The sequence below is a fragment of the Aquarana catesbeiana genome, linkage group LG07 (assembly GCF_042186555.1).
Source record: "Aquarana catesbeiana isolate 2022-GZ linkage group LG07, ASM4218655v1, whole genome shotgun sequence".
In the NCBI taxonomy this organism is placed as follows: Eukaryota; Metazoa; Chordata; class Amphibia; order Anura; family Ranidae; genus Aquarana; species Aquarana catesbeiana.
The window spans coordinates 20,000,646-20,121,531 of NC_133330.1; the positions used below are offsets into that span (position 1 = coordinate 20,000,646).

At 47.3% G+C, this 120,886-nt stretch overlaps 2 protein-coding genes across 3 annotated transcripts in view; one reads left to right on the top strand and one right to left on the bottom strand.

Moving 5' to 3' along the window:
- IARS1 (isoleucyl-tRNA synthetase 1) overlaps positions 1 to 1,973 on the bottom strand; it is a gene marked incomplete in the record, with an annotated part of 86,536 nt that extends 84,563 nt beyond the window's left edge. The window contains 1 exon segment of the mRNA XM_073591725.1: positions 1,894 to 1,973. Within this exon segment, the coding sequence (XP_073447826.1) occupies positions 1,894 to 1,903 (10 nt within the window).
- Positions 1,974 to 27,290: 25,317 nt separating this feature from the next.
- Positions 27,291 to 93,019, top strand: GGA1 (golgi associated, gamma adaptin ear containing, ARF binding protein 1). 2 transcript variants are annotated; one of them, XM_073591726.1, is made up of 17 exons: positions 27,291 to 27,448; positions 37,193 to 37,277; positions 42,925 to 43,000; positions 45,347 to 45,445; positions 52,934 to 53,057; positions 53,454 to 53,554; positions 57,169 to 57,249; positions 57,788 to 57,925; positions 58,008 to 58,089; positions 60,397 to 60,504; positions 60,583 to 60,744; positions 63,487 to 63,548; positions 66,201 to 66,355; positions 74,575 to 74,762; positions 75,027 to 75,196; positions 75,288 to 75,398; positions 89,568 to 93,019. In XM_073591726.1, the coding sequence occupies exons 1-17, from the start codon at positions 27,418 to 27,420 to the stop codon at positions 89,676 to 89,678; spliced, it is 1,884 nt and encodes a 627-aa protein (XP_073447827.1). In that variant the 5' UTR covers positions 27,291 to 27,417; the 3' UTR covers positions 89,679 to 93,019. The 2 variants fall into 2 exon arrangements, with proteins under 2 accessions (XP_073447827.1, XP_073447828.1); XM_073591727.1 differs by lacking the exon at positions 42,925 to 43,000 and having other exon boundaries at positions 27,398 to 27,448.
- The last annotated feature ends 27,867 nt before the right edge of the window (positions 93,020 to 120,886 follow it).

Consider the following 120,886-nt stretch of genomic DNA (forward strand, 5'->3'; position numbering starts at 1 on the left):
AATAAGGGGGAAAGGGGAGATTGCATAATATAAATAAAAAAAAAAAATAAGGGAATAAGAGCTACAATGATGTGATTGTGAGCGGGGAATAGAATGAACCGACAAGGTGAATTAAGTACCCCAAAAGAACTGAAGTAGCAAAAAAAACAAGTTGCTAAAGCAGAAGGAGACTTACCTGACGTTTCTTATCTTGACTCTGCTAGAGCTATTAGCTCCTTAGCACAAAAACTTCCTTATGAGTTACACAAAAGATGGATTACTCATGGCTGTAACTACAAACAAAAACACAATGTGCCTTTTCCACCCTTTAGTGAGTTTGTGGACTTTGTAGACAGACCAGCAGGAATGAAATATGACCCCAGCTTCATTTTTTTCCAGTGTCGTATACCACTTCTTCTGGCCCTAAACAGCTCAGAGCTCCAGTAGCAGTGCACAAAACTAACATTTCTTCCCACAGATTTGCAGAGGATCAAGACAACGACCCTGGTAAGTTCTGCCTTCTACATAAGATGCCACATCCTCTTCTGAAATGCAGAGCCTTCAGGACAAAGACCATCCAGGATTGCAAAGCTTTCCTCAAAGAGAACAACATCTGTTACAAGTGCTGCTCTTCGTCCACACATTTCGCCAAGGGCTGTAAGGTCAGAATGTACAGAATGTGACAGCACAGAGCACAACACAGCTCTACACCCAAGGCCTACTCCAAGAACTTTCCCACCTGTTCATAGGGACAAGGAGGAGAGACCAAAGACTCTAGCACAGACGCCATAGTAATCACTTCACAATGTACTGAAGTTTGCAAAAGAAGTACAGGTGGCAGATCTTGCTCTAAAATCTGCCTCGTGAGAGTTTATCCAAAAGGACGCAGAGACAAAGCAGTCAAGCTCTACGTCATCTTGGATGATCAAAGTAACAAGTCACTAGCTAGATCTATGTTTTTTGACATTCTAAACCTTAAAGGCCCCAGCAGCCCTTACTCCCTTAGGACTAGAAGAGCTGATGGCCTACAAATTGAATCTATGGATGGTAAGACATGCCTACCCCTACCGAACATAATAGAGTGCAACCAGATGCCAGACAACAGATCAGAGATTCCCACACCAGACGCAGCAGCTCACCAGACTCACTTGAGTCACATAGCACATCTCATACCAGAACTAGATGATCAGGCTCAGATAATCTTACTCCTAGGGAGGGATATCTTGCAAGTCCACAAAGTAAGAAAACTGATCAACGGTCCTAAAAATGCCCAAAAACTGGATCTCGGGTGGGTCATTTTAGGTGATGTTTGCCTGGGAGGTGCACACAAACCGGCATCTGTTAATAACCTGCTCACTAGTACCCTCGAGAATGTTCGTTCTACTTTTTTCCAACCCTGTCAAAATCACATCCTCATAAAGGAGCTACCACACAACAAGCCTGCACCTCTTCCCTTCCTACGTCCCCTCTGTGACAGCAATAACTATGACAACGACCAAAGCGACTTAGGAGGCACAGTGTTCCAGAGAACAAAGGAAGATAACCAGGTAGCAATGTCCATTGGGGATAGGCTCTTCTTAGAAGTTATGGAAAGGAGTATGGAGAAAGACGGGACTAATAGCTGGGTTGCACCTCTTCCCTTTAGACCACAAAGACGACGTTTGCCTAACAATAGAGAACTAGCATATAAACGTCTCACTTCTCTAAGACACAGTCTTCAAAGGAAACCAGAGAGGAAAGAACATTTACTTTCCTTCATGGAGAAAATATTCCAGAATGGTCATGCTGAGATAGCCCCAAACCTCAAAGACTCAGAGGAATGCTGGTACTTACCCATATTTGGGGTCTATCACCCTAAGAAGCCAGGGCAGATTAGTGTCATGGTTATGCAATAGAGTTTCTTTGTCAGCTCACCTGTCTCCATGTATTCCTCTCTAGAGACCAGCTACCTCTCACCTGACTGCTTTTGTAACCTCTCCTCTAAACATGGCCCCACCCCAGGCCCTATCAGGAAACCCTATATTAACCTGTGCACTGCAAACCAGCAGTGCTGATCAACCATTGTGTGTTAGCCTCCGTGTGTACTTGCTGTGTTTCCTACGTCTGATTCCTGTTACCGACTTTGGCCTGTTCTTAACTATTCCTGTCTGCTCATGACCCTGACCTTTGGCGTGTCCCCGACTATCCCTGTTTGCCTGTGACCCTGAACCTTGGCGTGTACTCTGTTGTCCTTGTCTGCTAGTCGCCCGACATTTGGCTACCTCCTTACTATTCCTTGCTGTCCTGGGCTGCTGTTTCCTCTCCATCCTCCTGTAGCCTACCGTAAGCGTGAGCTGGGAGACCCTGGGGGCCGCGACCTGGAGCCAGTTGCAGCCCAGTCCATCCTCACCACTAGAGGCTCTGGTGAACACCAACTGCCTCTTAGACTCCGCGCCCTGAGGAATCTATGCTCTAACTCACTGTGGGATCCGTGTTGGTGCTCCAGGGGACCTGCCTTCCTGAACCACCCTGAGTTCCATCTGCAGCAGTCAGCCTTAGGGTCCACTATCATAGCGGTGCACTTCTGACCTCAACGGGGTGCATCTGTCACCTGGATACAGGTGACCTGACAATTAGAGTGGTGTTTGATTCTAGCGCCAAGCATGAGGGTGTCTCTTTCTTTCTTTCTTTTTCTTTCTGAGGTTCCTCTGGTTCAGGGACAACAACCCCTCTGAAGAAATCACAGAATACCACATGAGGGTGCACATATTTGGCAACAGTCCTTCCCCTGCAGTTGCTATATATGGCCTCAGACATTATGCTAGAGTGGGAGAGTCAGAGTATGGGTCAGATGTCAGACAGTTTGTGGACAAGGATTTCTATGTAGACGATTGCTTGAAATCACTACCCACAAATTAAGCCGCAATCAGTCTCCTCAAAAGAACTCAGGCAATGCTTGCGTGTTCCAACTTAAGACTCCACAAGATTTCTTCCAACAGTAGAAAAGTTTTAGAAGCCTTTCCTGTCCAAGATCATTCTAACGAGTTAAAGGACTTAGATCTAGGCACAGACTCACTTCCCATGCAACGCAGTCTTGGTTTGCTTTGGGACTTAAGATCTGACACGTTTACTTTCCAAGTAAACACAGAAGAAGAACCCTTTGCCCGTAGAGGTGTCCTGTCTACCATAAATAGACTGTATGATCCCTTAGGCTTTGCAGCACCTGTCACCATCCAGGGTAAAGCACTACTGAGAGACTTAATCTGTGAGTCACTAGATTGGGATCACCCTCTCCCCACCGACAAGAAGAACCTATGGCTAGAGTGGAAGGACTCTCTAACAGCTCTATCCAACCTTAAAATTCCACGACCATATGCTCCTCTGTCATCTGCTGACGTTCAGATGCAAAGACTTTGTGTGTTTTCGGATGCTTCTGTTACAGCAGTTGCTGCTGTAGCTTACCTGAAAACCATAGACACTAAAGGACAATGCCACATAGGGTTCGTAATGAGGAAAGCAGAACTTGCACCACTTCTCGAACACACCATACCCAGGCTGGAAAAGCAAAACTGCACATGGATCATTAACCCACCTCACTCTTCTCACATGGGAGGTGTCTGGGATAAGATGATAGGCATAGCCTGCAGAATTCTTGATTCTATTTTCCTACAAGTAGGAACTGCAAGGCTTACTCACTAATGTTTAGTGACATTTATGGCAGAGGTTACAGCTATCATTAACACCAGACCTTTTACATCCATTTCAAGTGACTCTGAACATCCAGTGGTCCTCACACCTGCCATGTTACTCACGCAAAAGACTAGTCTTGCCGGTGCTCCCGCTGGAGAGTTTTGTGAGAAGGACCTTTACAAACGTCAATGGAGACAAGTACAAACCCTTGCCAATACCTTCTGGAACCGGTGGAGGGAACAATATATATCTACAAGTAAGGAGAAAGTGGCACACTGAAAAGCCTAATCTTAAACCTGGTGATGTTGTGCTCATGAAAGATTGCCAGACACTATGGAATATGTGGCCTTTAGGTTTGATCACCAAAGTACTGCCAAGCAAGGATAATCGTGTCCGTAAGGTCGAGGTCAAGATCTTTCAACAGAATGAGGTTAAAGTATTCTTGAGACCAGTGACCGAACTTGTGGTGTGGTGTGCAGGCTCCATCTAGCGTTAATTTTTGGTATTGCTGCAGCTCTGTTTATTTGTTTAATGTAGGTGTAACTAAGGAAGTTGTCAGCAAGCAGAGAATTCTGGGTAGAATCTTAACAGGAAGTGAACCAGTCACCATTCTTTTCAACACATTGCAGGAAGCAAGTGATGTCTTTCTCAATCTATCGCCATCACCCCTTAACCGGTTCAATACCGGGCCTTTTCACCCCCTTCCTTCCCAGACCAATTTTTATTTTTTAGCGCTGTCGCACTTTAAACGACAATTGCACGGTCGTGCGACGTTGTACCCAAACAAAATTGACGTCCTTTTTTCCCCACAAATAGAGCTTTCTTTTGGTGGTATTTGATCACCTCGGCAGTTTTTATTTTTTGCGCTATAAACAAAAGAAGAGCGACAATTTTGAAAAAAACACAATATTTTTGGCTATAATAAATATCCCAATTTAAAAAAAAAAAAAACAAATTTTTTCCTCAGTTTCGGCCGATACGTATTCTTCTACATATTTTTGGTAAAAAAAAATCTCAATAAGCGTATATTGATTGGTTTGCGCAAAAGTTATAGCGTCTATAAAATACGGGATAGATTTATGGCATTTTAAAAAAAAAAAAATGTATTTATTTTTTTTTACTAATAATAGCGGCGATTGCGATTTTTTTTCGTGACTGCGACATTATGGCGGACACATCGGACACTTTTGACACATTTTTGGGACCATTCACATTTATACAGCGATCAATGCTATAAAATTGCATTGATTACTGTGTAAATGTGACAGACAGTGAAGGGGTTAACCACTAGGGGACGGGGAGGGGTTAAATGTGTTTCCTAGGGAATGCTTCTAACTGTAGGGGGAGGGGACGTACAAGGGGAGGAGACCGATCAGTGTTCCGCTGTCCTGGGAACACAGATCGCTCTCCTCTGGGCTGACAGGATGTGGATCTGTGTGTTTACACACACAGATCCACGGTCCGGCCCGGTTAACGGGCAATCGCGGGTGCCCGGCGGACATTGCGGCTGCCGGGCACACGCACCGCGTCCCGAGCAACGCGGCAGGCGCGCGCGCGCCCCCTAGGCGGCCGGGAACCCGAGGCCGTCATATGACGTCCACCCAGGATGGGAGATCCCATCTGTGGACGTCATTTGACTATAGGCGGGTAGGGAAGTGGTTAAGGAACTTAAAAAGTAAGTTTTTACTATCACATCTTGTATTGTACATCGTTGTTTCTGCAATGTATTGTATGCAATATAATACTTATTGAAGTCAATTTCTGTTATTTGTAGTTTCACCTGCCTTGTTCTAATAAAACTGAGATCAAAGAAATATGGTATCTACAGTTATTGGGATAAGAAGGTTTAGCTAGCTGTCCCAGAGACAGAACAGCAGCTGCGCTGTATCAAGGTCCTGCCCCCCCTAGACCGACTTGTGTAATAGTAGATTGAATCAGTGCTCCGCCTTTCACACGAGCCGGTCTAGGGGGACGGGAACTTGTTACAGCGCGGCCGCCGAACACAGACCCAGCCAGCTCCGTGATACACAGGAGGAGATGCCCACTCTGTGTGTGTGTGTTACCAGGCGATGGTGAGTCTGTATTAATTGGCACAGTGATGCTGCATTCATGGGCACAGTGAGGGTGCAATGGTGGGCACAGTGAGGGTGCAATGGTGGCACAGTGAGACTGCATTCATGGGCACAGTGAGGGTGCAATGGTGAGCACAGTGAGGGTGCAATGGTGGGCACAGTGAGACTGCATTCATGGGCACAGTGAGGCTGTAATGGTGGGCACGGTGAGGCTGCATTCATGGGCACAGTGAGGCTGTAATAGTGGGTACAATGAGGCTGCAATGGTGGGCACAGTGAGGCTGCATTCATGGGCACAGTGAGGCTGCATTTGATGGGCACAGTGAGGCTGCATTTGATGGGCACAGTGAGGCTGCATTCACGGGTACAGTAAAGCTGCATTTGATGGGCAATCGTGCGTGAGTGTGTAGACAGGGCCCCAGGGCCTATAATGTTCCTAAGATGGCACTGGGTGGAGCCCAGGGGCTTTTGCCCTGGGGAGTTCTCTGAGGGAGGATATTCTCTCTTCTGCAACTGGATGTAGACCAACAGTTGGCCCTTATAAGGGCCAGGTCTCTTCATTTCCTATCCTGTTCCAGAGACTGCTGGCATCTCACTCTCTGATTGAGATCTTTGTCTAGGGTGTTGCCCATGTGGCTTCCCTTTTCAAATCCCCTCTGCCCCCATAGGATTTGAACTAGATCCTTTTGGTCCTTCATAGGCCTCCCTTTGAACCAGTCAGGTTCCTTCCAAATGTGGCCTCAGCCTTTCATCCCAACCAGGACATTGTTTTGCCATCCCAGTGTCCAGCTCTAGTTCATCCGAAGGAGATTTCCCTTCATTGTGTGGATGTGGTCCGAGTTGTCTACCCCTCAGCCATGGCTTCTTTCTGGAAATCCGAGTCACTGTCCAACATCCAAGATGGGCTCATTTCCTGGTGATCCCTCAGCCCATTGTCCAAGGATCGGGTTCCCCAAGACTGTGAGCACTTCTTGGGCATTTCAGCATCAGGCCTGTAATGCGCCCACCTGGTCCTCTAAGTTTTACCAGGTGGTGGTCTCTGCCGATACCCACTTCAGACATGGAGAGTTGCATGCACTGCTTGGATTTGCCTACAGTTCTTACCAGTTGGGCCTGTGTTGCCCATCCCTCTAGTTGGACTGCTTTTGGACATCCCAGTTGTCTAAGAATCCTGTGTCCTTCAATGAATGATAGAGAAAATAGGATTTTTGCACTGCTCGTGAAAATCCTTTGACAGACCCAGCTTCCACACATTTTGTGCTTATGGCCACTGCTCTTGGCATAGCTCCCGACTATCCCCGATTTTGAGGGACTGTCCCTGATTTGGAACAAAGTCCCTCTGTCCCCCTTTCCTCCTTATTTGTCTCTCATTTTGGTCTGATCTATATACAGTAGTTGAATCAAAAAGTTAGCCAAGCTCCAACACAGGATGAAACTGTGGGAGCTTAAGATAGCGCAGTGCCACATCCTAAACGATAAAGGGTAAATGGAAAAATGGACTTTCCAGGCACCAATTGTAGAAAATATAAAGTAAATTTTATTAAACAATTAATACATAAAAGACATTTAAAATACTGCCAAATGCAGTAGACAACTGAACCTCTCCAATATGGAGTGTCAAGAACGTGCCATGATAGACATGTGTGACTATACTACATTATATTGCAGGGGGCGTGTCCTACACCTACATACGTTTGCTAGTCGGTGTCCCTCATTGCCATTTCAAAACGTTGGGAGGTGTGCACGCATGCATGTGTAAATACCCACGCAGAAGCCATTGGCCATCTTTTGACACCTTTGGCTGGGCTGAGCATGGCCACCTTCAGCCATTCACCTGTATTGGCAGCTGTATATGGCATAGGTGCCAGAAAGCGCCAGATATTGAAGGCCTCAGCACACAGTGTGTAGGAAGCCTTACTTTGTTAAAGCGATGTGCATTATACCCAAATGGCATGTTTTTTTTTTTTTTTTTTTAATAAAATACCATTATCACCTATTTTCAGACACTTCCTGTCTACATGCGCCCTCTCCAGCATTGGCTGCACATCATCATCGCTCTAAACCGGCTTTCTATGCAATGTGTGCTGGCAAGACTGCCTATAGTTTCAATTAGGAAGTGCAGGTGACCTGGGGACAAATCAGAAGAACAAATAAGGGACAGTCGTCACTCCGTAACAGGAAGTGCCTGAACAAGGATCTCCATGGCGGGATCACCAGGTATATTTCATGAAATCTGCAGTAAAAAAAAATGAAAATGAGCTTTTGAAATTTAATGAACATTGTAGGGGAAATGTGTTGGCGGTTACTTTTTGTTTTGTATCTACATACAAGTCTATAGGAATGTAAAACCTACTCGAAGAAGCTCAACTGCAGGTAAAAGATACAAGTCAATGGACCTCAGGAGCATCTCTAATGCTCCTGACAAGCGGACTTTTCGACGGACTAGGTCCGGCAGACCGGACTCCGTCGGACAATTAGATCGTGTGTGGGCTCCAGCTGACTTTTTTTCCCCAAAAATCCGACGGACCTAGAAATAAAACATGTTTCAAATCTTTCCGACGGACTCGAGTCCGGTCGAAAAGTCCGCTCGTCTGTATGCTAGTCCGACGGACAAAAAAACGACGCTAGGGCAGCTATTGGCTACTGGCTATGAACTTCCTTATTCTAGTCCGGTTGTACGTCATCACGTACGAATCCATCGGACTTTGGTTTATCGTGTGTAGGCAAGTCCGTTCATTCGAAAAGTCCGTCGGAAAGTCAGTCGAAAAGTCCGCCAGACCTAGTCCGTCGAAAAGTCCTCCCGTGTGTACGCGGCATTACTGACACCATCATCACAAGCGCATATCCTGTGGACACAGACCTAAAGCCTATAAGATGAGATAAGCTTTAGCTACCAGGGGAGGCTGTTCCTGGGTTTGGTGGGGCTCTGTAGGGGTGGATACATCTCCTTTTGTATTGGTGTTACTATCAGGATCTGGCTATATATATGTAGTTCGGGACTGTAACCTCTTGCCACCCAAATAATGCTTACTTGAAAAAGTATTCATACCCCTTGAAATTTTCCACATGTTACAACCAAAAACGTGAATGTATTTTATTGGGATTTTATGTGATAGACTAACACAAAGTGGCACCTAGTTGTGAAGTGGAAGGAAAATGATAAATGGTTTTTCAATTTTTTTTTTACAAATAAATATGTGAAAAGTGTGGGGGGCATTTGCATTCAGCCCCCTTTACTCTGATAGCCCTAACTAAAATCTAGTGGAACCAATTGCCTTCCGAAGTCACCTAATTAGTAAATAGAGTCCACTTGTATGTAATTTAATCTCAGTATGAATACAGCTGTTCTGTGAAGCCCTCAGAGGTTTGTTAGAGAACCTTAGTGAACAAACAGCATCATGAAGGCCAAGGAACACACCAGACATGGAACACAGGTCATGGATAAAGTTGTAGAGAAGTAAAAAGCAGGGTTAGGTTATAAAAAAATCTCCCAAGCTTTGAACATCTCACAGAGCTCTGTTCAATCCATCATCGGAAAATGGAAAGAGTATGGGACAACTGCAAACCTACCAAGACATGGCCGTCCATCTAAACTGACAGGCTGGGCAAGGAGAACATTCATCAGAGAAGAGCCAAGAGGTCCATGGTAACTCTGGAGGAGCTGCAGAGATCCACAGCTCAGGTGGGAGAATCTGTCCACAGGACAACTATTAGTCGTGTTCTCCACAAATCTGACCTTTATGGAAGAGTGACAAGAAGAAAGACATTGTTGAAAGAAAGCCATAAGAAGTCCCAATTGCAGTTTGCAAGAAGCCATGTGGAGGACACAGCAAACACGTGGAAGAAGGTGCTCTGGTCAGATGAGACCAGAATTGAACTTTTTGGCCTGAAAGCAAAAGGCTATGTGTGGCGAAAACTAACACTGCACATCACCCTGAACACACTGTGAAACATGGTGGTGGCAGCATCATGTGGTGGGGATGCTTTTCTTCAGCAGGGACAGGGAAGCTGGTCAGATTTTATGGGAAGATGGATGGAGCCAAATACAGGGCAATCTTAGAAGAAAACCTGTAATGCCGTGTACACGCGATCGGAATTCTCGTCAGAAAAAGCTATGATGGTTTTTCCGACGGAATTACGCTCAAGCTTGTCTTGCCTACACACGGTCACACCAAAGTCCGACCATCCAGAACGCGGTGACTTACAACACGTATGACGGGACTAGAAAAGGGAAGTTCAATAGCCAGCGCGCCACCCTTTGGGCTCCTTCTGCTAATCTCGTGTGTATCTTGTGTTAGTAGAAGTTTGGTGAGAGACGATTCACAATTTTCAGACTCTTGCTTTTTCAAATCGTTTTACTGCTGTTCAGTTTGTGCTTGTGGGTTTGTATCTGGTTTTCAGTGTGTGAAGTCAGTTCGTATCTGTTTTTCAGTGCGTTCTTGTCTGCTCGTTATTGATTTTCAGCTTGCTCTTCACAGGCCTTGCTGTTCTTCAGTGCATTCTGTTTAGTTAGTTCTGACCAGCCGACCGCTTTGAAGCCATGTTGGGGGTACGTGCTCATCGTAGAGTTCGTGCTGTGCGGGGGGTTGGTGTAATAATCCTAATTATGTTGCCTCAGTTTGGGCCTGAGGCCGGACTTTCAGAAACTCCAATGACGGCCCTGGAAGCTGCCCATCCTGGCTTGCCCCCCCAAAGCACTCGTGAAGTGCGAGAAAAATATGTATAATATTTTACGGGTAGGGGGGCCATTGCTATGCCAGTACATTTTTAATTCATTTTCTCTATTATCAGATCAAATCTGGATTTTCATTTACTGCTTGGGTTTCTTTTAGCTGTCTCCTAGGTTCTCCTAGTGCACTTGTAGAGCCAAGTGGTTTTTCCATTATTAAATAACACCCATTGTCACTGTAAACACCAACTTAACACAAAAAATGGTATTGATCATTGAAAGAAGAAGCCACACGTTGTTGAGTATAAAACCTTTTACTCTGCGCACATTCACATGTGCGTTTTACAAAACATTTGGCGGTTAAAAAAAAAAAAACACTTATTTTTTTCAAAGTTTTACCTTGAAATTTCTGAAAAAATACAGAAACAGGCATATTTACAAACATAACATACACAACTCTGGAACTTACAAAGTTCAACATTGCAAAAAAAGAAGGCAATATCAGACATTTTATAGTGTGAAAAAAGGTCTTCATCTTGCCTTCATCAGATGGGGTGAAGTCACCCCTGTAAATGCCAAATTTAGAAGATGCACACAAATTGGGAGTCAAAATGGGGATTTCCTTTCTGATCCCATGCCCAATGTCAACATGTGCTATCTCCCATCATGGGGGATCAATGGACGTGTTTTGGGGGTGCAACCACTTCCTCTCACCTACTAGACTGGGGAGGAAGGGGTTGCACCCACAAAACACGTACATTGAAATCCCCTGATGGCAGAAAGCACATGTTAACACACCGTGTCCGTGTGCATCTTCCAAATTTGTCTTTTAAACCGTATTAAAACTTTAGATAAAATTATTGTAAAAAAAAAAATTCCAGGAATCTTTTTAGGATTTAAATTCTCCCTAGTACATCAATCATGTTCTTCAGTCTTTGTTCAATCTCCTTGGTTTTTTCTTTGATAATGTCCAAATCACGACTACAAAACACGATTTCCTGGATCATCCGTTGGGCACTGTCACTGGTGAAATGACTGGATTTTGGTACCACAGCCTGAACATCACCTTAAATAAAAATACACAACATGTATTATAAATATGCAGGCATACATCTATTACCTGAATCTGTGGTGTCCGACACTCACCTGTTGTGGTGACAATCTTCACCACCTCTCCTTCCTCCACATCCTCAGGTTGTGACCTTTGTTCCCCTTCTTCAGGAGGTGGGGGTTTCCTGGTGTCCTCAGACGTCCGGAGTCTTTTATCCCCTATGAGAATGAAAGAAAAGGTATACTTAGCATATTTGAGGCCAGAAATGGGAATATGAAACATTGCTTCGAAGTGGGGTACAATTGTCTGTTTCGGCAGAGTTCAAAGCTGAAGACATGATTTTTTTCCCTTACCGAAGCTGGAATACTTCCCTTTTTTGGACAAGATTCACACATGGAGACACCCCAAGTATCCACTGGAGCACCTGTGTAGGACACCCTAAAAAGTTTGTTCTGGTGTCCCACACTAGTGCTCCTATGTTCAGATGTGTAAACAGCTGCTGAGTGTCCTCTCCTTACATTACACTGAATCCAGTTTGAAATTCATTCTAGTTTGAAACACATCTAGACAACAATGTCCTAAACTTCTTTGAATACAAATTATCATGACCAAATGTAGTTAACCCTGTATCTGGCAAAAAAACAGCGTATTTACTTGAAAACAAACGATGTTTACTACGACCGATTACTGTGCCCACGAACATGAAAGTAGCCATTTTAAACTGTCCAACAGTAAAGAAAAGCACATGGCGCAGCATGCAAGTAATAATAAGAATAGGAACACACGACAACTTACTTTTTAGAAGCACTTTCTTGATCCTTCTTTACTGATCCTGCTTACCTAATTTAAGGTCCGACCAGCATTTCCTCAATTGCTTCTTGGATCGTCGTACCCCAAAATTCCGACACAGACTCTTCACAACTTTAGTCATGATCTTGGCCTTTCTCACATTTGAGTTTAGGTACGGTCCATACTTCCCATCATAGTCGGCCCTCTTCAATATGTCCACCGTCTCCACCATCTCTTCAAAGGACATATTTGAAGCCTTAAATCTTCTCCTCCTGGATCGGGACGTTTCTTGCTCCGGGCTTTCCCCCTCGTTACTGCTATTAAGCACCTGCTGTGTCTCCGCCATGTTCCTCTCCCACTGCGACGAAAGAGACGGGGTGGGGAATATTCTAGAAAGAACGTCAGGGACGGGCAACGCGGGCGTGGTTTCACACATGCGCAGTGTATATAAAGCATAACACGCGTGCGTCGTACGTACGATCTGTGAGCGGAGGAAGGTGTAGCGGAAGCGCTGACCGTTATAATGAAGGTACAATTTTAAGTTGGTGCATCAGTGGCCTATACTGCTTATAGATTGAGGCCTATATTATAAACATTATTATGGAGATCTGGCATTAAAAACCAAAAAGATTATTCAGGAGATCACGATAAATAATAAAGAAAGAAGTTTATGAGAAGTCTGTGTGAATATGAGCAGCAAAACAACTTCATTCTTCTAGCATTATAAAGAAGAGGAGAATGCGATGCATTAAAAGATTTAAAAATTTGCAGTGTGACGAATGTGCCATCTCCATTACGAACGGTCGTTTTACCAGACTGAGCGGCTCCGCCTCGTACTTGATTCTGAGCATGCGTGTTTTTTTGCGCGTCGGAATTTCATACACACGAACGGAATTTCCGATAGAAACTTTTTAAGTCGGGAAAATTGAGAACATGCTCTCAGTCTTTTGCTGGCGGAAATTCGGCCAGCAAAAGTCCGATGGAGCATACACACGGTCGCATTTTGCAACCAAAAGCTCGCATCGGTCTTTTGCTGGCCGAGTTTCCGATCATGTGTACGCGGCATAACTTTTGTGCAAACCAATCAATATATGCTTACTGCAATTTTTTTTTTCCAAAAATATGTAGAAGAATTTATATTGGCCTAAACTGATAAATATATATATATTTTTTTAATTTTGGGGATATTTATTATGGCAATTTTTTTTTTTTCAAAATTGTCACCCTTTTTTTGTTTATAGCGCACAAAATAAAAACCGCAGAGGTGATCAAATACCACCAAAAGAAAGCTCTATTTGTGGGGGAAAAAAAAGGGGACGCAAATTTCGCTTGGGTACAGCATCGCACGACTGCACAATTGTCAGTTAAAACGATGCAATGCCGAATTGTAAAAAAGCGCTCTGGTCAGGAAGGGGGGGGTCAAATCTTCCGGGGCTGAAGCGGTTAAAGTGGATCTAAATGCAAAACATGGTTGAATTACTTAAAGCATATCCACTCACTGTGCACTGCAAGTGTACTTGGAAGTGCAGTCGCTGTAGATCTAAAGGGGAAAATCTGAAAAATGAGGGGAAGCGCTGCTGATTTCCATCATCCAATCATGTGCAAGCAAAAAAAATGCTGTCTTTTATTTTCCTTGCATGTCCCCCTAAGACAGCGGTTCTCAACTCCTGTTCTCAGGACCCACTAACAGGTCAGGTTTTAAGTATTACCTTGGGGGAGATGCAGACTAGAATACTGCAATCACTGAGCGGCAAATGATATCACCTGTGAAGTATTTCAGTTATCTTGCAAACCTGGCCTGTTATTGGGCCCTGAGGACTGGATTTGAGAACCACTGCCCTAAGATCTACAGCGACTGCACTTCCAAGTACACTTGCAGTGCGCAGTGGGTTTTTCTTCAGTAAATCAATCCTTTTGAGCCCTTTCACACTGGGGCGGTTATGGGGCCGTAGCGGTAACGCGGCGCTAGTCTTAGCGGCACTTTACCGCTGTTATAGCGGCACTTTAGCGCTGTTGTAGCAGCGATTCGACGCCGCTATTTGGGCGGGAGCAGGGCGCTTTTAACCCCCTAGAAGGCAAAGCGCTTTGCAGGCCCTTCGGCAGGGCTGCCCATGCATTCCAATGGGCCGGGGTGGTGGAGGAGCGCTGTATACACCCCTCCTCCACCGCCCCAAAAAGATGCTGCTTGCAGGACTTTTTCAAACCTCCTGCAAGCGCACCGCCCCGGTGTGAAAGCTCTCACACTGGGACTGCAGATGAGGTATTTTTCAGGTGCTTTACAGGCGTTTTTTTTTAGTGCTAAAGCACCTGAAAAACGCCTACAGTGTGAAAGGGGTCTTTATCTCTCGGCTGGCCGTTGGGTTTCCTATCAGGTATGGAGGGGGCATGCCAACTCCTAACAGGAACCCAACGGATACCTGAAGCAGCATTATTAGTTTTGAATAGAGTTGGGGAGGCTGAAACCCCATCAAGTTTTTTTTTTTGTTTTTTTTCCAGTCTATTTCCTGCTAGGCTAGGGAGATTTCCTTTTACTTCCTGAATTGGAGATGCAACAGGAAGTGAAAAGAAATCTCCCTTCAGTGAGGGGAATTCCCATCTTAGACTGTAGTGCCCAGAACATTGGATGATCCACCTTCAGCTCTTCTTCTCATGACAGCTCTAAAAATGTAGGATTGTCACCAGAACAAATAAAGGGGGAATCTCCCCAGCGGGGACACAGACTGCAATAAAAACCTGGCAGAGGATCTAATTTCACCTTCCCGTTAGAGGGTACTTACTTTTGTTGTTTCGCTACGCTCAAGTGCTTTATAAAAGCTTGTGATTCGGTCTTCTGTCTTCTCTTTTTAGCTCGAATGCTCTGCAAGAAATCCTGTAAGAGAAAGTTAAAATTTAGTATATTTTGTTTTGATACAATTTTAGAATTAAAGTGAAATAAAACAGAGAATGTATGAGCTTTATATTTTACTATAATGATGTCCATTAGTTCATAGCTCCCTCATGTTTCTTGATACCTTCCCTTCATTAACTGCGTGTCTAGCCAAAACTTTTCTTTGCTTTGAATAGAGTAGGTAAGGGTTAGATCCCCCGATTAAGTTATTATTTGCTATCCGCATACTATAAGGCTGATTTCCTATTATTTCCCATCTTGGGGATGCTACAGGAAATTAGAGCAAATCTCCCCAAAGTGAGGAGAATTCTCATCTTGGACAGAAGCATAGGTGTGCATTAGGGTGTGCACCAGGGGCGGCCCGTCCATTAGGGGCGCACGGGCGCCGCCCCCCCCCCCCCCCCCATCCATGCATCCACCCCCCCAATCTACATAGAGGGCGCCGGATACCTGGATTCCAATGGGGGGAGGGGGGTTTTGAAGGACGTGATTAGAGCCAGAGGCTCTAATAGGCTTCAAAAAAGGGTGGGCTCGGGGCGCCACCCAGTTGTGTGACGATAGCGAATTAATATTCTCTGTTGTCACACTGATCCTCCTCCCGGCCAATCAGGAAGCGGGATAGGATCGCCTGTCCTTTTAGCCAATCTGAGACCCGTCACCAGATTGGCTGAAAGGACAGGTGATCCAATTGGACGCCTAGGAGGAGGAGGGAGGAGACGCACGGCGGAAGCAGCCATGATGCAGAGACGGAGGAAGCCAATATCCGCCGCCTGTAGGTAAGCTGCCCACCCGTAACCTAAATGGGTTAAGTGCAGGGCTGGATGACCGACCGTGAGACCCCCCGGGTGACCTGACCAACCGACAGAGAGGGGGGTGCCACTGGTTCACCGGGGGGGGGCTGTGTGGTTGTTTGCCGCCCCCCCCCCCCCAAAAAAAAAACCAACAGCTGCCACTGGTGTGCACCTCAAAGCTCAAACACACACGCCTTCCTCTATAGCTGCACTGGACAAGGAATTAACGAGATTGCTCTGTGCTGAGAGGCTTCCTGTTCATTCACAAGATGAAGCATAGTAAATTTACTATGCTTCAGTTATGAAGTGAGTGAGTGTGTTTTCTGTGCTCATTTAGAAAAAGAAAGGGGCTGGTAAATTACATATTCACCAGTCCCCCCCGCCCCCCCCCACAGCGCAACGTGGAGGGAAGCCCAGGCGATGGGGGGAATTGGCACCTCATGCAGTGATTAGGGTATGCCCAGGCACACCTGGCACACCCACTGTGCACACCTATGGACAGATGTCACCACATTGTCCCTATTGGAAGATTTTCCCTCGCCTCTTGCTGTCGTGACAATGCTAAAATTTAGGATTTGCCCTTACTTTGTGTCTCGGTGACAATGGTCACCGGGACATATGGAGGGATGTATCACCCCAGCACTGACACAGAGCTATAAATACTTGGCAGAGGGTTGTTGTGAATTCATGAAGAAATATATTTTATATTTACTGGCAGAAACATGAGAGATGCTTAGGCCTCACCAAGTAGATGAACTGTGATGTTAAATAGTTGAACTGTTGCCCTCTTGGGGACTTTTAGGATAAAATGGACATTCTCATGTTTGACCAAGCCTTTCTCTACTACTTCAAATATTGAAGACTTTTACGAACATGTATTGTAAAGGAAGCTGTTGGAACAAGACTATTCCTGTCACAAAACAAGGAGATATTTACATGGTATTGTGAATAAACAAAAGCTGCCACAGGACACAAGGTGACATAGACTTTTCTAGCATAGAGATAGCCTCACTCATTGTGTTCCAGTGGAGAACTGTTTAAATAGCTAACACCTTGGCTAACAAAACTGATTGTATGAACTTTTAGGATGGTTTAGACAAACAAGTCATCTCTAGACACCCAGTGAGAATGTTCAAGGTCCATCTCAACACATTAGAGAAAGTTGAATATTGTGCCAGTCAAAAATAATTTAAGGTATCAATAAGGTTATCATAAGTCATTTTAAACTATCTCTGACATTGTAGGTCACAGAGACATTATAATGTTGGCGTCTGCAGACCCAACAACTTTGCTATGAAGAAAATGTATATGAAAGTGTGATTTTATAAGTAGAAGTGTTTTCAGTAACGAATTAGTATTAGGAAAAACATATAATCATGATTATAATCATATAAGATTGTAGCCTACACTTAAGATAAACAAATGTTCAGTGGAGATACCAGAAGTTATACAGGTATCCATATAGATAGTCATTTTTATGTACTATTGATGAAATATATAACAATGTGTGTATTTCCTAGATAGACCAGTTTACAGATATACACTTATAGAGATACAGTTATATAACCAAGTTATGTAATGATGATTAATCAAACTCATACTGAGTGTATTTTACATTAGACCGAGTACCAGAATATTTAAAGGTATATACTTATCCTTACCATTATACACCTTATGAAAATAGAACGTATTAATTTAAAAGGGTAGACTCAAAACACGTGTGAGACACCTGGTGGTTGAAGGTGGTATTATTTGAACTCACTAAATTTCCAGAGGAAGTTAATAATTAAGTCTCCTAACCCAATGGGAAGTGAGCCACCTCCTTTTGGGCAGAGCCATTATAATTTTATGGTCTTATTGTCTGAAAGGGTATTTAGAGGCAAGTAAGATGAGAGAAAAGGAGGACGGAAGGAGGAGAGAGCTCAGGGGGAGAGCTCAGGGATCCACCCTGAGGGGGGGCACTGGGACACACACACACTCCCAGACTGACACTCATGCACCATGCATGAATACATATCTTTACATTCATGAAAATTCCTCAACACCTAATACTTAGAACTCGGAGGTCAAAAGAAGTAAATCCTCTTTAGGAGTATCCATTTTGAAACTACGGCAGCCATTTTAACTCTGGTAACCAGCCCATAGGAACTGCAGCCATCCTGGAATGGGTAATTATATCATGTTGATTTTATCTTGCATGTTCTCTCAAATATTGATATGTTCTCACAGATATTGATGTATTGAATATTATACAGTTGATAATCATTCTCCCGAATCAATAACCGCCTTGTAGATTTTTCTCTAAAGATTCAGATTTTTTCATTATATTTTTCTTTTTGCATAGTTGTCACATTTATTGACAAAGCAAACGTCTAATTTATTTCACAATTTTAACCACTTACTTACCTGCAGCAAAGTAACGGTTGTACGTGTGAAATACAGATGTTCTGTTTAATTGTCAAGTTCACAAGGTTATTGATTCTACCGAGAAGTTATCATGGTGGTATTATGTCTAAGGGACGGTTCGCCCATTTTACAAGTGTTTTTATTGATTTTCAAGACGTTCATGTAACGCAATCGGTATCTTAATTTTAAGTGATTATTTGTGTTTGTTTACCAATAAATAACTTTTTCGTATGACCACACGTCTCCGTGAATAAGTTTCACAAGCATAGACTGTGTCATATTGATTGATTTTGTATCTTAAAAATATCTTCGTTAAAAATTTCTCAAGGATAATTATTGTGCGGGAAACCTGTCCTTAAAAAGGCACAACTTATTCTGACTGAATATTCACGACAGGGTCCAACACTTTACCAAACTATCCCAAACTCAGAAAAGAAAAGACCAACTAAAGGAGTATTGTAGAAAGCATTGCATACAAACTCTGCGAGAAGCCATGCTTGCAATGCAATACATATTTAAAGGGGAATATAATATCACACAAAGTCAGTGGGCAAAACTACAACTAATGCCAATGGGGAGTCTGTAGACAAATCTTGAATAACAAGGACAAGCAATGACGTCTTATGATTTGGACAGATTTCTGAACCTGTCACTAAAAATGAAGGCGCCCCCCCCCCCAGATCTGATATTGTAATTGTAGGTGGGTGCTCAGGGGTTACACCCCCAGCCTCTTCTAACTCTCTGGGACCCGTATAGGTGAGATCCCGGTACCAAGTCCCCCACAGGGCCACCTTTTTGCATGGGCACGCTGGGCAGTTGCCCAGGGCCCCCCTTGCCTGGGGGGCCCCATAAGCCAAGCATCATCCAGATGTCCAAAATTTTGCTGCCATATTGTGCCAGTGCTGTGCAATGGCATCACCAGCGTGTGGCCTGATGGGGCCACGACCCTGCCCCCAATTTTACTCTGTGCCCCCCCAAATTAAGTGCTGTACTGTTTTTGTATAACCAAAACAATGGCCGCTGTCCGGCGCCGCGCCGCGGCTGTCCGAGTGTCCGCCCGCTGATCGCTGAATGACTCATTATTAAGTGGCAGTCTGTCAGGTGACGTTGCGTGATGGCTGCCGGCCGCCGCTGTTGTTTATGGGGGTTGTAGTCCGCGGCGGCGGCTGCGTGCTCAAGCTCCCTGCTCCCGGGGGGTGGAGTCAGTCTGAGGAGAGCAGCGCAGCCAGCCTACCGCGTGCTACAACTCCCATCGCCGCGATCAGAATCCAGGATATTTTGCCTTCCCCAGTGCCTCTGCTTGGCTGGACACTGTCTAAAAACACCACGTGACGTGGCTGGCCTGGGCGCACCACTGCTGGCTGGTGATACAGTAACAGTACTGTGGAGTAGATGTGACCCCCGGCCAGGAGCAACATCATCACCCACCCCTCAGGACTGGAGGAAGCCGTGGAGAAGGAGGAAGAGAGGACCTGTCCTGCTGTTGTTGAGCACTGAGTCTACCGAGCAAGCTGAGGTGAGAGACGCTGACACCCCCACAGGATTAATCATCCCATCGATCTGCCCCCCATACACCTCATTTACCTTGCCCATAGCCTGTGAATCCTGTTGGGAGCTGCCTATGGCCTACAGGCCAGCAGGACCCACTTGCCATGGTCGGCTCCCAGCAGGACCCACAGACCATGGCCAGCAGGACCCATAGGCTATTGTCCGCTCCCAGCAGGACCCACATGTCAGTGGCCAGCTCCCAGCAGGACCTACAGGTCAGTGACTAGCAGGACCCACAGATCCGCAGCTTGTGGGTCCTGCTGGGATCTGGCCACTGACCTGTGGGTCCTGCTGGCCACTGACCTGTGGGTCCTGCTGGCCACTAGCCTAGGGTGACCAGAAGTCCCCAGCACCGCCAGATTACAAATATCTCCCGCTTACACATAATTAGTGCTTTTGCGCTGTCCCATTTCAATCTGTAATTTCTTGTTTTTCAACTTCTTGCTTTTCAAGCTCGTGTTACATTGTCCAAACGTTGTGTTAATGTTTAAACACTGATTTTGTTGGAAGTACCAATAAATATAGCCTTATTGATAATTTGCATTTTTATTTTCGTGCGTGATTGTGTAGACGGGGCCCCAGTGCGCTGTAATGCCCGGGGGCCTATAATGCTCTTAAGATGGCACTGATCCCCCATGTCATCTCTTCTATCATGTCTGCTATATAAATGTATAATAAAAATAGTGTGTGACTGCGGTGGTGAAATTAGAGCGTAAGCTCTTCTGGTGCAGAGACTGATGTGACTGGCTCAGTGTTCCCTGTACAGCACCATGGTATATGTGAGAGCTATATAAGTATAAGTATAGGTATTTTATAATAATAATAATTATAATAATAATAATAATGGTGTGTGACTGTGGTGGGGGCATTAGAGTGTAAGCTCCTCTGGTGCAGAGACTAATGTTACTGGCTCAGTGTTCTCTGTACAGCACCATGGTATATGTGAGAGCTATATAAGTATTTAATAATAATAATAATAATAATAATATTTATATATGTGAGAGCTATATAAGTATTTAATAAGAATAATAATTATTATAATAATAATACTAATTATTATATATGTAAGAGCTTTATAAGTATTTAATAAGAATAATAATAATTATAATAACAATAATAATAATTATATATGTGAGCGCTTGTCAGTGCTGGGCTCAGCCCTTCCTTCTCTGAGCTGGCCGCTCAGCTGTCGGCTAATTGCTAGCTCTCATCTCTCTTCACAGTTAACCAGCTGTTGTGGATCTGCTCGTCAGTCCCGCCTACTTAAAGATCTTCAGCTCACTTCATTACTGCCTTCGCCTTGGTCACATCACAAGAAACCATCTCCTGTGTTCCTGTTTAAAGACTGGCTTTTCTGACATCCCTTCTGGCTCCTTATCCTGCTTGCTGTTCCTCTACTTGGATCCCTGACTTCTGGACTGGCTGATTACCCGATCTGGTTACTGAACTCTGGCTTGGCTGATTACCCGATCTGGTTACTGAACTCTGGCTTGGCTGACTACCAGATCCGGTTACTGGACTCTGGCTATGCTTTGACTACGCTTACTCCATTTACCTTTTTTATTTATATTTAATTAACAAGTGTGATTTTACTGTACTTCTGTCTTGGTCTGGTTCATGGTTTCTGGCAGCCCTATATAAGTATTTAATAATAATAAACCCGGTGTGTGGCTGTGGTGGGGACATTAGAGTATAAGCTCCTTATGCCAACAGGGAGTCATTAGACAAATACTGAACAACATGGACAAGCAAACAGACATTTCCTATAATGCCTCCACAATATGTTGGGAAGATTTAAACTGAAATGTCAGTTGGGATCTAAAAACAGACACCTCAAGTCTCCCGCGACTCGCGGGAGCCTCCAACATTTGACAGCGGGCTCACGGACACCCACGAGTGCGGCACAATCTCCCGGCTGAGCCTGCCTGCAATGTCACTCACTGCCACAGAAGGCGTTTGAACAGCAGCTGCGAACGAAGCTCCCGAGCTCGGCTCTCATCGGTCCATAGGTGGTGCCTGTGTCAGCGAGAGGAGGGATGAGGGAGGCGGGCCCGTGCGGTGAAATCATTCCCATGCGTGCGCCGTGATTGGTTGCTAGGCTTGGCTATTTTGCCTAGCAACTGAGCGTATTGAGGCTGGTGTACAGAAGAGTATGATGGTGATTAGATGGCCGGAGAAGATGGGGCATGCGTTCTTTTGTCCTCTCTGACTTTACCACGTTCAGTAATGGCCCGGAGCGGAGGGCGGCTGGTCACTTTTTGAAGTCTTGTCCTACCCGTCCAGGGAACGCTCGAACCTTGATGTTCTGTCATAGACAGACCTTAGGTGGTGTTGTGTCGTCCCCAGTTATCCAGAAGGATAAGCCCCTGGTTTCGGTCACCCTTTCTTGGGCTGAGTCGTCTATCGAGATACAGGCTCTAATCAACTCTGGGGCTGCAGGCCTGTTCATTGATGCTGCCCTTGTATCGCAGCACTCGATTCCGCTGCAGCTGCGTGACACTCCACTTGCCATTGAGGCTCCTGACGGGAGACCTCTACAGCCTGCCCATGTGACTCATGAGACGGTTCTGTTGTCCATGGCCATAGGGGCTCTTCCCCATGAGATAATCCAATTCCAAGTGATTTCCTCTCCTAAGTTACTGCTGGTTATTGGTTATCCTTGGTTACAGAGGCACAACACCTCTTTTGATTGGATCCGCGCTGAGGTTCTCTCCTGGTCACCACAGTGCAGTGAGACATGCTTCCAGAAGGTAGCCAAGGTCCTGTGCATCTCTTCAATCTCCTCCCTGCCGGAGGAGTACCGCGATTTAAACAATGTCTTTGACAAAGATCAAGCCGGTAGTTTGCCTTCACACCGGCCTTATGATTGTGCAATTGACCTTCAACCTGGTGCCATACCCCCTCGTGGCCTGGTTTACCCTTTGTCGGTCTTCGAGGATAAAGCCATGGAGGAGTATGTTGCAGACGCACTTTCTCGGGGTTTCATCCGCAAATCCTCATCTCTTGCTGGTGCTGGTTTCTTCTTTGTGAAGAAGAAGAGCGGTGAACTGAGACCTTGTATTGATTATAGGGGTCTCAATTGTTTCACGATTAAGAATGCCCACCCGATTCAGTGGATTACAGAGTTACTATGTGGCTGGGCGGTCCTCAATGTAATACAGCACCTCATCCCAAAATCTAATGATAAAGCCAGAGAAAGGGAATGTAGGGATTATGACGGTGCCAGGAAAAACACAGTATGTTCCAATTTTAAAATGAATAATTTTTATTAAGACATATCATTTATAGAAAATAAACAGAAGAATTACAAAAAACAAGGTGTGCATAAATGCTAAAAACATATCTGTAGTGAACTTCACAAAGCTTGGCCTCATAGATGTAACGGCCAATGCGGTAGGTAGGTATTTTAAGTATCCGACATGTTTCGCCAGTGTTGGCTTCTTCAGGGATAGGTTATTAATACCTAAAACGCTACAGTAGTTCTGCAAGTCACCAGGGGGGGCCCCACACCTCCAGCACTAAACCTCCAGCCAAGATCACAATAGGTAGCTGCAGGGGGCAGTAAAAAGGACCTGGCCAAGTACGTATAGAATAGTACTCTTTAAAGTGGGTAACAGGACACCAATAGATCCTTAGGCTTTAGAGAGAAACTCTAAACAGCGGATGTTACAGGACACCGACGTACTAACTACCACTTGACTGGTGTTGTCACTGGCTGCAGGCTCTATTTAGCCCAGCATTTCGCTATATATCTACTCAATGATAATCCTACAAGTGGCACATAAACTCCTCTCCTGTTTATGCAATTTATAGAGATACGTCTCCTGTTGCTGTTTAGAGTTTCTCTCTAAAGCCTAAGGATCTATTGGTGTCCTGTTACCCACTTTAAAGAGTACTATTCTATACGTACTTGGCCAGGTCCTTTTTACTGCCCCCTGCAGCTACCTATTGTGATCTTGGCTGGAGGTTTAGTGCTGGAGGTGTGTGGCCCCCCTTGGTGACTTGCAGAACTACTGTAGCGTTTTAGGTATTAATAACCTATCCCTGAAGAAGCCAACACTGGCGAAACATGTCGGATACTTAAAATACCTACCTACCGCATTGGCCGTTACATCTATGAGGCCAAGCTTTGTGAAGTTCACTACAGATATGTTTTTAGCATTTATGCACACCTTGTTTTTTGTAATTCTTCTGTTTATTTTCTATAAATGATATGTCTTAATAAAAATTATTCATTTTAAAATTGGAACATACTGTGTTTTTCCTGGCACCGTCATAATCCCTACATTCCCTTTCTCTGGCTTTATCATTGGATTACAGAGTTATTTGACCGCCTCAAGGGAGCAACAGTTTTCACAAAGCTTGATTTGAGAGGGGCATACAATCTCGTGTGGATTAAGGAGGGCGATGAGTGCAAAACTGCGTTTAATACCAGAACAGGCCATTATGAGTACCTTGTAATGCCTTTTGGCCTTTGTAACGCTTTTTCGATGGACCCAGAGAAACTTTTGGCAGTCCTACAGTGCCCCCCGACCCGTGGGTTCACGTCCTCTGCAGCGTTTCCTGGGCTTTGCCAATTATTATCGGAAGTTTATTCGTAACTTCTCGTCTCTGATATGACCAGAAAGGACGGTAACCCGCAGAGTTGGTCTCCGGAGTCCATTAAGGCCTTTGTGAGTCTCAAGGCTGCCTTTGTTTCTGCTCCTGTGTTGGCACATCCTGATCCTACGTCACCTTTTATCCTGGAGGTTGATGCTTCTGAAACTGGAGTTGGCGCCCTTCTGTCTCAATGTCCTAACTCTGAGAGCGCTATGCATCCGTGTGGCTACTTTTCCAAGAAATTGTCACCTACAGAGTGCAATTACGAGATTGGTGACAGAGAGCTGTTGGCGATCATTTTAGCCCTGAAAGAATGGAGACATCTCCTTGAAGGTACCACTGTGCCGGTTCTCGTTCTTATTGACCATAAGAGTCTCACATTCTTGTCTGAGGCTAAGTGCCTCTCTCCCAGAAGGGTGCGATGGGCTCTTTTCTTGTCGAGTTTTAATTACATTGTCTCATTCCTACCCGGTACTAAGAATGTAAGGGCTGACGCCAATTTTCCTCCACTTCCAAGTTGGAGTCAGTTCCGGTTCCTGTGATTCCTCCTGATCATATTCTGGCTACGGTTCGCACCAATCTTACTTCTCCTTTGGGTGACAATATTCTTGCTGCTCAGGTCCATGCTCCTCTTAAGAAACCTTGTGACCGCTGCTTTGTCCCAGAGAGTCTCCGTACTGCCATGCTCCAGACTTACCATTCTCCCAAGGCAGCTGGCCACCCTGGGAAGAATCAACTCGTTTGGGCCATTTTCCAACAATTCTGGTGGCCTAGTCTACGGGCTGATGTAACTGCCTTTGTAGCTGCTTGTTCCATGTGTGCTCAGAGTAAGACTCCATGACAACTTTCAGTGGGCCTCCTACAACCCATACCCAATGGAGAGAGGCCCTGGACCCACCTGTCTATGGATTTCATTGTGGAGTTACCCAACTCCCAAGGCAACACTGTTATCCTTATGGTGGTTGACCAGTTCTCAAAGATGTGTCATTGTATTCCACTTAAGAAGTTGCCCACTTCTAAGGAACTGGCTTTCATTTTTGCTTGGGAGATCTTCCACTTACATGGGCTACCCAAGGTGATTGTCTCGGACAGGGGTAGTCAGTTTGTGTCCCGGTTCTGGCGAGCCTTTTGGGCACAGTTGGGAATTCAGCTTGCTTTCTCCTCTGCATATCACCCGCAGTCTAATGGGGCCGCAGAACGAGCCAACCAGTCCTTGGAGCAATTTCTACGTTGCTATATTTTTGACCATCATAACAACTGGTCAGACCTATTACCGTGGGCAGAGTTTGCTCACAACGGTGCCTTGAATTCTGCTTCCCGATTGTCCCCGTTTATGGGGAATTATGGTTTCCAACCTTCCATATTGCCTGACTCCATGTTTGTTCCGCAGAGTATTCCTGCGTTAGAGGAGCATCTCCGCGGTCTTCATTCCACTTGGGCACAAGTTCAGGAGGCTTTGCAACATGCTAACGATACATACAGACTCCATGCTGACCGCAGACGCCTGCCTGTGCCTTCCTACCAGGTTGGGGACAGAGTCTGGCTGTCATCTCGCAACCTCCGACTTCGTGTTCCTTCTTTAAAGTTCGCACCTTAGTTTATTGGGCCTTTCCGTATCCTTCGCAGGATTAACCCAGTGACTTACCTATACAGGTTGAGAACCATGAGGAGTATGAAGTTCAATTCATTGTTGGCTCCAATAGGATCTGTGGGCGCATACAGTACCTGGTGCATTGGAAGGGGTACGGTCCGAAGGAACGCTCTTGGGGCTCATCCTCGGACGTACATGCCCCTGTCCTCCTCCGTGATTTCCATAGGCGTTTTCCCCTCAACCCCGGTGGTCCTCCGAGGGGGAGGGGTCATTGAGGAGGTGGTACTGTCAGGGCTGGGCTCAGCCCTTCCTTCTCTGAGCTGGCCGCTCAGCTGTCGGCTAATTGCCAGCTCCCATCTCTCTCCACAGTTACCCAGCTGTTGTTGATTCTGCTCGTCAGTCCTGCCTACTTAAAGCTGTCCAGCTTCACTTGATCTCTGCCTTCGCCTTTGTCAACATCACAGAGACTTTCTCCTGCGTTCCTGTTGAAGACTTGCTCGGCTGACGTCCCTTCTGGCTCCTGATCCTGCTTGCTGTACTACTACGTTGATCTCTGGCTCTCTGACATTGGCTTGGCTGACTACCCGATCCGGTTACTGAACTCTGGCTTGTTTTGACTACGTTTATTCTGCTTACCTTATTATTTTTATTATTATTAAACAAGTGTGATTTAACTATACTTCTGTCTCGGTCTGATTCATGGTTCCTGACACCATGGAGATGTGAAATCTGTAACCCTTTCACTGCCAGAGCAAATGTTGCTTTTTTTTTTGTCTACATTATTTTAGCGCCTGAAAACGACATAACACCACCCACACATGATATATTTTCTGAAAGTGGAGAACCTGGACAATGAAATGGCGGTAGTTCTGATTTTTTTTTTTTAATGTCACGTGATATTTGCTCAGCGGTTTATGAATTGCAACAATTAAGGAAAAAAATAAAAATTGCTGTGAAAATAAATTCACATTAATATCAAGGCATAGAAACATAATAAATCAATGTTTTTCTTTGATAAAATATAAAAGAAGTTGCGCTAAGCAATTTTTTTTTTATATACTTTTTATATAATCACATCCAGATAATATAATATAAAATTACATTGTTTTTGTTTTCCTTCTTCTTTCTCTTGTTGTTTTGTTTCTGATTTAATAACTTAAAAAATTGGAGGTAGGCAAGCGGCGGGACGGCGGATTCGCCTCAGCGGCAATTTCCGGTGTACAAGACGTTTCCGGTTATGCGCAGAATGAAAATGCTGGCTTCGTGAGTGCGGGCGGAAGTGTGGGCGGAAGTGACGGCGACAGGGGGATGGTGTGCTGGCGGAAGTGGCTGTGAGACCAGGAAGTAGCCGGTGAGGCGGCGGAGGATGGAGGAGGAGAGTCTGGAGGCGCGGATCAGTGAGTGCGGGGGACCGGGGCCGGGGGAGGGGCAGGCGGGGGGAGTCCTCTGCGCCGGTTACCTGCAGTCTGCACCTTCTGTACAACTTCCTGTCCGTGTGACGTCACTTCTAGGTTGATGTCACGAGTTGGTGTCGGGGTGGGACACGGGACTGGGTGTAATATGTGCACAGCTTCCATCAGAGGCTTCTCACACAGTGTTCACCCCTCCCCCCATCAAAGCAAGAGAATCCGCATATGTGTCATGAGAGGTCCAATGTCCCAGGGATCCTATCATTTTAATGCCCATATTGGGGGGTTCCCGAGGTCCTCGTGTATGTATCGGGGGGGGGGGGGTTCCCGAGGTCCTCGTGTCTGTATCGGGGGGGGGTTCCCGAGGTCCTCGTGTCTGTATCGGGGGGGGTTCCCGAGGTCCTCATGCCTGTATCGGGGGGGGGTTCCCGAGGTCCTCGTGTATGTATCGGGGGGGGTTCCCGAGGTCCTCATGTCTGTATCGGGGGGGGGGTTCCCGAGGTCCTCGTGTCTGTATCGGGGGGGGGTTCCCGAGGTCCTCGTGTCTGTATCGGGGGGGGGTTCCCGAGGTCCTCGTGTCTGTATCGGGGGGGGGTTCCCGAGGTCCTCGTGTCTGTATCGGGGGGGGGGTTCCCGAGGTCCTCGTGTCTGTATCGGGGGGGGGGTTCCCGAGGTCCTCGTGTCTGTATCGGGGGGGGGTTCCCGAGGTCCTCGTGTCTGTATCGGGGGGGGGTTCCCGAGGTCCTCGTGTCTGTATCGGGGGGGGTTCCCGAGGTCCTCGTGTATGTATCGGGGGGGGGGGGTTCCCGAGGTCCTCGTGTCTGTATCGGGGGGGGGTTCCCGAGGTCCTCGTGTATGTATCGGGGGGGGGTTCCCGAGGTCCTCGTGTCTGTATCGGGGGGGGGGTTCCCGAGGTCCTCGTGTCTGTATCGGGGGGGGGGTTCCCGAGGTCCTCGTGTATGTATCGGGGGGGGGGTTCCCGAGGTCCTCGTGTCTGTATCGGGGGGGGGTTCCCGAGGTCCTCGTGTATGTATCGGGGGGGGGGTTCCCGAGGTCCTCGTGTATGTATCGGGGGGGGGGTTCCCGAGGTCCTCGTGTCTGTATCGGGGGGGGGGGGTTCCCGAGGTCCTCGTGTCTGTATCGGGGGGGGGTTCCCGAGGTCCTCGTGTCTGTATTGGGGGGGGGGGTTCCCGAGGTCCTCGTGTCTGTATCTGGGGGGAGGGGGTACTGTAGGTCCTCATGCCTGTATCGGGGGGGTTCCCGAGGTCCTCATGCCTGTATCGGGGGGGTTCCCGAGGTCCTCATGTCTGTATCTGGGGGGGAGGGGGTTCCCGAGGTCCTCATGCCTGTATCGGGGGGGTTCCCGAGGTCCTCATGTCTGTATCTGGGGGGGAGGGGGTTCCCGAGGTCCTCATGCCTGTATCGGGGGGGGGTTCCCGAGGTCCTCGTGTCTGTATCGGGGGGGGTTCCCGAGGTCCTCATGCCTGTATCGGGGGGGGGGTTCCCGAGGTCCTCATGTCTGTATCTGGGGGGGAGGGGGTTCCCGAGGTCCTCATGTCTGTACCGGGGGGGTTCCCGAGGTCCTCATGTCTGTACCGGGGGGGGTTCCCGAGGTCCTCATGTCTGTATCTGGGGGGGAGGGGGTTCCCGAGGTCCTCATGCCTGTATCGGGGGGGTTCCCGAGGTCCTCATGTCTGTATCTGGGGGGGAGGGGGTTCCCGAGGTCCTCATGCCTGTATCGGGGGGGGGTTCCCGAGGTCCTCGTGTCTGTATCGGGGGGGGTTCCCGAGGTCCTCATGCCTGTATCGGGGGGGGGGGTTCCCGAGGTCCTCATGTCTGTATCTGGGGGGGAGGGGGTTCCCGAGGTCCTCATGTCTGTACCGGGGGGGTTCCCGAGGTCCTCATGTCTGTACCGGGGGGGTTCCCGAGGTCCTCATGTCTGTATCTTGGGGGGAGGGGGTTCCCAAGGTCCTCATGTCTGTATCTTGGGGGGAGGGGGTTCCCGAGGTCCTCATGCCTGTATCGGGGGGTTCCCGAGTTCCTCATGTCTGTATCTGGGGGGAGGGGGTTTCCGAGGTCCTCATGCCTGTTTCGGGGGGGTTCTGGAGGTCCTCATGTCTGTATCTGGGGGAGGGGGTACTGTAGGTCCTCATGCCTGTATTTGGGGGGGGGTTCCCGAGGTCCTCATGCCTGTATTGGGGGGGGGGTTCCCGAGGTCCTCATGCCTGTATTGGGGGGGGTTCCCGAGGTCCTCATGCCTGTATTGGGGGGGGGTTTCCCGAGGTCCTCATGCCTGTATTGGGGGGGGGGGTTTCCCGAGGTCCTCATGCCTGTTTCGGGGGGTTCCCCGAGGTCCTTATGTCTGTATCTGGGGGGGGAGGGGGTTCCCGAGGTCCTCATGCCTGTATCGGTGGGGAGGGGGGGTTCCGGAGGTCCTCATGTCTGTATCTGGGGGGGAGGGGGTACTGTAGGTCCTCATGTCTGTATCGGGGGGGTTCTGGAGGTCCTCATGTCTGTATTGGGGGGGTGTTCTGGAGGTCCTCATGTCTGTATCGGGGGTTCCGGAGGTCCTCATGTCTGTATCGGGGGGGGGGTCCTGGAGGTCCTCATGTCTGTATCGGGGGGGTGGGGGGTTCTGGAGGTCCTCATGTCTGTATCGGAGGGGGGGGGCCCTGGAGGTCCTCATGTCTGTATCGGGGGGGGTGGGGGGTTCTGGAGGTCCTCATGTCTGTATCGGGGGTTCCGGAGGTCCTCATGTCTGTTCTGGAAGTCCTCAAGTCTCTATCGGGGGGTTCTGGAAGTCCTCAAGTCTGTATCGGGAGGGTTCTGGAGGTCCTCATGTCTGTATCGGGGGAGGTTCTGGAGGTCCTCATCACTGTTTTGGGGGGGTAGGGTTTCTGGAGGTCCTTGTGTCCTGTATCGGGGGTTCTCGTGGCCCTTGTGTCTGCATCGGGGAGGGGGGGGTGTTCCGGTGGTCCTCATGTCTGTATCGAGGGGGCTTTTCCGGTGGTCCTCATGTCTGTATCGGGGGTTCTGGAGGTTCTCGTGACTGTATAGGGGGGGTTCCGGTGATCCTCATGTCTGTATCGGGGGGTTCTGGAGGTCCTTTTGTCTGTATGGGGGGGTTCTGGTGGTCCTCATGTCTGTATTGGGGGGGGTTCTGGTGGTCCTCATGTCTGTATGGGGGGGGGGGGGTTCTGGTGGTCCTCATGTCTGTTTCGGGGGGGTGTTTCCGGAGGTCCTCGTGTCTGTATGGTGGGGTTCCGGAGGTCCTCGTGTCTGTATGGTGGGGTTCCGGAGGTCCTCGTGTCTGTATGGTGGGGTTCCGGAGGTCCTCGTGTCTGTATGGTGGGGTTCCGGAGGTCCTCGTGTCTGTATGGTGGGGTTCCGGAGGTCCTCGTGTCTGTATGGTGGGGTTCCGGTGGTCCTCGTGTCTGTATCGGTGGTTCCGGTGGTCCTCATGTCTGTATCGGGGGGTTCCGGTGGTCCTCATGTCTGTATCGGGGGGTTCCGGTGGTCCTAATGTCTGTATCAGGGGGGTTCTGGAGGTTCTCGTGTCTGTATGGTGCCGTTCTGGAGGTCCTCATGTCTGTATCGGTGGTTCCGGAGGTCCTCATGTCTGTATCGGGGGGAGGGGGTCCTGGAGGTCCTCATGTCTGTATCGGGGGGGTTCTGGAGGTCCTCATGTCTGTATCGGGGGTTCCGGAGGTCCTCATGTCTGTTCCTGGGGGGGGGGGGGTTCTGGAAGTCCTCAAGTCTGTATCGGGGGGGTTCTGGAAGTCCTCAAGTCTGTATCGGGGGGGTTCTGGAAGTCCTCATGTCTGTATCGGGGGGGTTCTGGAAGTCCTCATGTCTGTATCGGGGGGGTTCTGGAAGTCCTCATGTCTGTATCGGGGGGGTTCTGGAAGTCCTCATGTCTGTATCGGGGGAGTTCTGGAGGTCCTCATGTCTGTATCGGGGGGGTTCTGGAGGTCCTCATGTCTGTATCGGGGGAGGTTCTGGAGGTCCTCATGTCTATTTCTTCTTGGGGGGGGGGTTTCTGGAGGTCCTTGTGTCCTGTATCGGGGGTTCTCGTGGCCCTTGTGTCTGCATCGGGGAGGGGGGGGTGTTCCGGTGGTCCTCATGTCTGTATCGGGGGTTCTGGGTTCTGGAGGTTCTCGTGTCTGTATAGGGGGGTTCAGGTGATCCTCATGTCTGTATCGGGGGGGGTTCTGGAGGTCCTCATGTCTGTATGGGGGGGTTCCAGTGGTCCTCATGTCTGTTTCGGGGGGGGGTGTTTCTGGAGGTCCTTGTGTCTGTATGGTGGGGTTCCGGTGGTCCTCATGTCTGTATCAGGGGTTCCGGTGGTCCTAATGTCTGTATCGGGGGGGTTCTGGAGGTCCTCGTGTCTGTATCGGGGGGGTTCCGGAGGTCCTCGTGTCTGTATGGGGGGGTTCCGGTGGTCCTCGTGTCTGTATGGGGGGGTTCCGGTGGTCCTCGTGTCTGTATGGGGGGGTTCCGGTGGTCCTCGTGTCTGTATGGGGGGGTTCCGGTGGTCCTCGTGTCTGTATGGGGGGGGTTCCGGTGGTCCTCGTGTCTGTATGGGGGGGTTCCGGTGGTCCTCGTGTCTGTATGGGGGGGTTCCGGTGGTCCTCGTGTCTGTATGGGGGGGTTCCGGTGGTCCTCGTGTCTGTATGGGGGGGTTCCGGTGGTCCTCGTGTCTGTATGGGGGGGTTCCGGTGGTCCTCGTGTCTGTATGGGGGGGTTCCGGTGGTCCTCGTGTCTGTATGGGGGGGTTCCGGTGGTCCTCGTGTCTGTATGGGGGGGTTCCGGTGGTCCTCGTGTCTGTATGGGGGGGTTCCGGTGGTCCTCGTGTCTGTATGGGGGGGTTCCGGTGGTCCTCGTGTCTGTATGGGGGGGTTCCGGTGGTCCTCGTGTCTGTATGGGGGGGTTCCGGTGGTCCTCGTGTCTGTATGGGGGGGTTCCGGTGGTCCTCGTGTCTGTATGGGGGGGTTCCGGTGGTCCTCGTGTCTGTATGGGGGGGTTCCGGTGGTCCTCGTGTCTGTATGGGGGGGTTCCGGTGGTCCTCGTGTCTGTATGGGGGGGTTCCGGTGGTCCTCGTGTCTGTATGGGGGGGTTCCGGTGGTCCTCGTGTCTGTATGGGGGGGTTCCGGTGGTCCTCGTGTCTGTATGGGGGGGTTCCGGTGGTCCTCGTGTCTGTATGGGGGGGTTCCGGTGGTCCTCGTGTCTGTATGGGGGGGTTCCGGTGGTCCTCGTGTCTGTATGGGGGGGTTCCGGTGGTCCTCGTGTCTGTATGGGGGGGTTCCGGTGGTCCTCGTGTCTGTATGGGGGGGTTCCGGTGGTCCTCGTGTCTGTATGGGGGGGTTCCGGTGGTCCTCGTGTCTGTATGGGGGGGTTCCGGTGGTCCTCGTGTCTGTATGGGGGGGTTCCGGTGGTCCTCGTGTCTGTATGGGGGGGTTCCGGTGGTCCTCGTGTCTGTATGGGGGGGTTCCGGTGGTCCTCGTGTCTGTATGGGGGGGTTCCGGTGGTCCTCGTGTCTGTATGGGGGGGTTCCGGTGGTCCTCGTGTCTGTATGGGGGGGTTCCGGTGGTCCTCGTGTCTGTATGAGGGGGGTTCTGGAGGTTCTCGTGTCTGTATGGTGCCGTTCTGGAGGTCCTCATGTCTGTATCGGTGGTTCCGGAGGTCCTCATGTCTGTTCCTGGGGGGGGGGGGGGTTCTGGAAGTCCTCAAGTCTGTATCGGGGGGGTTCTGGAAGTCCTCATGTCTGTATCGGGGGGGTTCTGGAAGTCCTCATGTCTGTATCGGGGGGGTTCTGGAAGTCCTCATGTCTGTATCGGGGGGGTTCTGGAAGTCCTCATGTCTGTATCGGGGGAGTTCTGGAGGTCCTCATGTCTGTATCGGGGGGGTTCTGGAGGTCCTCATGTCTGTATCGGGGGAGGTTCTGGAGGTCCTCATGTCTATTTCTTCTTGGGGGGGGGGGTTTCTGGAGGTCCTTGTGTCCTGTATCGGGGGTTCTCGTGGCCCTTGTGTCTGCATCGGGGAGGGGGGGTGTTCCGGTGGTCCTCATGTCTGTATCGGGGGTTCTGGGTTCTGGAGGTTCTCGTGTCTGTATAGGGGGGTTCAGGTGATCCTCATGTCTGTATCGGGGGGGGTTCTGGAGGTCCTCATGTCTGTATGGGGGGGTTCCAGTGGTCCTCATGTCTGTTTCGGGGGGGGGTGTTTCTGGAGGTCCTTGTGTCTGTATGGTGGGGTTCCGGTGGTCCTCATGTCTGTATCAGGGGTTCCGGTGGTCCTAATGTCTGTATCGGGGGGGTTCTGGAGGTCCTCGTGTCTGTATGGGGGGGTTCCGGTGGTCCTCGTGTCTGTATGGGGGGGTTCCGGTGGTCCTCGTGTCTGTATGGGGGGGTTCCGGTGGTCCTCGTGTCTGTATGGGGGGGTTCCGGTGGTCCTCGTGTCTGTATGGGGGGGTTCCGGTGGTCCTCGTGTCTGTATGGGGGGGTTCCGGTGGTCCTCGTGTCTGTATGGGGGGGTTCCGGTGGTCCTCGTGTCTGTATGGGGGGGTTCCGGTGGTCCTCGTGTCTGTATGGGGGGGTTCCGGTGGTCCTCGTGTCTGTATGGGGGGGTTCCGGTGGTCCTCGTGTCTGTATGGGGGGGTTCCGGTGGTCCTCGTGTCTGTATGGGGGGGTTCCGGTGGTCCTCGTGTCTGTATGGGGGGGTTCCGGTGGTCCTCGTGTCTGTATGGGGGGGTTCCGGTGGTCCTCGTGTCTGTATGGGGGGGTTCCGGTGGTCCTCGTGTCTGTATGGGGGGGTTCCGGTGGTCCTCGTGTCTGTATGGGGGGTTCCGGTGGTCCTCGTGTCTGTATGGGGGGGTTCCGGTGGTCCTCGTGTCTGTATGGGGGGGTTCCGGTGGTCCTCGTGTCTGTATGGGGGGGTTCCGGTGGTCCTCGTGTCTGTATGGGGGGGGTTCCGGTGGTCCTCGTGTCTGTATGGGGGGGTTCCGGTGGTCCTCGTGTCTGTATGGGGGGGGGTTCCGGTGGTCCTCGTGTCTGTATGGGGGGGGGTTCCGGTGGTCCTCGTGTCTGTATGGGGGGGTTCCGGTGGTCCTCGTGTCTGTATGGGGGGGGTTCCGGTGGTCCTCGTGTCTGTATGGGGGGGGTTCCGGTGGTCCTCGTGTCTGTATGGGGGGGGGTTCCGGTGGTCCTCGTGTCTGTATGGGGGGGTTCCGGTGGTCCTCGTGTCTGTATGGGGGGGTTCCGGTGGTCCTCGTGTCTGTATGGGGGGGTTCCGGTGGTCCTCGTGTCTGTATGGGGGGAGTTCCGGTGGTCCTCGTGTCTGTATGGGGGGAGTTCCGGTGGTCCTCGTGTCTGTATGGGGGGAGTTCCGGTGGTCCTCGTGTCTGTATGGGGGGAGTTCCGGTGGTCCTCGTGTCTGTATGGGGGGAGTTCCGGTGGTCCTCGTGTCTGTATGGGGGGAGTTCCGGTGGTCCTCGTGTCTGTATGGGGGGAGTTCCGGTGGTCCTCGTGTCTGTATGGGGGGAGTTCCGGTGGTCCTCGTGTCTGTATGGGGGGAGTTCCGGTGGTCCTCGTGTCTGTATGGGGGGAGTTCCGGTGGTCCTCGTGTCTGTATGGGGGGAGTTCCGGTGGTCCTCGTGTCTGTATGGGGGGAGTTCCGGTGGTCCTCGTGTCTGTATGGGGGGAGTTCCGGTGGTCCTCGTGTCTGTATGGGGGGAGTTCCGGTGGTCCTCGTGTCTGTATGGGGGGAGTTCCGGTGGTCCTCGTGTCTGTATGGGGGGAGTTCCGGTGGTCCTCGTGTCTGTATGGGGGGAGTTCCGGTGGTCCTCGTGTCTGTATGGGGGGAGTTCCGGTGGTCCTCGTGTCTGTATGGGGGGAGTTCCGGTGGTCCTCGTGTCTGTATGGGGGGAGTTCCGGTGGTCCTCGTGTCTGTATGGGGGGAGTTCCGGTGGTCCTCGTGTCTGTATGGGGGGAGTTCCGGTGGTCCTCGTGTCTGTATGGGGGGAGTTCCGGTGGTCCTCGTGTCTGTATGGGGGGAGTTCCGGTGGTCCTCGTGTCTGTATGGGGGGAGTTCCGGTGGTCCTCGTGTCTGTATGGGGGGAGTTCCGGTGGTCCTCGTGTCTGTATGGGGGGAGTTCCGGTGGTCCTCGTGTCTGTATGGGGGGAGTTCCGGTGGTCCTCGTGTCTTTATGGGGGGGTTCCGGTGGTCCTCGTGTCTGTATGGGGGGGGTTCCGGTGGTCCTCGTGTCTGTATGGGGGGGGTTTCCGGTGGTCTTCGTGTCTGTATGAGGGGGGGGGTTTCCGGTGGTCCTCGTGTCTGTATGGGGGGGGGGGGTTTCCGGTGGTCCTCGTGTCTGTATGGGGGGGTTCCGGTGGACCTCGTGTCTGTATGGGGGGGGGTTCCGGTGGTCCTCGTGTCTGTATGGGGGGGTTCCGGTGGTCCTCGTGTCTGTATGGGGGGGTTCCGGTGGTCCTCGTGTCTGTATGGGGGGGTTCCGGTGGTCCTCGTGTCTGTATGGGGGGAGTTCCGGTGGTCCTCGTGTCTGTATGGGGGGAGTTCCGGTGGTCCTCGTGTCTGTATGGGGGGAGTTCCGGTGGTCCTCGTGTCTGTATGGGGGGAGTTCCGGTGGTCCTCGTGTCTGTATGGGGGGAGTTCCGGTGGTCCTCGTGTCTGTATGGGGGGAGTTCCGGTGGTCCTCGTGTCTGTATGGGGGGAGTTCCGGTGGTCCTCGTGTCTGTATGGGGGGAGTTCCGGTGGTCCTCGTGTCTGTATGGGGGGAGTTCCGGTGGTCCTCGTGTCTGTATGGGGGGAGTTCCGGTGGTCCTCGTGTCTGTATGGGGGGGAGTTCCGGTGGTCCTCGTGTCTGTATGGGGGGAGTTCCGGTGGTCCTCGTGTCTGTATGGGGGGAGTTCCGGTGGTCCTCGTGTCTGTATGGGGGGAGTTCCGGTGGTCCTCGTGTCTGTATGGGGGGAGTTCCGGTGGTCCTCGTGTCTGTATGGGGGGAGTTCCGGTGGTCCTCGTGTCTGTATGGGGGGAGTTCCGGTGGTCCTCGTGTCTGTATGGGGGGAGTTCCGGTGGTCCTCGTGTCTGTATGGGGGGAGTTCCGGTGGTCCTCGTGTCTGTATGGGGGGAGTTCCGGTGGTCCTCGTGTCTGTATGGGGGGAGTTCCGGTGGTCCTCGTGTCTTTATGGGGGGGTTCCGGTGGTCCTCGTGTCTGTATGGGGGGGGTTCCGGTGGTCCTCGTGTCTGTATGGGGGGGGTTCCGGTGGTCCTCGTGTCTGTATGGGGGGGGTTTCCGGTGGTCTTCGTGTCTGTATGAGGGGGGGGGTTTCCGGTGGTCCTCGTGTCTGTATGGGGGGGGGGGGTTTCCGGTGGTCCTCGTGTCTGTATGGGGGGGGGGGTTTCCGGTGGTCCTCGTGTCTGTATGGGGGGGTTCCGGTGGACCTCGTGTCTGTATGGGGGGGGGGGGGTTTCCGGTGGTCCTCGTGTCTGTATGGGGGGGGGTTCCGGTGGTCCTCGTGTCTGTATGGGGGGGGGGTTTCCGGTGGTCCTCGTGTCTGTATGGGGGGGGGTTCCGGTGGACCTCGTGTCTGTATGGGGGGGGGGGGGTTCCGGTGGTCCTCGTGTCTGTATGGGGGGGGGGGGGTTCCGGTGGTCCTCATGACACCCTGGGGAGGAGATGGCAGCCGGTAAATTTGATTTTCTTTCTTTATTTCACAGATCGGGCTACAAACCCCCTGAACAAGGAGCAGAGCTGGGAAGATGTGGAGGCATTCTGTCATCAGCTCAACCGTGACCTGGAGGGGTACGACTACTACCACCATCATCTCTTCATAAGTAGTGCAAGCCTGTAACAATGTATCTAGATGGAGGTTCTCTATAAAATGTCTCCCCCCAAAAATTGAAAGTCGGCACCTACAAATCCTGTACAAATACTGTAGCTGCTGACTTTTAATTTTAGCACTCTTACCTGACCAGGGATCCAGCACTGTCCTCACCCGACCCGATTCTTCACTTGGCTTCGGGTTTAGGCGCTGACTTCTTAACTAAGGGAAACCGGTCCCCCAGACTTCTGGGACCTGTGATATGCTCCCCCCCCATAAAAAAATAAAGTGCCAGTTGTTAAAGAAGAGGGGAGGAGGTTGCAAACAAGCAGAACTTCCCCTTTTGGGTGAAGCTCTGCATATCCATATATGGTAATCGTGTGATAATATAATTAGGCGGAGCTCCTCTTTATGAGTACAGATGATCTGTAATAATATATCTGGGTACGGCTCCTTCTTTATATCATATCAATTGGAGCGCCTCTTTATGATATCATTATAAGGCGGCACTTTACGAATATATTTAGGCAGAGTTCCTCTTTATGATAGATCAGTATATGTAATATATCTAGGTGGAGTTTCTCTTTTATTAAAATCAATATATGTTGACCCTGTAAAAATATATCTAGGCGGAGCTTCTCTTTATTATTACAGGTCACTATATGTAATAATATATCTAGGCGGGGTTCTTCTTTATGATATCAGGTCAGTATATGTAATACTATATCCAGGCGGAGCTCCTCTTTATGGTATCAGGTGGAGCCCCTCCTATGATATCAGTATATGGCGGCCCCCTTTAAAGCCTAACTCCACATTTAATGTCCCTTTAAATAGGTGTTTACAAGTTAAAATCCGTATTTTTTGCTAGAAAATTACTTAGAACCCCCAAACATTATATATATATATTTAGCAGAGAATCTAGAGAATAAAATGGCAATTTTTACAATATTTTATATCACACGGTATTTGTGCAGCGGTGTTTTAAACGTAAATTTTTGGGAAAAGGGACACTTTCATGAATTTTAAAAAATCCAAACAGTAAAGTTACCCCAATTTTTTTTGTATAATGTGAAAGATGATGTTACACCGAGCAAATAGATACCAAACATGTCACGCTTTATAATTACGCGCACTCGTGGAATGGCGACAAACTACGGTACCTAAGAATTTCCATAGGCGACGCTTTAAATTTTTTTTATGATTACCAGGTTAGAGTTACAGAGGAGGTCTAGGGCTAGAATTATTGCTCTCGCTCTGACGATCACGGCGATACCTCACATGTGTGATTTGAACACCGTTTACATATGCGGGCGCTACTTCCGTATGCGTTTTATTTGCTGCGCAAGCTCGCGGGGACGGGGGCGCTTTAAAAACATTTTTTTTTTTTCCTTATATATTTTATTTATAAATTGTGTTTAAAAAAAAAAAATGTTTTTGATGACTTTTATTGCTGTCACAAGGAATGTAAACATCCCTTTGTGGTGACAGGTACTCTTTATGGAGGGATCTAAAAGACCCCCTGATCCCTCCTTTGCACTTCAAAGTATTCAGATCGCCGAAAACGTCGATTCTGAATACTGTGTATCTTTTTAAAACCGGCACCATTGGCAGCCGAGTAAACGGGAAGTCATGACGTCGCTTCCGCGTTTACAAATAGAAGGCTGGAACGAAGCCGCCCACAGCTTCGTTTCAGCCTGCCCCCAGCCGCCGGAGGCAGACGATTGGTCACCGGGCCTCCCGATGGCACGCAAGACCTGGTAAGAGCGGCGGGAGGGGGGGACGTCCCCTCTCGCTCCACCGGTATAACAGCTGAGCAGCTTTTAGCCTCATCGGTTGTTATACACGGATAGCCGATCGCCTGCTGTAAACAACGGTACCAGGATGATGCCTGCAGCTGCGGGGCATTATCCCAGTATAACCCCGGAAAGCCGAGTACACACATCTGCGTACACTGGGAAGGAAGGGGTTAAAGGCGGGGTCCAACATTGAAGCGGAACCAAAGACCTCTAATCCTCACCTTTCCTCCAACGCGCCCCTTCCCACATCTTCTGGATGCCGGATTTCGGGTGTCTTCATTGGCCAGTGCGGGATGATATCACTCCTGTGCATGCGCAGGATGCCATCATTCCAGCACACAGAGATCGGGCCGGCCGCTGTAAGCTGAGTTGCACATATGCTGGGGGGCGCTGCAGGCAGGCAGGTCAGTGTATTTTATTGCAGAGAAGACATTCCGCCTGATCACAGAGATCAACAGAGGAACTTTATTTCCCCTTCGATGGTTTATCTGGGAGGATGTCCTCTGATTACAGATCTGTGATGACCGGCTCTGTCCTTATATCAGTCCCCGGCTGCTGTAGTAGAGATGACCCTGAGAGCTCCAATATCCGTCTGCCGTCTTCTTCTATATTGTGTTTTCCCCATTCTAATCACACTCACCAGAAGCTGGGACCCCCTCAAATTAAGGAGGAGCTCCGGTCTCCTGTGTAAAAAAAAAAAAAAAAAAAAAAAAAAAAAAAAAAAATTAAAATTCAGCAGCTACAAATACTGTATAAAATCCTGTAGCTGCTGACTTTTAATAAACAGCCACTTGCCTGTCCAAGGATCCAGCGATGGGCGCACCCCAGCCATTCTCATCTTCTGTCTTCGGCACCGGCATCTTAAAGGATAAGTCCACCCGAACACTAAAGTCTCTACATCTACAGACATCCACGATCTAACACTAACCTATCTAGCCCTGTAAAGACAAAAAATCGCTATACATATCTTTTTTTTTTTTAAGCCGCTCTGGTCCGATCTCCAGCGGCGGAAGCTCTGCAGAGGACACGGCCGAAATGAATGGAATGTGGCGTCACCCATAGAGTTACTGTGGGGCTTCCGTTGTCGGCTGCGTCCTCTGCACCCGCCTCCACAGCAGAGCCACGGCTGGCAGCTCAGTGTGGGATCCCGTATGATCGGCTTCAAGAAAGGTATAAATGCTGAATTATTCTTTACAGGGCTAGATAGGTTAGTGTTAGACTGTGGATGTCTGTAGAGATTTTAGTGTTATAGTGGAGGTCCACCCTGAAAAAAAAAATTGCCCAAAAAAATACCTAAAAAAAATGGAGGCAAAAAATTAATAAAATTTTTTCACTTACGTGAAATGGCTGATGCTAGGCAGTCTTCCTAATCCGCCTCTTCCTACACCGCGGTGATCTTCAGTCTTCTGCTCCCCGCGTTGTCTTCTGGGGAATGGGGCGCGGTGTGTTATGGGAACTGTGTGTGTCCCACAACACATCGCGTCCCATTCACAAAGCGCCGCGCCGCTCACGTGCAGTTTCCCTTACTTAGGATGGCGGTGCCGGGACCCGAGAGCCGAGGGACGAGTCGGCCTCGGGCGGCCGTCATCGCGAGCACCCAGGACAGGTAAGTACTTATTTAAAGTCAGTAGCTACAGTGTTTGTAGCTGCTGACTTTTAATTTTTTTTTTTCACGGCTGGAATCCCGCTTTAACCACTTCCCACCCGGCCACTGCACATAAACGGCCGGGTGGGCTATCTCTCCTTCTGAGTGGACGTTCAGGAACGTCCCTCAGAAGGATAGGGATCGCGCGCGTGCGTGCCTGCGCAGCCCAGATGCGCTCGTGTCACCCGGACATGGCGCATCTCTGATCGGTAGGAGGGCTCCGCGATTGGCCCTCCTGATCACATGACGACCGTGTCGAATCACAGCCGTCATGTGATGTAAACACAGAGCCGGTTGCTAGGCAATCTGCTCTCCTCTCCTCACACGGAAGTTGTCAGTGAGGAGAGGAGAGCGGATCGCTGCAGCCGGCTGGTGATCAGTAAGTATGAGCTGTTTTTTACAGCTTTTTACTCACTGATCACCAGTCTAGTGTCCCCACACATGTAAAAAAACACAAAGTAAAAACACATGTCCTCACATAGTAAAAACACCTGTCCCCCACATATGTCCCAGTAAAATCACATGTCCCAATGATTATCTGCACACATATGTCCGTGATCACCTGCGCACATCTGTACATGATCATTTGCGCACATGTGTCTGTGATCACACGAACCAATTATTATACACTTAACAGGATTTTTTTTAAACAAAAACATGTAGCAGAATACGTTTTGGCTTAAATTTATGACAAAATTCGATTTTATTGGATTTTTATTAAAATAGAAAGAAGAAAATATTGTTTTTTTTTTCTCAAAATTTCCGCTCTTTTTTTCGCTTATATTGCAAAAAATAAAAAACGGAGTCATGAATAAATACCACCAAAAGAAAGCTCTATTTGTGGGAACAAAATGATAAAAATTTCATTTGGGTACAGCGTTGCAATTGTCATTGAAATTGTGAGAGCGCTGAAAGCTGAAAATTGGTCTGGGAAGGAAGGGGGCGAAAGTGCCCAGTATTGAAGTGGTTAAGGTGGACTTATCCTTTAAAGTGGAAGTAAACTGCCATCTTTTGCTCTTACCTATAATAAGGCTTTACCTATAGGTACTTTAAATATCTCCTAAATGTGCGCCGTTTAGGAGATATTTATTGTACATGCAGCCAGTGACATCGCCCGTGCCGTTCCTTCAGAGCCCTGTGCCGTAAACTGCGGCGCATGTGCGGGAGTGGCGTCATCGCGGCTCCGGCCAGTCGTAGAGCCGGAGTCTGCGTACTCGGAAGCAAGACGGGTGAAGATGGGAGCGCCTGCAGCTGGATTGCTTTATTTTAAGGTGAGCTTAACATAAAGAAAACGACCGGTGGAGACGATTTGCAGCGCTGACACTATCCATGTAGGAGGATGACGGTCATTTAAAAACATTTCAAGGCCTGATGTTTTTAACTTTCTGGTGTGAACCCCTAAGGGGAGTGTGACGCACGTTTTGAGGATCTCTGGTGTGAGGTGCACTTCAACAAACTCCACATTTATATCACCGCCTGTGTCTTTTGGACTGAATATCACTCTCTGTTTTACATTTTCTCTCATCTGGGATCACCTTATGAAAGCTGTTCGTAATAATTAAAGAGGAAGTAAACCCCTGGTGGGTTTTACTTCCTCTTTATTTCCCTGCAAAGGTAAAGCATAATGTATAGTAGCCCATTATGTGACAATGTCACCGTTGTCCCCACTAGCAGGGAGCATCCATCTTCACACCTCTTCCTTCCGGTCCAGCGAACTCCGGCTCTGTGACTGGTCGGGGTCGCGTGACGTCACTCCCGCGCATGCGCCGCCAGTCACGGCATGACCGCTATTAGAAAGGGCACGATGTGCCTTAATATAGGCTTACCTGTAGGTAAAAGTGGTTGTACAGGGTGTACAACCACTTTAATGACAGTAGCGCTGCTATGGTATACAAATAGGTGCCTGTGGACATTTTACAATTCTTTATGTAATAATATGTCTAAGCGGAGCTCTTCTTTATGATATCAGATTGTATATGCAATATTATATCTAGGTGGAGCTCCATGTCTGATCTCGGCTCTGTGTATATAATAATCTAGGCAGAGCTCCGCTTTATGATGTCAGTATATGTGAGACCCTTTAACAATCTATGTAGGCAGAGTTCCTCTTTCTGATATCAGATGGGTATATGTAGGCGGAGTTCCTCTGTAATCTCGGTCACTAATGCGGAGTGTTTCCTCTTTCAGGCCTCAGCTGGCCACGCGGCTCCTGGCACACAAGATCCAGTCCCCTCAGGAGTGGGAGGCCATGCAAGCTCTGGCGGTGACTTCATTGTTTTATCTTCTATTAGATGTATACAGATTCCGGGAATGTGGAGGGGGGAGGCTTGTTGGTAATTTGCTGCGGGGGCAGGAAGACCTGATGGTGGGTTCGTCTCTCCCCGTTTTCCACCCAGAGCACACACACTGGTCCCTCCCCCTGTGTCCGGCGCGCACACATTGGTCCCTCCCCCTATGTCCGGCGCGCACACATTGGTCCCTCCCCCTGTGTCCGGCGCGCACACATTGGTCCCTCCCCCTGTGTCCGGCGCGCACACATTGGTCCCTCCCCCTGTGTCCGGCGCGCACACATTGGTCCCTCCCCCTGTGTCCGGCGCGCACACATTGGTCCCTCCCCCTGTGTCCGGCGCGCACACATTGGTCCCTCCCCCTGTGTCCGGCGCGCACACAATGGTCCCTCCCCCTGTGTCCGGCGCGCACACAATGGTCCCTCCCCCTGTGTCCGGCGCGCACACAATGGTCCCTCCCCCTGTGTCCGGCGCGCACACAATGGTCCCTCCCCCTGTGTCTGGCGCGCACACAATGGTCCCTCCCCCTGTGTCCGGCGCGCACACAATGGTCCCTCCCCCTGTGTCCGGCGCGCACACAATGGTCCCTCCCCCTGTGTCCGGCGCGCACACAATGGTCCCTCCCCCTGTGTCCGGCGCGCACACACACATTGGTCCCTCCCCCCTTTACTTTGTATCCCACCCACAGCACATCCTTCAACCCACACACCAAACTGCCCACCAATCTGGTGTATTCGATACACCAGAACCCAAATCCTTCTATTGTAGACACTTCTACACTAACATTACTTTCTCATTGGTTTGTAGCTTACCTGTACACCTCATTCTCCTCCTCCCACAGCTCTCTCCTCTTCTGTACAACTCCCACCTGATATGTCCTAAATGTCCTCCCCTACAGTCATACATCCGGTGTCCACACTCTCACCTTCCGTGTCCCCGGCTCCCGCCGCCTTCCGTGTCCCCGGCTCCCGCCACCTTCCGTGTCCCCGGCTCCCGCCACCTTCCGTGTCCCCGGCTCCCGCCGCCTTCCGTGTCCCCGGCTCCCGCCGCCTTCCGTGTCCCCGGCTCCCGCCGCCTTCCGTGTCCCCGGCTCCCGCCGCCTTCCGTGTCCCCGGCTCCCGCCGCCTTCCGTGTCCCCGGCTCCCGCCGCCTTCCGTGTCCCCGGCTCCCGCCGCCTTCCGTGTCCCCGGCTCCCGCCGCCTTCCGTGTCCCCGGCTCCCGCCGCCTTCCGTGTCCCCGGCTCCTCCCACCTTCTCCATGCTCACTGTTCAGTTCACAGACATCCCCCCATCACCCCCCAGGCTGTCTTTACAGGGCACTTTATGGTGACATTCCATGTCGGGGATTTCCTGATCCTCTTTCGTCCTCTCGCTACTTTTCTTATAATTATTTTTTCACAAACATAACATTTTCCATATTACATATTTACATAACATTAGAAATCAAATATATTATATGAACAAGGCATCATGCACAAAATTACAGCAATCAGCGAGCTGCAGTCACTCCAACACGAAAGAAACAGGTTGAAGCTCCCATTGCTTGACCCCGAGGAAGCTCTCCCTCTATTATCCGCAGACCAGGCCAACCATATGGCTACAAAAACAAAAAAAGGGGAAGGCGCAAACCCCCTAGTGCATTATCCGGGTCAAAACTGAATTTATCGATATGAAAAGCAACCAATAAAATGCATACTCACAAAGGTGCACAAGAATACAGCAAGTACATGGAAGGATGACATGAGGTAGAAACTTCTCGTGTGTTTCTGCCACCTCACACATGCATGCTAACGCGTTTCAGGGGTCCACCCGCTTCTTCAGAGCTGTGATAACCCTGATATGTAAAAGCTTTGGGGTGAAGAAGGATTAGCACAGCTCTGAAGAAGGGGGTGGACCCCCCAAACGCGTTAGCATGCATGTGTGAGGCGGCAGAAACACATGAGAAGTTTCTACCTCATGTCATCCTTCCATGTACTTGCTGTATTCTTGTGCACCTTTGTGAGTATGCATTTTATTGGTTGATTTTCATATCAATAAATTCCGTTTTTACCTGGATAATGCACTAGGGGAGTATTTGGCTGTCTTTTCTTGTCAACCATACGGCTCTTTCTACACCTGTGATCTTAGTGGTACACCCCATGATGGGTGAACTCCAGTCCACAAGTGTGCGTCTACCTGGGGGGGTGGGGGGTCTGCAGCAGCGTGATCATATGACTGGTTATTTTCTGGTTGTTTTTCAGCACACTGACTTTTTAGGCAAGCTTGGGCTGTCATTGGACTGTCAAAACAAAAACAAGTTTTTCCTGATTGCATATTTTTCAGGTTCTAGAAGCATGCATGAAAAACTGCGGGAAAAGGTTCCACAGCGAGGTTGGAAAATTCCGGTTCCTTAATGAGCTGATTAAAGTCGTTTCTCCAAAGGTGAGAATTGTTCACATCTCTTCCAGATTTTCTTGCAGAGAAAGCAGATGGATACAAAGTCTCATACTGTAGGTTTCTGTGGGGGAGATGACTAGATAGGGGAGATTTGATTCAAATCATGATTTATATCCCTAGTAAAAAGGCTTTGATTTAAATCAACTCGATTTAAAAATTAAAATTAATCATAATTTTTCAAGAGCAACTGTCATCTCTGTCTCGCAGCAACTCCTCCTCTGACCCCGCTGTTGACTCCTCCTCTGACCCCGCTGTTGACTCCTCCTCTGACCCCGCTGTTGACCCCTCCACTGACCCCGCCGTTGACCCCTCCACTGGCCCCTCCGTTGACCCTTCCATTGACCCTGCCGTTGACCCCTCCACTGACCCCGTCGTTGACCCCTCCACTGACCCCGCCGTTGACCCCTCCACTGACCCCGCCGTTGACCTCTCCGTTGACCCCTCCACTGACCCCGCCGTTGGCCCCTCCACTGGCCCCGCCGTTGGCCCCTCCACTGGCCCCGCCGTTGGCCCCTCCACTGGCCCCGCCGTTGGCCCCTCCACTGGCCCCGCCGTTGGCCCCCCCACTGACGCCGCCGTTGGCCCCCCCCCCCCGACGCCGCCGTTGGCCCCCCCCCCCCCCCGACGCCGCCATTGACCCCCCCCCCCCCCGACGCCGCCGTTGGCCCCCCCCCCGACGCCGCCGTTGGCCCCCCCCCCGACGCCGCCGTTGGCCCCCCCCCCGACGCCGCCGTTGGCCCCCCCCCCCGACGCCGCCGTTGGCCCCCCCCCCGACGCCGCCGTTGGCCCCCCCCACTGACGCCGCCGTTGGGCCCCCCCACTGACGCCGCCGTTGGCCCCACTGACGCCCCCCCCCACTGACGCCGCCGTTGGGCCCCCCCACTGACGCCGCCGTTGGGCCCCCCCACTGACGCCGCCGTTGGGCCCCCCCACTGACGCCGCCGTTGGCCCCCCCCCACTGACGCCGCCGTTGGCCCCCCCCCCCCCACTGACGCCGCCGTTGGGCCCCCCCCACTGACGCCGCCGTTGGCCCCCCTCCCACTGACGCCGCCGTTGGCCCCCCTCCCACTGACGCCGCCGTTGGCCCCCCTCCCACTGACGCCGCCGTTGGCCCCCCTCCCACTGACGCCGCCGTTGGCCCCCCTCCCACTGACGCCGCCGTTGGCCCCCCTCCCACTGACGCCGCCGTTGGCCCCCCTCCCACTGACGCCGCCGTTGGCCCCCCTCCCACTGACGCCGCCGTTGGCCCCCCTCCCACTGACGCCGCCGTTGGCCCCTCCACTTTAATGGGACGGCTGGTGATGCAGCAGTGACACAACAAGGTGAGGGACGTGGCGGCAGAAGGTGAGTGGACGCCCGCTAACAGGCGCTGCCATGATGGATCTGAAATGACAGGTCCTCTTTAAATGTAAGGACTCATTCTTGCTGGTAGTTAGAATCTTTAATATTTGCAAAAAAAATTAAGGTTTCCTATTTAGAAAAATACAGTTGTCAAGTTAGTAAAACAGAGATATCCGAACCGATTTAATCATACAGTTTGTAGTGTACATTTGAAAAAAAATGAGATCAAGGAATATTCCTGAACTTTGTTTTATCTCCTGGTTACTGTGCTTGCTCCGACTCACCGTTACGATCGGTGAGGCGGAGAGCGGATCCGCCGGCGCCGGATGTAGATCATAGAGATTTCCAGCGGACCAGATGGTCCCCGGAGTCTCTATGATCGTCGGAGGCCGGTCGCGATGTTATGACGTAACGCCCGGCCTCTCCATTCAAAAAAAAAACGCGCCGCTTCGGCTGGGAAGCGGTGATCGTTTTATTTATTTTTTTTATTTCAGGCTTCCCAGCCTAGTGGTGAGATATGGGGTCTTATTGACCCCATATCTCACTATTAAGAGGACCTGTCATGTCATATTCCTATTACAAGGGATGTTTACATTCCTTGTAATAGGAATAAAAGTGATCCTTTTTTTTTTTTTTTTTCAAAAAAGTGTCAAAATAAAAAAAATAAAATCTAATTAACAATAAAAAAAAAAAAAAATTTTTTAAAGCGCCGCTGTCCCCGTGTGCTCGCACGCAGAAGCGAACGCATACGTAAGTCCCGCCCACATATGAAAACGGTGTTCAAACCATACATGTGAGGTATCGCCGCGAACTTTGGAGTGAGAGCAATAATTTTGGCCCTAGACCTCCTCTGCAACTCAAAACATGTAACCAGTAAAGAAATTTCAAGCGTCGCCTATGGGGATTTTTAAGTACCGAACATTGGCGCCATTCCACGAGCGTGTGCAATTTTGAAGCGTGACATGTTAGGTATCTATTTACTCGGCGTAACTTCATCTTTCACAAAATGCAAAAACATTGGGCTAACTTTACTGTTTTTTTTTTTTTTCAAACACAAAACAGTTTTTTTCCCCAAAAAAACGCGTTCGAAAAATTCCTGCGAAAACACTGTGTGAGATAAAAAGTTGCAACAACCGCCATTGTATTCTCTAGGGTCTTTGCTAAAAAAACATATATAATGTTTGGGGGTTCTATGTAATTTTCTAGCAAAAAAATGATGATTTTTACATGTAGGAGCAAAGTGTCAGAATTGGCCCGGTATTGAAGCGGTTAAGATACTCCCCTGCCCAGCGGATCCAGCGTTGCCCTGTTGCAATCTGCTGATCAAGTGGAGCAGCCTGGGTCCCACGCCGCAATCTTGGTACTCCTCAGCCATTGGAAGCCCTCTGCCTATTCCAGGTTTAGGCAGCTGGCCTCTGATGACATGCGCAGCTCTTCCCACCGGCCTCTGTCAGTCCCTACTCCTGCAGCCTCCTGAGATATGGGACATGGAATCCAAGGAGGTTGAAGGAGCAAGGACACGTCATTCCCGCCTAGGTGAGAATGAGGCAGGAGGAGGGGCCAGGATTAATGTGTGATAAAACAGAAATTGGACAAAAAAAAGTGCAAAATAATACTGCCGAGAGGGGCAGGAATGCTGGGAGCCATAGCGGGGGGTGGGGGATAGCTTGGGGGGGGGGGTACTAAGGTTCGCTTTAAGAATTTATATAGGCAGACTACTTCCTGTCTTGGTGATCACACAGGAGGTGAGGAAAATCTGCCCAACAGAGCTGCAGTTACTTAAATAAACCATCATAGTTACTTAATCATTCATTAGTGGACACAGGTGGAATATTCAGAGACAAGACATTGGGTTACGCAGCTTCCTTCAGGAGATTGGACACCAGCAAATATAGCAATAGGAGAACCCGGCATAACCCCTCCCACTCCCATCATGCTTCAGTTTTTTTTGCTAGTGTCCTTAGGAGTATAGATTTCTTCTATTTTCTGAGAAAAGCAAACCCATTTCTTTACCACTTTTCTGCATTTCATCGAGATTATTTTTCTTCTAGCATGTCTCTGCAGTAGCTGCATAGCTAATTAACTCAATGTTTTTTTTGCGGACCTGCCAGTTTTCTGCATAACCTTGGAGGCCGTACCCAGAACCCTCTGAGGACAGGGCCGGAATGTAATGCTTTGGGCACTGGGCTGCGTTGAAGGTGCTCCCAGGTTGTTTGCAGGTGTACCATGTGAAGCTAGCGGTAGAGTCCAGGGTCCTGCTTCACCTCTCTGGTTGAAAATAGTCCCTGAAGATTTTTTGGGGTGTATGTCCTCTGTCTGGTTTATGCAGGATGTCCCGCAGGGACTGCCATTGCACACCCAGATCGCCATCGGAGAGTATAAGGGCTTGTCCCTACTCTTTAGGAGCTGACACTTCCTGGTTGGCTCCCTTTCCCCCTTAGGGGGTCAACTGCAATGCTTTAAAATGTTTTGCAGACACTGCAACATATTTCCCCTAGAGTCCTTTTACACTGGGGCGGGGGCGTTGTCGGCGGTAAAGCGCCGCTATTGTAAGCGGCGCTTTACCGTCGATATGCGGCCGCTAGCGGGGGCGGTTTTACCCCCCTGCTAGCGGCCGAGAAAGGGTTAAAACCACCGCAAAGCGCCTCTGCAGAGGCGCTTTGCCGGCGGTATAGCCGCGCCGTCCCATTGATTTCAATGGGCAGGAGCGGTGAAGGAGAGGTATACACTCCGCTCCTTCACCGCTCCGAAGATGCTGCTGGCAGGACTTTTTTTACCGTCCTGCCAGCGCATCGCTCCAGTGTGAAAGCCCTCGGGGCTTTCACACTGGATACACAGCAGCGGCACTTTCGGGTCGGTTTGCAGGCGCTATTATTAGCGCAATAGCGACTGCAAACCGCCCCAGTGTGAAAGGACCCTTAAAGTGGTTGTAAACCTAGTTACACCACTTTTACCTACCGGTAAGCCTATAATAAGGCTTACCTGTAGGTACTGTAAATATCTCCTAAACCTGCACGGAGGTATTTTCCATAAAGGATTGCGCTGACGTCATTGGCACTTGCGCTGTGAAGAAACGGCCCTCCGTGCCGTTTCTTCACTCGCAAGTGCCGTGAATGACGGCTCCCGCGACTCCAGCCGGCCACAAAGCCGGAGTCCACGGCCCCGGAAGGAAGAGGGGTGAAGATGGATGCGGCCACCAGTGGGGACAACGCGGGCTTCGTTTGCAGGTAAGTGCCACATAATGGGCTAGTATGCTTTTACTTTGCAGGGGGAAAAAGAGGAAGTAAAACCCACCCTGGTTTACTTCCTCTTTAATCTGTCTCATGCACTCTGTTTGTGCTGCAACACATGGTTTTAGCTCTGCAACAATTTGTCATGTGCCTTTTACTTCTCCTTGCAACTGCTTAACAGTGACCTGGTCACAGACGGCATTAAAGTGATTCTAAACGTTCGTTTTTGTTTTGTTTTTTTTTTTTTAAATTAAAGTGGTGTTCCGGCCGAAATTATACTTTTTAAATAACAATAACCCTATATTACACAAGCTTAATGTATTCTAGTAAAGTTAGTCTGTAAACTAAGGTCTGTTTTGTTAGTTTATAGCAGTAGTTTGTTATTTTATAAACTTACAGCAGGCAGTGGCCATCTTAAGTGTGGGCATCTGAAGCCAGACTGTATTTCTTCCTGGATCTCATCCTTGCAGATCTCGCACATGCTCAGTGCAGCACAAGCAGTGTAATAGGTTTCAGGTCAGGTTTCCATAGCAACGGCAGTTTCAGAGGAAGTTGCCGCCCCTTCCCAGAAGGCATTGCAAACAGGAAATAATGCGATGGGCCACGGCCAGGGAGGAGGAAGTGAAAAATGAATACAGCAGATATACAGTAGGTGCTGAGAAAAAAAATTTAAAAAATATCCAATTTGTTTACAGTGCACAGTTTAGTGAGGGATGCTGAAGAGTTGTAAAAGTGGGTGGAACTCCACTTTAAGATACATGTTATACTTGCCTACTCTGTGTAATGGTTTTGCATAGAGCAGCCCTTATCCTCCTCTTCTCGGGTCCCCCACCGATGCTCTTCGCTCCTCCCTCCTGCTGCGTGCCCCCATAGCAAGTCGTTTGCACTTCTACAACCAGTGTTCTTATCCAAATAAACCAAAATATGGTGCTGCGCTCCAAAATAAAGTGCTAAGGTGACAAAGTGCTAAATGTATAAGCTCATAGACATACAAATACATGTGAAAATGATCAATGATTTCATACATCAAAATTACTACATAGTAAATAATATTCACTGTGCAAAAAAAAATTATATAATTAAAATTCATAAAGTATGCTACATTCTATGAATCTACACGTAATAAAGTGCAAGTGGTGAAAACTTCACAATAACTAAAAGTTCAAAGGGAATGGTGTCTTCAGAGAAAGTGCCGGTGAACTTATTAATGAAGGATAAGGTGCTGGATATCAACTGACAAAAGTGACAATGTGACTTGGGTGATTCTTGTCTTCGGTGCAACTTCACCTAAAGGTGCAGTGGTTCCTTACCGCTGTAAGGTAAACAGCATAGGAATAACCAGGGGGTGATCCAGATTATCGTGTCCTTCAAACGATCTCCTTAGATGTTTAACCTTTTCGGTTCCAATCTGTATGTAGCATTTAGACAATTAAAACAGGATAAAACAACAACGAGCCGCGAGCTTGCGGCCTAACGTCACTTCCGGTGTTCAAACGTTCCAACGCGTGGCGTCACGATCACTTCATGACTTCATTCCCTGGTAAAGTCACGTGATTGTGACGACACATGTTGGAACGTATGGACAACGGAAGTGACATTGGGCTGCGAGCTCGTTGTTGTTTTTATCCTGTTTTAACTGTCTAAATGCTACATACATGAATTTTAATTATATAATTTTTTTTTGCACAGTGAATATTATCTACTATGTAGTAATTTTGATGTATGAAATCATTGATCATTTTCACCTTAGCACTTTATTTTGGAGCGCAGTACCATATTTTGCTTTATTTGGATTGTATTTGCTGGGTGGTGTTTTTGACCCATTCGGTGCTTGCTGCAACCAAATACCTTTATATTATTCAGTTTGGGTAGCACGGGAATACTTATTATCTTTATTTAGTGTTTTTATAGTGACCTTAAGCCTTGAAGCACCGCTCAAAGCAAGAGAAGAAGCTCTCTCCCCTTGGCCCTCAGGTGTAAGGGGTCCGGTGTAGCGTCACATATGGCGACCCATTACATTTGGAGTGTGCATGAGCGACGCCGCCATATGCGTTCCAACACTTTTACGACAAAACTTCACACCCCTCGCGGGCTCGCTATGCTCGCCATGCTTCGGGCACAGCCTCGCTTTGCTTGGCATAATTATAATCTAACTCTATGTCCGCTTGGATGGTGGGGCTTGAACCTGGACTTGGGGGTGGAGTTTTGTGGTAAAAGTGTTGGAACGCATATGGTGGCATCGCGCATGCGCACTCCAGCAGGTAGCGAAATGTGATGGGTCGCCATATGTGACGCTACACCGGCGTCCAACCCAGCGCATCCAGTGGTTTTATCTGTTTGGCACCCGGGGCGCCGCTCTCCCAACCTGACTCGTGTGCAGTGTTATACAGGCTCAGCCAGCGTTGCTCCACTAAGACCTTTGACGTGTAATAACCCCATGTATGAAATCATTGATCATTTTCACCTTAGCACTTTATTTTGGAGCGCAGTACCATATTTTGCAGTACCATATTATACCATATATGATTATGTTAAAAAAAAATGGCGGGTAGGTTGAGGTCTATTTCTGGAGTGCCCTTTATAAGCGTCACCCTGGAAAAAACGCTGAGGCAGCCAATGTGCCCATTAAGTGCTGTGAGCTGAGCGGTCAGCAGGTGGCTCAGATCAGAGACATTGTGGTTATTGTACTGCGGGGAAATCTCACAGTTGTGAGAGGGGCAAAGACACAAACTACAGTGAAATCTCACTGTTGTGGGGAGGGGCAAAGACACAAAGTACTGCAGGGAAATCTCACAATTGTGGAGAGACCCTTCACTCTAATATTCCTCAGTCCATATCCTGATGACACTCCGTTATCTCTCAGTTTCAGTCGTTGTAATGATTATCCTGTGTTACTCCTCAGTACCTCGGTACGCGCGCTCCAGAAAAAGTGAAGCAGAAGATATTAGAGTTGCTGTACAGCTGGACGCTCGGACTCCCCAATGAGGTGAAGATCATAGAGGCCTACCAGATGCTAAAGAAACAAGGTGAGCTAATTTAATGATAACTGTAAATTCAGTTCTATGCAGTGTCTGGCACTATGACAAGACACTAGAGCTGCACGATTAACCGTCAAGAATCGTTATCGCGATCTTGACTAAAGTGTTTCACAATTCTTTCTATGCAAAAAATTCTCTCTGCTCTTCAGAAACCACAGCACTCAAGAGAAAGGAAGAGAAAAACTGGGCAGTCAAAACATTCTTGATCAGTTGAACTTAAAGTGGATGTAAACCTGTAAAGTTAGCCCATTTTTTATGTATAATGTGAAAGATTTTACGTCGAGTCGTGATCTTTTTACTCTAAGCAAAAAAAATCGTGATTCTCTTTTTGGCCAGAATCGTGCAGCTCTACAAGACACGATGTCACCTTCTCGTTCTTTGTAGGTATTTTAAAGGAAGACCCCCAGTTGCCAGCAGAAGCAATGATGCCCCTTCCTCCACCAAGACCCAAGAATGTTATTTTTGATGATGATGAGAAATCCAAGGTAAGCATTACAGTTCAGGTCCCGGAGAGGATAGCGGTTTTCATGTTTTGTGTCCCTTTCATCAAGGAGAGTCAGTATATGTGACCAGCCTGGGTTCATGTAGCTGGATGTATATGAACTGTAGTTAGCCTGGTATCTGGTATCTGTTTTGGACACACACACACACCTACCCTTAACCATTTAGCCCTTGTTGCCACTGCCGCGGCATCGAAACTGACATCCCTGCGTGACTTCATCGCGGCTTGAATATGACTTCTTTTACAGAAGTCAATGCAAGTCTTGTTGAAGTCGTACCAAAGTAGTGCAGGAACATTTTGACTTCAGTCGAACCGATTAGAACGGTTCCATTGCCATTAATTAAGGTGCGACTTGTCATGCGAACTCTCAAGTGGCGGCAGTGTATTCATATACAATGTCTTACACACAGCACCTAATAAGGCACACCTAGGGTTATAATAAGATAGAAAATAGGGAAGTGGGGAGTACATCGCGGGGGGAGTTTGCTTTAACACAATCCTTCAAGATATGTAGAAGAGAAGAAATGAAGAATATAGCCTGGGGCTGTAGCTTGGAGGACATTGTAGAAGGTAGTAGACTTGTGATCTCTTGACACATGTCCATATAAAACTATGGCAAGAGGCTTCATAGCATGACTACGCTACTGACTTTCCCGGGATCTGGAATCAGGACATTGAGTGGAGAGGGTGGACAATTGCCCTGACACCTCTGTGAGATGACAAGGCACCAAGGTGGCATGGGCTGCTCACTACCTTAGAGGACAACGATGGAGCAGCATAAAGACATGGCAAGTAAGCTCAAGAAGTAAGCATGCACTCAGGCTAGAGACTCCCAAGCTAAGACTTGGCCTCAGGGTGTGGGGGGAAGTTGAAGGAACCTCATGGCCCAGTGTCCTTATCTTTCTTGGCTGAAGAGCAGGGTGTGCTAGCATATAGGCTAAGCCTGTTCCTCTTCTGCCACAAGCTGGATGACTAATGGTTCATCCCCAGCACAGAGACAATCTAAACCCGGACTGAGCGATGTTCTGACTGCACTACAGGCTTGCAATACCTCTTTGAAAACCCTCACTGGACAGGATCTGGACATACAAGAGGAAGTGATACACGTACTACAAAACCTACAAAGAATACAGGGATGAACAGAGGTTTTGGAGATACGGGTGAGCTCCTTGGAGGATGACGTTGACTCCCTTTAGAAGTGTTGTACAGGCAACCAGCGCCAAAGTTGTAACCTGTAACCAAAGAGTGGAAGATCTAGAGAACTGATTGCAAGGAAACAACATCTGTTTTTTGGAGCTACCAAAGCATGTCAGCGGAAGGAAGCCGGGCACATACATTGAGAGTTTGCTCCTGGAAATCTTTGATATGGCCTTCCTTCTGTTTGCAATAGAGCATGCTCACCAAATCCCCACATACCCTCTCCCTTGTGGAAACCCACCAAGGCTGTTCATATTAAAGCTGCTTAAAAGAGAAGTTTGGGAATTAAAAAAAATAAACATTTATTATCTGCTAGGTGGATGCTACATCTGTCCCCCCTGCCTCTAAGACTGAGAACTGAGCGATCAAAGATCACTGATCGCTTAGTTCTCAGTGTTTAATGAGCAGAGGCTCTCTGCTCTGCCCCTCCAGCGCTCACTGGAATGCAGGGCTGTGAAGGGGGTGGGAGCAGCTGGCTCAGTCTCCCAGCGGAGGGAGTGGTGGGCGAGGCTAAGCTGTGCTTTGTGTGTCTTATGGACATAAAGAGCCGACTCCAAAAGTGAGCAGGCATGTAGATACACAGGAAAAACATACACAGGTGCCCCTATGGCAAGCTGCCTGCTTATGGGCACACTCAGCGGGGGGGAGGAGCCAGGAATGCTGCTGGAGGATCAGGGCTGTTCTGTGAAAAACTGTTGCACTGAGCAAGTAAGTATGATGTGTGTCATTTAAAAAAAATAATAAAGTGAGCCTTTAGATTCCCTTTAAATATATTCCTCAATAGCCACAGTCTCCCAGCCGCTCACTGAGAGGCTGAGCCAGCTGCCAACCCAGGCATCTGGGTGCATGCCGACATTAAAGGTCAGGATCGCTCCAGAGCCTGGACTGGCTGAGTGATGTCAGCTGACTTTAGCCGCTGTCGAATAAATATGGGTCACAGGACTGCAGAACTAGGTGCAAGAGAAGTAGGGCCAAACAAGTTTTATTCAGTTCAATAGGTCAATAGATCAGTTTCAATTGATTATTCAGCAGAAGTGCAGAAGCAAATATGGTGTTCAGCTTTCCTATGCCATGATGTGTCCTGCTAAGTTACACGTCATGGGAGATGGAAAAATTAAATACTTTGCGCCCCCAAAGGCTGGTTAGAAACAAATAAATATTATATCCTGAAAGACATAGAAGCGTGATACAGAATACTTCATTAATCCCAAAGGGAATATACACCAGAAGTTCAAGTAGCTGATGGGTGGGTGTTCATGGAGACTCCAGTGAGGATACTTGGGACCCAAGTAGAGTGTTGCCATGATAGTCCTTCTCATGGTTCCATTATGTCATCCACATAGTAACCTCAATTTAGCAAGGGAAGCATATTGGGAATCTATCATTATGGTACAAATAGGAGTTCCATTCATGGCATGTTTGGCAAAGGTTGTATAGGTTCAGTGTATTTGGATAAGTTAGTAATGCTGAAATGCAAATACCGTATATACTCGAGTATAAGCCGAGTTTTTCAGCACATTTTTTTTGTGCTGAAAGTGCCCCCTTCGGCTTATACTCGAGTCAAGCACTTTTCTGGTGCAAAGATTGACATTTTCGTGTGCAAATTCAATGGAACTAGCACTACAACATATTTATAGCTGGGGTTCCCAGCATCAAGTGGCCTCGAGATATGGGCCCCAAAGTCGGTTCAGAAAATGTCATTCTCTGCTGCAGAAAAGTGCTTGACATTTTCCTAGCTGACTTTGGGGCCCCGTATCTCCATCTTTGGATTTGTCATAGTGCTAGGTCCACTGGATTTGCACACCAAATTTAGGGTTCCTAGCACCACGTGGCCCCGAGATACGGGGCCCCAAAGGTGGTCAACTGTGTCAATCTGCAGCAACGTCATTTCGGGACCCTTTGGGTCCAGAGACCCCAAATTTTGGCTGCAGCTAGGGGGCATCTAGGAACCCTTAACTACCGAGTTTGAAGTTCGGGGGACCTATGGCTGCAAATGGGCACAGTGAGGCTGCAAATGGGCATTGTTGACCCTCTTTTCCACTTACAGTAGCTGCGCATTTCTCACCCTAGGCTTATACTCCAGTCAATAAGTTTTCCCAGTTTTTTGTGGTAAAATTAGGTGCCTCGGCTTATATTCGGGTCGACTTATACTCGAGTATATACAGTATCCATTTTATTAGGTTTTTTGCACAGCTGGTATGTAAACGAGACATGTGCATGAATTCCATTGACCTGGCAGTTTGGGTCCCAGAAAGCTATTACACTAAAAGGCTAGTAACTTCTGTTTTGTCTTTCTATCCAGTGCCCAGTTATTCTTTGAGTTCATCTACTTGTATTGTGCCTTTTTATAGCGTGACCGCAAATAGGTTCTTTAAACCGTCTCTTTCCTCCTTCTGGCAGATGTTGGCCCGCCTGCTGAAGAGCACTCATCCTGAAGACTTACGAGCTGCCAACAAGCTCATTAAAGAAATGGTGCAGGAGGTAAGGAGGGATGTGTTGGTCCACCAGAGAAGTCCTGACTACTTTGGGTTAGTGGTTGTATTCCATTGCACTTCATACAACGGCCTTCTTGAAGCCCAATTCCAGGAAACATGAAAATTCTCCCAAGCGGTGTGACTGCACCTGCATTTCAAGGTTTAACTGCTTGTTCAGGTCTAGAGGGCATGGAGAACTAGATTTATTTATCCGCTCTTCCACTGCTAGACTGGTGCACATGGCGCCTTCTCCCCCCCATGCTCCAGTGGTCTAAGGTTCATAGCCCTGCATTGGACATGGGGACAATCCACCACTGAGACAGGAGCGAGTGCCGTCTGCCAGGAGAGCATAGGATTGGGTAAGTAAAACAGCTTTTTATGCTCCCCTAGACCTAAACAAGCAGTACAGGGGCAGCCCCACTCCAAGAGAGAATGATTTTGCAAAGTTGGGCTTTAAAGTATTGCGTTCTAGACTGCGATTTGTGGTTCTAGGAAGTATTCGATACAGGCCAAACGTCATATTCTGTTCCTTTCACTTTTGGCAGGACCAGAAACGTATGGAAAAAATATCCAAGCGTGTGAATGCCATAGAGGAAGTAAATAATAATGTGAGGCTCCTGGGTGAGATGTTGGGTACGTACAGAGCCGGGCAGTCCTCCGAGGGAAGTGAAGATTTGATGAAGGTGAGTGTTGTTGAATTGCACAAGGCGCCTTCCAACCGGTAATATCTCTTTTTCCGTGACTTATTTCCTATTTGTTGGACAGGAGCTGTACCAGAGATGTGAGAAGATGAGGCCTACACTTTTCCGTTTGGCCAGCGACACAGAAGACAACGATGAGGCTTTGGGTAAGAAGCCTGTGGGAGTATTCTATCACACTTAGAGATCTGCTTATACATTTTAACCAAAGAAAGATGTCTGAGCATAAGTGCAAGGGGCCTAAAGCTGAACTCTAGACACAAAAAACTTTATTAAAAGTGGTTCTAAAGGCAGACTTTTTTTTACCTTAATGCATTCTACGCATTAAAGTCGCTCTTCACTGTATCTGAGCACCACAAACAAAAAAACACTTTTTTATAAATTTTTAACGTTCAAAACAAACCCCCCCCCCCCCCAATCCATTTATATCTTCATGCTTTATTTGTTGAGAAATTGCTTTCTAAAACACTTCCCTAGCATTTCTGGCTGTGGCCATCTTGAGTAAGGGCAAATGATTCATGTAGCTTTTACTTCCTGAAATCCATCTGCTCTTTGCTAAAGCATGCATGCAGGAGAGTGTGTTTAGCTGAGAAAACCCCTTCTCCTCCTTTTCTCCCTTCCTGAAGACTCCTGGGATGTATGGAATAGTTTGCCTAGGCAAAAAAACAGGAAATAACTGAGGGAATGTAAAAAAAAAAAAAGTTTAAAACAAGTAAATATAATATACTTTCCTATCTATTCCTTATTAATGCTAGGAGCATGAGGATTAAAAATAATCCGTGTTGATTGGGAGAGTGAAGTTCCACTTTAACCGCTTCAGCCCCGGAAGATTTTAATCAGAAAAGGGCTGGCGACTCGGATGCGCTTGAATAAACGTTCTTTATTTGGTTACAGGAGTACCGGAAGATTTTACCCCCTTCCTGACCAGAGCACTTTTTGCGATTCGGCACTGCGGCGCTTTAACTGACGCAATTGCGCGGTCGTGCCACGCTGCACCCATAATTGACGTCCTTTTTTCCCCACAAATAGAGCTTTCTTTTGGTGGTATTTGAGCACCTCTGCTGTTTTTATTTTTTGTGCTATAAACAAAAAAAGAGCGATGAGCTGTGGAGGGGCGGGGAGCGGCCGTCTCAGCGACTCGCTGAGTGGCTGAGACTGCCATCAGTCAAGGCAGCTGACGGATCCAGACTTCGGAAGTCGGGATGACGCGCTGCCTCGACTGATGGCAGTGACGTCAGCAGAGAGCGGTCTTCAGGCCGCTCTCCGCTAAAAACGGATCACATGAGTGCAAAATGAATTGCACTCCTGTGACCCAGAGGAGAAGCCCAGCCTAAAAAGCTCAGGCTGATCTTCTCCTTTAACCACTTGCCACCCGCCATATAGCAATATGACGTCGGCAAAGTGATTGCGTTATCCTGACCGGACCTCATCTGGCGTTGCCAGGATATCGAGCCGCTGTGCGCCCCCAGGGGCGCGCATCGCGGCGATCATTGTTGCGGTGTGTCAGTCTGACACAGCGCAACTCCAATCTAGGTTAAGAGTCTCTGATAGAGATGTGTTACCATCTGACAGACGCGAGTGAGGAAAAGCCGATCAACGGCTCTTCCTGTTTACATTATGATCAGCCGTGATTGGACACGGCTGATCATGATGTAAACTGGAAGAGCCGTTGATCGGCTTTTCCTCACTCGCGTCTGTCAGACGCGAGTAGAGGAGAGCCAATCGGCTGCTCTTCTGACAGGGGGATCTGTGTTGATTATCAGCGCAGCCCCCTCTGAGGATGCCCACACTGGACCACCAGGGATGCCCACCACTAGTCACCACCAGGTATGCCACCCATGGCCACCAGGGATGCCAATCAGTGCCCACAATGGGCATCACTGATTGGCAGGCATTATTTGTCACTGATTGGCAGCCATCAGTACCATCCATTAATGTACATCAGTGCCGCCTATGTGTACCCATCAGTGCTGCATATCAGTGCCGCATATTGGTGCCATCGGTGCCCATCAGTGCCCGTCAGTGCAGCCCCATCAGTGCCTATCAGTGAAGGAGAAAACTTCCTATTTACAAAGTTTTGTAAGAGAAACAAAAAAAATATGTTTTTTTTTTTTTTCAAAATTTTCCGTCTTTTTTTTTTTTTTGTTTAGCAGAAAATAAAAATCCCAGAGGTGATCAAATACCACCAAAAGAAAGCTCTATTTGTGGGAACAAAATGATAAAAATTTAGTTTGGGTACAGTGTTGTATGACCGCGCAATTGTCATTCAAAGTGCGACAGCGCTGAAAGCTGAAAATTGGTCTGGGCAGGAAGATGTATAAGTGCCCGGTATTGAAGTGGTTAAATCCATGTGAAAAGGTTGGCTTTTTTTAACTTATAATGAACAGGAGATATGGTTGTCCTAAGCCCACATCAGTGACCTTCTTCTTCTATTTTTGTTTATTTTTTTTTTCAAGCGGAAATATTACAAGCCAATGACAGCTTAACGCAGGTTATCAATACTTACCGCCAGCTGGTGAAAGGGGAAGAAATCAATGGAGAGACGTCTTCCAGCAATATGCCAGGTGAGCAGACATTGCACCCCCTCACTAGTTTGGATCAGTAATGTTGAATCTCTAGGTGAATATCTTGTCTTCTCTCAGCCAGTTCTTCTGCTCTGCTGGATCTCTCAGGACTGGATATGACCTCTGCCGCAGCAGCTCCTTCATACCCTTCTGTTCCAGCCCAGCCCCTGCCATACTCTTCTACTGCCCCCTCAGCCTCCGCATCATTATCGCTGCTCGATGACGAGCTCATGTCACTAGGTAAGGAACATAACCCCTTGGCTGTGCTAACTTGATATTCCCAGATCACGAGGTATTAGACTGTAAGCCATGGGGTGCACAACCTGTGGCCCTCCAGCTGTTTTGCGGAACTACAAGTCCCATGATTAATTGCTAGGCTGACCGTTACAAGCTTGACCCCGAAAGGCAGAGGCATGATGGGACTTACAGTTCCACAACAGCTGGAAGGCCATAGGTTGAGCACCCATGCCTGTAAGGTATGAGCAGGGCCCTCCCCTATGTATTGTAACTGTACTGTCTCACGTTATATTGTAAAGCACCATGCAAACTGTTGGCTCTACATAAATTCTGTGTAGTAATGATATTAATTTTACCAGCGGTAAGGGGGATTTCCGGAGTAGTTTGGACTTCAGTACTACAGCCATGACCAAAAGTTTTGAGAATGAAACAAATATTAATTTTCGCAAAGTCTGCTGCTTCAGTGTTTTTAGATCTTTTTGTCAGATGTTACTCTGGGATACTGAAGTATAATTATAAGCATTTCAGAAGTGTCCAAGGCTTTTATTGATAATTACATGAAGTTTATGCAAAGAGTCAATATTTGTGGTGTTGACCCTTCTTTTTCAAGACCTCTGCAATCCCCCCTGGCATGATGTCCATCAACTTCTGGGCCACCCCTTGACTGATGGCAGCCCATCCTTGCATAATCGATGCTTAGAGTTTGTCAGAATGTGTGGGGTTTTTTTTTTTTTTTTTTTGCTCACCCGCCTCTTGAGGATTGACTACAAGTTATCAATGGGATTAAAGGTCTGGGGAGTTTCCTGGCTATGGACCCAAAATGTCCATGTTTTGTTCACCAAGCCACTTAGTTATCACTTTTGCCTTATGACAAGGAGCTCCATCGTGCTGGAAAAGGCATTGTTCCTCACCAAACTGTTCTTGGATGGCTGGGAGAAGTTGCTCTCGGAGGATGTTTTTGTACCATTCTTTCTTCATGGCTGTGTTCTTAGACAAAATTGTAATTGAGCCACTCCCTTGGCTGAGACGCAACCCCCACACATGAATGGTCTCAGGTTGCTTTACTGTTGGCATGACACAGGACTGGTGGTAGCGATCACCTATTCTTCTTTGGACAAGGTTTTTTCCGGATGGCCCAAACAAAGGAAAAGGAAATTCATCAGAGAAAATGACTTTCCCCCAGTCCTCAGCAGTCTAATCACTGTATCTTCTGCAGAACATCAGTCTGTCTCTGATGTTTTTCCTGGAGAGAAGTGGCTTCTTGCTGCCCTTCTTGACACCAGGCCATTCTCCAGAAGTCTCCTCACTGTGTGTGCCGATGTCCTCACACCTGTCTGCTGCCATCCCTGAGCAAACTCTGCACTGGTGGTGCCACCGATCCCACAGCTGAATCAGCTGTCCGGTCCTGGCCCTTGCTGGACTTTCTTGGGCACCCTGAATCCTTCTTCACAGCAATTGAACCTCTCTCTCCTTGAGGTTCTTGATGATCCAATAAATGGTTGATTTAGGTGCGATCTTAGTAGCAGCAATATCCTTGCCTGGAAATCCCTTTTAGTGCAAAGCAGTGATGACTACTAGTGTTTCCTTGGTGATCCACGCTGTAGCTGTCATTCACTGCCAGGAGGCCGTCTGTTGACGTCCTCCCCTTTCAAAGCTGGCCACGCCCCCCTGAAGGGGGCGCGCGCTGTGATCAGCCGAGTCAATGAGACTCGGATGATCACAGATGTGATCAGCTATCGGCCAATGACAGCTGATCACGTGATGTAAACAGAAGATCGGTAATCTTTTTTTTTTTTTTTTTTTTTTTCTTCTCGCGCTGACAGTGTGAGAAGAAAAAAAGCCGATCGCCGGCTCTGTTTGAAGGGACATTGGTCCCGAAGAGGAAGAGGCAAAGCTGCCTCATATGTGCCCACAAGTACCGCCTGCCAGTGCCACAAATCGGTGCCCACAGTAGTAAGTGCCAGCAATCGGTGCCACCTATCAATGCCCACCAGTGCTGACAATCAGTGCCACCTAGCAGTGCTGCCTATCGGTGTCGCCTACCAGTGCCATCAGTGCCAGCTATCAGTGCCACCTATCAATGCCCTTCAGTGCCACCTCATCAGTGACCACCAGTGCCACCTTATCAGTGCAGCCTATCGGTGCCCATCAGTGCAGCCTCATCAGCGTACATCAATGAAGGATAAAAATTACCTGAAAATTTATTAACAATATATAAAATGATTTTGTTTTTTTTTTTGTTTTTTTGTTTTTTAAATCGTTCTTTAATTTTTTAACAAAAAATAAAAAACCCAGAGGTGATCAAATACCACCAAAAGAAAGCTCTGTTTGTGGGGAAAAAAATTATAAAAATGTTATTTGTGTACAGCGTTGTATGACCTTGCAATTGTCGTTCAAAGAGTGAGAGCGCTAAAAGCTGAAAATTAGTCTGGGCAGGAGGGGGGTTTAGGTGCCCAGTATACAAGTGGTTAAAAGACAACCCATAATGTGTGATTTTTTTTTTTTTATTCTATTAATTTTTTTTTGGTGAGAAAGATAAAAAGGACAAATGGGGTGTTTGAATCTCTGGAACGGGGCACAGACAGCTATAGGCTCCTGTTCCGGATTCCAGACACGGCATAAGAATCAGTGCTATGATTCTATGCCCCTATTCCAGTAAAACACACTCCAACAAATATGATGGAATTCCCAGCTTTTGTTATGACCAGCGATGATTCATATCTGCTTTTCTTGATTTTATTATAGGTTTAAATGACCCCGCACCTCCTGCACAGCCTTCAGACACATCATCGTGGAACAATTTCCAGGTAACCGAGATACTTCCAGCTAGTAACTGCCATTCAGAGATGCAATATAGTCATTCCCCTCAGATATGGAGCTCAAACTAGATGGCACAACTAAAAGTTTTAGAAGGCTTGTTGGATTTTAACCACATTGGGACCACCTACCCGCAGTGTACTGCGAACGGGCAGCCCGTGTAGGCAAAGCGACACACTGGTATGTCGCTGCCGGCTTATGGGTTTAGGGTGTGCGCGCGCAACCCCCCCCCCCCAGCGCCCGCTGTGATTGTACACAGCAGAAGTCTTTCAGCAGATCTAGGCCAATAATTCTTGGCCAGAACCTACTGATTGGCTATGTCCAATCACAGCACAGAAACAAAAACGGTAACCCCCTCAATTGGGACTTTAACAGACCACCCACTCAGAAGTATGAAAAAAGCAATCTTTAATGATATGGAATTAAAAACATAAAGTCCACACATGACAAAGATACACTACATATATTACATGGAAAGTCAAACAAATGTTGTACACATAATTAGCATACAATATAAATGCCCAAATGCCCATCACAGCACAGAGTCCTGTGTTGACAATCAACACAGGGCTCTGTACAGGGAGCGATATCTCGGTTTCTTCTCTCTGTAAAGCAGGGATAAGATACAAAGAGATCTTTAGTAAAAAGCAGCACACATTACGCATTGTTAGGCACACAATTAACCTCTTGATCGCCCTAGAAGTTAACTCCTTCCCAGCCAGCGTCATAAGTACAGTGACAATTGTATATTATTAGCACTGATCACTCTAATAGTCACTCGAGATTTCAGTGGCAGTTAAGTCAATTCCTCCCCCAGCATCAGTTACTTTCAGATTGCCTACCACACTATTGCAGCCCCATTGCATCTTTCCCAAAAAGACTCATGGCTGTATTAGATCAAAAGGGGGCTTCTACTAAATACTGAGCAAAGGGTCTGAATACTTAGGACCATGTGATATTTCAGTTTTTCTTTTTTTATAAATCTGCAAAAATGTCAACAATTCTGTGTTTTTCTGTCAATATGGGGTGCTGTGTGTACAATATGGGGTGCTGTGTGTACATTAATGAGGAAAAAAAATGAACTTAAATGATTTTAGCAAATGGCTGTAATATAACAAAGAGTGAAAAATTTAAGGGGGCCTGAATACTTTCCGTCCCCACTGTATATAGATAGAGATATAGATATATCTATATCTCTATAGATATATGTGTGTGTGTGTGTGTATGTATATATATATATACACACAGATGTATATGTAGATAGATAGATATTATCTAGATAGAGAGAGATATATATATATAGATCTCTATCTGTATACATTTTTTTTTTCTGCTATAAAACATATCCAATAAAAACATTTAAAAAAATCTAATTTATTCAAATGTATGCATCAATGTGTCAAAATGTATTCTGCTACATGTCTTTGGTAATAAAGATCACAATAAGCGTATATTGATTTGCATGAGTTATGGTGTCTGCAAACTATGGAATAGATTTATGGAGCTTTTTATAATACAAATGGTGATCAGAAACTTATAATGGGACTGCGATAGTGTGGTAGGCAATCTGACACTAACTGATGCTGGGGGGGACGACTGACTTAACTGCCACTGAAATCTTGAGTGATATATTATATTATATTATATTATATTATATTTTATTTTATTATTATTATATATATTTTTATTTACAAAATTTTGGGTCTTTTTTTTTTTTTTTTTATTTATAAAATAAAAAACCCAGTGGCAAACAAATACCACCAAAAGAAATCCCTATTTTGTGTGAAAAAAAAAAATTATATAAATCTCTTTTGTGTTCAGTGCTGAATGGCAAAAAATGTCCGGGTCATGAAGGGGGTAAAGTTTTCCAGAGCTGAAGTTGCTAAATACATCACGAGTCTCCTAACCATGGCAAAGCCTAGCATTTACAACCATGGCAAGGCCTGACATTTTGTGGTGGCACTCCAATGGCATTTCAACATTTGCATTGACAACATCAGATGTTTCATCTCATAGCTGTGGTTTGCCATGTTGCCCCTTTTGGCTATTGTTCTCTTTGCTCCCATAAAGTACAGAATAGGAGCTGTGCAGGGATATGGAGGAGGGGAAGTAGGGATTGCCAAAGTGATGTTTATGTGCTTTACAGTTTGAAATTGAGTTGTGAACAGCAAGAATTGTAAGGCCTCATTCACACGAGCGTATCAATCAGTACATCTCCAAAGAGACCATCGTCACCTGTGCAGAATGCACAAGTGTCCTGTGCAGACAGTCCCATTCATGTCTATTGGGAAGCAGTAATTGTACGGACACAGCTGCTGGTCCCAATTAGACAGCCATGCAGGTATGCGGCCCCAAGCGCACATTGTGGCACCAGCGCCTGCATGGATGTCTAATTGGTATCAGCAGTCCGTACAGTCGCACTGCTTCCCAATAGACATGAATAGGACTGTCTGCATGCAGATGCACAAAACACCTCTGCATTCCATGCAGGTGAAGATGGCCTGTGGGTGTATAGATCAGTACGCCATTGTGAATGAGGCCTAATAGCTAAATATAATCAGCCAAATAATTACTCATCAAAATGAATATATGTGATAATCTGCATTTCTTCTCTGCCGCTCCTGTGAATGGTCTGATCATAGTCTTCAGAGGGGAGCACAGACTCGGCTCCGGGAGAGAAGGTCTCTTCCGTCTCACAGACTCCGGCCCAGCCTAGTAGCGCTTTGGATGATCTGGATCTACTTGGGAAAACCCTTCTTCAGCAATCCCTTCCGCCCGCAGCCATGCATGTACGATGGTAAGTGTAAGTCTAAGACTGCGGAGCTTCTGTTTGGAAGACCTTCAGGAGTGTCCTATGAACCAGACATAATGTAGACGTCTGATATTCTCTGACAGAACAAAGTAAAGACGGATATTATATGTTGTGTAAAGCAATTTTGAACAAATCCAGAATACAGCCCCTGCCCTGGTTGGCTCCTTGCTGTATAATAAAATCTGAATCTTCTGCAAAAGTGAATCTTCTCCAGGTGCTGCCAACAAAAAAAAATTACGGTATTTATTGGCGTATAACACGCACTTTTTTACCCTGAAAACAGAGGGTAAACGGCACCTGCATGTTATATGCCAATATCTGTTTTTTTTAACCAACGGGGGGGGGGGGGGATCAGGCGGTCCACCCATTCGGAGGGCGTCAGGCCGGCTGCCCCCCTCTCCTGGCCCTGGGACAGCGCTGCCAGCACACTCCAAACTCCAGAAAACATTAATGCCAGCCCCCTCCCACACACCGCTCCCCCCCCGTGCCACTATCAATTTAAATCCAAGCCGCCAAATCCCCTCCACCAACACCGCTCGTTCTGGCCGCTCTCCTCCTCCCGCTTCACCCCCTCCTCGAGTATAGCTTTTGATTGGAGGAGGAGAGCGGTCATGTGACTGTCAATGAAAGAGAGGAGAGCAGTCACATGACCGGGTCCACGGCGCCAATGGAAGGTATTCAATAGATCCACGAGTGACACAGGAGAAGCGGCGCATGAGAAGGGGCCAGCAGCGATGCCCTCTATACTCCAGAGCATGCTGGCAATGCCGTCCCAGGAGACTGGGGGTCTCCTGGGAGTGCAGAGGGGGAAGGGGGGGGGGGTTTATAATGAAAGGGGTTGTGTACCATGCAAGGAGCTGTGGAAAGTTTTTTTTTTTTTTTTTCCTGAATCTTCCCTCTTATGCCCCGTACACACGGTCAGACTTTGTTCGGACATTCCGACAACAAAATCCTAGGATTTTTTCCGACGGATGTTGGCTCAAACTTGTCTTGCATACACACGGTCACACAAAGTTGTCGGAAAATCCGATCGTTCTGAACGCGGTGACGTAAAACACGTACGTCGGGACTATAAACGGGGCAGTGGCCAATAGCTTTCATCTCTTTATTTATTCTGAGCATGCGTGGAACTTTGTCCGTCGGATTTTTGTACACACGGTCGGAATTTCCGACAACGAGGTCCTATCACACATTTTTCGTAGGAAAAACCGACCGTGTGTACGGGGCATAAAAGTTAAGGTGTGTGTGTTATACGCCGATAAATACGGTATACTGTGACCATGTGGTTAATAATAATACACCAAGCTGCTGTTTACACCTTTCATTAGCCTTCCCTTGCTGGCTTATTACACTAGTAACCTTCAGTAAGCATCCCTCTGTCTAGTAGGAATATATCCAGTAGTCCCTTTGCTGGTTGGCTCATTGCACTAGTAGCCTGCGGTAAGAAACTGGTCTAGTAGGAATAGATTAAGCAGCCCCTTCTCTGGTTGGCTTGTTGCACTGTTAGCCAGCATCCCTCTGTCTAGTAAGAATACACCCAGCAGTCCTTTCACTGGTTGGCTCATTGCACTAGTAGACTGTAGTAAGCACCACTCGGTCTATTCAGAATATATATCCCCTACCCTGGTTCGCTCATTGCACTTGTAGCCTGCAGTACGCACCCCTTGGCCTAGTAGAGATATGTCCAGTAATCCCATTCCCTTGTTGGCTTGTTACACTAGTGGCCTGCAATAAGCACCCCTTGGTGTAATAGGAATTCATTCAGCAGCCCCTTCTCTTGTTGGCTTATTGCACTGTTAGCCAGTGCCCCTCAGCCTAGTAAGAATACATCCAATAGTCTTTTCACCGGTTGGCTCATTGCACTAGAAGCCTGCAGTAAGCACCCTTTGTTCTAGTAGAGATACATCCAGCAGCCCCTTCTCTTTGCTTATTGCACTAGTAGCCAGCAACCCCTCTGTCTAGCAAGAATACACCCAGCAGTCCTTTCACTGGTTGGCTCATTGCACTAGTGGACTAGTAAGCTCCCCTCTAGCTAATAGGGATATGTTGAGTAGTTCCTACCATTGTTGGCTTATTACACTAGTAGCCTGCAGTAAGTACCCCTAGGTCTAGTAGGAATACATCCAGCAGTCCCTTTGCTGGTTGGCTCATTGCACTAATAGCTAATCGTAAACACCCCTCAGTCTAGTAGAAATACGTCTAGCAATCCCTACCATTGTTGGCTTATTACACTAGTAGCCTTCAGTAAGCATCCATCTGTCTAGTAGGAATATATCCAGCAGTCACTTCCCTGGTTGGCTCATTGCACTAGAGGAAAATATTCCTTCCTGATTCCCCGAGAGGCAATCGGATATTCCCTGGATCAACTTTACCTATAAATATTAGTATCCAGTTATATTCTGTACATTTAGGAAAGAATCCAGACCTTTCTTAAAGAAATCTACTGAGCTGGCCAGAATCACCTCTGGAGGGAGTCTATTGCACATTTTCACAGCTCTTACTATGAAGAAACCTTTCCGTATTTGGAGATGAAATCTCTTTTCCGCTAGACATAAAGAGTGCCCCGTGTCCTCTGTGATGACCTTTAAAGCAGTGGCAGCCCGTCCATAGGGGGCGTTTGGGCGCTTCCCACCTCTCCACCCTAAACATTAACCCCCCTTCCTGCCTCTCCACCCTAAACAAATAACCTCTGTGTTTAACCACTTGACGACCGCCTCACGCCGATTTACGTCGGCAAGGTGGCACGGACAGGCAAAATCACGTACATATACGTGATTTGCCTTCCGCGGGTGGGGTGCCCGAGGCGGTCGTCTTTTGTCCAGCGGCAATCAGAGATGAGGGGGAGGCCATCCGTTCGTGGCCCCCCCATCGCGATCACCGCCGGCCAATGAGAACATTCCTTTGCTGCTGTATGCTAAACAGCAGCAAAGGAAATGATGTCATCTCTCCTTGGCTCGGTAATTTCCGTTCCGGCCCGAGGAGAGAAGACAGGTATGTGAGTGCACAACACACACACAGTAGAACATGCCAGGCACACAAAACACCCCGATCCCCCCCCCCCCCCCCCCCCCGATCGCCCCCCCAATCACCCCCCCCCCCCCTGTCACAAACTGACACCAGCAGTTTTTTTTTTTTTTTTTCTGATTACTGCATGGTGTCAGTTTGTGACAGTTACAGTGTTGGGACAGTGAGTATTACCCCCCTTTAGGTCTAGGGTACCCCCCTAACCCCCCCTAATAAAGTTTTAACCCCTTGATCACCCCCTGTCACCAGTGTCGCTAAGCGATCATTTTTCTGATCGCTGTATTAGTGTCGCTGGTGACGCTAGTTAGGGACCTAAATATTTAGGTTCGCCGTCAGCGTTTTATAGCGTCAGGGACCCCCATATACTACCGAATAAATGTTTTAACCCCTTGATTGCCCCCTAGTTAACCCTTTCACCACTGATCACCGTATAACTGTTACGAGTGACGCTGGTTAGTTCGTTTATTTTTTATAGTGTCAGGGCACCCGCCGTTTATTACCGAATAAAGGTTTAGCCCCCTGATCGCCCGGCGGTGATATGCGTCGCCCTAGGCAGCGTCAGATTAGCGCCAGTACCGCTAACACCCACGCAGCATATGCCTCCCTTAGTGGTATAGTATCTGATCGGATCAATATCTGATCCGATCAGATCTATACTAGCGTCCCCAGCAGTTTAGGGTTCCCAAAAACACAGTGTTAGCGGGATCAGCCCAGATACCTGCTAGCACCTGCGTTTTGCCCCTCCGCCCGGCCCGGCCCAGCCCACCCAAGTGCAGTATCGATCGATCACTGTCACTTACAAAACACTAAACGCATAACTGCAGCGTTCGCAGAGTCAGGCCTGATCCCTGCGATCGCTAACAGTTTTTTTGGTAGCATTTTGGTGAACTGGCAAGCACCAGCCCCAGGCAGCGTCAGGTTAGTGCCAGTAGCGCTAACACCCACGCACGCACCGTACAGCTCCCTTAGTGGTATAGTATCTGATCGGATCAATATCTGATCCGATCAGATCTATACTAGCGTCACCAGCAGTTTAGGGTTCCCAAAAACGCAGTGTTAGCGGGATCAGCCCAGATACCTGCTAGCACCTGCGTTTTGCCCCTCCGCCCAGCCCACCCAAGTGCAGTATCGATCGATCACTGTCACTTACAAAACACTTAACGCATAACTGCAGCATTCGCAGAGTCAGGCCTGATCCCTGCGATCGCTAACAGTTTTTTTGGTAGCTTTTTATTGAACTGGCAAGCGCCAGCGGCCTAGTACACCCCGGTCGTAGTCAAACCAGCACTGCAGTAACACTTGGTGACGTGGCGAGTCCCATAAGTGCAGTTCAAGCTGGTGAGGTGGCAAGCACAAGTAGTGTCCCGCTGCCACCAAGAAGACAAACACAGGCCCGTCGTGTCCATAATGCCCTTCCTGCTGCATTCGCCAATCCTAATTGGGAACCCACCGCTTCTGCAGCGCCCGTACTTCCCCCATTCACATCCCCAACCAAATGCAGTCGGCTGCATGAGAGGCATTATCTTTATGTCCTCCCGAGTACCCCTACTCAACGAACCCCCAAAAAAGATGTCGTGTCTGCAGCAAGCGCGGATATAGGCGTGACACCCGCTATTATTGTCCCTCCTGTCCTGACAATCCTGGTCTTTGCATTGGTGAATGTTTTGAACGCTACCATACACTAATTGAGTATTAGCGTAGGGTACAGCATTCCACAGACTAGGCACACTTTCACAGGGTCTCCCAAGATGCCATCGCATTTTGAGAGACCCGAACCTGGAACCGGTTACAGTTATAAAAGTTAGTTACAAAAAAAGTGTAAAAAAAAAAAATATATATATATAAAATAAAAAAAAAATAGTTGTCGTTTTATTGTTCTCTCTCTCTCTATTCTCTCTCTCTTGTTCTGCTCTTTTTTACTGTATTCTATTCTGCAATGTTTTATTGTTATTATGTTTTATCATGTTTGCTTTTCAGGTCTGCAATTTTTTATACTTTACCGTTTACTGTGCTTTATTGTTAACCATTTTTTTGTCTTCAGGTACGCCATTCACGACTTTGAGTGGTTATACCAGAATGATGCCTGCAGGTTTAGGTATCATCTTGGTATCATTCTTTTCAGTCAGCGGTCAGCTTTCATGTAAAAGCAATCCTAGTGGCTAATTAGCCTCTAGACTGCTTTTACAAGCCGTGGGAGGGAAAGCCCCCCCCACACCGTCTTCCGTGTTTTTCTCTGGCTCTCCTGTCTCAACAGGGAACCTGAGAATGCAGCCGGTGATTCAGCCAGCTGACCATAGAGCTGATCAGAGACCAGAGTGGCTCCAAACATCTCTATGGACTAAGAAACTGGAAGCTAAGAGCATTTTATGACTTAGATTTCGCCGGATGTAAATAGCGCCATTGGGAAATTGGGGAAGCATTTTATCACACCGATCTTGGTGTCATCAGATGCTTTGAGGGCAGAGGAGAGATCTAGGGTCTAATAGACCCCAATTTTTTCAAAAAAGAGTACCTGTCACTACCTATTGCTATCATAGGGGATATTCACATTCCCCGAGATAACAATAAAAATGATTAAAAAAAAAATATGAAAGGAACAGTTTAAAAATAAGATAAAAAAGCAAAAAAAATAATAAAGAAAAAAAAAAAAAAGCACCCCTGTCGCCCCCTGCTCTCGCGCTAAGGCGAACGCAAGCGGCGGTCTGTCGTCAAACGTAAACAGCAATTGCACCATGCATGTGAGGTATCGCCGCGAAGGTCAGATCGAGGGCAGTAATTTTTGCAGTAGACCTCCTCTGTAAATCTAAAGTGGTAACCTGTAAAGGCTTTTAAAGGCTTTTAAAAATGTATTTATTTTGTTGCCACTGCACGTTTGTGCGCAATTTTAAAGCATGTCATGTTTGGTATCCATGTACTCGGCCTAAGATCATCTTTTTTATTTCATCAAACATTTGGGCAATATAGTGTGTTTTAGTGCATTAAAATTTAAAAAAGTGTGTTTTTTCCCCAAAAAATGCGTTTGAAAAATCGCTGCGCAAATACTGTGTGAAAAAAAAAAAATGAAACACCCACCATTTTAATCTGTAGGGCATTTGCTTTAAAAAAATATATAATGTTTGGGGGTTCAAAGTAATTTTTTTGCAAAAAAAAATAACTTTTTCATGTAAACAATAAGTGTCAGAAAGGGCTTTGTCTTCAAGTGGTTAGAAGAGTGGGTGATGTGTGACATAAGCTTCTAGATGTTGTGCATAAAATGCCAGGACAGTTCAAAACCCCCCCAAATGACCCCATTTTGGAAAGTAGACACCCCAAGCTATTTGCTGAGAGGCATATCGAGTCCATGGAATATTTTATATTGCGACACAAGTTGCGGGAAAGAGACAAATTTTTTTTTTTGCACAAAGTTGTCACTAAATGATATATTGCTCAAACATGCCATGGGAATATGTGAAATTACACCCCAAAATACATTCTGCTGCTTCTCCTGAGTACGGGGATACCACAAGTGTGAGACTTTTTGGGAGCCTAGCCGCGTACGGGACCCCGAAAACCAAGCACTGCCTTCAGGCTTTCTAAGGCCGTAAATTTTTGATTTCACTCTTCACTGCCTATCACAGTTTCGGAGCCCATGGAATGCCCAGGTGGCAAAAAAAAACCCCAAATGACCCCATTTTGGAAAGTAGACACCCAAAGCTATTTGCTGAGAGGTATAGTGAGTATTTTGCAGACCTCACTTTTTGTCACAAAGTTTTGAAAATTGAAAAAAGAAAAAAAAAAATTTTTTTTCTTGTCTTTCTTCATTTTCAAAAACAAATGAGAGCTGCAAAATACTCACCATGCCTCTCAGCAAATAGCTTGGGGTGTCTACTTTCCAAAATGGGGTCATTTGGGGGGGTTTTGTGCCACCTGGGCATTCCATGGCCTCCGAAACTGTGATAGGCAGTGAGGAGTGAAATCAAAAATTTACACCCTTAGAAATCCTGAAGGCGGTGCTTGGTTTTCGGGGCCCCGTACGCGGCTAAGCTCCCAAAAAGTCCCACACATGTGGTATCCCCGTACTCAGGAGAAGCAGCTAAATGTATTTTGGGGTGCAATTCCACATATGCCCACGGCCTGTGTGAGCAATATATCATTTAGTGACAACTTTTTGTAAATTTTTTTTTTTTTTTTTTTTGTCATTATTCAATCACTTGGGACAAAAAAAATAAATATTCAATGGGTTCAACACGCCTCTCAGCAATTTCCTTGGGGTGTCTACTTTCCAAAATGGGGTCATTTGGGGGGGTTTGTACTGCCCTGCCATTTTAGCACCTCAAGAAATGACATAGGCAGTCATAAACTAAAAGCTGTGTAAATTCCAGAAAATGTACCCTAGTTTGTAGACGCTATAACTTTTGCGCAAACCAATAAATATATGCTTATTGACATTTTTTTTACCAAAAACATGTGGCCGAATACATTTTGGCCTAAATGTATGACTAAAATTTAGTTTATTGGATTTTTTTTATAACAAAAAGTAGAAAATATCATTTTTTTTCAAAATTTTCGGTCTTTTTCCGTTTATAGCGCAAAAAATAAAAACTGCAGAGGTGATCAAATACCATCAAAAGAAAGCTCTATTTGTGGGAAGAAAAGGACGCAAATTTCGTTTGGGTACAGCATTGCATGACCGTGCAATTAGCAGTTAAAGCGACGCAGTGCCAAATTGGAAAAAGACCTCTGGTCCTTAGGCAGCATAATGGTCCGGGGCTCAAGTGGTTAATGATGGGGTTAGTATGAGTGAGGGGGTCCTGTGTACAATGTGGTGTAGTGTTGAGGAAGGTGTCCTGTGTAATGATAGGGAGAGGGATGGTGGTAAGGGGGATTCATTTTGTTTAACCATGCTCCTTAAAGGGGTGGTAATTCTATGCATTAAGGTGAAAAAACTAGATCCCTGGTGTCTATAGATGCAGGGATTTTAGATTTTGCATGCACTTCCACTTTAAGATATGTAATAAGCCACCACTGAATTCAGCTCATCAACAACCACAGTTGTCTTTTGCTTGAGTGGAAAGGCCTAGGTGTCCTGTGGAAGAAGGTTGGAGAGCTGATATCCTGGATGATCAGGATTTCCCTCCATTCCTCTGCCTTTCCTTTGTCCCGATGTATAATGTTTCATCACCTTATTTTATTTTTTTTAGGGGGGAAAAGCCCCAACACAAACCCACATTAAGGGATCTGCAGAGTAAAACGGGCACCTCTCCTCTTCAGCAGTCCGCAGTCCTGGGAAACACCCCTTTTGTCGGAGTAGAACAGCAAGTCCCGTCCCCTGTGAAGAGCGACATCTCCCTCACCAATGTCACTGTGCCTCTGGAATCCATCAAACCCAGTATGGAATATTTCTCTATTTATCCTACTTGTGCATAAATGATACGATTTTTGATCCAATGCTCTGAGCCTCCCACAAGTATGAAGTATCTGATTGTAGATGATTCCTGCTGAATGGCCCCACCCAGTGGACTCTTCTTCAGTCCTAGGCTTCATACACGAGGGTGGTTTGTCTCCTACTTTTATAGACCTCTCTACCTGACTGTATTGTTTTGTGTCTTTTATTTATTTTTATTTTTTTTAACAGATTGTTTTGTGTCTTTAGGTAGCATCCTCCCAGTCACTGTGTATGACCAGCGCAGCTTTCGGGTCCTTTTCCATTTTGCCCAGGACAGCCCTCCAGGCAGGCCTGACGTCCTGGTGGTTGTGATCTCCATGCTGAGTACTGCCCCTCTCCCCTTCACTGGAATTAGTTTTCAGGCTGCTGTGCCCAAGGTTGGTTCCATCCCATTCTAACATCCTGCCCCCCCCTTCATCTCTCTTTGTGGTCTCAAATCTTTTTTTTTTTTTTTTTCTGTTTTTAAAGGCAATGAAGATAAAGTTGCAACCGGCAACTGGCAGTGAACTTCCTGCATTCAATCCCATTCTGCCCCCAACTGCTATTACTCAGGTGCTGCTGCTGGCCAACCCCACACAGGTAAGTTACTAGGCTTATCCTCCTCATTTGTAGAACATATGCACTTTATACTCCCTGCAGCATCCTAATGCATGATCACCAATAAGAAATACACCATCAATACCTAATCACTCTTTGCCTGGATGAGATGCAGCACCACCTTTCAGATCTAGTGGGGTTGAGTTACTAGAACTGGAGGGTGCAAAATCTGCTGCAGCTGTGCATGGTAGCCAATCAGCTTCAAACTTCTGCTTGTTCAATTAAGCTTTGACAGCAAATCCTGGAAGCTGATTGGTTTCTGTGCAGAACTGCACCAGATTTAGGATATCTCCCACACTTTCACCACTTTACTACATCCTGCCATCAACATGAGAATTACCATCAGTACTTCCTGACTCATTGTCATTATTGTAAGATACACCATCACTGCTTCTCCGCTCTGGGGAGCACCTGGCCATCTGTCACCAGTATGGTGTATGCCATCACAACTGCCCTGAACATTATGCCCAGTACCAGGTACAATCTCACCGCCATCTCCCACATTGTCACTAGTACAAGCTACATGGTCATCACCGCCCGCCACATTGTCACTAGTGCAAGCTACATGGTCATCACTGCCCACCACATTGTCACCAGTACAAGCTACATGGTCATCACTGCCCACCACATTGTCACCAGTACAAGCTACATGGTCATCACCGCCCGCCACATTGTCACCAGTACCAACTACTTGGTCATCACTGCCCGCCACATTGTCACCAGTACAAGCTACATGGTCATCACTGCCCACCACATTGTCACCAGTACAAGCTACATGGTCATCACTGCCCACCACATTGTCACCAGTACAAGCTACATGGTCATCACTGCCCACCACATTGTCACCAGTACAAGCTACATGGTCATCACTGCCCACCACATTGTCACCAGTACAAGCTACATGGTCATCACTGCCCACCACATTGTCACTAGTACAAGCTACATGGTCATCACCGCGCGCCACATTGTCACTAGTGCAAGCTACATGGTCATCACTGCCCACCACATTGTCACCAGTACAAGCTACATGGTCATCACTGCCCACCACATTGTCACTAGTACAAGCTACATGGTCATCACCGCCCGCCACATTGTCACTAGTGCAAGCTACATGGTCATCACTGCCCACCACATTGTCACCAGTACAAGCTACATGGTCATCTCTGCCCGCCATATTGTCACCAGTACAAGCTACATGGTCATCACTGTCCACATTGTCACAAGTACAAGCTACATGGTCATCACTGTCCACCACATTGTCACTAGTACAAGGTACATGGTCCTCACTGCCCACCACATTGTCACCAGTACAAGCTACATGGTTATCACTGTCCACCACATTGTCACTAGTACGGGATGCAGTCACAGCTGTCTGGCACAATGTCACTAATATGGGGTTCGCTGTCACCACTTCCTGCCACAGTGCCAACACTACAGGGTACTTTGTCTCCGCTGTCCGCCACATTGTCATCAATTCAGGTGCATTTAAAATAGGAAGAACCGCGCTAACACAAAAACATATAAGCAGCAGCATATAGTGCGATCACACCAAAATCTAGAGTCCTGTAAAAAGCTGCGCTAAAATTATTAAAAGTTCATATAAATGACATCAAGGGGATTTCTCCAAGTCCTTATTTCAAAGTGAAAACACCACCACCGTGCACTTCTAAGCAGTAGTGACAATCCACCCTAGTAGTAGAGCCTGCTTACCAGATGGCAAGCATAAAAGGGCAAGTGGCTTTAGCCTAGCCAAGGCCTTTTAGCTTGCTGACGCTCCCGGTGTTCCTATGGGGGGTAAATCTCCAGGCTCCCTTAGGTTATCCTCATGTCGCCATTCAACACGAAAAACCCGGATGACTGGAGGGATGTCTGTGTTCCAGATCTTCAGGTGCATTGTCCCTATTGTGACAAAATGTCACTAAAATTGGGTTTTCGATCATCCCTGTCCGCCACATTGTCACCAATACAGGTACACTGTCACCACTGTCTGCCACATCATCTCCAATTCTGGGTACACCAGGATAATCCTCTTTTGGGCCTGTTATGAAAACATCCAGCACTCCCATCCCAGACTTTTCCTTTTTACACTATATTACCAAAAGTATTGGGACACCTGCTTTTACACACGCATGAACTTTAATGACACCCCAGTCTTAATCCATAGGGTTCAATATTGAGTTGGCCCACCCTTTGCCGCTATAACAGCTTCAACTCTTCTAGGAAGGCCGTCCACAAGGTTTAGGAGTGTGTCTATGGGAATGTTTGATCATTCTTCCAGAAGCGCATTTGTGAGGTCAGGCACTGATGTTGGACGAGAAGGCCTGGCTCCCAGTCTCCGCTCTAATTCATCCCAAAGGTGTATTATCGGTTTGAGGTCAGGATTCTGTGCAGGTCAGTCAAGTTCCTCCACCCCAAACTCGCTCATCCATGTCTTTATGGACCATGTTTTGTTCACTGGTCCAAACCATTTGGTGGAGGGGGGATTATGGTGTGGGGTTGTTTTTCAGGGGTTGGGCTTGACCTCTTAGTTCCAATGATGGGACCTCTTAAGGCGTCAGCATACCAAGACATTTTGGACAATTTCATGCTCCCAACTTTGTGGGAACAGTTTGGGGACGGCCCCTTCCTGTTCCAACATGACTGCACACCAGTGCACAAAGCAAGGTCCATAAAGCACCTTAAGAGTTCCCTTCACTGGAACTAAGGGCCAGGCCCAACCCCTGAATATCAACCCCACACAATAACACCCCCCCCCCCCCCCCCTTCCACCAAATGGTTTGGTCCAGTGAACAAAACCAGGTCCATAAAGACATGGATGAGCGAGTTTGTGGTGGAGGAACTTTACTGGCCTGACCTCAACCCGATAGAACACCTTTGGGATGAATTAGAGCGGAAACTGCAAGCCAGGCCTTCTTCGTCCGACTTTACAAATGCGCTTCTGGAAGAATGGTCAAACATTCCCATAGACACACTCCTAAACCTTGTGGACGGCCTTCCCAGAAGAGTTGAAGCTGTTATAGCTGCAAAGGGTGGGCCAACTCAATATTGAACCCCACGGACTAAGACTGGGATGCCATTAAAATGCATGTGCGTGTAAAGGCAGGCGTCCCAATACTTTTGGTGATATAGTGTACATTGGTGATATTTTGATAGGCTGGAATATCACCATCTGTTCTTTCAGCTGGCAGCCGGTTGGCCATCTGTGCACCATTCAGGCTAGGAAACGTTATTTACTGCTGACGAGATTTGAGCTATTCAGCTTTGTAAAATGAAGCAGATAAGCCTGGTAAACCCCTGCTGGCCGGGAAACAGAAAGACGAAATATAACCAATATTACAAAAATGAAATGAGTTGTTTTCAAGTTGTACAGGAGAAGGAATTTTCTAGTCTTTAACAAAGGATTATATACCACTGGCAAAAAGAAAGTTACCGAGATATCCCCCCATATAACCCCTCCCCCTACCAGCAGGCCTCATGTTTTTTGCTGGTGTCCTCTTCTCTGTTCATAGAGAAGTTTTGAAGTCTATCTCCACCGGGTCCTATTAAACTCTGTTCGGAAAGTTGCTCATAGTCCGATTCCTTGCCTTCCTCTCGGCTCTTGATTGGACCTTCCACCACTCCACATTCTTCATACTTATCTCAGTAGGGATTTTCTGCCACAATGTATTATTTTGTGGACACACGAGGTCCTTTTTAGAGGCCATAGATAATAGGGGGTCTCGAACAATCCCTTCCGGCCTCCCCTCCTGGGTCAGTCTCTAGCGTTTGCTTAGGATGCAGCCACACTGCCCGAGGAGGAGGTAGTTGAGTAAGATCCTCCGTCCTTCAGAAGAATCTGATCAGGATGAGTCGCTTTCAGTTGAAATTTTAACTAAGTTTAAAGGCTAAGTTCACTTATAATTTAAAACAATAATAAATGTACATACACTCACCGGCCACTTTATTAGGTCCCCCTTGCTAGTAGCGGGTTGGACCCCCTTTTGCCTTCATTCTTGGTGGCATAGATCCAACAAGGTGTTGGAAACGTTCCTCAGAGATTTTGGTCCATAGTGACATGATAGCATCACGCAGTTGCTGCAAATTTGTCGGCTGCACAACGATCTCCCGTTCCACATCCCAAAGGTGCTCTATTGGATGAGATGTGGTGAGTGTGAAGGCCATTGGAGTACAGTGACCTCATTGTCCAGTGGTGAGATGATTGGAGCTTTGTGACATGGTGCATTATCCTGCTGGAAGGAGCCATCAGAAGATGGGGACACTGTAGTCATAAAGGGGTAGACATGGTCAGCAACAATACTCAGGTAGGCCGTGGGGTTTATACCATGCTCAATTGGTACTAAGGGGCCCAAAGTGTGCCAAGAAAATATCCCCCCCCCCCCCCCTCATCATTACACCCCCACCACCAGCCTGAACCGGTGATACAAGGCAGGATGGATCCATGCGCCCAATTCTTTTTTTTAAATTCCTTTATTTTGTTATACAGAAGGCATGGATACATTGTCTAGTATAAGACAGGTCATACATTTTCATACGTTAACATGTTTAGGGTACAGTAGATTGAAACCATAGACCTAAATCAGATTAGCCACCAAACAAGTGGGGTAATACATGTGTGTTCCAGCCAACTATGTATCATTTCTGAATGTAATAAAGCAAGGTAGCCTACATAAGGGCCTCCTTGCATGAACTGTGAACATATCTTTAACAGTATTGGTATATAATATAATACTTAAAATATTTTACTACAGATATGTCTAGTGTTAAACGAACAAATGTTTCCAGCTCACCGCGAATAATATGTTTTCAATAATTCGTTAACGCCGTCACCCCGGCTACTTGGTGAGCTTATCAGAACAAAGTAACAGAGAAAGAGGGGAACAGTAGGAAATCAGAGGGAAAGCGGGGAAGGAGAGACAGGAGGACTAGGGAGAAGGGGGAGATGAGGTCAAGGGAAGGGAGATAGACGGGTATGGCTGCGACACCGCCCCCCCACCGGATCCACCCGCCGGACCCCAGAGGGGCATATACAGGTGCCTGTTTTAGCAGTAACTACGGGGACGCCCCCTCAAGTAGATTGGATTTGTGCTTGTACCAACTCCTGTAGATATGCGTCAGTACCAACAAAATATCTCCAGGGTCTCCACTTGTCCATAAATTGTTCCTCCTTGTTTTGTAGAGTTGCAGTCAGTTCCTCCATCTGTAGAATACAGTTTACTTTCGAATACCACAGGATCCTAGTAGGTGGGTGGGGATCTCGCCATAATACGGGGATACAGGCTCTCGCTGCGTTCAGGAGTTGCATTGTCAAAGTTTTCTTGTATTTACTAATGGGTCTAGTGGTTAGGTGTAGGAGGCATGCAGCTGGGTTGTCTTTAAGTTCGACCGAGGTCAAGCTTTGAATGGTCGAAGTCACCTCCTCCCAAAAGGGTCTCAGGACCGGACACGACCAAAAGACATGGAGCATATTTCCCACTTCTGTGCCACACCTCCAACACCTATCTGAGAGCGTAGGGTTCATTTTGTGTAACATATATGGGACTCTATACCACCTGGTCAGAATTTTGTATCCCGATTCTTGATAGTGACTCGCAATCGAGGACTTGTGAGCCAAAGCCAAGATCTTCTCTTGTTGTTGTGTAGTAAACTGTGTCTCTAGATCTCTTTCCCACTTTAATAGAAACTCTGGTGCCTTGTCCTCTCCCTGAGTAGTGAGGAGGTTATATAAAAATGAGAGTGCGTGCCTTATCGGTTCCCCTGATTTACACAGAGATTCCAGGGGAGTGTGACCCCGCGGGACATAGGGAGCTTTCTGAAGAGTCTGCAGAAAATGTCTAAGCTGGATGGTACTGAGACTGTCTAACGGAGGTTCTGTGAGTCTAGAGATCGTGGAAGAAGATGGGAGTTCCCCCTGGGGCCAAACCTCCCCCAGGGACTGTTTCTCAGAGGTGATTAATTGTCTCAGTCTACGACTTGTAAGTCCGGGGGAAAAGTCTGGGTTACCGATTATAGGGGTCAGGGGGGAAGGTAACGGTGATATATCCGTATCACGGAATATTTTCCTCGCCACCCGAAGGGTAGCTCCTATTAGCGGGTGGTTTTTCTGGTCTTCTGGAAGTGGGGACAAGAGCCACGGGGATGGGAGTAAGGGGATCGAGGAGTCCTCAATTTCCATTCCCACCCATTGTTTGGACTCTTTGTTGCAATGCCAATCAACAATCCTGGCAAGGTGTACCGCTCGGTAATACCGAGAGATGTCTGGTAAACCGATGCCCCCCCTCTCCTTGGGTCTGGAGAGTGTTTGCATGTTTATTCTGGGGGCTTTATGAGCCCAGATGAACTCCCTCACAATGGACTGTATTTGCTTAAAGAAGGTCATGGGTAAATTTATCGGTAATGTTTGGAGTATATATAAAACACGGGGCAGGGCCGTCATTTTCAGGGCATTGCATCGCCCAAACCAGGTCAAAGTGAGTTTGTGCCAGGTCTGGAGGTCGATTTTAAGTCTTTGGAGTAAGGGTTGGAAATTACATGTGTACAGGTGTGCCAAGTCCGGAGTGATGTCCACCCCCAGGTAACGGATAGATTTCTCCGCCCAACGAAACGGGAAGGATTTGCTCATATTTACTGCTTCCGTGACTGGTAGTGTGACATTTAGCACTGCGGACTTGGCACAGTTGACCTTGAAATTTGAGACTTCGCCATACAACCGTAGAGCTTCCAAGATGTTAGGTAGTGAGATACGTGGGTTGGAGACGAAGAAAATCAGATCGTCAGCGAAGGCCGCAATTTTATGATGTCCCGAGGACTTCGTGATCCCGGTTATATTGGGATTCCTGCGGACGCTACACAGGAACGGCTCAAGAGTCAAAATAAAAACTAATGGGGACAGGGGGCACCCCTGTCTCGTCCCGTTAGAGATGTCAAAGAAATCCGATCGCCACTCATTGACCCTTACCGCCGCTGAGGGAGCCGAGTAGAGAGACGATATCCAGCCTCTCATGTTTGGGCCAACACCAATATGTTCCAGAGTGGCCCGCATAAAATGCCAGGCCACCCTGTCAAAAGCCTTCTCTGCGTCTGTAGAAAGTAGCAGAAAAGGCTTCTTGACGGTCTGCGCTTCGTGAATAAGGTTAAGGACTCTTATGGTGTTGTCTCTCGACTCCCTCAGCGGCACGAATCCCGCCTGGTCAAAGTGTATTAATTGTGGGACATGTGGGAGTAATCTGTTAGCCAGGATTTTGGAAAACAATTTAAGATCCACGTTTAGTAGAGCAATCGGGCGGTAATTACTGCAGTGGCTAGAATCCTTCCCTTCTTTCGGGATCAAAGAAATAAATGCCCGTAGGGAGTCTACCATGTTAATGCCTCCTTCTTTTAGTGCGTTGTATGCTTTCAGGAAGTGTGTCGATAAGTGAGACCCGAAGGTCTGGTAATAGGTCAGGGTGAAGCCATCCGGCCCGGGCGCCTTCCTTGGCTTCGTTTGGGCCAAGGCTAGAGAGAGTTCTTCAGGGGTGATGTCCGACTCAAATGAGTCTCCCACATCAGCTGGTAAAGTAGGCATACCCGAAGACCTGATGTATTCCCCCGCTGACACCTCTCTTTCTGTTAAAAGATCAGTAGGTTCCCCCTTGTGCAAATTATATAGTTGTTGGTAATATGTAGCAAATTCATTGGCTATATCCCTAGAGGTGTGGACCGTAGTTCCCTGTGAGGTCACTATAGAGGGAATGTAGGTACGTTGTCTCGGGCCACGAAGTAGTCTGGCTAGCATGGTCCCCGGCTTGTTAGAGAATTCAAACATGGACCTTTTAGCCCAGGCCAGATCTTGTACCGTTTTGTGATACAAGAGGTCTTTCAATTCACCCCTGGTCTTCAGTAAAGCCTGGAGGTGTGTTTCCGCTAGGGACTTCTTGTGAAGTAGCTCGAGAGACCGCACCCGGGAGATCAGGAGGTCAATCTGTTTAGTCCTTTCTCTTTTTTTCGCTGCCCCAATCCTAATTAATTCCCCTCTTATTACACATTTATGGGCTTCCCACACTGTCATTGGAGACAGCGCCGGATCTATGTTTTCTGAGAAGTAATTAGTCAGTGTCCTGCTTATCTCCTCACGTATCTCGGGGATTTGTAATAATGACTCGTTTAGTTTCCAGGTTGGAGGGGACCTGAGTTCTGTATCCCAGCAAAGGGTCACATGCGTGGGGGCATGGTCAGAGAGGGAAATGTAGTCAATCTGGGATGCGGTGACAAACGGTAAGTCTTTATGTTGGATCTGAAAGAAGTCTATCCTGGAGTATGTACCATGCACCGCAGAAAAATAGGTAAAATCCCTCTCACCGGGGTGCATGATCCTCCAGGGGTCGATCAACTGTAGATTGGTTAATTCTACCTTGAGTTTTTTAAGGTATGAGAAAGACAGATGAGATGCCCCTCTTGATACATCCAGTAGTGGCTCCGGAGCAAAATTGAAATCCCCGCCCATCAGGAACAGACCCTCCCGAAAATCTAAGATTAAGGGAATGAGGGATCGCAAAAAGGACAGGTGATCAGAATTGGGGAAATAGACGTTTACTAGGGTCACTGTGGTATTTCTGATCCTGCCCTTTAAGAGCAAGAATCGGCCAAGTGGGTCAGCTCTCTCTTCTAATAGCGTCCACGGCAGTGATCTGGCTATCAATATACTGACCCCCTTTGATTTTGATAGAGGGGAGGGAGCGTGATATACAGTGGGGAAGTCCCTGTTGCAGAGTCTGGGGACTGCCGACAGTTTGAAATGTGTTTCCTGAATGAGCGCCACCTGTGTGCGCGTTTTTTTTAGATCTGTGAGGAGTCTGGAGCGTTTTTCCGGGGTAGCTAGGCCTCTGACATTGAGGGAGGTGAATTTTATCTCACTACCAGGGTGTGAGCCCGGAGGCCCTCCCGGGGGGGCCATGTCGCACCCCGGCAGCCAATCGGGGGAGGGTAGGGAAAAGAATAGGTCAAGAAGGTATAGGGAGGGGATAGAAAAGGGGGGGGGGGGGGGATATTGAGGGGAAGGGGAGGGGGTGTAGAGTTGGGGTAGGAAGGGAAGGGGAGACCGGATATAAGGGAGGGACGAAGAGGAAGAGAAAAGGAGGAATTGGAGTTGAAAAGATATAGAGAAAAATACTAAGAAGGATAAATTAATTATCCAGCTGTTGCTATATAAAGCCTTACGCAAATATGCGCTTCCTATTAGTGGGTGTGGAAGACTAGACTCTGCGACACAACGGGAGACGTGTCGTCAGGAGAGAACCGGCATGATGAACAATATCTGACTATTACCGTTTTAAACAGCAGACAAAAATAAAAAACCATAAACAACTTGATTCTTTGCTGTAGAATCTTCAAATATGTGTATGCGACCACCGCAAGTGAAATGTATATCCACTAAGAGATCTATGTGAACCTACATTTCCAATACAGTGTAAGTATTGCAACTAACCCTCTTGATAGGGAACAAGAGGGTAACAAACTAAACATGACTCCGTGTCTTTATGAATTAGAGTCCCCCCTACCCCTCCACCTCATGCCCCACAAAAAAAGGGGAGAAATAAGAAAAAAAACAAAGAGCGTGAAAACTGCCCTTAAGGAACCTGTGAAACGATGAGGTGGAGGCGCGGTGAGACCCCCCAACTAAATTCGAATCCAGACGCCTATCTAAGGCATGTCATCTTTTCACGGAGGAGCAAAAAGTCCCTCCAGCATATATATAATATACCCCTGTATCGCTGTACGTTCTACTCATAAAACTCAGAGAGTTTACTGTGCGGTGAAAGAAAAAGGATATCAGTGTGGTCTAGAGTTCTAACAACCACAGGAGTCCCCTTCTTGCTTCTCAGTACGTAGCCTTCTGAGCCAGTGCGGTCAGTTAGGACTCCGGTGAGGTAGGATTGTCTCTTGGAGTTGTCCTGGATCTTGATCGCCATTGTCGTCTGCTGGCTCGTTGGGGTCTTGGTGACATAGATCTCGTGCTATTGAAGGTGATCGGAAAGTCCAACCAATTGGGTATCGAGAACCCGGGGATCTCCAGAAACCTGAACAAATCCGGCAGTTGGTCTGGCCAACGCAGCGTAAAAGAGTTATTTCCTTTCAGGACGATCAAGTGGAATGGGTGGCCCCATCTGTAGGTGGCTCCTGTCGTTCTGATAGCTTCTAGCAGTGGACGTATTTGGCTTCTCATACGCAGGGTCATCCGCGATATATCAGGGAAAAATTGCACCGACGCCCCATCAAAGTCCAAGGGGCCCTGAGACCAAGCCCTTCTCAGGATTTCTTCCTTAATTGTGTAATAATGAACTCTCGCCAATATGTCTCTTGGTGCGAGATCATCTCCTCCCCTGGGACCCTGCACACGGTGCACACGGTCCAGTTCTAGTTCCGCTGTAGGGGGCTTGTCTAGTAATCGATTGAATATGGCCACAATCGTGGCTCTGAGATCACTTCCTGAAGTGGCTTCAGGCAGGCCGCGCACTCTGATATTGTTTCTCCTGCTGCGATTTTCGCCATCATCGATTGAAAGTTGCATCAGGATCAGGCGCCTTTTATAATCCGTATGAGCCTTTTCTATGTCTGACATTCTTGACTCTAGCAGAGAAGCAGATGTTTCCACCTCTGATACCCTGGAGTCTACAGTATCTATTCTCTGCTTTAAATCATGGATCTCTTTAGACAGGGTATTCACAATAGTAGCTGTAGATTCAGTGATGTCCTGTTTAGTGGGGAGGAGGGCGATTATCCCCTTCCAGCATTCAGGGAATGGTTGCTCCTGAGTGTTAGCAGGCTGTATGGATGAGCAGCTATCAGCCCCTGGGATTTCTGGGGACAGGATCGGGGAATCAGCTCTGTTAGGGAGAGATCCGTTACCTTGTGGAGCATTAGAGAGCCCCTTGCCTGTCTTCTTGAGCGATGCTGTGCCTGCATTGCCAGAGCGTGGCGGCGCCATCTTGGACTCCAGGGCCTGTGACGGAGTTGCCGAATTCCGCAAGAAATAAGCAGCGATGTCCGCGGTTCTATTAGCTGCGGGTGATCCCGGAGGTCTGTCCGTCATGGACATGTAGTTTAAAAGCCGGTATGTACGCTAGGTCCGGTTCTCAGCCTAAACGAGGCACGGAGCTCCCAGGGAAAGCAGCCTCACAGCGCCATTGCCAAGCCATGCCCCCCCCATGCGCCCAATTCTGACCCCACCATCTGAATGTCGCAGCTGAAATCCAGACTCATCAGACCAGGCAACGTTTTTCCAATCTTCTATTGTCCAATTTTGGTGATCCTGTGTGAATTGTAGCCTCAGTTTCCTCTTCTTGGCTGACAGGATTGGCACCCGGTGTGGTCTTCTGCTGCTGTAGCCCAACTGCTTCAAGGTTCGATGTATTGTGCATCGAACCTTGTGCATATTCTTCAGTTGCTTTCATGGCGGTTTGCCAGAACCTGGCAGTTTAGACTAAGGACATGGCTGGAGACTCTAGCTCCACCAACAGAACTTCATTCACCACCAATTCGAGCTTTTACCTGTTGCCTTACATTACTGCGTAAATGTCTTGGCAGATATGCTTCACCAGATCCCCAGGATGTGGAGAATTCTGGTCAGCAGAACTCCTTTGCAAGAAACCTCTTCTGGTGTCCAGGCACCAAACTGGACAGGTTTGTCACCAGCTCTAGGGGGATCCTTGGGTCTTCGCAGTGGACGCTCTGGTAAACAGGTTCACCTGGTCTACGCCTGGTTCTCAATGCATCGACCTGGCCCAGGAGGATGTGGCACTTGGACGTGGTCTCCAGTTAACATCACTTCCGGCTCGGCCTCCTGTGCCTTCCATGCTGGTTATGGTTCGACTTGGCTGAGCGCTCTTGGTCCGGTGCAGACATACCAGGCTTGGAAGTGGCTTGCCCTCTATGGTAACTCCAAGACACCTCCACCTGCCCCAGACATCTCTCTAGTTACTACATGCCTGCTTGTTTGTTGCCTAATGTGAGTAGCCAGTCAATAAAACCTTGTTCTTACCTCCTGCACTTCATCTGGCACCCCCTGTTTTTCCCTTTTTGCCCTGAGGTCAAAAACCTCTTTTCTCCCGAGGGTGGTCTCCTCCTTAAACCTCACCTAGGACATTATCCTTACCTCCTTTTATGTCCTTCTCTGGAACATCCCAAAGAACTTGTCTTGACATGGTCCATGATTTCTTGACCTGTTTGTTTACATGGGCTTGTTGGCGTGGTTTGCGGTGTTGAAAAAGCAGATCTCCGCCCACCCCCCTGCTTACCGGGTGGTCCGTTGTACACCTTTCCGATACTCGCCAACCCAAAGGGTACAACATTGTCCTGCTGAGATCCTCTTGTATTCTGCCACCTCTCGTTTCCCGCCATGTTGATTTTGACATCATCAAAAGGCCCGCCTGGTTTAACAGATGTGCCTCCTGATGATGCAGTGCTAGGCACGCCCCCCTCCTCCTTTCTGAATGATGCACTGTGCCTCCAGGGATATGCGACGTGAATACACCAGGAGGGCAAAAGAAGGGAGGAAAGGGTACGTTATTCGCCTAGGTTAGTGATAAGCAGGGGTGGCTGCTACATTTTTTTTTTTTTTTTTTACGAAACAAAAAAAAAAAAAAGACTGCTCTGTTCTGCTGGCAGAGGGAGGAGGGCTGCTGAATAGGAGAGAAGTCTTTCCAGAGGGTGAAGAGTCGCTTTAAGCACCTGTTTCCTGTACTGTACGAGGAAAATAAGACATCTTAATCATACAGCAACAATTCCTGTGACACCAACAATGGGGGAACAATTCTTCCCAGTGACACCAATAATGGGGCACAGTTCCCTCCAATGACCCCAACAATGGGGCCCAATGACACCAAATGATGGGGCACAATTCCTCCCAATCACCCCAACGATAGGGCCCAATGACACCAATGATGGGGCCCAATTCCTCCCAAAGACACCAATGATGGGGCCCAATTCCTCCCAGTGACACCGACGATGGGGCCCAATTCCTCCCAGTGACACCGACGATGGGGCCCAATTCCTCCCAGTGACACCGACGATGGGGCCCAATTCCTCCCAGTGACACCGACGATGGGGCCCAATTCCTCCCAGTGACACCGACGATGGGGCCCAATTCCTCCCAGTGACACCGACGATGGGGCCCAATTCCTCCCAGTGACACCGACGATGGGGCCCAATTCCTCCCAGTGACACCGACGATGGGGCCCAATTCCTCCCAGTGACACCGACGATGGGGCCCAATTCCTCCCAGTGACACCGACGATGGGGCCCAACTCCTCCCACTCACACCGACGATGGGGCCCAACTCCTCCCACTCACACCGACGATGGGGCCCAACTCCTCCCACTCACACCGACGATGGGGCCCAACTCCTCCCACTCACACCGACGATGGGGCCCAACTCCTCCCACTCACACCGACGATGGGGCCCAACTCCTCCCACTCACACCGACGATGGGGCCCAACTCCTCCCACTCACACCGACGATGGGGCCCAACTCCTCCCACTCACACCGACGATGGGGCCCAACTCCTCCCACTCACACCGACGATGGGGCCCAACTCCTCCCACTCACACCGACGATGGGGCCCAACTCCTCCCACTCACACCGACGATGGGGCCCAACTCCTCCCACTCACACCGACGATGGGGCCCAACTCCTCCCACTCACACCGACGATGGGGCCCAACTCCTCCCACTCACACCGACGATGGGGCCCAACTCCTCCCACTCACACCGACGATGGGGCCCAACTCCTCCCACTCACACCGACGATGGGGCACAGTTCCTCATAGAAGAGGAGACTTGTCCAATGACCACAACAATGGGACCCAATTCCTTCCAATGACACCAACAATGGCACCCGATTCTTCCCAATGACATAAAGGATAGGGTACAATTCCTTTTACTGACACCAAAGATGAGACATTTTTTTTACTCCCGATGGCCACAGTCCAGCCTCCTAAAGTCTGTAGGACAGTAAACTGGCCCTTTGTTTAGAAAGTTTGTAGACCCCTCTGCTATAGACTAAAGATCCTCAACTATCTTACTGGTAAATCCTATTATTTATTTTTTTTACTCCTCAACAAATACATTTACCATAATAAATGACCATTAAATCTCTCTCTCTCACTTTCTGTCTTTCAGGAAAAGGTGCGCTTACGATACAAGCTCACCTACACACAAGGAGATCAAAGCTTCGATGAAATGGGGGACGTGGAGGATTTCCCCCCGGTGGAGAAGTGGGGGCATCTCTAGGTGGAAGTAGAACATAGTGTATTGAAGACTACAAGCCTCCTCTTCTACGAGAACAGGCAAACCTTCAGAGAAGAATCCGGCTACAACTGCACTATCTACCAATCATTCTGGACGTTTTTACCCAAAGCTCTTCTCTTTTCTGTTCAGGGCGCTCTGTGTTTAGGAAGTCCCTTTCATCCTACGTGTGACATTCTGCTCATCCTGCTGCTATGGACGTCTCCTATTAAATTATCTTCATTTCTCTATCTCCATACCCTGTTTTGTCTTACACTCCTGCACTTACTTAGCGTAAGTGAGTGTTGTTGTAGCCTAGAAATACCCCCCTCTCCTGGACATGTAATACCCAGGAAGAAAAGCCAGAGGGCGCTCACCCCCCCCCCCCCCCCCCCCCATTCTTATTCTTACAGCAGCAGAGGTCAGTGCTGTGCAATCTCTTTAAATCTGTGCGTCCTCTGTGTGTGCAAACCACTGCCTGCCATTCCTTTTTTTTTTTTTTTTTTTTCTTTTTTTTTTTTTTTGTGTGTGCGCTGCATAAGGTGGCCTCAGTCGAGTGCACACGGTGTTTTCAAAGATTGTTTATTGTTAAGTGGAGTTGTCCTTTAAATCCGGTTCCTGTTTGATATTTCATGTCAGGTCCAACTGCTCTAGCATCCTGCAAGAGCTGCTCACCACTTCCTGATGTGCTGGGCCTCTGCATTTCACTACACGCTGCTGCTGTACGCAGACCACATCCCCTTTTGTAATGAGTCACAAGCTGGCTACAGTAAAACTGTCTGTGCTCCCAGTGCTGGGGGAAGGGGGATCCTCTCCATCCTTCTAATGTCAACTGTCCTGCAGGTATTGTGTGCCTCAAGCCTCTCCACCCTTGTAATATCTATGGTTCTAGAGGTTTAATGTGACTCAGGCCTATCCACCCTTGTAATATCTATGGCTCTGGAGGTTTAATGTGACTCAGGCCTGTCCACCCTTGTAATATCTATGGTTCTGGAGGTTTAATGTGACTCAGGCCTATCCACCCTTGTAATAGCTATGGTTCTGGAGGTATAATGTATCTCAGGCCTCTCCACCCTTGTAATATCTATGGTTCTAGAGGTTTAATGTGACTCAGGCCCTTATCCACCCTTGTAATGTCTATGGTTCTGGAGGTATAATGTATCTCAGGCCTCTCCACCCTTGTAATAGCTATGGTTCTGGAGGTTTAATGTGACTCAAGCCTCTCCACCCTTGTAATAGCTATGGTTCTGGAGGTATCATGTATCTCAGGCCTATCGGCCTTTTGTAATGTCACTGGTCCTGGAGGTTTAATGTGACTTCAGGCCTATCCACCCTTCTAATGTCAATGGTCCAAGAGGTATATTATATATCGAGCCTCTCCACCCTTCTCATGTCAGCTGTCTTGGAGGTATCTTATGCTTTAGGCTTAGCTACCCTTCTAATGTCATCTATCCTGGAGGTATAATGTGTCTCGGGCCTCTCCACCCTTGTAATGCCAAGGGTCCTGGACCAAAAACCTCATGTGTGAGCCGCTCGGGCTTAGAGAAGGGTGCTAGTCCTGGTTCACTGCTAGGAGTGCTGGGCTGGGAAGGGAGGCCATCCCAGGTCCGGACGTCAGTGTATGGAAGTATGAATATCCCTTAAGCAGCACATGGAAGCAAGCCCACTCGTGATGGAACGTGGCAGCCTCAGCCTTGGCTTCAGACAGGCCACGCCCCCAATGCGGTTTCACTACAGGGGCATAGCGAAATGCTTTAGAGGTGTGGCCTGGCTGGAGCCCAGGCTATGGTTGCCACGTTCCATCACGAGTGGGCTTGCTTCCATGTGCTGCTTAAGGGATATTCATACTTCCACACAAAAGGGTCTTGGAGGTATATTGCATCTCGGGCCTCTCCACCCTTCTAATGTCAGCTGTCCTGGAGGTATAATGTGCCTCAGGCCTCTCCACCCTTGTGATGTCAATGGTCCTGGAGGTAAATTATATCTCAGACCTTTCTATCATTCTAATGTTAGCTATCCTGGAAGGGTAATGTACCTCAGGCCTCTCCACCCTTCTAATGTCCACTGTCCTCAGGCCTCACCACCTATTTAATGTCAGCTCTGTCCTGCAGGTGTATTGTGCCTCAGGCCTTTCCACCCTTCTAATGTCAGCCACCATGGAGGTATAGTTACATAGTCAGTTTTGTGTGCCTCAGGCCTCTCTGTCTTCTTTTGTCATCTGTCCTGCAGGTATTATATTCCTCGGGGGTCCCTGCTCTTCTAATGTCAGTTGCCCTGGAGGTAATATGAGCCTCTCAGGCCTCTCCACTCTTCTAATATCAGTTGCCCTGGAGGTAATATGAGCCTCTCGGGCCTCTCCACTATTCTAATGTCAGTTGCCCTGGAGGTAATATGAGCCTCTCGGGCCTCTCCACTCTTCTAATGTCAGTTGCCCTGGAGGTAATATGAGCCTCTCAGGCCTCTCCACTCTTCTAGGGTCAGATGCCCTGGAGGTAATATGAGCCTCTCAGGCCTCTCCACTCTTCTAGGGTCAGTTGCCCTGGAGGTAATATGAGCCTCTCAGGCCTCTCCACTCTTCTAGGGTCAGTTGCCCTGGAGGTAATATGAACCTCTCCACTCTTCTAATGTCAGTTGCCCTGGAGGTAATATGAGCCTCTCGGGCCTCTCCACTCTTCTAATGTCAGTTGCCCTCCCTATCTTCTATTGTCGGGTATAATGTGCCTCAGGCTCAGCCTTTCAGTGTCCTCTGTCCTGCAGGTAAAATATGCCTCGGCCTCTCCGCTCTTCTAATGTCGGTTGCTCTGGGGATACATTGTGCCTCAGGCCTCTGTCCCCTTCTCATGTCCTCTCTCCTGCAGGTATAAAGTATTGCTATAAGTGGAGTTGGAAATGCTTAGAACCCATGAAGAGGAAGCTTTGTTATACTCTCACTTCTCCTCATGTACATAAGACTCTGTCTAGAAAAAAGGAAGTGTCCATGCTTCTGCTAAACCTCAAGCTGAATGTTGTGATCTGTCATCAGTCCTCTTCTTTTACAAAACCCACTATTTGGTCATGTTGGAAATTTTACACTCTCTTCTTTGCGGGTGATGCCAGTTGGTCAGTTGGTTGCACTCGCAGCACTGATTTCCAGCCGGTTGTCGCATCCCGGACTTGCCGCCGGCTCTGCGGCATTTCTGTTATTCTCCTTCGGTCTCTTCCTATTCAGCCGTGTCTGAAAGCGTTTTTCCTGCGTTGAATGCACACCTGCGCTTTCTCAGAAATAACTTTTTGGGGTGTGAATGGTGCAGGGGGACGGCACACTGAACTGTGTAATTTAAGATGAAAATAAAAGCTTTATTTCAAAAGTCTTAAAAGTGGTGGTGATGATGTTTCTGCTTTGTGCAGGCTTAGCAGTGAATGTTAGAAAGGAGGCGCATGACTGTCTCAGACTTTCGCTTGTGCTCAGGATGAAGCACTGAAACCTCTTCAGAGTTGTGTTTCTGCTGCATTGTGAAAGCGGAACTTTACCTATTGAAGTGACTGGCCTCAGGGGATACATAGAGATTAAATCAATCCTACTACATAAGTAGTACCTGTTCATCTGCAGCCCCCTCTCCTCTACAGCCTTCTATAACGCACAGATCAAAGGCTTTTTCTCTGCTCTAAAAGACAGGGAACTGATGTCACACACTGTACAGTATAGAGCAGAGAGCTGAGTGTAAACTGAGACCTGAGTGGAGGGAATGGACAATACCCCCTCTACACTTTTTCATAAGGAAACCTTCACTGTCAATCTTCTGTGTGTTGAAGGGGGGCGGGGCCATCTTCTGAGATTTTGTGGTGTCTGCTTAACCTGTAAGAAGTGATTCTTGCAGATACCAAAGGGAGGAGAAATCAGATAGGCAACACACAAGGACTTTACACTTCAAAATGTGGCATTGGACACTCTAAATGCCAAAGCACCTGTCACTAAATGGTTAGCTTACAGTCCTGTTCACACGTTGCGTTTGCTTTGCTTTAAAAATGATGCCACAGGTCACTTTCTTGGTGCTTCAAAGCGTCTCCAAAGCCTCCATAGAAGTCTGTTACAATGCTCGTTTACAGCACCTGAAGCATTTGAGAGGCTTTCTTTTTCTTACATCATGGGACACAGTCAGGCTAATATTCATTACCTACTGGGTTATACTCCATCTCCAGGTGAATGGACACTGGTAGACCAAAGGTCTTCAGACAGGAAGTGATCCCCCCTATAACCCCTCCCACAGAGGAAGCACTTCAGTTTTTTACCAGTGTCTGCAAGGTGGATGGCACAGTCTGTTGGAGCTCTCTGAGTTCCACGTCTCTAGTCCCACAAACGGTTCTTAAATGATTTAAGGGTTTGACCGATCTGATCCATTTGACACAGGCTTTATATGCTTAGTTAATGGTACCCGAGCCTCATAAAGAAGAGTCAAGATCCTGCGAGGTTTTGCCTGTAATATGGCCTCCAGGCGCTGGACCCTGTGAAGTGTATTCCTGGACACCACAGAGCTAAGGCATTCCAGCAGGGTGCTGTACAGTTCCAAATGAGTGGACCCTAAACATGAAAGGGGTACCCAGTCCTTGAAGGTCCTCAAGTGACAGGAACCTGCTGTGAAGGGTGAAGATTGGGCTCTTAGGTTCTAAGCTGCTCTGCGCCTGGACGGGTAAGTGAAACCCCTTTACTTATTATTGTGGGGTGTCCCTTTGATTGTAACAATCAGTCAAGCTAGCTAGAGGCTAGACACCTGTGTGCGGTGACCAGACAGGAGTTCTTGGCTAGCTGTGGGTGTTTTCAAAGTGTACCTTTTTTTGCTCGTGTCTGGCTGTTTTTTACCTTTATGATGGCGCACAACGGTGTGTGGCTAGTAAATGTCTTCAAAAAGGAGGAGCGGGACTAACACTCCTGATGAACCTAGTCTTATCCCTAGTGTTGTATCCCCTGAAAGACCAGAGGCTTCCAGGCAATTTGAGCTGCTGCGCCTGTCTGGTATTGTGCCTATAGTCAACGCCGCTACTTCACACTTTATCACCAAGGATGAACTGTCCTCGGCCCTACCCGGGTTAGAGCCAGGATTGTTGGCATGATTGCCTCCATCCCGCAGGGTGGCAGGAAGCGTGACAGATTCCCTCCCCAGAGCTTCCTAGTCTGGAACAGGAATGGGTTGAGGATGGGGAAGAGCTTAAAGCTCAGGACTCTGTGGAGGGCTGGCAGACGAGTTTGCTTCCGAGCAATCTGGACAAGAAGATATCCAGTTGATGTCTGCCTTAGTCGAGGTGACTGAGCGCCCCTGGTTCTCTTTGGGATCCCTGAGGCCTCTTCAGGCCACACAGACTTTCCCCTTACACCCCCTGTTGGAACAGGCGGTGTATGCTGATTGGGAACTTTCTAACAGGATATTTGTTCCTCCTACGAGGTTTTCCCTTTTATATCCCATGGATGAATAGTTTGTTAAAAAAATGGAGCATGCCAGCAGTAGATGCAGCAGTCTCTGCGGTAGATATCGCACAGGGCTTGAAAGACCCTGTTGACAAGAAATTGGAGTCATTATTAAAGGCTTCCTTTTCTTTGGCCAGTTCAGCTATTTAGCCAGCTGTTACAACAATTTGTATCTGCCAGTCCGTAAAGGATCGGGTCAAACGGCCCGATAGGCCTAACCAGGAGGATGATCTGCCTGAAAGGAAGACAGATATTTCTTGAGCGCTGTGTTTTGCTATTGACGCCTTAACGGATTCAGTACAGCAGGTTTCTCATTTGGCTCTCTCGTCTGTACATATACACAGACTCTTGTGGCTTAAGAACTGGTCAGCCGAGCTTCCCTGTAAAAAAAAGTTATTGGCAGGTTTCCCTTTTCATGGGGAACATTTATTTGGGGATCATTTGGACAAATATATCCAAAAGATTTCCGGAGGGAAGAGTTCTCTACTTCCTGTGAAGAAAAGCACCAGACATCCCTCGTTTAAAACCTCAGGGACTGCTTCCTCCAATGTCTCAGCGTCAAGATGGTTCCGCCGCCAACAGGGCTCTAGGGCCAGGGGCAAGCCGCAGAGCCAGAAGAAGCCCTGGGTCCAAGATTCTACTAAACCCAGCACCAAGCCCTCCTTTTGAGGGGACGCCCCCACTCCATCGAGTGGGGGAAGGCTGCTGCACTTTGCGGACATTTGGAGAACAATAATTCAGGACGAGTGGGTCACCTCAATTATATCTTGCAGTTACAAGCTGGAGTTGCAGGGGGTACACCCTCAGAGGTTTTTAAGATCCAGCGTTCCCTCGGATTCTCCAAAAAGAAACTTTTTGCTTCAGACAGTACATCATCTAGTGCATCAAGGAGTGATTGTAGAGGTTCCGGTATCCGAAAAAGGGGCACAGGGTTGTAATCAAACCGGTTTATGGTTCAGAAACCAAACAGGGACACAAGGACAAATTTGGACCTAAGATCCCTTAACAAGTTTCTACTGATACAGTCCTTTTGGATGCAGTCTGTCTGCTCAGTAGTAGCCTCACTCCAGAGGGGAGACTTTCTAGCCTCCATCGATATAAAAGACGCGTATTTACACATACCTATCTTTCAGCTTTATCAGAGGTTCCTACATTTTGCAGTAAAGGTCATTTTCAGTTTGTGGCTCTACGCTTTGGGCTGGCTACAGCTCCCCAGGTGTTCACAAAGGTCCTAGCACTAGTACTGGGTCTTTTAAGGGCCCAAGGGATCCTAGTGCTTGGGTATCTGGATGACCTCCTGCTCAGAGATCACTCATTACAGGCTCTAGAACAGAGCATAATATGCACAGTGCGGTATTTGAAAAGCTTAGGCTGGATCATAAATACTGAAAAGTCAGCCTTGAAACCAGCTCAAAGTCTAAGGTATTTAGGTCTGATCCTAGATACGGTTCAAGCAAGAGTATACTTGCCACCTGTAAGGATCTGTGCCCTAAAGGTTCAGGTGCGTCAGATAAGGAGCACCGGACAATTTTTCATTCTGTATGAGTCTTCTAGGGAGGATGGTATCCTCCTTCGAGGCAGAGCCCTATGCCCAGTTCCATTCCAGGCCTTTACAACAAGACATCTTGTTGGCCTAGATCAGAAGAGGAAAAGCCCTGGATTATCCAAAGTGCTTATCTCCTTGGGCACGCTTAAGCCTAAACTGGTGTTTGCAGGATCAGAACCTGCGAAAGGGAAAATCCTTACTCCCGGTAACTTGGAGAGTACTGACTACAGATGCCAGTCTCTCAGTCTGGGGAGTGACCCTAGAAGGGCTCACAGCTCAGGGGAAATGGTCAGGGACAGAACGGATCCTGCCCATCAACGTCCTGGAATTACGAGCAGTACCTCTGGCCCTACGGTCCTCGATGGTGGAGCTTCAGGACTACTCTTTCAGGGTTCACTCCGACAAAGCCACTGCAGTGGCCTATATCAACCATCAAAGCGTTACCAGGAGTCGTTCAGCTCTGAAGGAGGTGAACCACATACTAGCCTGGGTAGAGGGACATGTGCCGATTATATCGACAGTCCATATCCCGGGAGTAGAGAACTGAAAGGCAGATTATCTCAGCCTCCAGCAGATCTGTCCCACACACAGGGGTGTTCCGGGAAATTTGCCAGCTTTGGGGGTGGCCAGAGGTCGACCTGTTGGCATCCAGGTTCAACAACAAGCTACAGCAATTTGTGTCCTGAACAAGGGATCCTCTGGCAATCGGAACAGATGCTCTGATAGTTCCATGGAGACAGTACTCCCTGGTTTATGCTTTCCCTCAGATCCCTCTCCTTCCACATTTGTTGCGCAGGAAAGAGGGAGTTCCAGTCATTCTGGTGGCACCAGCCTGGCCCAGAAGGTCCTGGTTCCCAGAGATTGTGAGACTGACAATAGACGGGCCATGAATGCTTCCACATTGCCCTGATCTACCGTCCCAAGGTCCTATATACCATCCCATTTGACAGCATGGCTATTGAAGCCAGGGTGTTAAAGGACCATGGCATCCCGGGATCAGTAGGTGTCTACCCTAGTGAATGCTAGAAAAGCTGTCACTAGGAAAATTTATCATAAGGTCCGGAAGACTAATATTGCTTGGTGTGCAGCCAGAAAATGGCATCCTCGGAAATATGTGTTTGGGAGAATTCTCTGTTTTCTACAGTCACCTGTTGAAATCAAATTGGCTTTGAGTACAATCAGAGGTCAGGTTTTGACCCCATCAGTATTCTTCCAAAGGCCTTTAGCCTCCTGTTCACTGATCCAAACCTTTATGCAGGGGGTAACTCTCTTGCTTCCCCCCATTAGGTCACCTACGTGTCCTTGAGACTTACAGAAAACAACCATTTGAACCTATCAAGGAAATTCCATTAGACTTGCTGTCACGCAAGCTAGCCTTCCTGATGGCCATCACCTCGGCTAGAAGGGTGTCAGAGTTGGCGGCCCTTTCGCGCAGATAACCATACTTGATCCTTCACCACGACAGGGTTGTGTTACGACCTGTTCCATCCTTTTTGCCTAAAGTGGTGTCGGCCCTTCATTTAAATCAGGACATATTTTGCCTTCTCTTTTCTCTCTCCTGTGTGGGAGGGGTTATTTAGGGGATCACTTCCTGTCTGAAGACCTTTTGGTCTACCAGTATCCATTCAGCTGTAGATGGAGTATAACGCACTAGGTAATGAATATTAGCCTGACTCCTGTGTCCCATGATGTACTCAAAGAAAAGGATTTTACAGGTAAGTATGACGAAAAAAATCCTATTTTTATTCCGCATTAGCTTTGCTTTGTTTTGGAGATATTGCAGGTTTGAGATGTCCCAGGATGCACTGGGAAACCAACAAGCACAACGGAAAGATGTCAGCAGCAGTCCCTTCCAGTTCATGTGTATGTATTCTGGGAGTGTTGGTGCAGACATCACATCTGGAGTGCAGAGTGGAGCAGCAGGTGGGTGAGTGGGGTCTGGACTGGAGTGGAGCAACTAGCAAACAGCACATGTGGTGGGCAATATGGGAACGCTATAGCAGAAGGTAAACGGGACTAGAGAGTGAGGACTGAACGGCAAAGGATACTGCGGGGACCAGAGTAGGAGAAACTAGCAGATGTCACAGGTGGTGCGCAGCATGGGAGCAATATAGCAGGTGGTGATTGGTAAACTGGAGAGAGAGGGGGATCGGCAGAGCTGGGGGTTACTGCTGGCGCGGTGGCTCAGCAGAGCCGGGGGTTACTACTGAGCGTGGCGTCAGCAGAGCCGGGGGTTACTACTGAGCGTGGTGTCAGCAGAGCCGGGGGTTACTACTGAGCGTGGCGTCAGCAGAGCCTGGGGTTACTACTGAGAGTGGCGTCAGCAGAGCCGGGGGTTACTACTGAGCGGGAGATCAGCAGAGCCGGGGGTTACTACTGAGCTGGGAATCTGCTGAACAGGGGTACTAATGAGCTGGGTTTCTGGTGGGCCCCTTTAAAACAGATAGAAAATCACACAAGGCATTTGCCAACCTTCATTAACCTCTTTGTGCAGGCGCCTGCCAACCCTTTAAGATGCCGAGAGGCGGGGCTTAAGATCATGTGGCCGTCCATGATTGGCAGTTACCTGACCTGAAAACTCACAAGCAGCGAATTGGGAGGTTTCGGTTAGGCGCCGGTAACCGCTAGCTGCCAGGAGCACGCACGCTCTCGGCACAGCTGTATTGGCAGCAATTCACGCAAATATGTGGCCACTTTGCGCCAAGGACTAGGCGCATAGAGGCCACATATTTGCGTGCCGCCGGCTCCAAGGGGTTAAAGCTTTAGCTAAAACTAAGCATCAAAAAAAGCGCATGTTGATCCAGTAGGCACTTTAATGTATGTTAAAGTCGAAGCAAGTGTAAATCAGCCCTAAGTGCGTTGGATTGAGGCAAGTAGGCACTATAGTTGAAATATGTTTTGTTCATTTTTCACTTCAAAGGTTTACATTCACTTTAAGTTTTTTAAAAATTGACTTTTTTCCCTTGTTTTGCTGTTTTATTTCCTTTTTGTTTTTTTTTTGTTTTTTTTATTTTTCATCATTCGGGTTCCAGCCCACCCTGGTGCTGGTGAGTGATGACAGCGGAAAAGCGAATCACGGCAGAGCAAAGCTGTTTCAGCTGGGTGAGGAAGGCTGGCCATAGATGAGTCGAAAGCTGAACATTCTGTCGATCGTAAAACGAAATTGGCGCATATGATTGTGCCATCCAAACAAAGTCCAGCATGTTGGATTAGGCACGTGTATGATGTCACTTCCAGGCCAGCCTCTCGGTGTGTCTCTGGCCAGCATGGCCCGGAAAAAGAATGTACTGCAATACGATCTGCATTGAATTACACTTAGTGGACCACGGGGGAGACATGCAGGATCTTTTAGACCCTTTATTATTTTTACCTTGTTCCTTTAAAAAAAAAATTCTGATCACTTTTATTGCGACAAGGAATGTAAACATCCCTTGTGACAGTAATAGGCTGTGACAGGTACTCTTTATGAGTAGGCTACTTTCACACTGGGACTGCCCGAGCGTTAGCGCTAAAGCGCTTTTAACCCCCGCTAATGGCCAAAGAAGGGGTTAAAAGCCGCCCGTGTTGCGGCGCTTTCGAATCGCTTTTCAGGCCATTCATTCCAATGGGCAGGGCGTTTTGGGAGCAATGTATTCAGTGCTCCCAAACCGCCCCAAAAACGCTGCTTGCAGGACTTTTTCTAACGTCCCGCAAGCGCACCGCCCCAAGTGTGAAAGCACTCGGACTTTCACATTCGGGCAGCATGGGAGACAGTTTTCAGGCGCTTTACAGGCGCTAAAACGCATGAAAACTGCCTCAGGGTGAAAGGAGTCTTAGATTTTTTTAATTCTGCACCATTGGCTGCCGAGTAAACGGGAAGTGACGTCGTGACTTTGCTTCTGGGTTACTACATCAGATGGGAGAGCCGATTGAAGCCGATTCCGGCATTGTTCGGGACTCCGGCCAGCCAGCGGACATGCCGGCTGGTCGCTCAGGTCTCTCGGTGGGACGAGAGACCCGGGCGGAGCGGCGGAAGGCGGCTCGAGGGGGGGGGGGTGAGGTACAGCTCCCCCGCTGCTTGTGATAATAAATCTGAGCAGCTCATTAGCCACATAGGTTGTTATCACTTGAAAGCCAACTGTCGGCTCTAAAAAAAAAAAGGGTAGCGGGGTGATGCCTCTGGCTGCAGGCATCACCCCGGTACAACCACTTCAACAAAATTACATACAGGTATGTGATTTGGCGTGAAGTGGTTATGCCATCTATTGATTACAACTGCGTTGCTAGCTGTGATTGGTCAGTATGATCACATGGTACAGAGAGGGCACCTTTCCGGGGCTAGGGGTGAGCAGGTACCTGTTGTTAAAAAAAAAAAAAAAAAAACAGGTACCCTCTCCCCACTTCCGGGAGATTTATGTCAGCAGCTCGACCTCCCTCCCCCCTCCCTCTTCTGTCGTGCCACTGAGAAAGAGCAGCGCACTTCGCCCATATACAGTAGAGACCGGCCGTGAAGCCGAAAGGCTACACTGCCGGGTTCCCTTACCCGCAATGGCAGCGGCAGCACCCAACCAGCCGGTGTAAACATCGGCTGCGGTGATGACATCGCTGGACTCCAGGACAGGCAAGTGTCCTAATGTTAAAAGTCAGCAGCTACAGTATCAATGTGATCACGTGGTACAGAGAGGGCCAATCACAGCCCATCTGTACCACATTATTAGCTCTGGCCAATCACAGCTAATCAAAGCTCACTAAAGGAATCAGTTCCATTCAGTAAAATGCTTCCTTATAGCAATGTATTGCCATATGCAAACATAATGTGTAAAAGAAAAAAAAAAAGAAGAAATCCTGATTACTTCCCCAGAGTAGTACAATGTTACTTTGATAACATTATATGGCTCAGTGTGTTACAATTTTTTTTTTAACAAAAAGAAAAAACATTTTTTTTTCTTTTGTAGTGTCACCAGTCCCTGAATTACCGCCACACACGTTATATGATAACGCTGTACTCATATGGTGACAGTATGTTAAAAAAAAAAAAAAAAGCTGCTTCTTTTTTTTTTTTTTTTTCTTCTTCCTTTTCCAAAAATTCTGACAAAAAATTACAACTTCAAAAAACTTGCCCTGCCTCTTACTAAATACCTTGGACTGTCTATTTTCCAAAAAGGGTCATTGGAGGAGGAGGAGGAGGAGGGGGGGGGGGGGGGTGTATTTGTACTGTCCTGACATTTGAGAAATGAGATCAGCCACCTGATTTGGGTTATTTTTTACCAAAGAAGTGTTACAGAATACAGATTCTTTATTTGCAAAATTGTAGAACCAAAATTAAGAAAAACACATTTTTTTTTTTTTTTTTTTTTAAATTTGTTTAGCAAAAAAGTAAAAACCCCAGTGGTGATTAAATACCACTAAAAGAAAGCTCTATTTGTGGGAACAAGATGTTTGTTTGGGAACAGTGTTGCACGACCACGCAATTGTCATTCAAAGTGCGACCGCTCTGAAAGTTGAATATTGGCCCTGGGCAGGAAGGGGGTAAAAGTGCCCGGTATTGAAGTGGACAAGTTTGTGTGCCCTAAAATTAACTTAAGTGTATTTACTGAAAATTTTGCATTTCCTAGACCTTTGCAGTAATATCGTGTGACATAAAAAAAAAATTGGAACTACCACTATTTTATTCTCTAGGGCAGGGGTCTCAAACTGGCAGCCCCTCCAGGTGTTGCAAAACTACAAGTCCCATCATGCCTCTGCCTGTGGGAGTCATGCTTGTAACTGTCAGCCTTGCAATGCCTCATGGGACTTGTAGATTCGCAACAGCTGGAGGGCGGCCAGTTTGAGACCCCTGGTATAGGGTGTCTGCTTTCAGATAATTTATACTGTTGTTGGGGGGGATTTTATGTGATCTTTAGGCCTAAAATGATTTATTTTAAGCATGTGTGCAAAAACATCTCTGGCAGCAAAATCGTTACTAAAATTCCTTGCCTTAGCCTATAGCTTCCTTCAAATTCTCCAAACGTCAGGTCTGGCTCACCGTCAGGAAACTCGATCTGAGAAGTGACGTGCTGCCATTACCGCAGTTCATATATGGACAGGAAGTGGCTGCTGCAGGTTAGCAGCACTCTAATGACACAAATGATGCAACAAAAGGTAAAAATAAATCTATAAAAAAAAAAAACAAACAAAAAAAAAAACAGGTCTCATTTATTGCTTTTCTATTGCTTCAGCACACGACACGTCATTCAGTTCTGGTTTATATCTACCTTTATGGTGGAGATAGATTTCCTGCTGGAGGACTAGAAACCATGGACTAGAGAAAGATTTCTATATACTGGACAGTATACCTAGATCAGTCTTTCCCAGCCAGGGTTCCTCCAGAGGTTGGTAGAGGTTCCTTCAGCAATCTCTGCCTCTCAGATAAGTTCCCACTGACCACCAATGTAAGGAGCATTCTTCCCACTGACCACCAATGTAAGGAACATTCTTCTCACTGATCACCAATGTAAGGAATATTCTTCTCACTGATCACCAATGTAAGGAACATTCTTCTCACTGATCACCAATGTAAGGAACATTCTTCTCACTGATCACCAATGTAAGGAACATTCTTCCCACTGATCACCAATGTAAGGGACATTCTTCTCACTGATCACAAATGTAAGGAACATTCTTCTCACTGATCACCAATGTAAGGGGCATTCTTCCCACTGACCACCAATGTAAGGGGCATTCTTCTCACTGACCACCAATGTAAGGAACATTCTTCTCACTGATCACCAATGTAAGGAACATTCTTCCCACTGATCACCAATGTAAGGGACATTCTTCTCACTGATCACAAATGTAAGGAACATTCTTCTCACTGATCACCAATGTAAGGAACATTCTTCTCACTGATCACCAATGTAAGGAACATTCTTCTCACTGATCACCAATGTAAGGAACATTCTTCTCACTGATCACCAATGTAAGGAACATTCTTCCCACTGATCACCAATGTAAGGAGCATTCTTCTCACTGATCACCAATGTAAGGAACATTCTTCTCACTGATCACCAATGTAAGGAACATTCTTCTCACTGATCACCAATGTAAGGAACATTCTTCTCACTGATCACCAATGTAAGGAACATTCTTCCCACTGATCACCAATGTAAGGAGCATTCTTCTCACTGATCACCAATGTAAGGGGCATTCTTCCCACTGATCACCAATGTAAGGAACATTCTTCTCACTGATCACCAATGTAAGGAGCATTCTTCCCACTGATCACCAATGTAAGGAGCATTCTTCCCACTAACCATCAATGTAAGAGACATTCTTCTCACTGACCACCAATGTAAGGGGCATACTTCACACTGACTGAATATGTCCTATGTGTGTATGGCTCATGTATACAGTGCCTTGAAAAAGTAATTACCCCTTGAAATTTTCCACATTTTGTCATGTTACAATCAAAAACGTAAATGTATTTTATTGGGATTTTATGTGATAGACCAACACATAGTGGCACATAATTGTAACGTGGAAGGAAAATGATAAATGGTTTTCAACATTTTTTACAAATAAATATGTGAAAAGTGTGAGGGGCATTTGTATGGCACCCCCCTTTACTCTGATACCCCTAACTAAAATCTAGTGGAACCAATTGCCTTCAGAAGTCGCCTAATTAGTGGATAGAGTCCATCTGTGTGTAATTTAATCTTATTATAAATACAGCTGTTCTGTGAAGCCCCCAGAGGTTTGTTAGAAAACCTCAGTGAACAAACAGCATCACGAAGGCCAAGGAACACACCAGACAGGTCAGGGATAAAGTTGTGGAGAAGTATAAAGCAGGGTTAGATTATTAAAAAAAGCTTTGACCATCTCACGGAGCTCTGTTCAATCCATCATCCGAAAATGGAAAGAGTATGGCACAACTGCAAACCTACCAAGACATGGCCGTCCACCTAAACTGACCGGCCGGGCAAGGAGAGCATTCATCAGAGAAGAGCCAAGAGGTCCATGGTAACTCTGGAGGAGCTGCAGAGATCCACAGCTCAGGTGGGAGAATCTGTCCACAGGACAACTATTAGTCGTGTTCTCCACAAATCTGCCCTTTATGGAAGAGTGACAAGAAGAAAGACATTGTTGAAAGAAAGTCATAAGCAGGTTGCGTGAAGCAACGTGGGGGACACAGCAAACATGTGGAAGAAGGTGCTCTGGTCAGATGAGACCAAAATTAAACTTTTTGGCCTAAAAGCAAAACGCTATATGTGGTAGAAAACTAACACTGCACATCACCCTGAACACATCATCCCCACCGTGAAACATTTTGGTGGCAGCATCATGTGGTGGGGATGCTTTTCTTCAGCAGGGACAGGGAAGCTGGTCAGAGTTGATGGGATGATTGATGGAGACAAATACAGGACAATCTTAGAAGAAAACCTGTTAGAGTCTACAAAAGACTTGAGACTGGGGTGGAGTTTCACCTTCCATCAGGACAACGACCCGAAACATACAGCCAGAGCTACAATGGAATGGTTTAGATCAAAGCATATTCATGTGTTAGAATGTTCCAGTCACAGTCCAGACCTAAATCCCATTGAGAATCTGTGGCAAGACTTGAAAATTGCTGTTCACAGACGCTCTCCATCCAATCTGACAGAGCTTGAAGTGATTGTAAAGTTTTTTTTTTCCTATAAAAATTAAAAACCTGTTATACTTACCTGCTCTGTTGCAGTGGAATTGCAGCCCAGATCCTCCTCTTCTCGGGTCCCTCTTCTGTGACCCTGGCCCCTCCCTCCTGTTCAGTGCCCACACAGTAAGCAGCTTGCTATGGGGGCACATGAGCTGAGTCACAGCTCCCTGTGTCCATTCAGACACGGAGCCGTGACCCGGCCCGCCCCCTCTCTCCCCTGATTGGCTAGCTGGCTTTGACAGCAGCGGCAGCCAATCAGGAGGGAGAATTTCAGACAGTTGAGACACTCGTGGACATTTCTGGACCGAGAGGGACCTCGGGTAAGTGTTAAGGGGGTTGCTGCACACAGAAGGATTTTTATCCTAATGCATAGAATGCATTAAGATAATAAGATAATAAAACCTGACTTTACAACCACTTTGAGATATTTTGCAAAGAAGAATGGGCAAACATGTCCCTCTCTAGATGTGTAAAGCTGGTAGAGACATCCCCAAAAAGACTTGCAGCTGTAATTGCAGTGAAAGGCGGTTCTACAAAGTATTGACTCCGGGGGGCGCCATACAAATGCCCCCCCCCCCCCCCACACACACACACACACACACTTTTCACATATTAATTTGTAAAACATTTTGATAACCATTTATCATTTTCCTTACACTTCACAATTATGTGCCACTTTGTGTTGGTCTATCACATAAAATCCCAATAAAATACATTTACGTTTTTGGTTGTAACATGAGAAAATGTGGAACATGTCAAGGGGTATGAATACTTTTTCAAGGCGCTGTCTTAGAAGGGGGACTGAGCAGGTAGGTACACACTGGAGTTCCATTACACCTGCCTTACATACAGCAGTGTGGTTGAGATAGAAACTTTGCTTACTGCTATCTTTCTCACACAGTACAGGACAGAGACCTCTATAACTATGGCTGTGTCCTGTACTGGGGCATGGTGTATATAGATATATATATATATATAATAAGCCCCAATCCCACTCTGATTAGGTTTTCCTCCTCACCACTTCCTTGTTTTTTTTTTTTTGTGTTCTGTAACTTTCCTTCCTCTTTTCTTGCTTTAGATTCCTATTTGCACATTTCCATCTTCTTACCATTGGTTACTCTTTACTGACTTACCACAAAGTGTTTCATTTATCTTCCCGGATGTCATATCTCAGCTTTCTTCCACCCTGCGCTGTCCGCTTTCACAAACGCCTGCTTGGCTTTCTGCAGTACATCAGAGACACGTCCTATACTCCACAGGCGGCTCAATTTGTTTATTTACATTTCTTTATATACATCCTTTTCAATGACTCTTCAAGTTTTCGGTTTACTCTTGACGAGTTATTCTCCAGATTAAATAAAGTGTCACTGTAGCCCAGCAGGTGGGTCCCTAAAATATATACTCTCTTTTTCACGGAGCAGCACCTAAGCCGAAGGCCGTAGAGTTAGGGTTATGAGTGGCTGCCTATATTTCTTAATATTTTCAGTGGTGATTTTCTGCGGGTGCCAGCCTTCACCAATATCAGCTATCTCCCTCAGGCGTCAGCCATCTGTGACCAATGTCGGCCATCTCCCACTAATAGGGGCTATTCCCTTCCAGAGTCGGCCATCTCCCACCAATATCGGCCATCCTCTTACAGCGCCGGTCAACTCTCACCAATATCGGCTATCCCCATCCAGTGTTGCCCATCTTCCACCAATACCAGCCATCCCCTCCAGCGTCGGGCATCCCCCATCAATATCAGCCATCCCCCTCCAACGTCGGTCAACTCCCACCAATATCGGCTATCCCCATCCAGCGTCGGTCATCTCCCATCAATATTGGCCATCCCCCCCAGCGTCGGTTATCTCCCATCAATATTGGCCATCTCCCCAGCGTCGGTTATCTCCCACCAATATCGGCTATCCCCATCCAGTGTTGCCCATCTTCCACCAATACCAGCCATCCCCATCCAGCGTTGCCCATCTTCCACCAATACCAGCCATCCCCATCCAGTGTCGGTCATCTCCCATCAACATCGGCCATCCCCCTCCAGCGTCGGTCATCTTCCATCAATATCGGCCATCCCCCCCAGCGTCGGTCATCTCCCATCAATATCGGCCATCCCCTCCAGCATCGGACATCTCCCATCAATATCGCCCATCCCCTCCAGCATCGGACATCTCCCACCAATATCGGCTATCCTCGTCTAGCGTCGGTCATCTTCCATCAATATCGGCCATCCCCTCCAGCATCGGACATCTCCCACCAATATCGGCTATCCTCGTCTAGCGTCAGATATCTCTCACCAATATCGGCTATCCCCCTCCAGTGTCCATCATCTCCCATCAACATCAGCCATCCCCCTCCAGCGTCAGTCATCTCCCATCAATATCGGCCATCCCCCCCAGCATCGGTCATCTCCCATCAATATCGGCCATCCCCTCCAGCATCGGACATCTCCCACCAATATCGGCTATCCTCGTCTAGCGTCAGATATCTCTCACCAATATCGGCTATCCCCCTCCAGTGTCCATCATCTCCCATCAACATCAGCCATCCCCCTCCAGCGTCAGTCATCTCCCATCAATATCGGCCATCCCCCCCAGCGTTGGTCATCTCCCATCAATATCGGCCATCCCCTCCAGCATCAGACATCTCCCACCACTATCGGCTATCCTTGTCTAGCGTCAGATATCTCTCACCAATATTGGCTATCCCCCTCCAGTGTCGGACATCTCCCACCAATATCGGCTATCCCCATCTATCATTACATATCTCTCACCAATATCGGCCATCCCCTTCCAGCGTCAGTCATCTCCCATCAATATCGGCCATCCCCTCCAGCATCGGACATCTCCCACCAATATCGGCTATCCTCGTCTAGCGTCAGATATCTCTCACCAATATCGGGCATCCCCCTCCAGTGTCAGTCATCTCCCACCAATATCGGCTATCCTTGTCTAGCGTCCGATATCTCTCACCAATATCGGCCATCCCCCTCCAGCGTCAGTCATCTTCCACCAATATCGGCCATCCCCCTCCGGCGTTGGTCATCTCCCACCAATATCCACCATCCCCCTCCAGCGTCGGACATCTCCCATCAATATCGGCTATCCCCGTCTAGCGTCAGATATCTTTTACCCCCTCCAGTGTTGGTCATCCCCCACCAATATCGGACATCCCCCTCCAGCGTAGGTCATCTCCCACCAATATTGGTCACCCCCTCCAGCTTTTGGTCATCTCCCACCAATATCGGCCATCCCCCTCCAGCGTCAGTCATCTGCCACCAATATCGGCTATACCCCTCCACTGTTGGTCATCTCCTTCCAGCGTTGGTCATCTCTCACTAATATGGGCCATCCCCCTCCAGTGTCGGTTATCTCCCACCAATATCACCCATCCCCTCCACCAATATTGGCTATCCCCCACCATCTGGCTATCCACCCGGCCATCTCTTAACTAAATCGGCTATCCCCATCTGGCGGCGGTCATCTCCCACCAACATCGGCTATCCCCCTTCAGTTTTACTTTTGCTTTGGCACATTTTCTGTCGGTCTTTCTAGTCTCAGTTCTGCATTTTGTTTTTTTCCTCTGCACAATCAGCACTTCTGATCTCTGCAAAGTAAATACAATCTGATGTCATGTATATAGAGAGCTTTGGCTGCCTCTTTCCAGGGTGTGACTTATCATTCTACAGCCTATTAGGACATGCCTAGGCTAGACCTAAACACGAAGACATAGCACAATGCAGAACGAGTCTGACAATCCGCCCAGATGTTTTCTCATTGTTTATCATTCACAACATCATAGTTGTCGTTTGCAGCTTCCACAATTATCTGAAGGGCCTGAAAAGTGGTATTTATATGATCTGTATTAACAGAATAACAAGCCAACAAGCCACCAACTGTGCATTATGTGCTGCCGATCAGTCAGGCAGTATAGACAATCCCAAGTATATGCTGAATATATCTGTGTACCTTCTTTGTGCACTCATGACTTAGAACAGTGATCTCCAAAGTGCAGTCCACAGGCCAGATACAGCTGTTTGCTCACCTTTACCCAGCCCTTATACACTGTACATTAGTCCTCTCACCGATACCAACAATGGGGCACTATTCCTCCCACCTGCACTAACAGAGGAGCATAATCCTCCTACCGATGCCAGTGATGGGGCACTATTCCTCCCACTGACTCCAATGCTGGGGCACTATTTCTCCCACTGACACCAATGATGGGGCACTATTCCTCCCACTGACACCAATGATGGGGCACTATTCCTCCCACTGACACCAGTGATGGGGCACTATTCCTTCCACTGACTCCAATGCTGGGGCACTATTTATCCCACTGACACCAATGATGGGGCACGATTTCTCCCACTGACACCAATGATGGGGCACTATTCCTCCCACTGATACGGCACTATTCCTCCCACTGATGCCAACGATGGGGCACAATTCCTTCGACTGATACCAATGATGGGGCACTGTTCCTCCCACTGATGCCAATTATGGGGCACTGTTACTCCCACTGTTGCCAACAATGGGTCATTATTCTTCCCACTGACACCAACGATGGGTCATTATTCCTCCCACTGATGCCAACGATGGGGCACAATTCCTACTACTGATACCAATGATGGGGCACTGTTACTCCCACTGATGCCAAAGATGGGGCACAATTCCTTCCACTGATACCAATGATGGGACACTATTCCTTCCACTGATACCAATGATGGGGCACTGTTACTCCCACTGATGCCAACAATGGGTCATTATTCCTCCCACTGATTCCAAGGATGGGGCACAATTCCTCCTACTGATACCAATGATGGGGCACTGTTCCTCCTACTGATGCCATCAGTGGGACACTATTCCTCCCACTGACACCAATGATATGGGACACCAATCCTCCCACTGACACCAATGATGGGGCACCATCCCTCCCACCTGCACTATCAGAGGTGCATAATCCTCCTAGTGATGGAGCACTATTCCCCTCGCTGACACCAATGATGGGGCACAATTCCTCCCACTGAGACCAAAGATGGGGCACTATTGCTTCTCTAATCGACCATAGGCGTTATGTTTTTTTGTTTTTTACGTTTTTTTTACTCCCACTAACCAAACCTGAGACTGACCACAGTCCGGTCCCTCTAAAGTCTGAAGGACATTGGCCTTTTGTTTAGAAAAGTTTTGAGACCCCCCCTGACCCGGGAAGTGGCTCCTGCTTCCAAAAACAAGTCTGGTCTCATTCCTCGGTATGTTTTTTTGTAGATGAAGTGAGCAGGGAATGAAGGGGCTCAGAGGAAGATGGCCCCTGTCTCGAGGGTGTGTGTCCCCTTAGACCGCTTTGAGGCCAATGATTGTTTTCTATGAAGTGATTATATTAACTATATGAGGTCATTGTGCTTCTAATATAAAGCCATTGTTTGTCCACTTCTCTGTTTTTTTCACCTTATTTCCTCATTTGTGAAACTAGGTATTAGAATGTACATAAAGGAGGCATTCTGGGAAATCTAATGTAGAAAGAGAGAGAAGGAATAAAACAATTTATTGAGCTGAAGGGAATAAAAAGAGATTAGATGAGTTTATATAGAAAATAGAGGAAAGCAGGCTGGGGGCTTCACCTTGGGAATTGTTGTTACCCATTCCTTCAGGGCAGTGGTCTTCAAACTGCGGGCCCGGGGGGTCCCATGTGGTCCCTTTGCTTGCCTTTTATCTGGCCCTTGGGGCACTATTCCACCAACTGACACCAATGATATCGACAATGGGGCGCTAGTCCTCCAATCAAAACCAATGATGGGGCATTTTCTACTTCCGGTGGCCACAGTCCGGTCCCCCCTAAAGCCTGGAGGGACAGTAAACTGGCCCTTTGTTTAGAAAGTTTGGAGACCCTTGTTCTAGGGACATCTCTATTTGGAAGGTGTCTGTTATATCTAAAGCATCCTTGATTTGATTTTCCAGAAACACTTTCTAAAGACTTTTGTGAATGTGACAGCAGAGCAGTGATCAGTCATGGATGGAGGGAAATAATTCCGTTTTATTGGCAATTTAGGGCCATGAGATCGAGAGCCATCTGCACTTATGTAGGCTCCATAAAATCTAGAGGAACATTTTTTGACCTTGTCGAAAATTATTTAACTCACCGTGATCGGCTGAATGTGATAGTTCCAGAATTTTTTTAATCACATTTTATAATCTTTACCAATTATTTAGCAAATGTTAATTTTACAAACAAAAAAAAAAAACAAACACATTTAATTCGTGGTGGACCCTTGACAATTGATTGAGAGAACATTATGGGTTTTCTATAGAGACACCACAAAAGCATTCCTTACTAGTTTTGTTTTCAAATTGAAATCTCATTTGGTATTATCTGATCAGAGCAGGAGGAAGGGGGAAATGTTTTTTTACTAGTAATATCAAGAATAATATTATTATTGCTTGTTATTTTTTTTTTCCATGCAAGTTACCACAACACCATTATCTCGTAGCTTTTTAGAGATCAAAGATACAACTATGTTGGTGTCCCTTGTTAATTTTACATTGTATTTTTTTAAATGTAACTGCCGACTCCCAAACTGTCATTTGAAGTAAAACACATAGCCAAGTATTATTCTACACAAATTTTTTATTGTGCATTAAAAAAAGAAAACAAATAAAATTAGACATGCTATCAGCCAATAGAACTTAAAGTGGGGTTCCACCCAAAAAAAAAAAAAGTACATGAAAAATAAAAAAAAAAATACAAAAAAACATTTGGATTTTTTTTTTTTTACTTACCTCTAAATGCCTGTTGCTAGGGGGTCCCTCGTAGTCTGCCTGTTCCTTTGCCTGGGCTGGTGACATCATTTCCCCCTCGGCACAGGAAGGGCTCAGCTCTGCTCCCTCCCTCCTGTCAATCATCTGGGACCCATTACAGGTCCCAGGTGACTGAGCGGCCAATCACAGCGCGCGGCGCCACTCGCGCATGCGCAGTGAGTGCCAGGCTGTGAAGCCACAGCCTGGCGCCCACAGTTGCAATGCTGGCGCTGCTGAACGGAGGGGGAGACGAGCGGGGCTTCGATCCCCTGCATCGCTGGACCCAGGGACAGGTAAGTGTCCAATTAAAAGTCAGCAGTTGCAGTATTTGTAGCTGCTGACTTTTAATTTTTTTTTTTTTTTTACTGGACCTCGGGTGGAACTCCTCTTTAACCAAAAAGTGCATTCTATGCATCCATAAAATATAGAAAATATAACAAATCAAATCATTATTATTCAATCAAAAAATAAAATAAAAGCCTCATGCATGTGTCCTGCTTCTTAATATAAGGGGGTCAACAATGCCAAGAGTTGGTGAAAGCAGAGGGGTCCGTCATCCGGAGATAATTCCGAAAATCATCCGGATTATTCTCCTGGAGCTCCCACAGCAAAGGCATATGACATAATTGGTCACGATTAATAAAGCAACCAATTTTTGGTCAAAGAAATCCTCCTCCTCCTGTTCCTGGACTGGACTTGGGTCAAAGCAATAACTCCAAGGCCAATAATAAATAACACGTTATCTCCTCTGATTCCGCAACATGGCTGATTGACGAACGACCGCTCAGAAATTTTCTGAAAAGCGTGAAATGAAAAGCTACTAACACGAAATTAGCAGAAGGAGCCCAAAGGGTGGCGCTAAAGAGCTGAAAAACCACATAGTATGTCACTACGTTCCTGTTTGTTGGCCGACAATTCCTTGCCGTTTGTATGCAAGACAAGTTCCTGGCCAATGCCCTTCAGACAAAAGAAGGGTTAGATCAGGGGTCTCAAACTGGTGGCCCTCCAGCTGTTGCGAAACTACAAGTCCCATGAGGCATTGTAAGGCTGACAGTTACAAACATTATTCCCGCAGGCAGAGACATGATGGGACTTGTAGTTTTGTAACAGCTGGAGGGCCGCCAGTTTGAGACCCCTGGGTTAGATCGTTGATGTCTGTAGATGCAGGGATTTTAGTTTTAGGGTGGACCTCTACTTTAATATCACAGGAGGAACTGTATGAATAGGAGCAGGGGAAAAAAAAATATTTATATTTTTTTGTATTTATATTATTAGGTAGTCCTACTGGCCTACCTTTACACAGGTTATCCCCCTTTAACCTATCATGAATCCTGCTGGACTCCTAAAACTTACTAACCATTCTGTGGCTGCTGCCCCTCTCTGCCTCTTCACTGGCTTCCCCTAGACCAGTGATGGAGAACCTTGGTGCACCCCCAGATGTTTTGGAACTACATTTCCCATGATGCTCAACTACACTGCAGAGTGCATGAGCATCATGGGAAACGTAGTTCCAAAACATCTGGGGGGCGCCAAGGTTCGCCATAACTGCGCCTAAGCCCAACGTATGAAATTCAAAATGCTAACTGCAACATTGCTCCCTGTTATATCACCAACCTCATCTGCAGATATCACCCAAATTGTCCTCTTTGCTCTTCCCAAGACATCTTGCTCTCTGGCTCCCTTGATATCTCCTCCCATGCTCGCCTCCGGAACTTCTCCTGAAGCTCTTCCCATCCTCTGGAACTCACCTACCCCAGTGTGTCCGGTTAGCTCCCACCCTACCTTCACCTAAAAACTGTACTTTGGCCACCTCAGATCATCATCAGATCATCCACCACACCTATTACCTTTTGTACCACCTCCCCTTCACTTCAGATTGTAAGCTCAATGAGCAGGACCCTCCTATTCCTTCTGTATTTATAATTTTTACCAATTATAGCAAATGTTAATTTTACAAACAAAAAAAAACAAACAAACACATTTAAGTCGTGGTGGACCCTTGACAAATGATTGAGAGAACATTATGGGTTTTCTATAGAGACACCACAATATCTCTCTTTATATTGTAAAGCGTTGCGCAAAATGTTCGCTCTAAATAAATCCTGTGTAATAATTATAAAAATAATAATAACAAATGGCTCCTAAGGGTCAACAAAAAAATTGTGTAGGTTAGGATACAACCATTAAAGCGGAAGTAAACCCGTCCGTAAAACATTTTCATTGTGGGCACGTGCCGGAAATGTAACACTCCCGTTGGTTGTGCTCTCAACCAAACTGTCAAACCATCCAATGGTTGGTGTCATCACTGATCACATGTGCAGCATCATGGCAGTTGTAGATTAGACAAAGAGGCAAAGATGGCAGCTTCCTTGGCTGAAAACCATAGGAGGGTTTACTTACACTTTAAATCAAACAGAATCAGCATTCTAGGAGGAATGAAAATGGATGAGAAAAAAAGCCACAGTCTACTAACAAGCTGCGGTCACCGAAGACGGTGCAATCTTACACAGCGGTAGGGCTGAGCACAGCAACTAGCCACAGGATGGTCTTACTTCATCAAGTAGGTGTCTCAAAAGCAGGCGTTTCAAAAACAATTGATGTTTCCACATATGCTATCCAAGATCTTCAGGAGAAGCACAAAGAAAGAGGCAACGCTGAGGGCCAAAAACTCAGGGGATCAAAGAAACGTCATACTGACTTGCCTACGCAGGGAGAAGATGTCCTCTGGGACTATAAGCATAGATCCAAATTTGAAATATATGGCTGTAACAGAAGACGGTTTGGTGGAGGTTCCTTTGGGGGTTTTTGGCGCTGAATTTCTGCGCATGGAGGTTTGGATTTGGTCAGAGTTCTGGAAGTGATGGTTTGGCCCCCTACAGAGCCCTGATCACAACGTCAAGACTGCCTGGGAATACATGAAGAGACAGAGGGCCATTGAGACAGCTTAACCACTTTAATGCCGCGTACACACGATCGGTTTTGCCGTCGGAATAAACTCCGAAGGTTTCTCCGACGGAATTCCATTCAAGTGGTCTTGCCTACACGCGGTCAACCCAAAGTCCGACCGTCCAGAACGCGGTGACGTACAACACGTACAACGGAACTAAAAAAAGGAAGTTCAGTAGCCAGTAGCCAATAGCTTCCGTCTCGTACTTGCTTCAGAGCATGCGTCGTTTTTGGTCCGTCGGAACAGCATACAGACGATCGGTTTTCCCAATAGGAATTGGTTCCGTCGGAAATATTTAGAACATGTTCCATTTCTTGGTCCGTCAGAATTTTCGGGAAAAAAAAGGCGCCAAATTACTGTATTTAAAAATTTCCATAGGTGACACTTCAAAAAAAACTGTCACCTATGGAAATTTTTAAATACTGTAGTTTGGCGCCATTCCACAAGTGTGTGCAATTTTAATGCATGACATGTTAGGTATCTATTTACTCGGCGTGACGCCACCTTCTATATTTTACCAAAGAATTTGGTATTACATGGTGCTTGTGTGCATCAGAATTCATTAAAATGTATTTTTTCAAAAAAACTTTGCGTTCCAAAAACCGCTGTGCAAATACCCTGTGACATAATAAAATTGCAAAACCCACCAATTTATTCTCTAAAGCCTCTGCTTATATATATATACAGTTGTGCTCATAAGTTTACATAACCTGGCAGAATTTATGATTTCTTGGCCATTTTTCAGAGAATATGAATGATAACACAAAAACTTTTCTATCACTCATGGTTAGTGTTTGGCTGAAGCCATTTATTATCAATCAACTGTGTTTACTCTTTTTAAATCATAATGACAACAGAAACTACCCAAATGACCCTGATCAAAAGTTTACATACCCCAGTTCTTAATAACGTGTATCACCCCCTTTAACATCAATGACAGCTTGAAGTCTTTTGTGGTCTTTTGTGGATGAGGCTCTTTATCTTCTCAGATGGTAAAGCTGCCCATTCCTCTTGGCAAAAAGCCTCCAGTTCCTGTAAATTCTTGGGCTGTCTTACATGAACGTCACGTTTGAGATCTCCCCAGAGAGGCTCAATGATATTGAGGTCAGGAGACTGAGATGGCCACTCCAGAACCTTCACTTTATTCTGCTGTAGCCAATGACAGGTCCACTTGGCCTTGTGTTTTGGATCATTGTCATGTTGGAATGTCCAAGTATGTCCCATGCGCAACTTCCTGGCTGATGAATGCAAATGTTCCTCCAGTATTTTTTGATAACATTCTGCATTCATCTTGCCATCAATTTTGACCAAATTTCCTGTGCCTTTGTAGCTCACACATGCCCAAAACATCAGCGATCCACCTCCGTGTTTCACAGTAGGAATGGTGTACCTTTCATCATAGGCCTTGTTGACTCCTCTCCAAATGTAACGTTTATGGTTGTGGCCAAAAAGCTCAATTTTGGTCTCATCACTCCAAATGACTTTGTGCCAGAAGGTTTGAGGCTTGCCTCTGTGCTGTTTGGCGTATTGTAAGTGGGATACTTTGTGACATTTGCGTAGTAATGGCTTTCTTCTGGAGACTCAACCATGCAGCCCATCTTTCTTCAAGTGCCTCCTTATTGTGCATCTTGAAACAGCCACACCACATGTTTTCAGAGAGTCCTGTATTTCACCTGAAGTTATTTGTGGGTTTTTCTTTGCATCCCAAACAATTTTCCTGGCAGTTGTGGCTGAAATTTTAGTTGGTCTACCTGGCCGTGGTTTGGTTTCAACAGAACCCCTCATTTTCCACTTCTTAATTAGAGTTTGAACACTGCTGATAGGCATTCTCAATTCCTTGGATATCTTTTTATATCCCTTTCCTGTTATATACAGTTCAACTACCTTTTCCCACAGATCCTTTGACAATTCTTTTGCTTTCCCCATGACTCAGAATCCGGAAACGTCAGTGCAGCACTGGATGGAGGATACAAGGGTCTGTCAGGAGTCCAGAAACTCAATGACCTTTTATACACACACACTAATTACAAGCAAACAGATCACAGGTGAGGATGGTTACCCTTAATAGCCATTCAAACCCCTTTGTGTCAACTTGTGTGCATGTTATAAGGCCAAAATCACCAGGGTATGTAAACTTTTGATCAGGGTCAATTGGGAAGTTTCTGTTGCCATTATGATTTAAAAAGAGTAAACACAGTTGATTGATAATAAATGGCTTCAGCCAAAGACTAACCATGAGTGAAAGAAAAGTTGTTGTTATCATTCATATTCTCTGAAAAATGGCCAAGAAATCATAAATTCTGCCGGGGTATGTAAACTTATGAGCACAACTGTATATATGTATATATATATATATATATATATATATATATATATATATATATATATATATATATATATATAATTTTTGGGGGTTCTAAGTTATTTTCTAGCAAAAAATACTGATTTTTACTTTTTGTTTTTAAAATAAAAAGTGTCAAAAAAGGCCTAATCTTAACTTTCCAATAAGTCTTTTTTTTTTTTTGTTTTTTCGCCTATTGCTCCATCCCATTGTGATTTGTAAGTAAGGTATGGTAAACTAAAAAAGAAATCATGTGAGATCGTTTACATCGCCAGTACCCAGTACCACGTCTGCCTTCCCTATTCCACGAATTTTGAGCTATTTTTGCAATACATGACATTTGCGTCCTGTTGCAGAGATTTCACTTCAGTTCCTTCCCCGAAAAAAACAGGAATTGAGAGGGAATCTCTCTGAAGTTTATGGAAACTCCCTTCTTAGATAAATGTCATCATGGACGAGTGTCCCCATTGGAAGATTTCACCCCTCACTTCCTGTTCCTCCTGTAAAATTTTGGATTTCCCATGACTTTCTGTCTCCGTTGTCCTGTCTCCGTGATAAATTAGGTGAACCTCCTTGGCTGAGATGGCAATAAAAACCACAGAGGCCTTTATGACCCTTCCTTCTCAATCCAATACTAAAGAAATGTTTCATATATATACAGTATATAGTTCTTATTATACAAGGTTTATATAGAGTGAAAAGTTTGCAGCGCTTTATATACAGTATCTCACAAAAGTGAGTACACCCCTCACATTTTTGTACATATTTTATTATATCTTTTCAGGTAGTCAGGACAGTCAAGTTCCTCCACCCCAAACTCGCTCATCCATGTCTTTATGGACCTTGCTTTGTGCACTGGTCCAAATCATTTGGTGGAGGGGGGATTATAGTGTTGGGTTGTTTTTGAGGCGTTGGGCTTGGCCCCTTAGTTCCAGTGAAGGGAACTCTTAAGGCGTCAGCATACCAAGACATTTTGGACAATTTCATGCTCCCAACTTTGTGGGAACAGTTTGGGGATGGTCCCTTCCTGTTCCAACATGACTGTACACCAGTGCACAAAGCAAGGTCCATAAAGACATGGATGAGGGAGTTTGGGGTGGAGGAACTTGACAGTCCTGACCTCAACCCAACAGAACACCTTTGGGATGAATTAGAGTGGAGACTACGAGCCAGGCCTTCTCATCCAACGTCCAACATCAGTGCCTGAGCTCACAAAAGCTCTTCTGGAAGTATGGTCAAACATTCCCATAGACACACTCCTAAACCTTGTGGACGGCCTTCCCAGAAGAGTTGAAGCTGTTATAGCTGCAAAGGGTGGGCCAACTCAATATTGAACCCCACGGACTAAGACTGGGATGCCATTAAAGTTCATGTGTGTGTAAAGGCAGGCGACCCAATACTTTTGGTAATATAGTGTATCTCCTTAGTACAATTGCTAGGAAAGCCCTGACTACACAGGTCAGCTCTGTTTATGTATTATGTAACTTTGGAAAGTATTGGGTGTCAGTGATGATGGATGTGTGTCCTATTAATAAGGGTGGATACCGACACAGTCAGTTATTCTCTGTATGTTTATTGTAATTAGTTTAAATCAATTTGCAGTGATCGCTTTTCACTTTGACATTAGTGTGTGATTTGCCGATCAGTGTAATGGCGGCCGTACACGCGTGAGTAAATGATCGGTTCTAATCAATCTCTCCTGATAGGAATAATCAATCTATAGTCTACAATCCATTCCATTGATATGCCCACTTGTCGGAAAGTGGAGTTTGATTGATATTGGAAGTTGCAGTCATAAGTTATTGATCACTTATGTTTTATTTATTTATTTATTTTAAACTGACAGTTTTATTGATTTTCAACAAAAAAGGACAAGAACAAACAAAAGGATATACATGACAAAAGCCAATAAGCGCCCCCTGTGGGCAATACCATCATGAAAAGAAAAAAATTAAAAAGATTTAAAAAAATGAAATAGGACAAATGCGGATGATCGCTTATGTTTAATATTTTATGTGGATTATTTTTTTCAATAAAATGTATTCATTTTGGTATATATATATATATATATATATATATATATATATATATACCATGTTCCTTATTGAAGAATCTCTCTATTGGATACTTTTCCTTTTTTGTTTATATAAGTTATTGATCACGTCGCTGTTTCCACCACGCAATCTCAAAATCCTCATCGACTGAAATACAATCGGATGAACGAAGAAAGCGTCTCATTTCTGCCGATTGATGCAAAAACCATCGATACGTTTTCCACCCTGGCCGATCCAATCCGGTCTAAATTGAGTCTATTGATCGGAAGGGAAGTTATGGCTATTCGATTGTGAATACCAAAAAGAAACAGCGCTCAAAATGCCTCATCCGTAAAATTTGTGAAGAGATAAAGAAAAAAGAATTCCAAAAAAGGAAAACCTGCGGTCGGACTTTAAAGGCACAACAAACAGTGGAAATATACAAAAATATTAGCATTTATTGAATATATATATATATATATATATAAAATACAAATGACAGGAACATGAAAGAAACATCGATAAAAATCATATATATGAAAAAAAAACTATCTATATATGATATGAGCCCTAAAGTGTCGACGCGTTTCGTTGTACACTTCTTCAGGACACATTTGGGGTTCAGTAGTTGCAAAGAAGAGAAAGGGGTCTCACTATCTTGCAAAAGGAATCACATATTAATCAATCAGTGATCGACAAAGTAAGGGTAAAAGCGAGGTGGCGCAATGAGGTCAGAGCCAACCACCGGGCAAAACAACACCTAGGAACTACCTGTGAATCAATGATCATGAGTGTCTAGGTATGATACCTTCAAACAGGGGATGCCGTATCAAAGTGAATATTCATAGAAGACCAGATGACTGAAGGTCCACTTTAATCAAACTGATTCATTCAGTGTGTATTGTTGGGATTAGCTGTGATTGGCCACAGCTAATCACATGGTACGGTTGGCTGTGATTGGCCCTCTCTGTACCATGCGATCACTGTCCCCAATCACAGCTAGCAACACAATCGTACACATTGAATGGCATGAATCTAAGGCTAAGCCATTCTCTGCTTACAATTGTCATGTGGTCGGCTGTGATTGGTCACAGTGATCACATGGTACTGGCAGTGGCCCGGTACAGTGACACATTGCGGGAGGACGTCATATGACGTTCACCTGGAGCACCCTCCTACGCATTTCACTGTTTGGTTAAAATATTTGGTCCTGACAATAAAACTTACTGGAATGTTGCAAGAAAAAAATGAAATTGTGAGGAAAGGAAAAAAGAAAGAAGAGAGAGGAGAGGGATTGCTGAGAAAAGATAAGACAAGGGGGGGGAGAGACTTCCAGGGCCGGTATATATTGTACAGGGCCAATGGTTATTGATCCAGGGACCATATGGTATATATGTATATATTGGTAGAGAACAGTATATCTTATTCCAGGGCCAATATTAATTGTTCCATGAACAGTATTTATTGGTCAG

Excerpts from the sequence above, each read along its gene's own strand:
- GGA1 (XM_073591726.1), top strand. The coding sequence starts at position 27,418 with ATGGAGGAGGAGAGTCTGGAGGCGCGGATCA. Across the intron at positions 45,446-52,933 it reads TTAAAGTCGTTTCTCCAAAG|TACCTCGGTACGCGCGCTCC; the intron begins GTGAGAATTGTT and ends GTTACTCCTCAG. Across the intron at positions 53,555-57,168 it reads ATGATGATGAGAAATCCAAG|ATGTTGGCCCGCCTGCTGAA; the intron begins GTAAGCATTACA and ends TCCTTCTGGCAG.